The sequence below is a fragment of the Pogona vitticeps genome, chromosome 2 (genome assembly GCF_051106095.1).
Source record: "Pogona vitticeps strain Pit_001003342236 chromosome 2, PviZW2.1, whole genome shotgun sequence".
Classification (NCBI taxonomy): Eukaryota; Metazoa; Chordata; class Lepidosauria; order Squamata; family Agamidae; genus Pogona; species Pogona vitticeps.
In genome coordinates this window covers 163,671,041-163,800,455 of record NC_135784.1, presented here as the reverse complement: position 1 = coordinate 163,800,455, position 129,415 = coordinate 163,671,041, and the positions used below count along the sequence as shown (strand labels likewise).

Below are 129,415 nucleotides of genomic sequence, written 5' to 3'. Positions count from 1 at the left end.
AAGACCTTTTCTAGTTCTTTCACAGGTGCCTTTCCAAGTCTTCAATTTCTTATCTGCAATCTCTATGTGGATTGATGACTAAATGGCAGTACAGAAAATCTCTATTGATTTTTATTTCCTCATTATCAACAGGAGAGTTATGTAATTCTGTAGTCATGATTATTGTCTTGATAATGGTCAACTGTAATGCTGCTTTGACACCTTTTTCTTTTATCTGCATCAGTAATAATTTCATGTCCGTGCTATTTTCTTTCAGAAATATGGTGTCTTCTGCATGGCCAAAATTAACTGATGATTCTTCAGAAATGTTTCATTTTTCCTTGTTCATTATCCAAGCCAGGTTTCCATATGAGATAGTCTGTGCACACACTGAACACATGGGCAGGTTAAAATATATCCTTATGATACATTTGTCAATGGGAAATTTCTATTTCTCTACATTCTGTCATAACAATAGCCTTTTGTCTAAAAGTATACGTTCATGTCAGGACAATCAAAAGCTATCATGTACCCATTTCTTTCTGAATGATTCATCATTTTTCATGATCACATAATCAAAGGCTTTATTGTAATTTATCAAGTGCAAATTGACTTTCTTTGGGAATTCTTTGATAATGCTCCAGTAGCGGTATGTTGGCATGTCTTGCTCCATATATGGTAAGAATCTGTAATAAAATCTTCAGCATTACTTTGCTTGCATGGGAAATTAATGGGATGGTCTTATACTTACTCCAGGCTTTGGCATCTCCATTCTTTTGGATTGGAATGTGCTGATTTATATCTATTTTTATTACTTATATAAACAAATTGATGCATTTCTTAATTAATCACACAGGATTATTACTGCCTGAAACCTATACCCACTGACAAAGTCTGTTATTTGGCTGGCATTGCTCCTCCGAAATACGTCAAGAATAATGAGCAAATAATGAACAAAATAAGGTAATACAGCACCAAAATCATCCACTTCAGGGGCACCAGTCCCTCCAGCCATTCTCAATGAAGGACATATGCCCCCACGGGTGGGGGCTGGCATATTTGAAGGGGGTCACATATTAGTCTGTTCGTGTTGTATCCTTGTTGGCACAAAGCCCAAGGTTTTCCCTGTTTGACTGGGGGCTGGAATTTGAAAAGAACCAAAAAAAAAGAAAGGTTGAGAATGGCTTCCCTAGATGACAGCTAAAACTGAGGAAAGGTTTTCTGCGCACATCTCAAGCTCTAAATATTAAACCAGAAGAAGCCAGGTTGCTTCTGGTTTAATATTTTTTGCAGAACAAAAAATCACACTGTACTGAATGGATGAATGCTGAAGAATGTCTCCCACCAGGACAAGACTCTAGCTGGACCATCTGGAAGTCTTTTAATGGACTTTGAAGTGGAGTATGAAGATCAAAGAATAACCAAGTAAAATGGGGCTACTTGGATACAGGACAAATTTTCTGTGATTGTGGAGAAATTCAGTCAATACAGTATTTACATCCATGCAATTTATTCCCCACCACATGTAAAAAAAAAAGATCTAGCAAATGACTAAGATAATGCTATTGAAATAGCCTGATTTTGGTAAAAAAAACAGTCTAATTATCTTCACATTTTAATTTTTCCTATGTTTTTCCTAGATTCCATATGTGTTCATAATTTAAAATTGTGCAACATTCTGATACAAAGGGAGGGAGGGAGGGAGGGAGGAAAGAAGGTCAAATTATTTTGATTTCCATATTTGTTGACATAACCTAGTTGGAATTTTGATAGATTTGATCTCTGTAGCTTCAATTAGCTCTGTGGGTATCCTATCTGTTTCAGGCAATATAGTATTTATCGTAAGTGCTTAGAGAGCTACTTTCACTTCACATTCTAAAACCGCTGGTTCTTCAATCACAAGGAATCTGTCATCTTTGCATCTCTCTCGTATAGGTCTTCATCAGATCACTTCCATCTTCTCTTTATGGTCTCCTGGTCCGATTTCCCTGTTGCTCTTTCAGCATCTGTCTTCTTCATTTGCATTTCCCTTATGAAGGCATTTCTTCTTTTTCCTTCTTAGTTGACATCTTCTATTTCTTTGCAATGAAGATTAAAATACTTCTCTTTGTTCATGCCACTGAAAAGGTTGTCTTTAGGATTCTGACTGTTTCTCTCACCTTTTACTCTTGCTTTAGCCAGTCCTCATTCTTCTTCTTTTCATTAACTTGTTGCAAAATGATAACATATAGGTACCCAACAAAAGATAGTCAAGCTGTTATACAACTCTTTAAAGACTAGCTTTCCCTAATGTAAACAGAGCAGGTATACAGCAATCTGAGAGGTGTTTTTGATGCAGGCAAAGTGTCACAGCTATAATAATAGAAAGAATTTGAGTGAGGAATTTCATTGTTTGCTTAAATATTGAGGTTATGTCAGATTCAAGAACCCAGAACGTCATTTCTTCTTACAAGAGAAATCAAGCATTGGGGCTGTCACAAAATCCTTTGTGAAATCTGTATTTCACAAAGCAGACCTCTTTCCAGACATAACTGAAAAGCAGACTTGGTTAATATGCTTTTGACTTTCAGTTGAAGTACAACTGGCAGGTCTCATCAAATTGCAAAGATACAGATGACAATGTGAAAGCTAACTTGTAGCTCATGAAACCACAACACACAATACCAAACAAATAAGCAAAATGAAAACAAACAAAATAAATTCTTGCCAGCACCAACCCTGAAATATTTTTTTTCCTGTTTGACTGAATATATCTATGAATTACGATGCTCAATCACTGGAACACTCCAGCTAAGACTATACTAAACAGTATTAACTTAATTTTGCATGTCTCAAACAGAGGCCTGTCAGGACAGAAAGACTGGAGAAAAGAGAAATGTAAAAAAAAAAAATCCTACTGGCTTTTAAAGGCAGGATTAATGAATAAATCCTTTTATTTAAGCTGTTCTGAATACATGTTAAGGATACAACCCTAAGCCCCCTACCTCCAAGGATCACTAAAGGGGCTGACTCCTGAATAAAATAGTGCATAGGACTGTGCTGTGGCTGAAGGCTAAGTGTAGCCATTTTATTGATGTTAAGCAGATTTGGGTCTGGTTATTTGCTGACTGACTAATTTCCTATGTGGGCTACTCTGAGCTTCATGACTAAAGAAAGGTAGATGGAGCAGTCCCGTGTTCCCATTTTAAATTATGTTCACAGTCTTTCTCCAAGGTTAAATTTCCACACATCAGTGCTTAAGGCATTAAACTCCCTTCACAGCCCTTAGGAGCTGGAACGCTCCACACTTCTGGCAGTGCAATGTTTCTGCTCACCACTGGATGGAGTGGCAGGGAAAGAAAAATGGATGTACTGTGGGGAAAACTATTATCTTCTAGAGGCACTCCCTGAATAGCTGTAACATTGACGCTCTCTCTCAAGGACAAGAGGTTTAAGGCAAGATCTGCCAATGTCTGTACACACAAGGGTCTTTTCTGATTTCAGTGTAGGGGTCTGTGGAGTAAACAGCAGCCCCACTATCATACTCTAGATCAGTGGTTCCCAACTTTTTTTGATGCATGACCCCTTTTTATAAAAATCAAGCACACACACACAGAAAATGCATTTTTAATGGGGTAGAGTCATCACTTCTCAGAAAGCAGAGGCTTCTTTCTTCCCCAAATGGCCTGTTTCTCATACATGCACATACATGCTAACTTTAATATCCCTCTTTGAAAGGTGAAGGAAGAAACTCTTTAAGAAGGGCTGCAACAACATATAAAGCGACCCGCGACTCACCCCTGAAAACACTGGGTCGCAGCCCCAAGGTTGAGAAACGCTGCTCTAGATAAGATAAATTTCACCTAACAGGACGTGTCATCTAACAGAAATAACTTCATCAGCAAAAGGTCAATTTGTGTAGGATGCAAAGGAAAGTGCATATAAAGCCCAGTATTAAGGCATGGGCAGTTGTAGTCTCAAAGGCTTTCATTGCCAGGATCCGATGATTGTTGTGAGTTTTTTGGGATGTTTGGCCGTGTTCTGGAGGTTTTTCCTCCTAACGTTTTGCCAATCTCTGTGGCCGAGATCTTCAGAGGACAGGAGCTAGAACTCTATCTGTGTTCTGTTGTAGGGTGTGGGACAGTTGACTATTTGTATCTGTGGGATCAGCTTTTTTCGTTTTCAGGAGATTGGGTGATTATGGTGATCGGGGTGTTTTTTGTTATGTGTGTATTGTTGTGATAAGGGGGGAGATGATATGTCACTGTGATTGATGGGTGTTGTTAGCTAGTCTTTTGTGTGCAGTGATCACCGGTCCTTGTGACTGGGTAGAGTTCATTGACCTTTTTGTAGGCTGTATTTTTCAGTGCTGGGAGCCAGGCTTTGTTGAGTTTTAGTCTTTCTTCTTTTTTGTTAAAGCTATGCTGATGTTTGTGGTTTTGTTTGGGATAGATTTTTCCCCCCAAAAAGTATTTTATTTTGTTAAATCCAATTTAAATTTTAAAATTAACATTTTAAAAAAATCAGATTTGAATTTTAAAAATACAATTTCCCCCTTCCGTATCATGTCGTGAGCAGTTTTTTCCCCACAGTGCCTTTATTAAAATGTTCTAGGACCATGAGTCTGGAATCAGCCTGTGGGATTAAATTTTTAAAACGAGGTTAGCTGACAACCATTATCCTTTTATAGCTTTTGAATTTCAGAAGAGAGAAAACTAGCGTCAGTGGGCAATCACAGCAGGGCCAAGTATCATTTTCAGATTTACCAGCGACTCAAGGGCATGTCTTAAGGAAGAGGACTGTGACCAAAAATCAATTGGATTGTTTTTAAAAGCATTAACATAACTATGTCCTGAAAAGGTTGATCCAATCTTTTTTGTTAACTGGAAAGAAGACATAACTTTGACTAAATAGTAATAATCATGTCCCATCAAGTCCATTCTGACTCATGGCAACCGTTTTCAGGATTTCCTAGGTAGAGAATACGCAATAGGGGCTGAGCATTCCCTTCTTGTAGGGGAGCCCTGGGACTGTGCAGCTTGCCCAAGGCCAGACAGAGGCTGGTTCTTTTCCCTGGAGACACCGTGGAGAACAGAAATCCAAGGCAGATTTTAAACTGAAAAAGGACCTTTGTGCCCTCTAGTGGCGAATTTTTTTTTTTAAAAAAAAACTAAATATGTAGGGTTGCAGGAGCCCTCAAAGCATTGACTCCAACCTATTATCTGATTTTAAAATGTTGTGTTTAATCCTCCTTACTGGAGGACACCTGAGGATTTTTTTAACAAAAATATCAGTTTGCTCAGAGTCTCTATAAATTGTTTCCAGAATTTTTAGTGTACCTGTTTCATGTACAGTACAATGCTTCTGCCCAAGTGGAGTTCTGGAAAAATTAAATCCACTGTAAATGAAGCGGACCTAAATTGAATTTCACAAATGTATAGACAAGCGGTTAGGAAATCCTGAAATTAGCAAAATGCACCTTCATTTTACTGACATAAAGCAGATTCAAACAGGGCTCCTATGACAACTTCAGCTACAGATTATGTTAAGGTCATCCGCTTGATTTTAACAGGAAGAATCATCAACCGCATTTGAGAAACCACTTCTAAGACAGGCTGAGCACCCTGCGGTCTGAAATAACTCTCCAGTTCATATTTATACTATTCAACAACTGTCTTATACTGCTGTACGTATAGGTTCACTGAAGCCCACCTGTCTTTTGTGCACCAACTCTGCTGCCATGTTATGATGGCATGTCATGGGAATGGCTGACGGTCAGATTCCAAAAGATTTCCTGCATGGAGAATTAGTACAGGGAAATTGCCCCAGAGGGAGACCATAGCTGTGATACGTACAAGGACATCTGCAAGCGGGATCTGAAGGCCTTAGGAATGGACCTCAACAGATGGGAAACCTTGACATCTGAGCGTTCAGCCTAGAGGGAGGCGGTGCATCACGGCCTCTCCCAATTTGAAGAGACCCTTGTCCAGCAGGCCGAGGCAAAGAGGCAGTCCCAAAGGCAGCAAAACCAGGGAGCTGGACAAGGGACAGATTGTATTTGTCTTCAGTGTGGAAGGGATTGTCACTCTCAGCCACACTAGACGCTATTCCAAGACCTCTATTCAGAGCACGTTAACATAGTCTCTTGAGACTGAAGGATGCCTAATCTACTCTGATGCCAATGGCCTCTATGCAGTGCCCAGTAAATGTGTATTATGATGTGGGGAAATATCCAGTAGCTTAATAATTTAGTGTATTTCTCTCTTTGTTAATGTCAAAAGCACCATAGTAGCATTAACAGATGTGGCAGATAATTTTGGCCCAATAATGAGCAACACTTCAGCATGAGTAGGGGATTTCAGGTCTTCCACTCACACCATCATACTGTATGCATCTGCAGCAGCACCATCAGTGGCTGCATACAGTAGCTTTTTGGAAACATCACATTAATTGATCCCACTTCTTAATTCTTAGAGCTGATCCAGACAAGCCATTGTTTGAGACTGATACAAGTTGAAACTGTAGTCCCTTTGCCCCATCGCTCCAGATTTACTAATGCCAAACTCTCAGACCTGAAGTCAAGTTTTCCTTCAAGGTAATCCAGGTAGAGTTTCCACACAAAATGTCCCCTCGCTCCCTTCTTCCCCTTTTCCACTTCATGCCCTTCTCATTCTCCCCAGTCTCCACCTCTGCTCTGTTTCCTTCTTGAGGTTGATATTGCCTGATTTGGTAGTAGAAGTTTCCATTCTGTGAAGAAAGGGATGTTAGTTTCTTCCCAATATGGAGAAAAAAATGTGTAGTTTAAAGAACAACTTAAAAATTTTAATCCCTAACCCTTTTTTAAAAAAAACTGTATTATATTGATCCTGCCAGGCATAAAACAAAGAGTGAGAGGCAGCTGTGCTGGGGAAGGGAAGGAGAACTCCCCCCCCCCCCATTTAGAGAGGCAGCCACAGGTAGCCCTGCTCTGTGCGGAAGACAACGCTCCCACAGCTGACATCACAACTAATGCCAGGGGGATTTCTAATTGTACATGCCCCCATAAGACCTGCATTTGTTCAAAAGAACAGATGGTGATAACATCTGGAAAAAACAGGCCTGCAATTTAAAAAATTTCCCCAAGCAATTAAAAAAAACCCACCCTGAATGGAAAGGAAGGGGAAGGGATTAACTAGAGAATCCAATAACCCTTCTCTTAAACAGAAGCAAACATGTGGATAGGCTCTTTATCAACTTCAAATGGGATAAGGTGAAGGCAAAATTCTTACTTCTTCCATTCAAGCCTCCCCATTGTTCTACAGAGCTAGGGGGAACTGCCAAGTTCAGGCATTCCGTGCAACCCCTTCTTTTTAGGAACAAGCTTTGATGCTCAAATGTAGATTTTCATCACCTGCTCATGCAACATGTATCTTCTCTCTTAATTCGGAATGCTTCCCTGCAAAAATTGTTGGACATATTGCAACCTACATATAATGCTTTAAAGGAGTTTCTAGGTGGGAGGATTTTTTCTAGGCAGCAGTGAATGATAATTGGTTTAGTAGCAGCCAATTGGTCTCTTTTTACCTCAAATTCTTTTCCTGCCTTTTTACAGTTAGTCATGCGTCTGTCAGTGTCGGTATGGAGCCTGGAGACAGTTAAGAGTGATATGTTCGGTCAGCTATGTAACCAACCAGATAGTCGGTAATGAAGCTAGTTAATCAGTTATGCTCAGTGATGTGAATTGTTAACATTTGTATACAATATATTTGTTTTCATTATGAAGAATTCTAAGTAAACAGAAGCATTGTATTCTTTCTCATTAGCAGTCTCTGAGTGAATGCATTGAGACAGTAAGTACCAACTGAGGTAAGCTAGCAATAAGGAGTGGTTTACTGAGGGAGACTTGAAGTTGATTGTGTTCTGTAGGGTCCTGACTGAACCATTTAATCTGCTGTGTACTCAGAAGGAGTTTAGTTTTCATTAAAGCAACACTCAATTTCTTCACACATTCTGCCCCTAGTAAAACAGGATTCCCTTAATTAGTAAACTGCCAGCTTTAACATGTCTGAAAGAGCTGGTAAGGCAGCTATGAATGAATCAGGCACATTCTATGTTTACAGCATGTCATAGAAAATAAATTGCTATGCATAGTACGTAGAAGAAAGTTTGAACATGAAGCCACCTCCCAGGGGGGATAAGTGAGATTACTACTAAAAAAAAGCTAGAAGAATTTATGAATGCACAACTCCTACAAACTTGGAAGAACAATAAATAAACAATGCTTTAAATCTCCCTTCTCTTTGGGATGCCTTTCTTCACTGCAACCCCAGCATTCTACATGCCATTCCTGTTTCAACATGGTTTAACTTGCCATCAGATAGGCCAAAATAAGAATTCCAAGTCATTGCTGAACCCAAGCCATGAAATCAACTGAGCCTGTACTGAGGCTGTACTGCGGTGGATGCAGGAGAATGGGCTGAGGCTGAACCCAGGCAGGACGGAGGTCCTGAGGGTGGGTGGCCCCTCCATCTGCGGTTTGGGAAACTCCCTCTCTTTCGGGGGGGTGACTCTCACCGTGAAGAGTGAAGTTCGCAGCTTGGGAGTACATCTGGACCCGGCGCTCACCATGGAAACCCAGGTGGTCCGCTCCACCTATTTCCATCTGCGGCGGATTGCCCAACTGCATCCCTATCTTGATGTTGGGGCACTCACCATTCTGGTCCATGCACTCGTAATCTCAAGATTTGACCACTGTAATGCAGTCAACGTGGGGCTACCTTTGGGGTTGTTGCGGAAACTTCAAATGGCACAAAATGCGGCGGCCAGACTTCTCACTGGGAGGAGAAAATACCAGCACATCTCTCCCACCCTGGCCACCTTGCATTGGCTTCCTATTCATTTCTGCATCCATTTCAAAGTGTTATGACTTATAAAGCCCTAAACAGTTTAGGACCTCAATACATGGCAGAACGCCTTCTCCCACCTAGATGTATTTACCCGAGTCACTCGTTTTAGCCAGGGAAGACAGCTGAGGGGCCTAACGCCGAGAGGCCCGGAAAGAAAGAACAAGAAACGAGGCCTTCTCGGCAGTGGCCCCTCGACTATGGAACACCTTGCTGCCGGAAATCACCCTGGCACCCTTGTTTTAAGAATCATTTAAAGACCTGGCTTTTCAGGCAGGCCTTCCCTCGAGTCAACACTTGATTTTCTTTTCTCTTTAGTTTTTTTCCTCCATCTTGATCTTCTAATTTGCTGATTTAATTATGCAATTGTTTTACAGTGGACCCTCGACTTACAGACGGCTCGACTTACAAACTTTTCGAGTTACAGACTTCTCTGGCCGCAAAATTTAGGTTCGACTTGCAGCCGGAGAATCGACCTACAGACCAGAAAAACAAAAACAAAATGGAACAAAAATGGAACAAAAACAGCCGGTTACGAGATTAATCAGTATTCAATGCATTGTAGGTCAATGGAGACTCAACCGACAGACTTTTTGAGCTTGCAGCCACCGTTCCAATACAGATTAATTCCGTAAGTAGAGGGTCCACTGTATATATATTTTGATGATTCTATTTGATTGTATTTTTATGTTTTATACTTGTTTGTAAGCTGCCCCGAGTAGACTCTGTCTAGTGGGGAGGAGTAGAAATCAAATAATAAATAAATAAATAAAAATAAAATACGTCCTGAGCCAGAATCCTGTTAGTTACGCCCACTGGCATAAATCTCAGCTGGAGTTATACCAGCGATTATAATACATGCAAAAGCAATGGGTTCTAAGTACACACATTGGACACAGAATTTAGAAGTGTAAGAATTGTTAGGCTGGGATACTACGCCTCACATGGCTGAGTACTACACAATCCATTTTAATTGTTTCTTTTTCCTCAGCAGTGCTCCACAGCTGAGATTTAGCCTGCCTAAGAAGTACATCTACAGGTTTTCCTGCCACTGCTTTTCCTATTCCCCCATATCTGCAATAAGCAAGGTAAAGTCTCTTGTCATGTTTCAAACACGCCACGCCAATGCTGTTTCTTCTTCAAAAATATTAGTTGTTGAAGTGCTTGAGACTTATTTCTTGAAGTTGTTTCTCCAACCTGAGGAGGGCACATAAGACCTATCTAGAGCCAAAGACAAGCGTGGAAAGGCCTAAGTCAAAGGAACCAATCAGAGCATTTATAGTCTAATACATTTATACATAACCTATTAAATGGTTTATTAAAATGTAGGGGAGTAAAGCTCATTGCCATCCACTATACTTGTTTTGCACTCACTTTGCCTACACATTTTTGTCTCGTATCCTTGTAAGAGTCAATGGTACAACAAATGCATAATGAAAGTTGAACATTCAAAAAAGGAACCAGAAATATTCGCGAGAAGCCTTGGCTTGGCTTCAACCCTGAGTCACAGGGTTCACAGCATATAACAAAGTCTGTGTAAATTCATTGTTCGAGCAAGAGGTTTTTGCTAGTACGTCTGAGTCACATATACAGGCTCTCTAAATGACATCCATACAATGCAATAAAGGAGATGCTGGCCCACTTAGTGTTCAAAATAGACCAGAATTATGCAGCTTTCTCTCATTGGCCTGGATAATCCGTTTTAGAGTATATGAAAGCATAGCAAAACTATTTGCTGGAAGAATTTTTAATTTAGCAGTTACTTTGTACCTACTGTGAATGTTAAATGTTCCTTAAAACATTTAACCAAGGGAACATTTTGCTGTCTCAGCAAAGCTTTCATAAATGTTTGAAAAATATTTCTGCTGCAATTGCTAAGCAAATAAAGTATATCACCTAGAGTGGTCTATTGACTAGATAGGCGGGATATAAATAAAATAAATAAATAAAATAAATAAATATCATCTATTTACTACAGTTTTGCAGAGTAGTGGCTAACTAACAGGAAAAATAACGTCCCATATATTTGAGATACTTTTTAAAGAACAAAACATATTGGGGAGGATGATTCTTGGGAACTGTTTTTCTCAGTACTTCCTTATATATCAGCAGCTCCATTTGGAGCCAATCATACCATTTGTACTCATGTGATGTGGGTAAAACATCAGGAGATCTTTTACATGTGAAAACAAAATTAGGATGAAGCAAGTTTATGAAAGCATACTGTACTTGTTTGACTAGAGAAAAGGTTCAAAATGTAATTTTCGGTCCTAAACCACTGGCACTGTAAACATAATAGCCCACTGGTCCTAAACATAGCAGGTCAGCATGAGAATTACAAAATGTTGTGGCTATAAAATGAGACATTAAAAGATGAAACTTAATTCACATTTCCCAAGGAAGAAAGGCACCAAATGCCTCTGTATGGTTTCTGATGGCTAACAAATTGCCATGCTCTGTAGTCCAAGAATTCACAACAGAATAAGAGATCCACAGCCATGTTCGAGAGCTCATAGTTTCATTTTATGGTTTAGCAAAAACAAACAGAAATAATAAAAAGAAATACACAACAAACCATGACAGTGCAGGAAGAACAGCAGACCGTGCGCTGCCCTCACTGAGTTCCGCAAAAAAAACACCCACCCGCCCCCACCCACAGGATCAATAATCTCCAATGTAGTTTTCCAGGATGGGGCAGAATGGAAAATGAAAATTATGTGGCAATTTGTGCACTGAGAATAAGCTGCTGCTGACAGACTAGGCAGAGAGGACAACAATGTCCAGTTCAAGATGCACAATCCAGTACGTTCATATATCCCTTGTTCACAACGAGCCCTTACCCACACATTTGTCAGTTCAGAAGTCACCGAAACTCTGGTTTAAAAGAGGTTATCTTCTCTGAAACAGTGTGTGCAAGGGGAATAGGAAGGAGCAGACAGCAAATGAATAGGTACACAGATGTATCCTGTTAATTAATCATGTTTTCCCCAACTGAGATCATGACGTCAGAGCCAGATCACATCTGGACGTGGACCAAAAAAATAGCATTAGCTATGTAAGTCCCATGCATGATCTTTTATTGGAAACAGGAGGCGGCTAGTTCACAGCTTTATATTTCATGGGGGTAACCTCTTGTCAGTGACATGTTAGCACAAATCTCACTGACCGTCAGAGCACACACTAGCCATTCTCTGAAATGGAAAGGCATGAAGTTTGACTTCCAATAAATGAATTCCCTTAGGTCACCATTAATTTGGTTTCCGCATGACATTGTGAGCCAGTGATTCCTGCATAGATGCTCCTAAAAGAACACACAAAATACCAAGTTTAGCTGGCCATCATCTTGGGGGGTGAGTTATGTCCCAAAGGCGACTTGGAGATAGCTGGAAAATTTGGCTTTTGTTTTATGTAATTTACTGTATCTGTTATTTTAGCTTCTACTTAAAAGATGTAGAAATGCAAATGACTGGGTTCATTCTTAAATTTATTTCACCTGATCTTAAACTAACCTGACCAAATTTTCTGTCTCCTTGTGCAGCAACTCAGCAAGCCTAAGGTTATTTAAATAAGAGTTCTCCCTCTCTTCTGGTAAAAACCAGCACAAACGAATGATAAAAATGTTCAAAAAAATCTGGTGCTCCTGGAAATATATGTAACAAGGCTTCATGTCATAAAATGCAAGCTAGCAATTTCTCCAGCTCCTGTTAAATGCAACCTCAATCCATTCCCAGTTCTGTGGGCCCACCAAGGCCTATGAAAATCTGATAAGGTATTGCACAGTATCACTGTGACCCAGGTAAGCTTCAAGCTTGCAGAGATCTGTCATTTTGCTAAGGGGACTGACAAAACCAGGAGGAAGCTGGCTTCACCCCCCTAGACCTTGGGCCCACTTGTGATTCAAGGGCAAAACAACCAAAGTTGCTAAAGTTTGCCCACCTTTCTCCTCAAGTCTCTGGAAACGCATTATGGCATCTGTTTTGGGATAAGACTTTTACCCAAGAGATTGGTTGCTGCCCTGGAAACAAATATGCAGGCACTTTGTCACCATGGAGCTTTCACAAGCTTGTCAGTAAGCATGATAAACAACTGCAGTATGAGTCCTTTCTCAGATGACACTGCTGTGACTTCCTGGAGGATTTCTTTCTTTTTTTTAAACCTACATCTGTTTCACACATCCCAAGTAATTCATTCACATGAGTTTGTTTTTAGCATACTCTTTCCCCCTTTTATCTTAGGAGGATGACCTCTTTAATGGAGAAGAAAGCAGTTCAGGTCACCCACTTTAATGCTTCTTTTTTACTTTGCCTCTTGGAAGTTTTCTCAATTAAGAGTGCGGAAGGATGCCCCAAACTGGCCCAATGGACACTGGATTTCATAAGCTCATGAATACTGACAAGGAAGGCAGCCACAGATCACTCTAACACATTCAGATGTACTATGTGAATACTTCATTCGCATTACCCGAAAACAAGGTATGAAAGAGTTAGAATAGAAATTAATTTACCTAGCATTGTTTTGTTTTTAAAAACGAAAACTACCCCTGGAAATCCCATGGCTCTACCAGCTGGGAACACATATCCAAGAAGCCCGAATGGCTAAAAGAGGTTTCATCCTGGGGTTGGGGGGGGGGAGAGGGGGCTCCCCCAGAAGGGATGCTCCCGACCTTCCAGGAAGGTCCAGAGAACCATCCTCACAGTATACATTGTCACCTATCCACGCGTCGCAGTTGCTTTCTTCTCCTCCCACCACCCCTTTCCTCATTACACATAATTGCAAAGTTCCATCCCTTGTCAACCCGACAGTTTTCAACAGTCAACTGGGTGCAGCCATTATTACTGCAGTCTGAAGAATCAGTTTCCTCTGCATGCCCAGCAACGGTGCAGCACAGGCTGTTCACCTAACAGGAGGTGGCAACATGCTATGGGTAGCAAGATGCATTTCCTTTGCTTTTTGCGGTTCTCTGTTGGTGTCCAGGTGCCAAAACAGGCAATGAGGCTATGCAGGTGAGAAACGATGTGGCAGGTTCAAGACCATTGTCTATTTTAAGATGATGTGGTAACTATCATTGGTTTCAGCTGCAAAGAAAGCATGGTGTCATCAGAGTCTGGCTACATAAAACAGAGAGCAATCCCCCCTGTTTTCTGCCCACATTCCCTTGAAATTAATGAAAAGCAATGCTGATGTATTACTTTGCATATCAGTTTGGATACCCTAGGGTGGGAAGGAAACTCAGTGTGTTCTAGAGAAAAAGAAAAGCAGACATGGGATAACACAGGTCTGGGCTTAAAATGAGTACCTTTCATGGTGTCCAAGACAAAACATGATTCATCCTGAAAGTTCTGTATCATCTGAAAAGAGAAATTTAAAAAAACAGATAGAAGCAGTTGTTAACCATTCACAAAGGAGAACGACAATGTCTTTTGAGACAAAAAGCATTCAAACAAGGCGATTCCTCCACATTTTCTTAGTCATACACTTCTATTGAGAAAAACACAAAGACCTAACAGCCTGATACATTCTTTAAACAGGTATTATTTAAATAATTGTTCCCAATGGCAAAGGGCTGGGAAGAGACTTATTTAAAAACAACTTGTCTTCCTGCAGGACTTTTCTTTATGACTTCAAAGGATACAGAACCACAATGTTTCATTTCACTTCTCTGGGATTATTCACCGAATCTATCCAATTACCTTAGCTCCTGCTCTTGCATAATCTTAGAGTCCCCCACAAAGACAATCTGGATACTATTACATATTGCCAGTATGCTTGGTGCTTTGCTCTTGTTCACTTTCCCTCCCTCAAAGGCTTCTTTAACTGCCATGCAGTCATTCCCACTTTAGTTCAAGGCAGAGATGGGCCAATGTGCCATTACAGATCACTTTGGCCTACGACTCTCCATCACCTCTGGATAAATGAGGAAAATGTAGGAGTTGTCATCCAAAAACCTCTAGAAGAGGACAAGGCATTCACTCCTAGTTTAAGGGTATCTAGTCTATTGAGGGTGGTTCAGAGTTTGAAGATGGTTTTCAAGCCCCACTTGCAATGGACTTGCATGTTTAAGTCTGCTCTTGTTGTGATGTGCCTCAGTGAAGGATCCCAGCACTCTACACAGGACTCTGAAATGGCCATTTCAGCCTTTCTTGGCCTATTCTGAAACTACTGAGGAAGGCCCTCAAAAAGCAAAGAAAAGCAACACATTTGGAAGCAGTACAATCTTTGCCCGCTTTTGAGATCTCCCTGTGCATCCATGGGGCCTAGAAAACAGCCTTTTGTCGTATGGAACACGCTGTGTCTCACTCAGAAGCTGCAGTTCTCAAGACACTGATCTCCGCATGGTGCAGATATGCATATTTCATTTTTTTTAACACAGCTTTTTCTTGGCACGGAACAAGTAGTGGCTACTCAGTGCAAATCCTCTGTGTATCCACCCTTTTACAACTGATTTACTTCTTAACACCTCTCCTTCATCTGGACAAATTCTACCTGTGATATGGCTCTAGTCCAGTGGTTCCCAACCCAATCAAAACACTGGTAGACCGTGCAAATCGGAACTGTGAAGCTCAGTTTCTCAGCACTGAACTCAATCATCTGAATTGGGCCCTACAGGCAAATGGCTACTCCAAAAATGAAATCACAAGAGCCATCAAACCTAGAAAACACCAACAAACTGAAGAAGAAAAACAGCCACCCACAAAGAAAGTATTTCTGCCATACATCAAAGGGTCACGGACCGCATGGGGAAACTTTTGAAACAACACAACCTACAAACAGTATTCAAGCCCACCACAAAAATACAACAAATGTTACAGTCAGCAAAGGACAGAAGGGACCCCCTCACCACTGCAGGAGTATACTGGATACCTTGCAGTTGTGGCCAGTTATACACTGGAACCACAAAATGAAGTATCCACACCAGAATCAAAGAACATGAGAGACACTGCAGACTAAAACAACCAGAAAAATCTGCAGTAGCTGAACATGCCTTAAAACAAGCTGGACATGAAATTCTATTTCAAAATACTGAAATATGGACAACACCAGCAATCATTACGTCAGACTGCACAGGGAAGCCATTGAAATCCACAAGCACCAGCAGAACTTCAACACAAAAGAGGAAAGTTTGAAACTCAACAAAACTTGGCTTCTAGCTCTGAAAAATACAGTGTGCAAAAGGTCAATGACCTCTACCCAGCCACAAGGACCGGGGACCACTACACATAAAAAAAGCTAATAACACCCATCAATCATAGTGACAGATAATCTCTTCTACTTATCACAACAATACACCCACAACAAGACACACTAATCACCCATCTACTGAATAGGACAAAAGCCTATCTCGCAGCCATAAATACTCAACTCCCAAGAAAACTACACCAGAGCACAGAGTGCTGTCTTCTGAAGATGCAGGCCACAGAGACTGGCAAAATGTTAGGAAGAACAACCTTCAGAAGACGGCCAAAGAGCCCAAAAAAACCACAACAACCATCTTTATCTGAGTGAGGATCCCCTTGATGTCTGCCCTTGAATCTCCTGCTTTGAATGGATCCTGGAACACCTTTTAGGTTGGATAGAAGACTGATGGTTATCTATGAGTATCTACAGGTTGACAAGGGATGAATAGTTTAAAGATAGCAACTTAAAGTCTTTTCTTCCATCTACATTAGACTGTTAGAGACAGCTTTATACTACTATATGCAAATGTACCCAGAATGTGAGTTAAGGGATGCAGCATGTAACTGGTTCTTCCCCTTGAGCCAAAGCAGAGTTCCAAAACAACAAAGATCCTCACAAGCTTGAAGCCCCTGTATAAAACTGAGAACATGTGTTCTGCTTATGTAGATGCTCAGCCTCATCATTGCCCATACCTGAACTGGCAAGCTGACACTTCAAACAGAAAACATGAAAGACTCATATGGTTCCACATTCCTGAGCATGGTCCACAATGGAGGGCAAGCTGTTTTTTTAAGGAAGCTTGGCCACCATGAGTGATCTTGCTGAAGACCTTCAATAAGGACACAAAGACTGCAGAGCTTCTGTGATAGAGGCATGTGGTTCTACATGCTCCACATTTTGAACACATTTTTCAATATGTATGGCTATAGCAAACCCACCTGGACTGGCTTACACTGGTATGCAATTTTTTTAGACATCATCTGCTTCAGAAATAAAATGTGCTATTTATTATATATATTGATATGCAGAATTAAAATATGACAATTAAAACAACTGATTGGCTACTACTTCCAAGATATTTAAGTTTTGACATTTTACATCTATGTCAATCAATCAATCAATCAATCAAAAACCTTTAATGGCATATACAAAATACCTTGACGAAAACTACATTCAGTAAAACTTGATTGCAACTTTCTGGTACAATATCAAAGTTTGTTTAGCTTCAATGTAGTTTTGCTATTTATACCGCAAGGCACACTCTCCACCCTATCCTGTGTACTAAATAAAAATAATAATACAAACTTTTATTGTCATAATTAACCCAATGATTACATCAGAAGATCCTTAAACCTGGCTCAAGGAGGGAGTGCTGGTTCAAACTGTGCTATTTTGGCATGTTCACTATGTGTGCTGTGAAACATACTACTTTCTCCACCCTGTCATTTAACAGAAAACACATTCTGTCTATATCTGACCACCCTTTTACCTTAAGCAATATTGGGCCCAGATATCGAGGGCGGGGATCAGAATAGTGAGGGCAATATAAACACATGTGTATAAGCGACTCAATTCCTCCCAGTTTACAGAAGCAGTTCCTCTCATTGTAAGGAATACCCTGAAACCTGCCAGATAATACTGTATTGCTGAAGGCATTACATTAAATGGGGCCAGGGAATAGGCGCTGCGCTTTTGAGGCAATTGTAGTAGATGACAGTATATAGGGCCCTCTGGCCCTGCCTAACAGGAAGCAGGTGGCTTTTGGGGGAGAAGACGTCTTATTGGCTGCACTCTTAGGAGAACCTGGAATTCGATCTCTAACATCCTGCATTTAATCAGCCGAAATGCTTCCTTGTGGGGCAGGGAGCCCAGTGATTACACTGACAGGCCTATTAGCAAGATTTTCTTTTCAATATGGGCAAGCTCTCTAGCAATGGTTGGTTCTCGGAAAATTTGATGTAAAAAACTGCTCTCTTTGAAGTTATAATGGATCAACCAATATTTGATTGATCTCAGCCATGCCTGAGTTGCTACCATATTTTGGCCCGTCTCTAAACAGAGGGCCGCATATGGCACACAAGTTGATACTTCCATAATTTTCCGCAGGAACATAGATTGGATTTGCTCTAGGGAATGATCCCAGGGCTTTATCCATACAGTACAGTATTGGGAAATTGGCCCTCTAGCTCATCAAGAAAATTGGACAGGAGATCCCTCTGCTGATCTAAAACTGACCGAGTAGAATAGGGAGGCATGTAAATATTAACTACTACAAGAATTTTTCCATCCAGGGATCTCTTAATAGCTAGGAAATTACAGTTAGAACCCAATGTTGCTATTAGTTTGGAATTTAAGTCAGTGGCAACCAATGTGGCCATGCCAGCCTGTGGATGCCCTTTAGCCTTAAGTTTACATGCAGGTGGGCTAAATATTTTAAAATCTGGGAGCTGTAACTGTGATTGCTCCTGTAGCCATGTCTCTTGCGGGAGAATGATATCGAATCCTTTTAAGTAGACCAAAAAGTCCTCATCTGTTACTTTGGACTTCCAGCCTGCAGCGTTACATGAGATGGCTCTTATTAGTGAAGTGCACAGAGCACTTGAATGGTTTTCAATCAGTCAGTTCTCTTGATTCCTCTGTGCACAGACTGTGTAAGTTCTGCCTCCCTGTTCTGTCTGTATTCCTCTGTACCATGCCACTGTAGCAGGATTGTTATCTAGATGTAGCTGTAGCGGTCCCTGACTATACACTTGCCTCTATAGCCAGACTGATCATCCAGAGAGTCATCGTTGGTTCTTGAAATCAGCAGGTAAATAGTTGAAGTGTCTGCAATATCAGGTTCAGCTGTATCAGACCCTCCAATGTGGGTCTCTGCTCCTCCTTCATTATCAAGGGTGGGCTGATGATGGATTTGCACTGAACCGAGGACTGATTTGGACAGAAAGAAATGCGAGGTGCCGCATGTGAAAAGCGAGCTTCCGCTGATGGCATAGGATTGGGCCACTTGCTTTCATCTTCTGAGTATTCAGTGGTGGCCTGTGTGCTTCCATGTTGTTAATTAGCTCAGCCCTCACTTTATCCAGACTATTAATAATCTTCACCTGTTCCATTCTGGGTAGCGCTTTGAAAGCAGTGGTAGCCTCTTCCACGAGTTCGTCAAAATCAGTGTCCAACTGCATTAGTAAAACTTTGCTTGGGGCTTCAATTTCCTCCTTGTTACACACATCCTGAAGCTGGCCCTTGCACTGACTGGAGGGACTTCTAGAATCGTACTGCTGGTTAAATATTATTTCCTAGGTTATGATAGGCTCCTGAATTGAATTTTCTGGGTTTGTCCATCTGGATTTTGGGCTTTGGGCAGTTGAGTCGTTGGATTTTGTGCATTTGAAATTCCCTTTAGATTACCAAGGGAATTTTCAAGGAACTTTGTCAGAGTCTCCAGTTTTTCCAAGACATCAGGCTCACATAGTCCACAATTTGCCATAACATCCAGCTGGTCGGCGGCTTCAGGTTGCCTCCTAGCTGGCCTCTCAGATAGATTTTGTCTTGGAGGCAGGCCAGTTTTTGCTGGTCTTGTAATCAATGAGGAGAGTGAGCAGAGCTGAAACTTTCCCAAGGTCACGCTGGGGGGGAGACTTGCATCTGCATCCACAATATAGAAAACTCATTTAGTTGCTACTGAAAAGGTGTTTAAGAATCCACTCATTCTGAACAGCATAAGGGGAATTGTTGGTTTATAAAATTCCATCCGAAGCCAAAGCGTGAGACCGGTAAGCTTACAATACTTTTTAGGTCAATTTGGAACACTTCAATCCATGGCAATTTGCTTAGTGAAACGAGCACCTTCTGTTTGACCATTTGCCTTTGTTTGTATAATTATCTGCAATTTCTAGGATTATTTGAGTCACTATTAGGTATCGGGAGGTGGACGTGTTGGCTGAGTTTGCCTCTAAAGTCTTTCCAGCCCATCTGTATCTACCTAAATTAGGCCCCTTGCCTTTCCCTAGAATCAAGTGTGGGGTGAGTAAGTGATGGTCTAGAGGATCTTTTTCTTTTTGTATGTCTTTCCTGTTATTATAGTGTTCCCCCAAATGTTCTGACAGATGATGGTCAATCACCTCCAGATTCTTTGAGGGCATTGCATTCTGTTTGTCTCCTACCAGAATTTCTGAGGGTTCCTCCACTAAAGGAAATGAATTATGGTCTAAAGCCAGTATAGTTTCTTTTAGCTCAGAGGGAGGAGTAGTAGTGGAGGACTCCTGTGCCGCATTCTCACTGTTTCTTTGTAGGTCTGCAGCCAAGACCGAAAATTTATGTAACATTTTTAACTAAATCACTTACAGTTTCTGCAATGGTCAGATTCATTACATCATCCAGTCGGAGTTGTTTTGAAACCTTGACAGGTGAGTTTGAGTTTGAAGGAGTTCTCTGTCGCTTCTTCTTCCTTCCCATAGTAATTTTGTTCCAGCTCCAACACTACCCCCACCACAGTCAGAGATAAAAAGTATTCAGCCCAAAAAAGGGATCAATTAAAACTTAAAGAAATCCTCTGATTCACACCAGCTTAAGGCACAGTTAAAACAAAATAAAACCTAGAAGATGCGGAGTAAGATAATAATAATAGAAGGGGAAAGAGGGGAGCGTCAGAACGTGTCACCAGCTGACAGCTATCTTGTATCCATCCCTTTTTGTTGTTTAGTCGTTAAGTCGTATCCTACTCTTTGTGACCCCATGGACCAAAGCATGCCAGGCCCTCCTGTCTTCCACTGCCTCCCAGAGTTTGATCAAATTTATATTGATAAATTCATCCATCCCTACATCTATGTATGTTGTGTAGATAGTAGAGTTTTTATCATAAATTGTAAACCTAGGTCTTTTTGTGTCTTTATGGTTGCTTTACATGACATTTCACCTGTCCTGTTTATGTTTAAAAATCAGTCAAAGAATGATATAAATAAAATTTATTATGAAACGAAAAGCAAAAAAACTATTATATACATAGTTTATTCCCATTCAGTGTCTACTTAGCATTTTTTGGCTTGTCTCTTGTATTCACTGAATGGAGTATCACTTATCACTATTTAGCAATAGTCTGCAGGCATTCATAGGCGAGTTCCATTTGCCCTGATAGTGTTTCTTCATTGTTGCAATGTCCTGGTGAAATTGCTGGCCATGTTCATTACTCACTGCTCTGCAGTGGGGTGGATAAAAAATCTAAATGAGAGTGCAAAATGTATCTTTAGTGACATGTTGCAACCAAGGCTTTTGTATGCCTTGAAGAGATTTTCCACCAATCTGTAGTTGTCTGCCTTGTTGTTTCCAAGAAAATATATAACTGGAAGGCTTTTCATGCTGTCTTTTCTTAGTTATGCAATGCATGATCAAATTCATCATCTCAAAGAAGTCCACAAATCTGAGGACCAACAAAGCAATCTTTCTTTATCTTAGCTTCACTTAACCTTGGAAACGTTCAATGGAAATACTTGAAAGCGTCTTGTGTTTTGTCCATGGCCTTGACAAAGTTCTTCATCAGACCTAGCTAGATGTGTTAGGGTGGTAACAAAATCTTCCTTGATTCAACAAGTGGTGGATGCTCAACACTTTTCCTCTCAGGTTCCAATGACTATCAGAGTAGCCAATCTATCTTGATGCAGTCAGAATCTCTTGCGCAACTCTCTCATTTGCAGAGAAAACAGCAGTACTTTGTGTATCCACTCTGCAGACCAAGCAAGCAAGCAACAACCTTCATATTGCCCCAATGCTGCTGCTGATGTTGCTCATAGTTTATGCACTTCAAAAGTTGTTTCATGTTGTCATACGTTTCTTTCATATGGACTGCATGACCAACCGGAATGGATGGTAAAACACTGCCATCATGCAGCAAAACAGATTTGAGACTCTTCTTTGATGAATCAATGAAGTCTCCACTCATCTGGATTGTGAACAATGTTGAGGGCTGCCATCACACCATCCATGTCATTGCAGGATAAAACTGTTCTGCCTAAAAAGCAGGTACTGCCCAAACCCAATCATAAATTTATTCATGATCCAGTCAAAGATGTATCTTACTCATTTCTGGTTTAAATTAAGATGCCTTCCCTTTATAATTCACTTATCCTCTGCCATTCCCAAGTCAAGGGTTGTATATACTGACCCAATAACATATCTTGAAAGCTAGAGCCAATCAACCATTTTAACCTTTGTTTTCATTCTCAATGACACAGAATTAGTAAGGTTTGACTGCATTTATTTTGGAAGCATTTTGGCTGCAGACCAGTGTTATCAGTGTGAAAATAGGTTAGATCAATTAATTAACCATTATTAGACCACTTAAAACCAATAAGCCTTACATTAATTTAAAACAGCCTTTTTCAGCTTGGTACCTACCATGTTTCTTGAGCTACAAAGTATCTTGAGATGACAAGATACCTGACGGTTGGCCATGTTGCAACTCTTGAAGATGACATGAGTTGAAAACAGCTGGAGTGTATGGCTAGTAAAGACTGGCCTAACTTGCCTAATGTAAGTCCCATTGATTTCAGCGGGTCCACTGCAAGCATGACTAAACCTGAATCAACTCAATGAACAATGCTGCACTGTTATAAAAGCAGATTTCTATTCCAGTGTTTCTACAGATTTCCCATGGTGCTCCTACCTCATCACTGATGAGTACATGTATCCCTGTGGGCCCTTGTTTGTAGATCTGGCTGATCTGCTGAGAAGAAATGCTGAAGAGTTGGGCAATTTTCTCTGTCAGCTCTACAGCAGTCAGCTCCTCCAAGTAGATGGCATGGTACACTGTGGAGGCAGAAACAATTCACCGAAAGTACATAAAGGATAGAAGGAGCAAAGCACAAAGCTTAAAACATGAGCAGCTATGAACAGTTGAATAATGTACCTCCTGGAGGGGAGAAGACACAAGAAGCTGAGGAGAGAAATTTAATAGCTCCTCCACCCAAAATACCACATTTAAAACAGTGCTGCATTTCTTTTATTTACTTGTATTAACCTACCTCACTCAAGACTCTGAAATAATCAAGACCAACTTTAGCTACACAGTTCCATCAGCAATATTAAAAATAAATGAAAACAGTTCCTTGACTAAATGCTTGCTTAAACACATTTGATCACTACTTCTAGCAGATACTGCAGTTTCCCAGTTACACAGATCATGGGTATTTCCATGAGGTTTGCATACTGTGTGCTGAACACACTTAGCTTATATGGCTGTCTTTCACTTACAGCAGCCATTCCCAACCTTTTTTTGGCCATGGCCCTTTCAGGAGCTCTTCTCAGGTTCCAGAGCCCCTTGTCAAACAAGCATACAGCACGAATAGATAAACAGAAAAATAGAAAATTTTCAGTCTGTGGCCCCCTTCAAATGTGCCAGTCCCCCCCCCAGGGGGGCTATATGGCCTCCACTTAGAAGGACTGATTTAAAACATAACCAATTAATCTTATTTCTATCAGTTTTAAACAGTTTTTAAACCTACATTGGTTTAACAGAACTCTGAAGTAAAAAAAAAAAACAGAAGTTAAGGAAAGAACTGGACATCTTTCAGTTGTCAAAACAGGGGAAACAGCAAACATTACAGTGCATATTTATTATTTATTTATTTAAAATATATTTTTATCTCAACTTCCTCCTAAACAGGACCCAAGGTGGTTTAGATTTTTTATAGAAAGCATAAAAGCTAAAAACAATAATTAATTACAACATTAAAGAGAATTGAACAAATATAGTATTATTTGCTTTGCTTTGCAAAGATCATTCCATTCCAAGAGCCTGTGGCTCCAGGAAAAAATAAATAAAAGGAGATTGCCTATCCTTCCTTGAAGCCTTTACCAAAGAAAGTGCTGTTGGCTGCATCCCCATCTTCATGCTTCTGCTGGTCCCTCGGCTGCTGTGACTCTTGGCAGACGTAGATGGTCAGCCTTGGCCTCACCATCCTATGGAAAAAGAAAAGTGTGGGCATTCCAGAATTAATAGGGAACAGGAGGTTAAGGGTAAGGGTGGAGAGAGAAGGAAAAAGAGCAAACACTTAATTTCACAGGACATCAGTACTACTTGTAAGATGACAAAAGACTTCACAGTTCAGTTTAGCCAATGTGTACATGTAGAAGAAGGATCTGAGGTACAAAGGATTCTATGGCTTCTTAAGGCTGCTGAAGGACGGCACATTTGACTACTGTACTTCCTTCCAAAAGCATGGACTAAGGCAAAACAACCAGGCTTTTCTTGTTCTTTTCAGTGGAGGGTGTGACGATCGCCCACATCACTCATGCCATTCATAGTCATGAGCTGATTTGCATGAGCCTGTGAGAGGACTGCAGAGGCGGAGTCATAAACTACATGAGGTTTGGCAGCAGAAGGAGGAGTCAGATAGGGCAGGTTAGTCAGAGAGAGAGAGAGGGAACAGATACTGAGAGCTGGTTAAGAAAACAGACAGAGAAGGTGGTAATGAGATAGCAAGAGAAAAGAAGTATGTACTGAGAAAACTGTTGATGATTTGCTTGTGTATAATGTTCGTTTGTTTTATTCGATTTATATCCCGCCCATCTGGAAAATTCTACCACTCTGGGCGGCTTACAGCATAAAATAATACAAAGATATTAACATACAAAAATAACAGATGGTGTGCAGAAATATAGTAAATAATAGATAGAAAAGAAAAGAAATCTGAGAAATCTCTGTTATCCAATCTGCTTCACTTAAATAAATAAGTTCTGTTTCTGTTCACAAAGTCAAGTGTTCAGACAAACGTCATTTATATTGTGGATTGAGGTAATCCGCTGGTGGCAGCGAGAGGAAAATGTGACTTGAGCCTTTGTGAGGGAAAGACAAGCAGGGGCCACAAGGGCCAACACCACAGAGGGGAATAAGCTGGGGGTGAACATTACAAAGCACATGTGCACTCTAGAGTAAGGAGAAAAAAAATAACAGGAAGAAAAATTAATGTGGTGGTGGAGAGGCAGTACTACAGGAAAGAAAAACAAACAAATAAACAAACCCAAGCATCTTACAGAGAGAAAAGGGAGGTGGGTAGGGAATACATCAAAACCAGCCATCTTACAAAAAATGTTTTTAAGCACTAAATGTGCACATCTCTTGAGTTAATAAAGTGGCTCCCAAGAGAGACTCGGGTTGTGTTCCCATGTGCCATTAATGATGGTCCTTCTGAATGCACTTTAGTTAGCACTACCAAGATAATTATATGTAAAGAGTTTTAATGGTTTGTTATACATTATTTATGTTGCTCCACAGCAGAGATGAAAGAAAAAGTGTACTGATTCTTTTTTAAAGCTTGCAATTCCCAAACTGCATTCTAAAATACTACAATCTTGTTTATTTATTTATTTATTGCTTTGACTTATACACCACCCCATTAGAGCTGGAGCACTATTCTCGGTGGTTTACAATTAAAACAAACTACAGAGAACTAAACAGAGCACAAATAACAAAAACATAGCCTAAAAACGTAAACAATAGTGCAACCAATATTCAGATTGAGGCAAGACTGGAGGTGAGGCATTTAACTAGGGTCAACTTGAAAGGCCTCCAGGAATAGTACGGTTTTTAAAACTACCTCCAAAATGAGCACAGGGAGGGGGTTAAGCCTAGCTCTTCTAGGAGTTGATTTCATAATGTAGGTGCCATCATCGAGAAGGCCCTACCTCGAGTACAGGGGTCTCCAAACATTTCAGTATGAGGGCTACATACCGAAGACAGCGGGGGTGGGGGATCACTTGGGTCCCCTTTCCCTCCTCTTCCTATGCCTGGGCCAGCTAAAATGGCAAGACGGGCCAGATGTGGCCCGCAAGCCGTAGTTTGGAGACCCCTGATCAAGTAGATGACTTTTGGGCCCCTCTTGGGGTGGCTACAATGAGGAAAGACAATCTGCTCAGTAATGTGGTCCCAAACTGTGAAGGGCTTTATAAATCTGGGAGTGTCAGAACCTTGACTCTGATCTATCTGGGACACAATGAACCCACTGTAGTCTCTGGGTCAGTCTCAAGGGAAGCCCCACGTAGAGAGCACTGCATAGCTGATCCAGGAGATGACCAGTGCCTGTACCAACTTCCTGAGGGAAGCCTTGTCTAGGTAGGGGTGGAGTTGAGCGATAAGCTTAAGCTGATGAAAAGCTGATTTGGACACTGCTACGATCTGGGAATCCCAAGAAAGAGCTGGGTCCAGAAGAAAGCCCAAATCACGAACTTGATCCCTAAATGGGATGTCAGTGCCATCCAATCTAGGGATGATTTCCTACGCAACCTTTTGGATGGCTTCCCCCAGGAACAGAATCTCAGTCTTGTCCAGATTCAATTTGAGCTTGTTTGTCCTGGTCCATTTCAGTACCAAAGCCAGGCATCATTCAAATATCTGGACGGCCTCCACTGCAGAGGTGGTCAAGGAGAGACAGAGTTGCATGTCCGTTAGCATACTGATGACGCCTTACTCTAAATCTCCTGACGACCTCCCCTAGAGGCTTAACATAGATGTTAAACAGCATTGGAGATACTGACGACCCCTGAGGGACATCACAATTGAGGGTCCAAGGGGCCAACAACTCATCCCTAAGCTGAACTCTATGGACACAGTCCTTGAGGAAGGACCTGAGCCAGCTTAATGCTAGGCCCCAGATTCCAATCTTTGAGAGCCTATCCAGGACACTGTGGTTGATGGTGCCAAAAGCTGCTGAGAGATCAAGAAGAAGCAGCAGGGCAGAATGATCCCTATTAGCCTTCCTTAAAAGGTCACTGTGCAGTGTGACCAGGGTCATCTCAGTACCCTTTTGTAGCCTGAATCTAGTCTAGAATGGTTGAAAACAATCCTGCTCCTCCAGGTATGTCTGAAGATGGCTAGCCACCTCACCACCTGCTCAATCACCTTGTCTGTAAAAGGTATGTTGGTGATTGGATGAAAGTTATTAAGATCATCGGTCACCAACTGTGGGTGTTTGATGATAGGACGTCTCTACCAGGTGCTTTTGTCAGATGATCAACAGGGCAGCACTCATTATTCTAAATTTGTTTAGCAAACATCTACTTCTGCTTGTTTACAAATTGGATTGATAAGATTTTATTTGTAAAAAACGATCCATTTTATACCCAGACAGGAGAGGATGGACTAGAGGAATGTATCAAGCTGCTTGCACTCAGTACTGCTTATTATCCTGATGGGTAGAAGTTCTGAAAGGTCTGTAGCAAGATTCTTCTGTTGTGCTCCAATCTGAGAAACATTAATTGGAGATGCTCTAGATGGGGACTTCAACATTGCACATGCAAAACGTGTCCTCTTCCACTGAGCTATGCACCTCCCTAAGCACAGGGAAAGCAGGCAGTCTGTCCCAGTGATTGTAAAACCAATGTGTTGACCTCTGGCCCTCCACATCTTGCTGGATTACAACTTTTTGCATCCTTGACTACAGTCATGCCATTCGGGGCTGATGGGAGTTGACTTTCAACAGCATCTGACACATGACTTTTTTTTTTCACACCCTGCTATAAAAAGACCTGGTATTTTACAGCATCTGAAGATGTTTTGCTGTGCTGCCTTTAGATTTGTTTTGTTTTTCCACAACATGATATTGAACATTAGAATTCCAATCTTTCCCATGCTTTTTCTTTAAAACTGCTGCTCTCCAACTTATACAGTTGAAACAGATATTATCATCATGATCAGAGATAGGCATAAATCACTTTGTGCTGGGTTGTCCTAAGTCTTTGGTGCAGCACCCCAGATGCCACACATTCCCTTATCCCACCCACCTCCTGCCAGCTTCCCTACTCATAAGCCGCACTGCTCATTCCTGCCTTGTCGCGCAATCTGCTACTCCCAGCAGGAGCTCAGACTTCCCTTCGCCTCCTCCTCCAGCAGCTGGCCACTCAAAGGCAGCGCTGCAGGAATCCCTGTCCCTCCTCTTTATCTGAATGCTGGAGGAGGTAGAGGAGGGAACTCCATGCTCCTGCTGGGACTCAAAGATCATACAACAAGGAGAAAACCAAGTAGCATGTGCCAGCTTGTGAGTGGGGGAGCTTGCTATGGGGTGGGAGAAGGGAACACACAGCATGCTGCCAATTTAGGACAATTCAGCATGATGTTTCTAATCATGAAACATAAAGACAGAGGAGTGCTTGTAAGTCCCCTGAGAGGTCTTTTTTTAAAAAAAAAATATTTCTAAAGAAAAGACAATCCGTCAGGTTATAAGTAATAAATACAAAGCTTAACATAGTAAACTGTCACCTTACTTGTTATATAATTTAACAGTTGACCAATTGCTATTCCCCACAATTCTCAAAATCACATTTACACCATTCATCTTAAAGAAATATCGACCAACATTCTAAATGCTCCAAGATTTATTTTATTGACATATTTTAATAAGGGCTTCCAATATTCAGTAAACTGACTGTCCCTTATTTCTCCTCTATATAGTCTAACTTTATTAGTCATTTTTTCCATCAACACTGTATGTCATATCTTATTAGTAAAAGCTTGTAATGAGAGATCTTGACCATTTTTCCAATTTCTAGCAATCTCAGATCTTGCGGTGCCTATAAGCTTTGCAACTAATTCTTTATTTTCAAGTTTCTCATTTCCCCCTGTAAATAATGAAAACAACAATAATGTTTCATTCACATCTAGTTTTTGATTGATCAGTGTCTCTATCCATCAATTACTTCGTGCCAGAATGCTTCTATTTTGGGGCAAGAAATCCACATATGTTCCAAAGTTCCTTTTTGTCCACAGTTCCTCCAACAATTATCCGATATATATTTATTAATCCTATGTAACTTGTAGCGTATAAATGCCACCGATGTGCTCCCTTCAGGACCATTTCTTTCACATTTGCTGATATAGATTTACATGGGTATTTATTCCATATTCCTGTCCATATTTCCTCGGAAAAAGTTTTAGTGACAGTTTTAGGACCACAAAATTAAAGAACAATCCTAGTTGTCCTTGCTTTCAAGAGCTCCCAGTGAACCTCTGCCCCACCTAGGTCTATCCCTCTCTTGAGTGATTCTTAAATGCCCGCTCTCCCAAGAGTACTTCTTAATCTTTTCTCAAATTTTAAGCTCCAGTCCTAGTTATGTCTTTTACTCTCTTGTTCTTTCATCTTATTGCTCACTTGCCCCGTCATTTTCTGTCCTTTACTATGTGTGCATTCCCTTAATGTTAATCACACTATGTACAGAGTGATTAACATTTTAATGCATTAATCCATGGCAGGGGGAGGTGGGGATGCTGTGTCCCCCTCCCTCAACATCTTTTTCTTATTGGCTGTGCAGAATAAATGAAGCCCACCACATTCCCCTCCAGCTGGCACTATCTCAACCATCAGAACTGGTACATTAACTTAGTGGTATGGGCTGCAATTAGCACAGACTTCAGCCGACCTCTTTAGAAGTCGAGCTCTCATTCACCCTGAAGCCAATCCGTATTTGCTCTTTCTTCATTCAACAGAAAAGCCAGTGATCCAAGAAGCAAAACTGACCTAAATCCAATCATTAATCCCAAACAGAAACAGTGATGCAGCGGACATTTATGCAAGTGTTGATTTATCATTTGGAAACGGATCCAAAGAATCTGCTCTGCGTCTGTCTAGCAATTAGATTTAGGGTTGCTGAAGTAATCCCTGCCAAATCTCAAAGAGGAGGACAGATTCAACACCATATGGTTAAGAAACGTTTCACAAAGATTGGAAAGGAAGGCAGGAAGCATGCTTTCTCTAAAGAGGAAACCACAGAAGTGCTTCCGACTGTCCGTACTAAGCTATCAATGTTTCTAATGAGGTTCCAGCCCTGTCCAATGTTCTGAAATGTATCTTTCAAACCAAGCACTTTCGACATGTCAGTGGATGTTCAAATGCCCCCAAATAAATATAAAGAAACCCTAAAGTAGGGATGCAGGCATTCTCCTTTCGTTACTATCGAGTACATAAAATCCTAAGCAACATTTCAAACTGGTACCCACCGTCCCTTCAATGCATTGAACAATCTGATGCCATCTGCAGGACCACAGATCTGTATGACATCTTCCCTGGTTAATTTCAGTAAATCTGCCCCTGGGATTCAAAAAAGGGGGAGGAGAAACAGGGAGAGGTAAGAATAAAACATTTGTTCCCATTGTAACAGTCTTTGAATTGTACATATAGTATCTTCTACATAAATGCTCCCTCATGCAGAGGCTGGAAACCTCTGGCCTCCCAATTCCCATCCAAGCCTGCACCCCTTTATAGTCAAGAGATGATGGGAGCTGCAGCCCAGTAGCATCTGAAGGACCTACGGGTTCCCCTAATCCTTCCCTAAGGGAAGAGGTCTGCACACCTGTACGTCACGGTCTGTGACACATCCCCTAAATGAAAAAGACAAGCAGCTAACTTAAGAATACTCCCTATGGCTGCTATTAAGGAATTCCCAAATTATTGCATTTTGAAGGGGATGGGGTGCATGGCTTCCTTAAATATGGTGACAATTAGGAGATGGGGACTGTGAGTTTCATCCTCCCCTTCAGAGGGACAGATGCAGCACATCCATTGTCAACGTCATTCTCATGTCTTTGTGTCAAGCAGAATGTCAAGCCAATGATGGGATGATTGACAGATCTAGCAATTAGGGATGTACACAATGAAATTGTTTTGCATCTTTTCCAGTTCCTTTTTAAAAGGTGCTTCTTTCCTTTTCATGTTTTACATGGGCTGGCCCTTTTGTTTAACAGACAGACTGGCTCTTTTGAGTTATTTCATTCTGGGATTTCCCCATTTGTATTTCCTGGTGCTAGTCCAAATTAAGTTCTATAGAATCTTCAAAAGAGTAGAGAAACAAGGCAACAGTAACACAGTCTACTCCAAAAGCATGCCACTGTACACAAGAAAGAAAAATCATCATTAGATCTAGAGGGCAGTAGTTTTTATTATCACATTTACACAGTCCAGTGGCACAGTTACAAACATACCACCCAAAAAGCCCCAGCAAAATATATACCTTTCACTGAAAAAATACACAGTAAATTAGCCAAAAAGCAATTACTGTATAAGAAAATAATCAAACACTCCTACCACACACAGAATAGCAAATTAAAAACAAAAACCACACAACCTTCTCCCAAAATCCAAGAAAAACAAGTAAAGAGCCCAATCAAAAATCCTCCACAAACCAAAACTATTAGAATATCCCATCCACAAGAATGACTGAAGCAAAAGAGCCCTCTTCCTCACCAACCAACCAATTCAGGCAATTCCACAGATACAAAATTCCCACTCTATCCCTGTCGTTCTGATTGGTTGCTTATAGCAGCCTTTATGATGCTATTGGAAGAAAACGTTTCATGGCCAATTTGACAAAGGGTGAAAGAAAGGTTAGATGAAAGAGGGAAACACAAAATAACACAAAACTTCTGTGTACTCCTGTTTTAGTGGGAGTCATTCAAGCTTTAGAGGCCCTGTTTGGGGAATCAATGAAAGAAAACAAAAATGAAAAAAAAGAGCCTCTTCTGTTCTGTTTTTTTTTCCCATTTGTGTAAATATTAAAGGCCCATCCCAACTAGAAACACTTGGCAACCTACATCCAGTTTTTTAGGAAGTGGGAGAAAGAAGACAGACTGACAGATTACAAGGAGGTGGAAGGAATCCAAATGCTAGAGTTTCTGTCTGATGCAGGATAGGAGAAAGAGATTTCTGTTACTACCTGAGAAGTTTGTGAAAAGCCGTGAAAATGTGGAAAAGCGATTCCGGTGCAGCCACTGCTGAGCTTCCTGAGGTGTGGACGTTGGCAGGAGATTCTATGATTGAAAGAAACTGAGTTGCTACCTTATAAGAATACAATCTACATACAAAACTAAATAGATATTGGATTTTGTGCTTCCAAAAGGTAGGAAAGCAGCTGAAATGAGTTCCTCCAAAATGCACATATATAATGTAAATGTTCTATAGCACTTGGGAGAGCCCTAAACCCAAAAACTCTTTGACTACATCTTATGCTCCATCTTAAGCTGTGGTCAATGTAGGCTGGATGCTTTTTAACACCAAGTCAAGCCTTTTCCCTCATTCCACATAACAGTCAACTTAATGGAGGGTCCTGGAGGACTGAAAGGTTTGCTCACTATTTTGTGATATTCTAGTTGGTCCTAATGTCAAGACTCCACATTTTATATGAAAAATACTGTTAAAATGCTGTAGGAAAGATCCGTAGAACAAGAAGGAGAACGTACTTCACTAGTGAAACAATGGTTTCTTCTCATCCTCTTAAGAGACATGGAGCATTTAAGCAAAATAATTTGATAATCAGATGAACTTAGATATGATTGACATGGTTATCTTATCTCACACTATGATTAACCCTTCAAGGGATAAATGTCAGCTGCATTGAACCCCTACATATTCAAACTACCAAGGAGAATTATAATACTTTAGTGCACTGAGGACTCTGAGTGTCATACATTTGACCTTGACACTAATAAATGTGGATTTTGGAAGGTCACAAGTGCATATCAATTTTAAACTTCTGCAACTAGAGCAGGCCAGTCAGGGCAAAGTTCATTTTGGTGAGCAAGCTCAGAGAAAATCCAGCATCTGAAGCTAGGATGAAATGGGTGATGGAACACTAAATAAAAGACTTACATCTGCAATTGGAGCGGGAGGTTCTGGCTGGTGATTTGGAGACCCGTTTCTAGTTGTAAGACAAAGAAACAAGAAACAGCATCTGAGATGTCTTCCTTTCTACTCGCCATGCAGTTTGTTGTGGTCTAGACCAGGGGTCCCCAACCCCCGGTCCATGTCCCAGCAAAGGTCCACGGCCTAGGCAGGACCGGCCTACGGACACAGATCTCCTGCCCCTGTGAGAGTGCATGTGTGTGAGCATGCCACGCCCCCTGCTGGCGCACCATGCCCCTGCAAGCGTGCCATGCCCCCCTAAACCAGTCAGCATTTGGGAAAAGGTTAGGAACCACTGGTCTAGACGGCCATGGCTCACTGCTCTGGGACAGGCAAGAAGATCCTAAGGTCCCTCCTTCCTCCCTGCTGCTCTTGAACATCCATTTCTCACACTGGCCTTAATGGTGGCAAAGGCTTAGATGAGCATGAAATTAATAATGAACAACAAATAAGATAGAAGCCATGCTATAACCTTGCTGGCTTTTGTTTTTCACAATTGGAAGGTTCTTTGTAGGCTATATACTTTAAGCCCCTTGTTCAGTGGATAAGCAAAGGTGACGTGTATTCAGGAAGAAGAAAGGGACCAAATACCCCCAGGGGATGGCTAAGGTTATGTTATGTCTTTCCACCAAAGATGGAGAACTGAAGAAATAATGGCAAGTTCTCCTTGTTTCTGTTTATGACTGGGAGGCAGATTTCTTAAAACTGACAGCAATTGTGCTCCAAGACTTTGCCTTTTGGCAGAATAGCCATGCAAGTATAAAGCAGAGGTAGGTTTAGGGAGGAAAACTAACAAAAGCCAAAGAAACTCCTGCAGCCCAGACTTACCCTTCGCTGATAGAGAAACTGCTGTGAGAACTGCTAAAGCCTGGGGATGGTACATTATTAACGTATGTGATCTCGGGCCACGGAGAGCACTGAAAGTGAAATAGTCAGTTGTGAAATATTCAGAACACACCACAGGGTTTCCACGCCTCAAAGCTGCTTCTCCAATGCAAGGAAAAAAACACATTCCTGGGTATTTTTCATGCAAGCACAGATCTGGTGTTTCAGTGATCATCGGCTTCCATGTTCATGGAAAATATTTGAGAGCATGTAGAAGGAAATGTCACATGGAAATGGATCAGTGCCAGAATATGACTGAAGTACATTTTAAAGCAATGAGCAAACATGGATCTGTGTAGCTGAACTGCTCTTGTGCAACAAATTGAGTTAAGTCTCCACCCCTTTCACTTCTTTACTACTCTATCTCACAGGAAACAAAGTCAGTACACCTATTTTCTTTGGGGCAAATTATCCATGTTTCCTTAAAACATCACTGTCTGCTCTCTGTGTACTCACAGAATGCATGCAAGCCCTGACTAAAGCTGCTGTTTTGTAACTTTACAGGAAACAAGGTTTATTCAAAAAATTAGCTTAGCATCAAAGGCCAGTGCTTAATCTTCCATTTCAGTCAACAGGGAGGGATTTTTTTAAAGCTACCCCAAATGAATGGTGCTTTTGTTTTTAAAAAGATGGCACAAAGAGCCATGGCATTTAGGAGAATCTTTGGTGTTAAGAGTCACATGCCAGTTGAGATACTTAAAAGAAAGATAAAAGGATAGATTTTTCCCCCTTAACACTTTCAGTTCATCTTTATGAATGCAGTATGGATTCTAACTGGATAATGACTCAGAACAGATTTCCTTTCTCTATGTGGGGCTTCACCTACTTCTCAAGTTTTGCATCGTTGGCATTGATGAGAACATGTTTTTTGCACACAAAGGATTAATGGACGAGGAGTGTGTCACAGGCGTAGGTTAAGACTGCATGCACAGATGGCTAGCAACTTTGTTCCAAGTGAGACTCTCTTCATGCTTTTTCCTTGTGGATTGCTTAAAATATACCCTCTATGCTTGCCTATACAAGGACTAAGTTGTGCCTCTGTATTTTTTCTGCTTGAGGCCACCTCAGAAACTGGTGTTTTGCCTAAGGCAAGATATCTCTTGCACAATTCTAATTAATCTTACTTTTTAATTGCACAAGCAGAAACTCAGCTTGGTTCCTACTGGAAGGCTGTTGGCCCATTACCTCCAGCCAAGATCCCAGTCTCACTTTTTAAACATATTTTTTGTTCAAAAATGTGTTGTGGATACCTTGGGACACATATTGTCTCACCTCTGTAAGGATTGTAGTCTCATATGAAGGTTGATACTTTTCTTTCTCATGAGGCGTTCGCTTCTCCATTTTCTCCCTGTCTGTCTTTTGCTTCCGGTCAGCTCCTTTGGGCTGGAAACCAGACATTTTAGTTAAAGAGTAAAGAGTACAAAGTAAAGGAATGGAGTAAATGGAAGCACCAGGCAAAAGTAATTCTGAGTTGATTAAAGGCAGTGCCAGACTTATTGAGGCTATGCTATGAAAATTGGCAAGATTAAGCAGGGAGTCGAGAAGCCTCTGAGGTTATACCATAGATCTGCCACAGGCTAACTTTCAGATGCTTCATCTGAAGCACAGGAGAAAATAATGGGTAAAGCTCCCCTAGGCTGATTCAAAACATCTGTTTCCTTCCCATGTCTGCCAAAGCTAATAACATTAGGGAAGAAAGGGTGCCATCAACCAAAGCATCCAGAGGTGTAACTTTTTCCAGCAATGATTCTGGATCCCTGGATTCAGACAAACTGGCCTTTTCCATACAGGCAACCTTTGGGCAAGTCCTTGACTCAAGTAAACCATCAGACCCTACCAGCCTTTCACAGATGAAGAAAGTTGTTCTCTTTGTGAGGCCTCTGTGGTCTTTGGTGAGATTGTTGTGCATACCTTCATTACACTGCTGTTGTTACACTTTACTGAAAAATTAATTTTAGTCACTTTTTATGCCTCAGGGCAGCCATTCTCTCTCTCTCTCTCTCTCTCTCTCTTTTGTGGCCATGGTGATAAACACAATATGAAAGAAATACAGGCTGAATCAAGACTGTATAAATTTTGTAATGAACATTATAAAGTGATTCAGATAGGCGGGATATAAATTAAATAAACAAATAAACAAATAAAGTGGTCAGTGAAGAATTGTTTCCAGTCTGTGGCCCCCTTCAAATGTTCCAGGGTCCTCCTTGTGGCTGCCTTAGGGAAGCTGTAAGTTCTCTTTTTATAAATCCTTGATGGGTGAAAGAGAAATAAGTCTTGTGCTAATGAAAAGGTACCACAAGTATAACTAAGAGTAAGATGTTCTATGTATTCTGCAGTAATTATGTTATGTTTAAAGAGAGAGAAAAGAAGTATTTCTGAAAGGTTCTAGTTAGAGACTTCTAGCCAGTCTAGTGCCCTAAGGGGACCAGCAAACTGAGAGTGACATTCACTTTCCTTTATAGGGGTTTAAAAGGTTATACTGGAAATTAATGCAAACATGAAAAACCTGTTCTGCTGCCGTTTTACAATTTGCACCTTCATGCTGAAGCCCTGCAGATTTTTATCTAGGCAAGCGCTATGGAATCTATTCCAGTGCCTATAAGCAGGAGTGCTCTCCTTGGACAGCAATTACACACAAAAGCCTAGCTTTCCTACATCCTAGAAGTCATTTATATTGGTCTTGGGGATTCTAGGCCAAACTAGATGAAACAGCAGCTAACTGATTTCTTTAAAACCCCAAGTAACTGCCTGGCCACCACATGAACAGAATGCTGGACTAGATCGGCATTTGGGTTTAATCCAACAGAACTTTTTCTCATGTTCTCAATGCCTGGGGTGGTGAGCAGAATGGAGGCTATAAAGGCATAAGTGATAGGGGATGGGTTCATTTTCCTTCACATAGGCATACCATTTGTTCTTTTAAAAAAAAGAGAGAGCCTGTTTTCTGTCCAACTGGCTCAGACTAGATGAAAAGAAAATGAGTCTGTTGTGGTTTCATGTAACACAGAACACAAGTCATGTTCTGAACTGAATCAAGACCATCATCTCTCACACTTTCACAATTTCTCACAAAATGAAGATTGTCAAGGAAGTAATCCCATACTGTACAAATCATCGTGCACATCCATCAGCTGCATTTGCACAAAACAATAAATCAGAATTGCTGAAAATCCTGACTTATTATTCACAAATCACATGGAAATGCATAGCACCTGATCACTCTTGTTTTACTCCTTCTAAGTGCAGGAATGACTTGATAAGCCAAGGGACACACCAGCAAACAAAACAAGCCAGGTATCAGAAACCAATCACAAACCCTGGCTCAGATGTTGGCTTGGTAGGGAACGATGAATCAGACATCCTAGTTCAGATGCACAACTAAGATTTTGCCTCCAGCGATGTTCCTGTCTTGTTCAGCCACTCCCTCTTGGATCCTCTTACTGGTACATGTCAGTGGTAAGCCATGATTCTTAGCTATTCTAGCTTATTATATAAGAACGAGGTCACTGTCCGTTATCTCAGAGCTTGTGTAGCCCAGATCTACCTACTGAAAGAGGAGTTAAGAAATGATTGGGGAAAGAAATATCTTGTGTTGAAATGATTCAGTACGATTTTCTGCAGGTTGGCTTACCTCATCCGCAAGGCCAAAACTTTTTCATTTAATAAGCAATTAACGGAGGAGGGGTTGGCGATATGGGTGTGAAGGAACTTTCCACTGTCATGGACAAATCACTACCTGGTGGGGTTGAGACCCACTGTAACAGAGCCGCCACAGTGGTGGGCAACCTGTTAAGATGGATGCTCCAGAGGCTGATGGATCCAAATAATTTAGTGACAGAACCTGAGGAGTTTCCTGTCACCTCAGCAGGCGATCATGTTGAATACCTGGTTGTCTTCTGGAAGAGGCAAGCATGCAAGGCAACAGACACCACTGCTCCTAAGTGCCCCCTCCCACAGAGTGGAGCCAAACTAGCCTTCTGGTTTACAATGGAACTGTGCATGATAAAATGAGTGGGATGGAGATTAGAGATGATGGGCACCATCCAGGCTTTGGTGGTGGCCTGGTGTGCTTTGGCAGGGTTAAAATTAGTGTGCCAGCTGCAACTATTCCTGGAGATTTAAAATAATCGAAGGAGACCTTTCTGTTGGCCACCCTCATAAATGCTTTGGAAAGGATGAGAAAGGGCCTTCTCTGTTGCTGCTACCAGCGATGAAACTCCCTCCCACGAGAGGCCAGGCTGGCCTATTCTTTGCTGTCCTTCCATAAACAGTCAAAAACTCTTATCTTCAGGCTTTTCCTCAGTACCTAGTTACCAGAGATAGGTTACTTGTCTTAAAAACAGGACTATGTTGTCGTACTTGTTTATTTTTTGATTGGGTTTAAACTGTTTTTATCCCCTAGTTTTTTAACTGATATCTGTTTAATTATTTTTTAAACACTGTAATCATTTATTGTTCATCATTTTAAAAACCTTGAAAGGTAGGGTATGCATATTTTAAAGTAATAATGTCCCAGACAGATACCACAAACTCATTGACATTAGAACTCAGTCTTTGCTGAGACAGCAAAGTTTCACACGCCATATAGAACAGTGCAATGGATAGCTTTAAGGTGTGCAATTGTCCCTAACAATATGCATATGGAGATAACAGGTGAGGTATCTTGTTTTCTGTTTCTGGAAATATTTTGCTAACCTCTCTGTAAATCCTTTTTATGAATCAAGTTTTTCTGAATAAGTCACCTGCACTACCCAGTACTGTTTTACCATGGATGTGAACTGCTAACAGTTAAGTCTTAATACTAGGCACCTTGGGCACAGGCCCACATGGTAGGAAACGAAAGGGCAGCACAGCTATACCTTGAAGACTTTGATCTGACAGCTGGCAGAATGCAAGTGTTCTGTGTATTCCCCATTCTCATTCTCCTTAAAAGTGTCAATCTGGACTCGGAACGGCACGCCCTTCTCTCCACCATGCTTCCTCATAGTGAACTCTGTGCTGATGCAGTGCACCTGTAAAAGAGATGTCCAAGAAGATATGGCAGACAGCCTAAACGTTTTAAAACATTTAAAAAATTGTATTTAACATGACAAACCATGAACCATGAATTTAATGGCTGTGAGCCAACAAACCATGAATCGGTTTATTGGGGGGGGGTATTGTTGTTTTTGACAGCCTCAGGATGTCTTCAAAAAAGTTGAGCCCCCACCCCCGCAACCTGCCCCACTGCCCCTGTCGCCTCCCTACCTTGGCTGGTCACACCCACTGTTTCCCTTACAGCAGACTGCTCTTGGTTAAGATGGTGGCAGAGGCCATGGCGGCACAGCCCACAGCAGTGGCCAAGGTAGGGAAGGGGAAGGGGGACAGGCTGTGCGGGGGGGGGCTATCTGCCTATGGACCCACCAACCAGCTGTTTGCTGGGCCCATGGGCAGAGTGGGAAGGCCCATAGGCAGAGAGGGGAAGCTTACAGGCAGAGAGGGGAAGCTATAGGCAGAGAGGGGAAGCTAGCCAAAAAACCCGAAAGAGCAAGAAGACGACTCTATGGATTTGAGTCTCGGAACAACAGAAAATAGGCAGAAAACTGGAAACCGTGAAACCAAATGCTAACCATTATTAAACCTGAAGAGGGAAGACAGCAAGAACAGCAGCCAGGTTCGAGTGGCGGGTGCAGGTCAGACAGCAGATTTTTTATTTATTTATTTATTTATTTTTTTGCCTTTATCATGATTCAGAGACTAGGAAATGTTACACTAAGTCCCTGGAGTTGAAAGGGGCGTGTTTAGGGTCCAAGGAAAACAAGCTGGATTACTGGGCTCTTTTCTTTACTTAGCTAAACCTAATACTTTTAAAAGTAATCATTCTGGTAAGTACAACTTAAAGCGTCAGTAAGGAAAAGCTAAGACCTAGCCCAGCAAAACAGCTAAAATGAACACAAAATATTTAGACTAAATTTCTGTTCCCAGATCATTAACAGACTTTGCAGCTGACCTTCATCAATTAATAGTTTTGGCACCATATGTATAACAATGATCTATTTCAACAAGCTCCAGAGCTCAAGGAGATCATAAACAGGAGGCATAGTTCCCTGACTCCTCTAAACATATAAGTGATTGATCAGAAATCCCCAGAAGTAATCCTCACACCTTCATTCTAATTCTAGACATAACCTCTCCCCTTCTGAAGTGATCTGCCCCCATCCACTGCCAACATTTGTCTTGCCCCATCATATACAGACTGGACTGAGTTCAAGTCAGGATTATTGGAACTTTCCTCCTCATCCCCTCAAACGTTCTGCAATATTCTCTCAGTGCCAAAATAAATGGCATGCATTTCCTCAGAACTTCCGCATGGTCTTATCAGGGGCAATTCACATGGCTCTTTCAGTTCAAGGATTCTCAAAGTTCATTATAGAGAGCCTCCCGTGCAGAATGACAGCCTGTTGGGCCAACGTAAGTAAAAGAGAAAACCTGACTGCCTTTTACTGGTGCTGAGAGAACGAAACCTCAGATGCCCAAGCACTGAGGTCTTCCCCACCCCTGCTGCCTGGACTAACACTTAGCAAGAATTTAAAAACACAATGCAAACTTGAAACTCATCTGAAAGCTAAACATTCAAAATGAATTCATTGTGACTGTCCAGGAGACAAGCCGTTCAGACGCAAAGAAGGAGAGGAAGACTACAAAGACCTAATTCCTTTCCACCCTCCAACTTCCTTGACACATTTGGCTGCAAAAACCATTCACAACCAGGTTTACAATATGGGCAATTCTATAACATTGCCAGATGCACACTGTAAATAAAATGATCCAACATTTCAGACACTTTCTAGGCATAATTTTTTTCTTGTAAACACAAAAAATAAAAAAAACTGAAATGTTACTGTCCCAGTCTCTCTCCAAAAAAACCCCTTAAAATTTATTTATTTATTTTTAAAAATCTGCCATTAGCTTCTTCCACCAAAAGTATAACATACTGAGACAAAGAAATGTCATTTTCTGGCACATCATGAAGCAGAAGTGACATGTTTATTAAGATGCTTTCAATTGACAAAAACATAAAACTTCTTTCATAGGAGAAGAAATCTAGAGTTCATGCAGATTGAAAAAAAATCCCAAGAACCACAATGCAAGAAGCATACAGTACGTCTAATGTTATTTTATTTAATCTGATTGCAATTTAGTCTTATTTAATCTTACATTCTCTGACACTGGGAAATCGGGTGAAACACACTTTCCAGTGCATATTTCTGCACACACTACTTTGAACATAAGGCATTCTTATCCCTGCAACACAACAGGATTCTCACTGAGGTTAGAGAATAAACACCCCACCACTCACACAGTGCAAGTTTCTTAGGCTAGGGCATAAAAATTAAGGAAGCACCTAACTATAAAACATAAGATTGCTCCTTCATTGCTCTGACATATGGACGTGAAGTCTTGCAGTGTTACATGGCAATTGGATCTGAAACCAGAATGTTAATCAAGGTACAAGGGGAGGCATTGTGAAGAGATCACACCTGCCATACTAGCATCTTTCTGAGCTAGCGAACTCAGACTCTGAGCGCTAATGCTTTAGGCTGACAATCAGCTGCACTTCATTTTCTGCATGTGTTACCAGTGCTAACAGAATAGACATGTACTCTGTCTTAGACAGTTATGAGGTTAACAGGAGCAAAGCACATAAAATAAAGCTCAAAGTTGTCTTATTTGCTATACAGCATAGATAGGGAGCCTCCAGCTCATGGGATAAATGTGCCCCCCCAAGGGTCTTCCCTCAGCCAGTAAGAATTCCAGCCAGCCTTGCCACCTCCCCTGTCCTTGGCCATGCTCTGTGCCCTCATTCACTGCTGGAATTCATCCCCCATATTCAGATAGTTTCCACACTCTTGTTAAAAAGCTTAGCACAGAGAACAGAAGAATACTTCCATGTGTTCTTGGTTACCTGAATAAATACGGATGTTCTCTTTGAAGGATCCCAAAGAAATTCCACAGTGTTTAGTTGCGTTGGGTTTGCCCTGGGATCAATGATACCCACGGACATTGGAATATCTGCAGAAGACAAAAGTTGCACATACTTTAGAACAAGGCTAGGCAAGGGACAAGAAGCCTACTGGAATGCTAGGGGCCTACTATATCAACTAACATGAGAACTTGAAGAACTGGATAGTTCAGAGTATGTTTTATGATACATGCACCTTGTTGAAGCTGAGATCAGGGTCTGGTCAGACCAACTAGGAAGCCCATGTAAGCTATCTTGAGTTCCATGATGGAAAGTAGGATATAAATTATTGCTAAGAATCTAGGAAACTGAAGCAATTCAGAAGCATAGGAATATAAAGCCAGAAGCAACTAAAAATCCTTCTTGTCTCCTAAATCTGCCCAAAGTTAGGACATATAGCCAATATCTCCCACTATAGAGCAAGCCTTACTGTCTGGGTGGCAACAAATCCTAAACAAACTATAGATCTCTTCCAAAAGGAAGTTTACACAGCAAACAACTCAAGATGCTCTGTGCAAGCGAAAAAACATGCAGTCACAGGGAAAGACAGCCTGGGGTGAGGAATGAAAATGCTATTCTGGTTTGTGGAAGACAATTCCTCCTCTACCACTCCTATACAGCAAGAAATCAAATTTCAAGCAGGGACTAAAACCATTCCAAGAGTGATTTATTATCTTAAAAATTCCACGTCTCTAGTGGAAATAGCCCCCGAAGCCCTTCCAGGTGTATTTTACTAAGGTTGCAATGTTAAATTTCAGAAGCTACTCACCAATATCCAGGATTCTGTCTCCTGGCCTGTTCCACCTCCAGCCTTCCAGCTGTTGATGTTCAGTATACTGAAGCCGTCGATCATGAAACACCACTCGGAATATACTCTAGGCAACAGTAAGAGTTTCTCCTTGATTACACTGTATATTGTGGAACTCAGTTCTTTCAGATGAAATCAAATTAATCAGGAGAGGAAAGTAAGAAAAAGAGCTATTTTGGATTATTTTCTGGTTGTTCTAGAGCAGCATCTTCATATGACTGATCTGGCATTATACTGATGGGTTATAAAACTGGATGTGATTTTAGTATGGTGTAGGCAATTCACATTCAAAGTCTCATTCACATGCAACACGGATTATCAGAAGACTGGAAAACAAGCCCTATGAGAAAGACTGAAAGAACTGGGCATGTTTAGCCTTGAAAAAAGAAGACCGAAGGGAGATAAGATAGCACTTTTTAAATACTTGGAAGGGTAGTCAGAGGAGGGACATGATCTGTTCTCAATCATCCCAGAGGGCAGGACAGAGTAGACACGTTCTAGATGAACGGTATATAAATCTAATCAATCAATCAATCATGTATTAATGAGTTCAAATGACAGGAAGACAGATTTTGGCTGAGTATCAGGTAAAGCATTTTAGAACTGTTAGAGCAGTGCAACAATGGAACCAATGACCTCAGGAGGTGGTGAGCGTTCCAAGGCTGGAGGCATTCAAGAGAAAACGGGACAACCATCTGTCAGATCTGCTTTGACTTGGATCCCTGCCTTGAACAGGGGGTTGGACTCGATGGCCTTACAGGCCACTTCCAACGCAATTATTCTATGATTTCTGCTCATAGCTAGGAGGACATGGACCTATACTGTACTGAATGTAAAACCTAAAATCCAAAATAAACTGTAAAGGCTCAAAGTACTGTATGTTTAACCAGCTAGGTCATGCTTATGGGCACATCACTTGATCCATCTTCTGCATTACTGTCCATCAGCAGAAAATGTAAGCAGTTTTTTTTCTAAGGCAAGATGAGAGTTCTACCCGTGTCTGAACTACAATAACCACCCATACTTCCAACCTATCATTTGATCTTTGAAATGATGAAGAGATGACCGCGGAGGAGAGCCATCTCTTAAATGATTGGAAATCCCTGGAAGCATGTGCTTTTCTAGGGAAGGAACTTTAGTTTAAAAGCATAAGGAAAAAACATGGAAGAGACTATTCTCCCCCACCCTCCGGGTTCTTCTGCTGACTCTCAAAAAGAGAACCTCTTAAATACATAGGATCCATATTCATGAAAAAGGGGGTACATGAACATTCTATGTTTTGTTTCACATTTTGGTTTTGTCTGTCAAATCCACTGGGAAAGTTTTCAGCCCACAGCATTGGGAGGGCTGCTATAAGTAAGCCAGTGCTGCAGGTGCCTCCTTCACATTTCACCAGTCGCCCACAGGAAGTGGGGCCACTACTGCCCAGCTCAGTGCTTGGCAGTGACAACAACAGCAGAAGGAAAAGGGGGCTGCTGTAGGACGAGTCTTGGAAGCAGCTCTGGTGTTGACTGAGTGCTATGCTTTTGTGGAATCCACTATAAGGGGTTCCATGTGCCATTCTTTCCTTGCCACACGTTCTTCTTCCCATTCTGACCACCCGAGTGTTGGATTTCAGCCATCTTCACTGTTAAGTGGGCCCTCATTCTCTTTGCTGCAGTTCTCCCCATCCACCCCCAGCCAGAAGACATTTTCAGACAGGTCTAGGCTAGAGTTTCTGTAACGGACATAAATGGGGAAAGCAGAACAAAAGGACCTGGAAGAAATGACCCTTTCCATGTTGAACAGAAGGACCGGTGCACAAAAAACCCCGAAACTAAAGAAGCACCCTCCTAAAAGAAACTGAAATGAAACAAAACAAAACATTTTTGCCACACATATTCCCAGAGCCTTTTACAGCCCTGACCACTCATAATCAAAAGGGTGAGGTGTTCTTTTTGTTTCTTTTTTTAAATAAAAATTAACAATGCCAATATTAACCAGTACATGCATTCATATATTTCTGTGCTTTTCCTCCCTCCCTTCCTCTATCCTCCACAGCAGAGTCATATCCAAAATCTATATGATGCTTCTTTCCCAACAAAATAATACTCCTATTCCAAGGATGTCATAAAGATGAACAAATCCTTTGTGCTTTGGGGCAGCAGTCCCCAACCTTTTTAGCCCTGCGGACTGGCTGGTGAAGGCGAGGGACCCCCCTGTGTGTGCGTGTGTGTGCGAAGGAGCGCTCTTTCGGGAAGGCACATGCTCGTGCGCATGCGCAAAAGAGCAAGGGGCACTCATACGGGCACATGCACACTTGTGTGCATGCACAAAGGGCGGCACGGTATTCGCAGGCATAAACGGGCTGTGCAGGGGGGAGTGCATGTAGGGGTGAGGGGCGGAGGTCGGTCTCCGCGGCCCAGTCTGGCTCAGGCCACGGACTGGCACAGGGGTTGTGAACCTCTGCTTTGGGGAGTGCCTTGTTGTCCATTCCATTCACGTAAACAACAACAGGCTGCCAATTTGTTGCAAAAGAAGCCAAGTGTTTTATCCCTTTAGCTATGTGCCATTTGGCGATTCCTTTGTCTTGCAGTGTTATCTGCTATACCATGCTGTGATTGATACTGACTTTATATTCTTCCACTTCTTAGCTTCCAAAGTCAACTTTAGTAATTGGGAACAGTGCTTTCTCACAGCCCTTGAACTAAAGAGCTCAAACCTCAGAAACCTTATAATTATGGGAAGCCAACATATTGGAGTCACTTCAGAGTGCAGTGTGGGAGGAAGAAGCTAGGAAAGATAGCTGGTATCTCTAAACTCTGTGTATTCTTGCCACCTCTTCTTGATGTCTTCTGCTTCTGTTAGGTCCCTCCCTTTTTTGTCCTTTATCATGTCCATCTTTGCACAAAATATTCCTCTAATTGGAGATATTAGAGGAACATTTTGTGCAAAGATGGACATGATAAAGGACAAAAATGGGAGGGACCTAACAGAAGCAGAAGACATCAAGAAGAGGTGGCAAGAATACACAGAGGAATTATATCAGAAAGATTTGGATATCCTGGACAACCCAGACAATGTAGTTGCTGACCTGGAGCCAGACATCCTGGAGAGTGAAGTCAAGTGGGCCTTAGAAAGCCTGGCTAACAACAAGACCAGTGGAGGTGATGGCATTCCAGTTGAACTATTTAAAATCTTAAAAGATGATGCTGTTAAGGTGCTACATTCAATATGCCAGCAAGTTTGGAAAACTCAACAGTGGCCGGAGGACTGGAAAAAGATCAGTCTACATCTCAATCCTAAAGAAGGGCAGTGCCAAAGAATGCTCCAACTACCGTACAATTGCACTCATTTCACACGTTAGCAAGGTTATGCTCAAAATCTACAAGGTAGGCTTCAGCAGTATGTGGACTGAGAACTCCCAGAAGTACAAGCTGGATTCCGAAGGGGCCAAGGAACTAGAGACCAAATTGCTAATATGCGCTGGATTATGGAGAAAGCCAGAGAGTTCCAGAAAAATATCTACTTCTGCTTCATTGACTATGCAAAAGCCTTTGACTGTGTGGACCACAGCAAACTATGGCAAGTCCTTAAAGAAATGGGAGTGCCTGACCACCTTATCCATCTTCTGAGAAACCTATATGTGGGACAGGAAGCAACAGTTAGAACTGGATATCGAACAATTGATTGGTTCAAAATTGGGAAAGGAGTACGACAAAGCTGTACAGTGGTGCCCCGCATAGCGACGTTAATCCGTTCCAGGATTAACGTCGCTATATGGAAACATCATTAAACGGAACTAAAGAGCCCATAGAAACGCATTAAAACACGATTAATGCGTTCCTATGGGCTTAAAACTCACCGTTGATTGAAGATCCTCCATAGGGGCAGCCATTTTCGGTGCCTCTTAAGCGAGGAATCCGTCCAGAAAACAGCGACGGCCATTTTGAAACCGCTGATCAGCTGGCTTCCCCCTACCCAGTTCCCACCCACCCCAGTCCCCGATGCTGGGAGGCGCGCATAGCCGGGGCTTGCTATCTCTCCCGGCTTGCCCCCACCCCCCTCACCGATGCCGGGAAGAAAGTGCAGCCAGGGCTTGCTATCTCTCCTGGCTTGCCCCCACCCTCCTCGCCGATGCTGGGAGGCGCGCACAGCCGGGGCTTGCTCTCCCTCCCTCCTTCCCCCCACCTCAGTTCCCGATGCCTGGAGGAGAGCGCGTCCGGGGCTTGCTATCCCTCCCTCCTTCCTCCCACCTCAGTCCCCAATGCCTGGAGGAGAGCACGCCCGGGGCTTGCTCTCTCTCCCAGCTTGCCCCCACCCCCCTTGCCGATGCCGGGAAGAGAGCGCAACCAGGGCTTGCTTTCTCTCCCGGCTTGCCCCCACCCCACTCGCCGATGCTGGGAGGCGTGCACAGCCAGGGCTTGCTCTCCCTCCTGGCTTCCTCCCACCTCAGTCCCCGATCCCGGGAAGGGAGAGCAGCCGGGGCTTGCTCTCCCTCCCTCCTTCCCCCTACCCCAGATCCCGATGCCCAGAGGAGAGCGCGGCCGGGGCTTGCTCTCCCTCCCTCCTTCCCCCCACCTCAGTCCCCGATCCCAGGAAGGGAGAGCAGCCGGGGCTTGCTCTCCCTCCCTCCTCCCTCCCACCTCAGTCCCCAATGCCTGGAGGAGAGCACGCCCAGGGCTTGCTTTCTCTCCCAGCTTGCCCCCACCCCACTCGCCGATGCTGGGAGGCGTGCACAGCCGGGGCTTGCTCTCCCTCCCTCCTTCCCCCTACCCCAGATCCCGATGCCCAGAGGAGAGCGCGGCCGGGGCTTGCTCTCCCTCCCTTCTTCCCCTCCACCTCAGTCCCCGATCCCGGGAAGGGAGCTCAGCTGGGGCTTGCTCTCCCTCCCGGCTTCCCTCCACCCCAGTCGCCACCGCCGGTAAGCTGGGGGAAGGTATGGGGAAAAATCGCAAAGCGATTTTCCCCCATAGAGAACATCGCAATACGATCGCAAAAGCGATCGCAAAAACTTCTTCGGTATGCGGATTCGTCATTAAACGAGGCGCCCGTTAAGCGAGGCACCACTGTATATTGTCTCCCTGCTTGTTTAACTTATATGCAGAATACATCATGCGGAAGGCTGGACTGGAGGCATCCCAAGCCGGAATTAAGACTGCCGGAAGAAATATCAACAACCTCAGATATGCAGATGATACCACTCTGATGGCAGAAAGTGAGGAGGAATTAAAGATCCTTGTCATGAGGGTGAAAGAGGAGAGTGCAAAAAAATGGTCTGAAGCTCAACATCAAAAAAACTAAGATCATGGCCACTGGTCCCATCACCTCCTGGGAAATAGAAGGGGAAGAAATGGAGGCAGTGACAGATTTTACTTTCTTGGGCTCTATGATCACTGCAGACAGAGACAGCAGCCACGAAATTAAAAGACGCCTGCTTCTTGGGAGGAAAGCGATGACAAACTTTGACAGCATCTTAAAAAGCAGAGACATCACCTTGCCAACAAAAGTCCAAATAGTCAAAGCTATTGTTTTTCCTGTAGTGATGTATGGAAGTGAGAGCTGGACCATAAAGAAAGCTGACTGCCGAAGAATTGATACCTTTGAATTGTGGTGCTGGAGGAGGCTCTTGAGAATCCCCTGGACTGCAAGGAGAACAAACCTATCAATTCTAAAGGAAATCAACCCTGAGTGCTCACTGGAAGGACAGATCCTGAAGCTGAGGCTCCAATACTTTGGCCATCTCATGAGAAGAGAAGACTCCTTGGAAAAGACCTTGATGTTGGGAAAGTGTGGACAGTGTCATTGAAGCAACCAAGATGAATTTGACACAACTGTGGGAGGCACTGGAAGATAAGAGGACCTGGCATGCTCTGGTCCATGGGGTCACGAAGAGTCGTACACAACTAAATGACTAGACGACAATCTCTAGACTAAACACCCCAATGGAGGGGTCTGATGCCTCTGGATATAGAACACACAGGGATAAAAACACTTTCTTCCAATGGCTCAGGCAATGAGACAGCCACTGCATGAGCCCTGCATAATACTCTCCACCATGACCAGTCCCTGTTTTTTGTTCACAAAGGCGGTTGCTCAAACTCTCTCTGCCTGGAAACCACTGAGATCACAGTAAATACTGTTGTCCTATGCCCCAAGAGCTTTACACTAACACGGCAGGACCACTGCTGTAGGACAAAAGCTTGGATCGATAATCTTGTTCAAGCCCAAACAGCAGCTAGAAACCAAGAGCCACTGTGCAACTCCAAAGACAAGTCACCTTTTAATCAAGAATTTATGGAACTGCGTAGGATACACTGGGGCATTGCCAACATCTTCCACTCTTTTTGGCTCCTGTCCAGAATACTGCAAAATTTGTTTCATATAGAAAAGCTAAAATCAGAAATGACAGAATGCCTACACCAGCCTGGAATAAGTTGATCTACAATGCAGCACAGTTGCACCTGATGATAATCTCAGTCTAAAGCAGGCAACACTTGCAATGGCTCTCATTAAACGTTGGCCACTGGTGCCATCTCTCTCTTCACCTCCACACAACACAGAAGTCGTGCCCCACAGAAAGTCAGTAAGATGTCTGGCAATATTCCATCACCACTCTAACCACCCTTTGTGGAAAACTCTGCATAATAAAACAGCAGGTCATACAGCTGAACCACTGATTCAACACTACCTATCATGCTTTCTGTCAGGAGATCCTTTGGTCTAAAAAACCAAAGAGAAAGATGGGAATTTGCTCTAGTTTGAGCTAGTCTTTTGGCTCTTTGAAACTCAGATGACTTGATCTTTCAAAACTGCCATGTGAGATTTTATCCAATTTGAATGAGTAGCTGGTATATAAGCTTTAGCTGGAATCAGTAGTGAGACATTATTTTTTGTTTTGTTTCTGTTTCCCTCCGAGGGGCTCCATTCCACAGACTTCCTTCCATGGCATAGACCTCTTACATACTAAAATATCCTCTGCTTACTTTGTAGCATCCCACTGTTATTTGGTTTCTTTTAAAAGGCTGCTATGTCTAACAGCAACCAGACCGTAATGAACAAGAAGTTGCACCAAACACACTTGCAGATTTTAGAGACCACTGGAATTACATGTACGGTAACAGTGCACATGATTGTCAGTATCTACCGGACAAGCATCTCTCTGACCCATTAGGGGCCTTTGGGGGGAGGATAGATTATCACAGACACTCACTTTTACAAGCTTCCCATTTAGTTCAGGTAACTCTCCCATCTTTCGGTTGTCGAGCATTCTGATTTCATAAGACTGACCTGAGAAAAAGAGATTCATGTTACCACAAAAACACCAATTCACTCTTCTTCAGTTCACAGTGTGATGCATCAAAAGAAATGGAAGCAGCTGATAGCATCCTTTGTATGTTGGGTGTACTTCTACTAATATCTGGAGCACTTCTGGAGGTGATGAAACATGAGGACATGTCCATATATTCATTCATGTAGCTTTTTAAGAACACTTTCTTTATGAGTGACATTACTGTGGAATTGCTGAGGGATGCTAAGAATTTCTTGGGGGAAAAGGGTGATCAACCAAGAATTACTAAAACAAATTAAGACCAAGAGATCATTAAATTTCATAAGACACAGAAAACTAGAATGCTTCAGTCACATAACAAGAAACAAACGGTCAGATTGTTACGAATGATTGTTCAACATAAAAGAAAGGAGAAATTAGAACAACTTATTGGCTGATCAACTTTGTAAGCTGGCTTGGATGCTGCTCAACTAACCTTAGTACACCCATGACAGTGCACAACTTCCAGTAGGAGGGCAAGAACCAGAATCTCTTCCAGTTAATTTCATTATTTTGAAAGTTTTGCTGGATGACACCACAACAGTATTTCAGGGAAGTAAGCAAACAGACGAATACAGGCTTCTGTTCACCTCTTCGCCATTCACCCCTCCAGTTTCAGACCCCCAAGTGATCAATGAAGATTTGAGTATGCCACATTAATATGCAAAACTGTTCCTGCCCGCCCAATATTCTGACAACAGACAAACAGTTCACCTTGATTGAGATAGGTGAGAGTCTCATCATGGAGTTTCACAGCAGGGGAAGTGGCCGCACACAAGACATACTGGAACGGCAAGATTTTGTTCTCGTTCTCAGGAGGCAGACTGGATTCTTCTTGCTTAAAGATGGGCAGAGCAAGGACATCACTACAAGACAAGCAAGCAAGGCAATGGTTTTTGTTAGTCTTAGCTTTAAGTCTTCATTTTAACGTTACCGTCCACATCTGATTAAACTGAGCAAATTCATACACAGCACCAAAGTTGTTAGGACAATAATTTATTTTCTGTATCATTATGCATAAAGTATTAAATAGGGAGACGGCATGGTGAACAATATTCACCCTATGTCTCAGCTTCTATCCAGCACATGACTCCAAAGTTTTATGACCCCAAGACACTCCAGAGAGAAGGCACAGAGATCACCAAAACCAGCAAAATACAATACCAAAAGTAGCCAGAATTCTACTTCCACTTTCAAAAAATGGGGAAAAGGGTGTGTTGAACACTGCAGGGTGAGTGTGACCTACTTAAAAGAAGAACTGTGCCTCTTGAGGGCTTCCAGGAATAAAAAGTCATCCCCCCTCTTCGTCTTTTATTGCACCAGTAAGGGAGGGTCAAGGAAAATACAGAAGCTGCAGAAAGAGAGTGGCACTTTGCCTACCCCAGTCTAGCAAGAAAAACTTCATGCCTGCAATCTTTCTGGAGGCCATCTGACCAGGCTATGTGGGTCACATGCAACATGAACGGTTCTGCTCTCCACACCCAGCAACCCTTGCCATAACAGCAGTTTTGATTTGGAGAAAGACATAAAATGCATAATTAATTTGGCACTGAGAGGCTCCTAGAAAGATCTCATTAGCTCAAAGACCACAGTTAATCCACTGATTTTAACTGGGTGTAATTTAAATGTCGCAGTGATCATAACCATATCAAACTATCCAGCTGTTTTTCTGGCTAATTTATTCCTAAATGTGGGGGGAAAGAACTTGAATTAGTGCTTCAAAACTGTGATTCAGAAATGTTCAATGCCTTGTGACACTCCATGGCAGGGAATTGGCTGAAGAGGCTGTGCGGCATATGCTTCCCAACTCTGGCCTCTGCTAGAAGCTCCATGAAACAGATTCCTTTCAAATGAAGAGCTACGACTGGCATGTTTTAAATAAGAGAGTCAGCAGTGAGACTGACTGATTGATCAGCTTTATTCCAAAATAAATACTTAAACCATAGGGATGGGTCCTGGAATACGTTTGCACACAGCTTGGTGAAAGGAGTGCCTTACCTAAGGACTATGAAGTCTGATGGACAGATCATGAACATTTCAACTCAGACATCTGCATAGAAATCTCAGTTCTGTAAGGGAATTACAGGGCGACATACAGTCAGTATGTGCCCCCCTCAGATGTTGCGGGACTGCAACTTTCCAGACATCTTAACTAGTGGTGAGAACAATGAGAGTTGTAGTCCAACTGCATGGACTGGGGGTACTGGTGACAAAAATTGCTCAGACCAGCTCTAGGTATTTCTAACACAGTTTTGCTTTTTCTACATGAGAAGAGCTGTAAAGGTTCCTCCCCAAAAGATGCAGTGTTTTCCCTGAAGCCTCAGAAAACCAAGAACATCTGTTAACTAAAGATTTGTGCTGTGATGCTGTTCTGAGGAGGTTTAAAACTGTTTGCTCATCACAGAGATTAGTGAAGATTACTAGAAATTCATTAACTAGAATTCTAAATCATCGTAGATACAGCAGTTTACCTCTTTGCACCAAATGTGCTTGGAAACACTAGTTCATAGTCTATCACAGTACTGGAAAATGTCTGCCACCTTTTGGAAATGGCTCTGTGCCACCTGTTTTACTTGCACATTGGGCCACTAGCCTAGAGTTCTAATAAAACATGGGAGTTTGTTCAACTAAAGAAAACTGCAGCTTTAGCCTTTCAGAGGGCCAGCAGCACATTCCACAGAGGCTGAAGAAAGCAACAACCTCTGCCACTCAGATGAAAGCCAGAAACTATATTGTGTGAAAACACAGAGAGAACAATGAAGAATCTGCACTCCAGGGAGGTCATGTGGACAAGGATTTCCAAGATTCATTGAGATAGCAAACTGGCCAAAAATAACTACAGATGACCTTGATCTTAGTGCAAAGAGATCTGTGGCAACTGTAATGAGGCAATGCCCATACTTCTCTCATATAACCCATAGGAGTAAACACACAGGAGGAAAGAGGGAGCCAGTATCAACACAGGAGCTGAGCTACAGGCTACAGATTTCAGAAAGGGTTAAGGCAAAGAGAAAAGACAGATTAAAATTCAGGACTGGTCTCTTCCAATAGCAGTAGGTGAAAAAAATACGGGCGGGACAGAGCACTCATGGGTGTCCTTTTCTCTTCCCCTTCTTTATTTCTCTTTCTGAATGTAATGCTTAGTGGACTGAACCCTGGCTGCCACCTGCATCTTCCACCTCTTTTAACGCAGGGAGCTCCCTCAGTGCTTAGAGACATATAAGGAATGTTGTTTTGAAATGGAATATTGACTCTTTCAAAAAAATGAAGTGACAAATCCAACACACACACAACCTGATAGCTTCCCGGTGTAAAGGAGTTACAGCAAATAGTGTTATACTTATTACTGGATGAAAAGTTGAATTTATATTGGGGAATAACCAAAACTGAGAGCAGTAATGTTTCTTTTCTCTACAGTTTAGCAAGGGAACGATCTGAACTTCAGCATAAAAAAGAGGTTACTTACCTATAACTCTGGTTCTTTGAGTGGTTATCTGTGAATTCACACTAATGGGCTTAATCTGCGCTTGTACAGAGGTCTCTGGAATATTCTAGAGGCTTGAGCCTGGCCAGGGTGCTTCGGCCATGACGGAGGCAACGGTCGCCCAGTGCTGGGAGAGTTGAGCTGGCCAGGTTTTGGCCGCTTGCCTCCCAGCTCGCCTCCCGCTTGCGCCGCGCCACCCATGGGCCCATGGCAGCAAATTCAAATGGTGGAGGGGGGTGAGGAGCGAGCAGGAGGCGAGTCGGGAGGGAAGCGGCCAAAGAAACCCTAGCCAGCTCCAGCCTCCAGGCGCTGGGTGACCACTGCCTCCGACCGCGGCGGCTAGGGACCCCTGGGAGGTCTCCCAGGGCTTCCCCGCCGCCATCAGAGACCTCCTGGGGGTCCAATTGCGGCGGCGGGAAAGGGAGGGAAATTTTAAATTGCCACCTCCCCTCGCCACCAACGGTTTGCATGGAATGAAAAAAAGGCAGGGGAAATTTGAATATCCCACCCTTTTCCCCTGCCTTTTTTTCGTTTGTAGGTCGAGGCTCCGTTCGCAAGTCGATGCAAATTCTGCGAACAGAGCCATTCGTAAGTCAAAATGTTTGTAGGTAGGGACGTTCATAAGTTGAGGTTCCACTGTAATGCCAACCAGGAAGAGTATCTTGAGGGAAAGGAGGTGCTCAGAGACGGTAGCAAGTGGTTCAAAAGGAGCACAGGTAAGCCGGTGAAGAACAAGAGGTAGAGACCATTGCGGGGAAGGTGCAGGAGCAGATGGACGCATATTGGAGACATCTCGAAGGGAGAGTTTCAATGTGGGATGACGAAAAAGCAGAGCAGCATCGGAATCTTGAGGTTAATGAGCTATTATAGCAGATAGGTAAACTTTGAGAGTAGAATGGGAGAGTTGTTTATGAAATAGATGGGAGAGAAATTGAAGGACTGCTTGCAGAGTCGTAGGATTGGTAGGAAGATGATGTTCGAGAGCACATTTGGTGAAAACAGTCCATTTATAGGAATACAGCTTAACAGTGGCAGGCTTTCAGCTGTTAGCTAAGTTGGTGTCTATCAAGGGATGAGAGGTAGCCGGAGGTAATCCATGGCGATGGAGTGGAGCATGGTGAACTATGGTTGTCTTGGCCGCCAAGGGGCAATGAGGATTGCGTTGGAGCGATCGTGGTGGATTTTGGCTATTGTTCTGAGAAGGAGAAGGATGTGGGCAAGAGACAGATGAGGTGTGTGGTCCAGTCTGCCATCAGTGCATTTCCGAGGGATCAGTGTCCCATGCCCACCCTTGAACAGAAGAGGGCACATTTGGAGTTTTGGGACGTGGCAAATATGTCAATTTGTGGTCAACTCCAGATCTTGTAAAGGTGGAGAAATACGGACTGGTCTGGGTATGCAGTCAAAACAACGCGGTGGTATTGTTGGTTGTAACTTGAACGGCATGGCCGAGAATGATTGGTTTGAAGGCTCGGGAGGCTTTAAAAACGGCTAAGAGCTTGAGATAGTTTGAAGAGCCCGCTCTCCGTGGGACCAGGTAGCATGGATATGAAGGTTGTTGAATGTGCCCCCTCATCCATTAGGGCTTGCATCGGTGGTGATCTGAAGTGATGGTTGAAGAGGAGCAAAGGGCCGTCCGATGAACAGGTTGGATGGAGTGTCCCACCAGAGGAGCTGAGAAAAGAGCTCGGGGGTGACCTGGAGAAGTTTGGACAGTGGGTCTGTCATACGGTCAAATAGGGACAGATACCATGATTGTAGAGAGCACATCTTTAGCCTGGCGTGTTGAATGGTCGACATGGTAGAGGCCATAAAGCCTATGAGACATTGAGCTGAATGCGACGAAGGCATGAGGAAGGAATTGACTGATGAGTGTGTGAAATTTGATTGCTCTTTCTAGAGGAAAAAAGACTCTTGCCTTGGTAGAGTTGAGGACTGCACCTAGTAGACAATTCGTTATATGGGAGTAAGAATGGATTTTTCGTTTATTTTGAGGTCCAGATCCGCAAGAAATTGTCAACTGGATATCCTTTAAAGCTTGAGAGTGTGAAGGGGAAACTATCAGCAAGTCGTCTATGTATGGGAAGATGGAGATTCCCAGAGTACGCAGGTGGGCTGCTATAGGTGCCATACATTTTACAAATACTCTTGGTGCTGTAGAGAGGATGAAGGGAAGGGCTTTGAATTTGTAAGCATGGGGCCCTACGGCGAATCTGAGGAATTTGTGATGGTCTTGGCGAATTGTAATGTGGAAGTACACATTGCTTAAATCCAGGAGCCTCATGGTGCAGTGGTTAAACTGCTGTACTGCAGCCAAAACTATGCTCACGACCTGGGGTTCAATCCTAGGCAGTTGACTCAGCCTTCTATCCTTCCGGTAAAATGAGTACCCAGCTTGCAGCCTGCATAATTAACTTGTAAACCGCCCAGAGAGTGCTTGAAGCACTATGGGGCAGTATATAAGCAGCACACTTTACTTTGCTTTACTTTTATAACTGCAGACCAGTTGTCTTGTTGAAGAATGGATAGGATTCATTCTAATGTGACCATACAGAAACATCTCTGATTGATATAGTAGTTGAGGTCCCGAAGGTAGAGAATAGGTTGTAGACTGCCGTCTTGTTTTGGGATGGTAAAGTAGTGGGAGAAGAACCCTGGATCGTCTTCTCATAAGTGATATGGTGTACTTTAGGAGAAGAGATTGAATTTCTTGTTTGAGAGCAACGGACGGTGAGGTTAGAATGATTCTTGGTGGAGGTGGATAACTGAGTTCTATGGCATAACCTGCAGTGACGATAGTGAGAACCCAGGAGTCGGTGGTGATAGATGCCCAAGATGGACGACGGGCTGAAAGACAAGCGGTGGTGGAAGGAGAAAGTTACGTTGAGTGGATCTGGGGGATGAGGAAGTCAAAGACTCTGTTTTTGTTTCTTGTCAGGGCGACAGAAAGGCTGTTTGGGGCGGCGACGTTGCACTATGTGTTTAGGTTGGAAGGAAGGAGCATGCTGTGAATGATACCTATTTTTGTCCGCAAATGATCTGGATTGTTGGTAAGAGTAAGGGCGACGCCACTGATATCGTTGTGGTTTGTAGTATGGTTGGGTGTTACAGTGGTGCCTCGCTTAACAAGTGCCTCGTATAGTGACGAATCCGCATAGCGATCCCTTTTCCGGGATCGCTAATGCGGGGGCATCGCGTCGGCCTCTATGGCCAAAACTCGCATAGCGAAGATCGGTAAGCGTTTCGCTTACCGACCTTCACTTTGCAACCCATGGATCAGCTGTTTGGCAGGTCCAAAATGGCTGCCGGAACAGCCGAAATGGCCGCACGCAGCGTTTTCGCGCCCTCCCCTCGCTTACCGAGGGCACGAAAATGGCTGCCGGCTATGGGAAGACTTCGTTAAACGGTGAGTTTTCTGCCGATTTGGAACGCATTAAACATCATTTAATGCGTTCCAATGGCTTTTTTTGTTCCGTTTAACGAAGTATTCACATAGCGAAGGTTAATCCGGAACGGATTAACCTCGCTATGCGAGGCACCACTGTATATGATCATGCTGTCTTTTTCAACTTTTGCAGATTATCCGGTATGTCATCGGTCTTTTGGTCGAATAGACCGGTACCATTGAACGCTAAGTCTTCAATTCTCATGCGAGCATCATCTGAGATGTGTGCAGATCATAGCCAGGCATGTCTACAGAGGGCTATAGCAGTAGCCGTGTGCCTAGATGATACTTCAATAATATGTCTGGCTGTGATACGCTCCTGACGTGTGAGGGCCATGACTTCTTGGTGGAAAGCGAGGCCACAAGGTTTGTATTCTCCTGAAGCCGACTGCAGCGATGGGAGAGCCTTGTTCCAGAGATAACGATGATAAGCTCCCATAGCTGTGAGATAATTGGCAGCGTGGAAAGTAAATGAGGCAAGGGAGTAGATCCTACACCCTTCCTTCCTTGTTATTCGGTGTGGTGCTGGAACAGTTTCATGCCCTGTTTTGAGTGGCATCCACGATGACCGAATTGGGAGGTGAATGTTTGGAGAGGAAAGTAGTATTCTCTCCATGTGTCTTGCAAAGATTTTTGATTTTACGGGACATTTGTGGAACAGATGATGGTTTAGACCAAGTTTGTTTAATGAGGTCTAATAATGAAGGGATACACTCATAATCAGAGGTGGAGTTTGTTCTTCATTAATGTCTTCAAAAACTTTATCTGATTGGGTTTGAACAGGTTGCTGCGCATAAAATTCCATAGCCTTGGCAATTTGAAGGACCAGCTGAGAATAGGAAGAGAAGTCATCAGATGATGATGGAGGGTTAACCTGATTGACATCCAAATGTGGTGTAGGCAGATTAGGGGGGATTCCTGTCCTGGTACAGAGTAGAAGCCTCTGAATAGTATGACTGAGAAGATGAGGTTGGAGAGGTAGGACGGTACCATGGGATGGAGGTGGAAAGAGGTTCTCGAAGATCATGATGATGTCTAGCAGGAGCCTGTTGGGCTGGTATGGAAACAGATTGATGTTTAGAGTATTTCTCATAATGAGAATGCACGGTACTGGAAGGTAGGGGTGGAGGTCCAATGTAAGTGGTAGTTGCTTGTACCGAGGGAGGCTGTGGTTGAGTGGAAACAGAGGCTTGTGCGACTCGTGGCACTGTCTGGACGGAGGTCCGGTGTTGTTTCGGTACCATAGGTTGTTCTTGGAGAGGCTTGGGCTGAGGTCTCTTGTGAGGTCTGTGGGACTTCGGTACTGGAGGGGGTGGTACGGAGTCATCATCAGACAAGGAACGGTAGAAGCCATGATACCGTGATTGGTATCAAGGAAAAGGTAAGGACTCGGAGAAGTCAGATTGGTAATAGTATCGGCGTTGAGGGTGTCGACAGTGAGCATAGAAGCTGAGCTTGGGTTGATAATACCGATATGCTTGATGTCGAGAGCGTTTGAATGTAGGGTCATAATATTGTGGAGGTTCATAGAGAGTGATCCATTTGGAGTGGCGATACCGAGTAGAAGACTCTTGAGATGCCAGAGACCCAGTTATATTAATGGGTCATATGGGATCGGCATCGGAGTGGCACATCTGCAATGTGTGATGGGAAAACTGCGCAGAGGTGAAATGTCGGGCACTGGGTACACCAACTCAGAATCGCCCAAGGAAACAGAGCAACCCGAAGACAAGGGGCTTGATTGTGGCGATTCAGGCATGATGGTAATGTTAATGGGATTGAGCACAGAAGATGGAGAACATGCGATTAATGGAGATGGATGTTGACCAAACGGAGGAAGAAGGGTCTCTTCCGGAGAATCAAAGCGGATTGTAGGCTGGTTCTGTAATGGTGCTGGATCCAGTATCGGTCTGTGTCTGGAAGGATGAGGGCTGATGGAAGATTTCTTTTGTTTTTTTGATCTGGCGAGGTCCAATATCAAAGGAGATTTTGGTACCATGATGGACTTAGTTGAACTGGGAGGTTTGGGCTTTGATTTTGGTTTAGTTTTAGAAATCAATTTAGCTGTCGGAGAAACGGTAGATGGACCAGAGATTGTTTCGGGGGTTTAGACATTTGGGATGGTTCTATAGTTTGAGCTGGTTGTAAGGAACGTTACCAGAGGAATGACCGAAGACGTTGTAGTCGTAGCTTAAGTGCATGTTTGGTAAAGTTTTTGCAGAATTGACAAGTGGAGGGTTGGTGAGATTCTCTCAGACAGAAAAGACAGAGTTTGTGGCTATCTGAAAAGGGAACCTTGCTGTAGCACGAGATACAGTTTTTGAACAGGGAAGGGGGACAGTAGGGGAAATTGAAGGAAAGTCTCTTACAATTTCCTTGATTGAAGAAGATAGAGAATCAATAAAAAGTTTGTAACTCTTTTCAGATATCAATAAAGATGAACGGTAGTTCAATGAGAGGAGAGATCTCAGTGGCGGCAAAAAGGAACTGAGGTAATTAACAGGACGGGTGGACCACGTGGGCTAGGGGGCGGTCCTTGATGAACGTATCATAAAGCTCTAGAATATTCCAGAGAGCTCTGCGCAAGCACAGATTAAACCCATTAGTGTGCATTCACAGAGACCACGAAAAAGAATCGGGAATTCACTGCCAAGCACACAGTGCATCACAGGCAGCTTAGATCATTTAATTGCATGGAACACACACATTTTACCATGCTATATTCATAATTGTGAGTTCTATTCGCCTCTCAAAATTGAAGTTCCTTGTCACTACCCCTTTCAGTGTATTCCTAAATCAGACATGTAGCTAGTTTCAAATCCTTATCTGCTTATTATAACTGAACACTACTTCCTGGTTCAGGCCGTCTCTTTACCTCCATACCCTCATTAAAAAAATGGCACAAATGTGAGTCAAACTGAACTAAACACCAGCTTCACACTGCTTATAACACATCTCAAATATGATCTGAATGCTAGCCTTAAGAAGGGTTGCACAATTGTCAATGTCAGGGGCACCCAAGGTAATTCTAGCCATATTTGTCTGGGAATGTGAGGTGGGAGAAAACACCCAAAAGCAAATAGGACTAGTCTCTTCAAGTTGACTGAGGGGAATGTCCTCATGCAGTTCAAGGTTTTTCCTTCCTGTCCATTTGTGAGCCCCATCATCCACCCAAGAATGAATCCTTGGTGTGGGAATAAGATTCCCTGTGGTTTTAGATGTATTTTATCATCAAATGCTGCCCACACTGTGCTCCCCAATATTGAATTTCCATCCATGTGTTTTGTGCTCCCCAGAACGGGCAGCAGCTCTATCAGTACTGATTAACACCAGAGACCACAACCCTTGTTTCTCAGATTTCAGTAAGGGGGGAAAAGCTGTAGTCCATCACCAGCTGTGACAGTCTGAGGCAATCCTGCCAGGGTCTTGGGCTTTAAAAGGAACATAAGAAATACCTTGCTGGATCAGACCAAAGGCCTCTCTAGACAGCTTTCTGTTCCCACAGTGGCCAACCGGGCACCTCTGGGAAACACAAAAGCAGGATGTGGAGTGGAGCAACATCTTCCTGCCAGTGTTCCTCACCAAATGAAATTAAAAGGTATGCACCTACCTCTGGAACTACCACTGACAACCCTAATCTTCCACAAATTTTTCTAATCACTTCAAAGCAAATCCAGCTACCTTTTATTGCTCATCACTAAACTCCAGAGCACTTACAAAGATTTCAAACAACACCCATTCCTCTCATAAAAAGAAGAAGAAAAAAACAAACAAAAAGGTTAGTGAAGCAGGATCAACCCTGGAGGGAAAAAGGAAGTGGATCAGACTTTACAAACTCTCAAGCCAGCCAATCATTAGAAAACATTGGCTATGAAGTAACCCAGTGTTCAAGCCACAAAAAGTTATTCCAGATGACACAGTGATGTTGGCAACAGAACAATAAGCTCCAAGATTGCAGAAGAAGGACCAGCACCTTATAACAAGAGGCTGGCTCTGCCACGGTCTGGATTTCCCAGAATTTGCAAACAGGACATATTTTAGCTTTACACTGAGCAATGCAATACTCCTGAGAGGAAGTTCAACTATCTGGATCAGTTTTCTGCCTCTGGAGCTATATAAGAATATAGTGAATATCAAGCAGCTTAAACTGACTGCTTCTGCATCACAACATAGCCCAGTTCATTCAGAAAGTTGCATAACACCTCAGGAAGGGGGGCACAACGTTTGTGAAGGGTCAGCGTATCCTTCAACTAAACTAGGCCTCCCAATGAGAGTAAAGAGCAATGTTCCCCCCACCCACCCACTTTTCACAGTTTGTCTCCCTTGTGCCTCAAGAACAGTCTCTGGATGAAGGAAACTCCCAATATATGAATAAGACTCTCAACAGGAGACTTGCATAAGTATTAGAATTTAACATCTGGTCAAGAGGCTCTCTGCCCCAGACAGTTTAGAATATCTATTAGCCACAGGTAAGATCTGGAAGTGGAAAAGGCCCAGGAATCCAGATCACAAGCCTAGAAATCCAGCTGGCAGAAGACTAATTTTTGTTGAATTTCCTACATGAAAAATATATAAAACTGACATGCCACAAAGCCTGTATTCCCAGCATCAATGTTCCCACCAAGCTGGATACACATGTGCATGCCCACGCCGCCACTTCCCTCCAAGCAGCGGTCTTCCTCCTCCATGCAGCGATCGCATTAGGTTCTGCTTGCGATGGAACCCAGCATGGGAGGGCGGAATCACACATGCATGCAGTTGCAGAGTGACGCACGAGAGAGGCATAAACCCACCCAGCGAAGCTGAAAACTAGAGGATACGTTGCCCAGCATTGCAGCATGGGCGGTTCCAAAACAATGTACATTGTTGCTTTAGAACTCAATGGAAAAACTGTGAGTTCCTAATCTATATAATTAGAATTCGACTAAACTAACGCTGAATTTTTCTTCAAACTGGGTGCTATGTAATTTTTAGCTGCCGTTATAAAAGTGTGGCTGGCTGGATAACTCAGTGAGTTAGATATTTGGCTGTGGACTCAAAGGTTGAGAGTTCAGTTCCCTCCTGTGTATCCTAGGGGAAAAGTCAGCACATTTAGTGTTTAGACAATCTGCACAATCCCAGAATGCCCCCAGAAGAAGGTGAGGGCAAACCACTTCTGAGTACTATATGAACCCTGAAAAAGGCTGCCACAAGTCAGAACTCACTTAACAGCACACAGTTATTATTAATAAAAGTACAGTGATAATACCTTTTCCTGTATGCTCTGAAACAGATAGGAACTGCAGTTTAGTCCCATTTGGATTCTTCCCATAGAGAATATTTCTGCTATGCTCTGTCTTAATTTTATTTGTCAGACCAAAATATATTATTTGAAGATAATGTAAGACTACTGCTATTAAACCGAGCAACTTTTAGCAGCCCCAGAAATGCCCACAGACTCTAACCCCACCACAAAAAAATAAACCTAATTCACCTATTTCTTGTACCATCCTAAAATTCACAGTCTATTCAGTATTCCTTGTCTCTTGCCTACTTAATATATTCCCCGAAGTGGCATCCATCCATTTTCTCTTCACAAACTTTAACTCAGTCACCATGGGTTCCCAACCTTTATAATGTATCTCTATTTCGAGATCCTCATATTTTCCTCTCTCACTAAGGGTACAATTACATTGACAAATAATACAGGAAATGCTCTGGGAGTGAGATAGTCAGATTCAGTATATTTTGTTGACTGCATGATGTACAAGTTAACACAAATCAGCCTGAAATCTTCCCCTCCAATCCTAATTTTTTTCTGCTTTGCCATTGGGGCTTCTCCTTTTATATACCTGTATATATAAAGTGAATACAATCACATTGGCTCAGGCAATGTGATCACTTGAGCTGGTGTGGCCATTCTATTTGAAGCCATTCTACTTGACTACAACAGTAGTGAGACTAGCAAGAAAGAAACTGGCTGCCATTTCAATCCCCTCCTCCTGAAACCCAGTGGCTGGGTCTACTTGTTTTCCTCTTACTTCCCAGTTTCTTTCATTATGTTGTGTTTTTTAAAGGCTTCCCATTCTAGCGCTGGGGCACCTAGATCAATTGGAGAGGGAAGAGCAAGGCATCAATGGAGAAAGGAAGACATTATCTGTCAGCCTTGTTTGTAGCTTGTTCAGGCAGCCCTAACTGTTCCTCCTGCAAAGCTACCTTAACAAGCTGCAAACATCGCAGTTTGCCAATTTCCTTTCTTTCTCTGTTCTCCTGTATAGCTAGCTAAAGTGAATTCACCCCCAGAACCTCAAGTACCCAGGTGTGACTTTTTGGTGGATTCATTCACATTTTTCCTGCTGTGTAGTCTGACTCTGAATTTAAAAGCCTCTGCCTCACCTCATGTTTTTTAACATTAGGATAGCCAGGCAAGGCATTTGGATGCTTTTGAACCTACACGGCAAAAACCTTGCTGAAAAGAACTCACAGAAATGGGCACTAGAAACCTCAGTATGCTGTCTTCACAGTTGCCTATGTATTATTAGAGTCTTAAAGGGTGGATTTGTAACAATGCTCTCTCTTTTCCCAAACTGTTAAGACTATCTGCCTACAAATCCTATCCAGACAACAAAAAGGTGCTTCTGAAAACTGGGGAAGTGTTGGATTTCCTTTTCCAAAACTGTCGCCATGATGCAAATGCCGTGACCTGACACAAGTAGTGTCACACATCCATGAAGCAAAGCTGTCTCTAATATCAAGGATTACTGTGTTATTATATTAAGAAAAATAATAACCCCCACATAGCAAAGGCAACTCACCATTGCTGTGTGGGGTGGCAAGGCCTTCAAGAACCCTCACAATCTCTGCTTTTGTCATCATAACTGGAGGAAAAGGGAAATTTAACCTTCTCAGTACCACTGCGCTTCAGTGCCACAAAATTCCCAAAAGGTCGGGCACACACGTCATCCATGTATAATAAAAATGTTAACCATTTGTAGAGAAGATTAAAAAGCTAAACTCAGCTAAACATAACCATCGTTCTGAATTAGCAACAGCAGTGGAAATCCTTAATGATGCGAGATAACAAAAGAGACAGCCATTCCAAAGTTACCTGAAACCTAATCTAGGTCACAAACAGTACTAAATCCTCCATCTCCTCACAACAAAGCATGCCTTTAAGAGATACCATCAGGGGTCAAAAGGAGTTAAAGATGTTCAGTATTAACTACTGTGTGTTTTCATGAATTTTTTTTAAAGGATTCTGCATACAGAAGAATTTACTTAGGATTTGCTGTAAAATGCAGAAATCAGATTCTCCGCTTTTGGTTTCTGAAGAGACATCAGTGCCTCAACCCCACATCATGAACTGCACATTTTTCAAACATCATCATAAGGAGTAAAAGCAAGAAGCTCTAGATTTTTCCTGAGGAAAAGGACCAGCTTTTAAATCGAAAGATTTAAACAAGAGTAAGAAATTCAAACAAAAAAGTTCAGCGGGTTAACTGAATACAAAGTTCCGTACCTATTTTTTAAAAAATGGAAAATAAACTGGAGTGCTGCACAATCCCTTCTATTAATTGAATTCAAGGAGCAAGTACAGAGAACAGAGAAGAAAAGGAACATTTGCCTCAGTGGAGACCAGGATAACCACAAACGAAGCTCCTAAGCGACCCATAAAAGAAAGAAGAGGTCTTTCTCAAAGATGAAGATCTGCACACATTAATTTTTTTAAAAAATTCACTGAACAATTTCTTAGTGATTTGTTCTAAAAGCAACGAGCTAAAAGCAGCTTCTTACGTGACTGAGAAATAAGCACTAAGTCAAATATTAAAAGCAAGAATCACCTGAAAGCACCCTTCCAAATCTGACCCTTATCTAATCGTGAAAATGCGTATCTCCTGATTTTCATAACCTCTTCTGTCTCTGCTGGCACTGAAGCTCCATTCCTGAAATCTACAAGTCCTTCTGCTTGCTTCCCAAAGTCCAGCAGGGACGCCTCATATGCTGCCAAGCTTTGAATTGCAGCCAGGATGCCTAGAAATGTTTCTCTATCATTAAATAGAAGCAAGGATTGGGAGACGGCTGGATTTCAAGCTAGATGCCACTTTCTGCAGTTGTATGGCATAACTATCAGAATTTGTGCTCTGTATTTCACTGCATTTCGAAACAGCTTTCCAACGGCATGGGGTTTCTTCTTCACAAAGAAAGCGGGCCATTGATCACTGTAACTGAATATAACCAAATAAAATCTCCAAGATCAAAGGTTATGGCTACATTGCCACAGAACCTCAGCTGTCTGATAATGCAGCAGTCCCCAACCTTTTAGGGACAGACCAGCTGAGCCTCCGAGGAAGGCAGCCCCCTCCTGCAGGTGCTCTCTCTCTCTCTCTCTCTCTCTCTCTCTCTCTCTCAGGCGCATGAGTGAAGCAGTGGGGGAGCACCCGCCTGCCAGCACCGGCGTGAGTGCTCCCCCACCCCTTCGCGCATGCGCAGGGGCGCCTACATGCCTGCCCACCCCTTTGTGTGGGCATGCGGGCACTCATGCACATGCGTGAAGGGGTGGGAGAGCGTTCATGCCGGCACTGGCACGTGCACAAAGCAGCTGTAGGGAGGGGAGTGCGTGCGGGGGGGCATGAGGTCTGTCTTCGCAGACCAGTCTGGCTCAGACCGCGGACCGGGGGGGGGGGTTGACGACCTCTGCATATAGCCCATTCATTTCCATTTCCCTCCCTCCCTCTCTCTCACACACACCCTAGCTAACAAACCCATAAAGTTATGCTTAGCACATTGTCCAAATCTTTTACAAGAGAAGCAGGCAAATAAACATTCATTTTTGTTTTAAAACCCCTGGACTATAAAGGAAAAAACAAGGCATTATACATGGTTCAGATGACATGCTGACCAAACCACTTCGGGTTTGTTTTCAGTGGTTCCCAAGCTTGGGTTCCCTGATGTTCTTGGACTACAACTCCCAGAAATCCTGGTCAGCCCAGCTGGTAGTGAAGGCTTCTGGGAGTTTTAATCCAAGAATATCTAGGGAACCAAGCTTGGGAACCAGGTCAGCCTGTAGGAGGGGTTAAGAGGGAACCATCTAACACAGTGGTCCCCAACCTTGGGCCTCCAGATGTTCTTGGACTACAACTCCCAGAAATCCTTGCTAGCAGAGGTGGTGGTGAAGGCTTCTGGGAGTTGTAGTCAAAGAACATCTGGAAGCCCAAGGTTGGGGACCACTGATCTAACATACCATTTGTCTCAGGGGAGGGGCAAACAAAGAGAATCCTATCCTGCTTCTTAAGCTACTCATGGTCTTCTCTAAAATATCTGCAGGGAAGCCAGCATTCTGGATAACAGAAACTTTTTGTTTCTTTTGATAAATTTAGACCTCTCCTTTATATTTGAGGATGCCCAAAGCAACTAAGAATGTAAAGTCTAAAAACAAACAAAACAATAATAAATCTTCTAACACTAGCCAAGAGATAGATAAAAGCCACAACATAAGCCACATACATTTGAAGCATGTAAAAAAATTGTGAGCCTTCGAGATGTAAAAATCATGTAAGAAAATGTTAGACAAATTACTTAAACAGAGTGATCCATAATCTGTTGACTCAAGCCCTTCTTACCTCTCACTTCATGTAATATTCAGACCATCAAAGTCATGGGCTCCCAAATTTGGATCCTCGTATTTTTTCAACTTCCAGAAGCCCTAGTCAACCTGCACAATGATGGGTGGTGCCCTCTGGGGCTTACAGCCTAACATTTGGATATTTGAGTTTGGAAATCATTGACTAAGATCAAGGTGGTCAATTCTAGCTCTTCAGATACTTTTGTGCTGCAATTCCCATAACCCTAAACATTTTCTATGCTGGTTAAGGCAGACAGAAGATAAAGGATCAAACAATATGAACAGCCACAGGTATCACCCCCTAATCTAAATGGGCCGAGTAATCCAGTGTGTATATTACAGAAAATTAAAACCACTTATCTCTTAAAATGTGTTTCTTTCTTTGGGGGGATGTTTATTTACTAAAATGTAATGGCATTTTATGAAACAAAAGTGTATGGATGAAGTAAATACACCAGCAGAGATTAATAATTCAAGGAAGGAATTAGGTATGTCATACACCTGCACAACGCTATTAAAATCTTTTGACTTTAAGAAAACACAATGTTCATACCTACTACACCAACAACTAGAGACGGGCATGAACCACTAGTTCTGTGGTTCGAGTGGTTAGTTTCCCAGCCAAACAGCTGATCCGTGGTTCAGCTTTGCCCCTCCAGTGGGCACCTGTTGAGCAGCAGCACTTGGAGGAGTCAGGGCAGGGTACTACTATTAAATGGTCAAAGAACTGCAGATCAGCTGTTTGGCTAGGAAAAAGTACCAGGGCGAATCAGTGGCTTGTGCCCATCTCTACCAACAACCCTGCAGCCCAAGCTTGTGTCAAGCTTTCCTCATTGTCACACTGCAACCAAGAAAATGAATGGCTAGTAATTCTTTAAAAGTCATTAACACAAGGACTGTGTGGTACTAGGAACAGGCCTCAGAAGCAACAAGGAATACTTTTTTCCCTAACAAGCACATAAAATTGCACAAATACATACCATGATACAGAGAACGCCCAAACCTAGCCTACAAAATGTACAAGCATTTCAAGGCCAAGATAAAGCAAAGAACAAATAGAGGCAGATGTTTATTTAAAAATACATGTCTCCCATCCACTTTCTCCTAGTAAAGTCTTCAACCTATTTATCAACCAATCCCATTTTATCTGTTTTATCAGCTGCATAGGGGGACAGTCAATAGCACAAGGTCATTTTGCAAGTTAGGAGCAGACGTGCCTCCATGTTATCAATATCAAGGGAAAGAGTCTTCGATATACAGTAATGCAGATTTTTAGAAGGCACCAGCAATATTTACAGCCACTCCCTCATAGATGTATTTCTGTGTGTAGCTACAAACAATAGCCTTTGAGGCTGACGCAGAAACTTCAGGTGGTGCAGAATGCAGTGGCCAGACGCCTTACTGGAGTGAGAAAATACCAACATATCTCTCCTACTCTGGCCATGCTGCACTGGCTGCCCATCTGTTTCCGCATTGACTTCAAAGTTCTAATGCTCACTTTATAAGGCCCTAAACAGTTTAGGACATCGATATCTGGCGAAACGCCTGCTCCCACCAAGATCTACCCGGATCACATGAGCAAGCCAGGAGGTGAGGCTGAGGAGCCTGACACCGAGGGAGGCCTGGAGGGAAAAGACACGAAACTGGGCCTTCTCGCCGGTGGCTCCTCACCTCTGGAATAACCTCCCACCGGAGATTCGCGAGGCCCCTACGCTGGGTACTTTTAAAAGCCAAGTGAAAACATGGATGTTCATCCAGGCCTTCCCTCCTATCAGCTCTTGATTCTCTTTTCTTTCCCCTATTTATTATTTTATTTTATTTTTACATCTTAGGCACTGTATCTATTATGTATTATATTATAATGTTTGTACTGATTTAATGTACTGTACATATTTTATGTTGGAAGCTGCCCAGAATGGTAGAATCTACCAGATGGGCAGGATATAAATCAAATAAATAAATAAATAAATATGCTAACATTATTCACTTAAAAGGCATTTGTTGCAATAAATTGAAAGGTCCCCAACAAATTTCTGGAGTATATAGATGCAACATTGTTGAAAGCAGGCCTCTGGGATTCATACAGAGTCTTCTTTAATACCATTAACAAACTTGCAGGCAGAACTCAATAAAATTGGCTCTCAACCAGCATAATCAGTAGCACTCAATGGGACTGAGTTGAAAAGGAAGGGGATGGAATTGGTGAAATTAAGAACAGTAGATGCTGTAGTCTGAGTAGTAATTTATAATCTCAACCACAGATGGCCAGAAATAGATTGGGCTCTATTGATAGATCTCTGGGGAACTTTTCATGAGATCCGTAATAGGTCTGTACTTCCCAACTATTAAGCAATTGCTGCAATACTAAGTCTTTGACAACAGAAACAGAGAAAATTTGGAAAGGCAAGAACTGCCACCTCTAAATGAAAAAGCCAGGATCTCTGTTCTGGTAATGAAAATTGTTGTGAGCCGCCCAGAGACCTCTGGGTAGATTGGGCGGCATAGAAATTAAAATACATAAATAAATAAAATGAATTCCTAGACTAATTATGTGCACAGATATACTGTACGTGTTAATTCTAAGTGTATATCTACCTCACACAATGAATCACTGTATGCAAACATTTGATCCTCATTGGTACATTTTGGGAGATCTACTAGAAAAGGCAGATCCTGATATCTGCCCACATTTAATCTATACAGCCCCTCTTCTTCAACTGTTAGCTGTTATACATATAAGACAGTTCTTGACTAAGCTTTTCTTCAGAAATCCTGCAAGTCTTGCAACCCCATCCTGCTAATCCAAAGGTAGAGCAGAACTGGTCTCGATGTGAAGCAAACAAGTAAATCAGGAGAGAAAAATGACAGGGAGGACCAGGCAGCCTTCAACAGGGATCTGCAGTTGCTAGTGGTATCTATACAAAAATATAGGTCTGGACAAATGTTGTGTCCGCCAGTGGATGAACCCTGCCCTAAAGAGCATTTAAGTCATTGCTCTTAGCCTGGGAGAATACACAGTGAAGTTAAGGGAGAGAAGGCTCAAAGAACAGTGACTGCCCAGAGCTTGGAAAAGTTACTTTCTAGAATATAATTCACTGAACTACCCAGCTACCATGGCCATCATCATGCTGGCTGTGCTGTGCTTGGACTTGCCATCCAAAAGAAAAAAACAAAAACAAATAGACACAAAAACAAACACAAACAAACCCTAATGTTTCCAAGCTCTGGATTGTAGTAATAGGAAAGAAAATACAAAAGCTAACCAAGTCAAACCAGAAAATGTTCCTCTTTGTGACTATCTCTGAAACCCAAAGTACATGAAAGTGAGGAACTTTCCTTTTGCTCATGGTGCCACAAGGTGCATTTAAACACCCTGCCAGTGTCCAAGCACTAGGCTCTAAATGAAATCTCAGGGCTCTTTTTCTATTGTCCGTAACTATGTCAACAGAATTTAATGAGCTGTATTGCTGGATTACACAACTTTACCAGCATCACTAAGAGGAAATATCACCTGTGCTTGCCATCCATTAAGTCTGTCTCCGTCTGGAAAGTGCTGCTCACAGGGTTTTTTTTGTCATCATTGTTCCCCCCCCCCCCCTTTTCTGCAGTGCTTCAGTCTCTGCTAATGAAACTACAAATGCCTGTCTTATCATGGAATAATCAGAGGAAGAAAGTATCTAAAAGTTACTGTCTCCTCTCCACTCATGCAGGACAATCCCAAACATCTAATTCCAATTTAGTCACGAACCATAATTGACCAGTTTATCTAAGCTCCCAAACGATGGTTTGCACTTACCGAGAAGCCTCAGTTTGATACGAGCACAAATTACAGTGTGGTGGTTTAGCCAAAGAGGTAAACTTATGGTTTGTCATTAAGCAGAACTAGAAAACTGGCACACTGCACAAAGGGGTAGGGGGGGGGGCAGTGTGTCAGCGCAAGAAACTTCAGGTCTCATTTTTGTCCTTTCACACCATGGCTACATCTGAACAATCTCAACGGCAGATGTGCAACCTTAGGGACATAAACATTCTCAGACTGACATTTTCAAGGTCTGGAAAACAGCACCAGTTAGGGTGGAGCCTGCTACTGTACAGTACTTTTATGCTGAATTCACCTGAGTAGATTGTAAACAGTCTAAAAGAGAAAACAAGGTGGGTAGAAGAGGAAGACAGCTTCTTTAGACGTGTCCCTACCCATACTGAAGAACTCCATCAGCTCTGAAGCTAAGAACCCTTGTAAAAATCTTTTTCATCACCATGAAACCTAAAAAGACTGCATACACAAATATATATTAAAAACTGAGTTCTCACAGAGTTCTGTATTAACAGAAGTTCCTTTAAATGGTTTCACAGGCATTACATGGTGGATGGAACTCGGACAAGCCACTTGCACAAGTTCTTACGCACTTCTGCCCAACTTCTGAAAAAAACTGATTTGTAAAGTTAATCTGGTATGCGTATAATCTTGTGGTCCACAATGTGATATCCTTAGTTAGCATCATGCCTCCAAAGATATGTGGCTCAGCACCAGTAACACCAACTCCCCCAACCATTTTCCCCATTTATTAACAGGCAGCCTCTATACTTCCTCCATAGTCCAAATTGGCCATTCTCAAGTTTATGTTAGCACAAGAGATGGGAAATGCTTTTCTTTTCTTTTTTGGACACCTCCCATAATCACATTGCCAACCTGGCTATTGGGCTATAGTTTAAAAAGTAAGGTTTCCCATTTCTGGGTGGGCATGGGTTTTCAGATTCCCATTTTAAATCAGCATCATCCTGCTGTTTCTACAAAAATCATTGTTAAGGAGATGCACCCTTTGAGGGCAGTTTATTCTGCCTTTACAGTGACTGATTAATCCAAGCAACTACACTGTAAACACATAGGGTGACTTACTCATCCCAAGGTGCATATGACTCAAAGAGGATAAGAATCCAAAAGTTAACCCACAAGGAGATTCAACATGCAATTTTTTACTAAAGCTGAATAGTTTGAGTACACAGGGGCCTTTAATATTATAGTTTTTTGCTCATGGCATAGCAGTAAACTGCAGAAGACAGAATAGGAATGCCATCCAAAGATAAGAAAGCCATTTGGGAAAATAGTTAGTATACTCAGTTCAGAACAGGGAAACTGGCACAGATCTCTTTAACTGCCTGTTCTCACATTTGAGTAGAAAGCGAGTTGAACAGAGTAACACCACTACAAAACGGGACTTCTTTGTACTAAACTGATAGGAAGCTCTGCTATATTTCTCATTACTTGGAGAGACAGTTGTGTTGGTTTGAATTCAAGATTTCATATCAGCCCTTTAATTTTAGAGCTCCTTAATGAAAGATGTGAAATTGGCTCTTTTGTTATTTTCCTTCAGACCAGCTACAGAGACTCTTTTGTTCTATCAGACTTTTAATGCTATGTAACATTTAGTGATACTCTTTCATTTTAATGATATCCTCAAATTTCATTCTATGTATGTCTGGCTTTTTGCTCCTGGCTGAAATCCTGTTGTTTAGCATAATACATTGCAATTAGAGTAGGCCATTGAATCTCTGGGAATCTGGGGAGCCAGCTCCTTTGTAAGTTTCATTGATTCAACAGGCTTACTCTAGTTGTGACTTACTATACAAAGCAACAGGATTTCAGCCCATGTTTCTAATAACCCCTTTTTAAGATAGAACATTTCACATGCCTGGTAGGCAGAGAGTGCCAGCTGTAACAATTAAAGAAACAAACAGAAGATCCAGAGTATTAAGGCTAGATTTGGGCATTCCAAATTAACATGTGGTCCAGCTAAAGAACACAGGGTGCCTATCCTTTCTTAAATGAAACCTGTCTATTCAAGCTGGCAGCTGGCATGGCTGCAGCTTACAGGAAGCAGTTGAAAGTATTGTGAAAACAGGCAGATACTGAGAGTAAAACTGTTAGTTCCAATATACAGCCACTGAATGAATGAATCTTACTATGTCACACTCACGTAAAAGCTCCATTGGTTCAAAGGAGTTATTCTGTTGAGTCTAATAAATGGATCTAGCCCACAATGTTTACCACAAATAGAAAGATTATATGAATTATCACTCTGTTAACCAATGGGTGTTACTGAAAAGACACCAAATGATTAGATACTCTCAATATATGTAGAATCTCAACAATATATGCTCTTTAAAGCAAAGAAATCTATTGCTAAAAAGTGTACACAAGCCAGAGTACCATAAGTTAACAACTCTAAAAAAATTAAACTTTATTTCATTAACAAGCTTGGATTATTATTCTAACATAAACAACATGTTAGAAATTAAAATGTGCAAGATAGTGTTTGATCAACTAAAGTTCAAGCTCAAGGTTCCGGAATTTACAAGGCCATTCTGCTCAGAGTTTTATCAAGCAACAAGATAAAATTTTCATTTCATGTTGCATCAAGATCCACTGACTGAGACAGGATTGGGCCTGAGTGACAGACCAACATACTGCAACACCCCTTCACCCACTTTAGAGAAATACAGCACAAGCTTTCACGCCCTCACACAAACGGGCAGCAGATGTACAAATGGGAAACAGCAAAGGTCCGTTATTACAGAGAGGCTGAAGGATTAGACGCAGCACTTAATTCAGTAGAACCCTACCTATGTCAGGAAAACAACAATGGTCATTTGTGGCAACTACACCCAAGGCAGCCAACCTCCAGCTGAAAGTGGCACAAGACAATATGCCATTCGCTTTATTAAATTGCCCAGAGCTTGGTGATTTCGCCATGCATGCTGCTATTTCCACCAGCTATGGCTCTATAAACAACCAGGCAGAAACAGTTTCCCTTCCTTACCTCATGCTGTAAGCACCAGCGCCCAGCTCTTGTCCAATGCCAGAGAGGCTGGCATCGAAATCCTGAACGAGGCCCGACTCGATGACTTCATCAGCTAGAGGTAGCTTCAAAGCCCAAGCCATTTTCTCACGATTCCTCAACAACTAGCTGGCTGGCTTAGGGGACAAAGCAGAAACCTCCTCCAGAACATTCAGTGCACACCAAGGTCTGCCCAGCAGGTCCTCAGGCACCAAGACTCATCCCTGGGGCAAACCATTTAAGCCAACAAGGGCCACATATAGAGGACCCTCTCCTTTCCAAAGGCCAAGTGCCCCTCTCCCAGCTCCAAATGGTGCAGCCTTTTCCCGTGGGCGCCTTCTCTCCACTGCCAAGCACTGACTCTGATCCACAATGCCCCCCACCTCCTGCACGCCCACTTTCCCCCCCCCAGCGACCACAAACTAACTTTTCTCAAGGACCCACACCCTTCCAGTGAGTGCACACGTATATATGTGTGTGCGTGGAGGGAGCCCTTACCTCCAAGACCTCCCTCCTGAGCGGGGCTCCCCTAACTCGATGCCAAAGGGCACTCTGCCCACTTTCAAAAACCCTGAAGCAACCCAGGTTCCCTGGGTTTCCCCCCACTCCGACCCCCCGTACACACACCTCAAGTAACGCCCTACTGACTGCACCCTGACTTCTCAAAGCCCCCCTTCCCAAAGGAGGGCGGCGCCCCCCCCAAACCCCTTCCCGAATAACCCCCCCTTGATACGCGTAGCCCCCAACACGCCTTCCTCTCACACCCGAGGAGACCCGCCTCCTGAGGGGAAGGGAACCCCCCCCCCCCGGGGAAGCGGAGCCACCCAAGGCAGGCACCAATCCCTCCTCGCCCGGCCCCTGCGATGCCAAGAAGCCACCCACGCTCCCCGGGCGCCAGAGCCGCCAATGCCCACGAGTGCCCCTCTTCCCCCCCCTCTCCCGCCGCCGACCCCCCCCCCCCGCCCTCCGGGCCACTCTCGCCCACCGCCCGGGCAGGGCAGGCCACGCTCCGGTCTAGAGACGGACGCGGAACCTGCCCTCGGCTCGCGCCCCGCGCCTCGGCTGCCCCCCTCGGCTCGCGCCCTCCTCAATATGGAGGCGGGAGGGAGCGAGAGACAACTCCGCTACATGCAGCTGCCCAGCCGGGCAAGCGCGCCGAGCTCTTTCTCCGCCCCCTGGCTCCCGACGCCAATGGCAGCTCCCCTTCCCGCCTCCCGCTTCTCCCTCCGCCAATGGGGATGTGGACGTGGAGACTCCTCGCCGGCCCCATAGGCTAAAACTCAGCCTGGGCGGGCGAGGCAAAGAAAAGCGAGGGCGGGTGTTCGTCGGGTAAAAGGGGGAGAGGCGGGGGCGTGCGAGTTCTGCGGGGTGGTTTGAAAAGGCGGGCGCTTGCTCCCACTTCCCCGGGTCCGGGTCCCTTGGAGGGTTGACGTGTAGGCTCTCCGTCCCTTGGGTGTTGACTCGGGAGTCAGCCCGGTACGGTTCAGTGGGAGCTACACGCGGGTGGGGCCTGCGTCGGATTGCAGCCTTTAGATAGCCAGGCACGATGCATATACATCCATGTGCATCATTTAGAGCTGCGTCCTGGCACGGGTAATCGAAAGTCATCCTCTTTATTTCAGACGTGCGCCTAAGGCTTTCATTCCGTGCAGTATCTGTGAAGACTTTCATCCATCAACTACCAAATGCACCACTTAGATTGTGTGAATGGCAGGAGGCGGCTCAGGAGCAGGTTCAGAAATGCTCCTCTTGTCACTTGATTCCTATGCATTTTGATCGCGGCTCAGTTGATCCCAGTAAAAGAGGCTGTTGTACTGTATCACCCATCTAAGGTGATAACAAAAGTTCGGCCTGTACCTAACAGTCGTTAGTGGATGTTGTACAATCCAGATTAACAGAACAATCTTGCACATGTAGTCTTAGAAATAAATCCCACCGTGATCAGTTGGTCATGCTCTGGTCTACCCAGATATCTGATCTATGGTATGTCGCCCACCAAATGAGGAGTTTTAGTTTAACATAGAACTGTTGGGATCAAAAAGCATTATGGTAGTTGTCTTGGGGTTATCTGGAACATCCACCTGTGGCTCTTTTGGGGTGAATCTATGATTTGCATGCCAAAATCCAACATTCAGGGTGCTTCTCTGTTAGGTTTTTCTTGTATGCTTTCCCACTCAGGGTTCAGATGATGTCTTCCACTTTTAACTCTCTCATGTTTTCCCAACTCTTCAAAGCATTTTTTGGTAGAGGAAAAGACCACCCCCACCCCCCATGGCTTGGAGCCTTCCATCAAGAAGCATCCTCATTGCTTCTGTGTGCCTGGAAAATCGCTGCCAATCAGAGTTGATAATGGAATATATCTGACTAGTTCTGTAGTTCCCAAGTTTGGGTCCCCAGATGCTTGATGGGCTTTCATTTAGAAGTTGCACAACAAAAACCTTGTCTAGAATTGCCCATTTTCCTTCTATTATGATTTTTACCTTGCATAATATTTTGCACTTTATATATGTCTGGAAAACTTTAATTCAAAACATGCCTAAAATAAACTCAACAGTGTTCTGGACAACTTTCAAAGGCCACTGGAGTAAATACAGTATGCATCTCTCTGTATATGTGTTTTTCAATTTACTCCTGTTTCTTTACAATGCGACTAAATACATACATACTCAGAAGTGAATTTGGTTACTTCCAGGTAAGGGCCTATAGGATTACTGCTTAAACTGGTTACAATTATCACATTGATGATTCCTTTTTACAAAGGGCAAAAAGTGTTTTGTTTTTTTAAAAGCATACCTGTGTCTGCATTCAGTGGTGAACTCAGCTAAACTTTTTTGTTCTTATTGTTCCTCTCTTACAGAAGGCTCAGCATATCACAGTTATGCTGACGTCGGATACAGTACCTTTGAACACAACTGTGGTGCTGACCTGGAGACTCTTAACCCCTTTCCCCCCCCCTTGGTAGGAAGACCAGCAGGTTTTCTCCTGGAGCTGGCATGAATGCCACTGGCTGTTTTGTTTGGATGAGGGAGGCACAAGGGGGAAAATATCCCCCACCCCCAGGGCTAAGCAAAGGTCCACAATCAATACTAGCAGCACTTGAGGTTCATAGCCCAGGTGATGTGCGCTAAGGAAAGTTAAACTGGAAACACGCATGTGTGCTGAGTCACACTAGAAGACAATATTTAGCATTTGTGTAGCCTCGTTAAAGCAGTCCTAGTGCTACTGGACATAATGGTATTATGAGGGAAGCATTTTTAGATGACAGTGTGCATTACTTCACTGACTTCTATTACCTGCAAGATTTATGTTCTTTATATCCTGGGGAGAAGGGCCAGGAGAGAGACTCAGCCAGATTACTGACAAGGAGACCGTACACCAGTTTTTTAGTTCAAGCACTATTCATGTGACATTTATTGCTTTTCATTCATTTAAAATGTAAGACAAAGGTATCAAGAGGCCTCTTTCACACTTCACATACACACCAAACACACACACACACACACACAAAACCAGACTTACCCCGACAGTTGATCAGTCCTTCAGTAAGAGCGATGGGAGCAATGCTGCAGCGCTGTTCGAAGCCCACAGTCTCCTCCTGCGTCATCCTTGTGGGCATCTTTCTCGTGGGATGTGCTTATGGGCTGAACCTGGGTGGGCATAAGCAAGCAGGGGGCAGACCCCAATTTCCTGGGCAGGTACAGTCTGTGGGTTGCCATGCAGGAATGCTTCTTGCACGTGTACAGTTTTGTCACAGACTTTTGCCACAGACCCGTTTCCAGCCAGCCTGCTTCCCCTTTCTTGTCTGGACAAACAAGTAGAAATTTAGAACTTGTGCCCACTCATGCAATTCCTTGCTGATATAGAAACTTTAACTCTTGCAACTCTTCGCAGATTTGTATCAGGCTCACCAGACTGCTCAATGTTTATGATCTGGTTATCCTTACACCTCTGTACTTACAACCTCTAAGTTAATCAGACTTATTATCTCTATTTTGCAGATGCAAAGGCTGAGGCTGAAAGAGCAGCATGCCCATGGCTACCCATTGCTAATAATATGGTAATGGATAATTGTATGTTGTCAAGTCAATTCTGACTTACGGAGACCCTTTCCAGCATTTTCTACATATATAGTAGTCAGAAGTGGTTTACCAGCCCCTTCTTCTAATGGTACCTTCGGACTATACAGCATGCCCAAGGCTTGTTGTTGTTTAGTCGTTAAGCCGTGTCTGACTCTTTGTGACCCCATAGACCAGAGCACGCCAGGCCATCCTGTCTTCCGCTGCCTCCCGGAGCTGTGTCAAATTCATGTTGGTAGCTTCAGTGACACTGTCCAACCATCTCGTCCTCTATCGTCCCCTTGCTGTTACATTTTCCCAACACCAGGATCTTTTCCAGAGAGTCTTCTTTTCTCATGAGATGGCAAAAGTATTGGAGCCTCAGCTTTTGGATCTGTCCTTCCAGTGAGCACTCAGGGTTGATTTCCTTCAGAATGGATAGGTTTGTTCTCCTTGCAGTCCAGGGGACTCTCAAGAGTCTCCTCCAGCACCACAATTCAAAAGCATCAGTTCTTCGGCAGTTGGCCTTCTTTATGGTCCTGCTCTCACTTCCATACATCACTACTGGAAAAACCATAGCTTTGACTATGCGGACCTTTGTCAGCAAGGTGATGTCTCTGCTCTTTAAGATGCTTTCTAGGTTTGTCATTGCTTTCCTCCCAAGAAGCAGGCATCTTTTAATTTCGGGGCTGCTGTCACCATCTGCAGTGATCATGGAGCCCAAAAAAGTATAATCTGTCACTGCCTCTGTATCTTCCCCTTCTGTTTGCCAGGAGGTGATGGGACCAGTGGCCATGATCTTAGTTTTTTTTATGTTAAGCTTCAGACCATTATTGGTGCTGTCCTCTTTCACCCTCATTACAAGGTTCTTTAATTCCTCTTCACTTTCTACCATCAGAGTGGTATCATCTGCATATCGGAGGTTGTTGATATTTCTTCTGGCAATCTTAATTCAGGTTTGGGATTCATCCAGTCCTGCCTTTCGCATGATGTATTCTGCATATAAATTAAATAAGAAGGGAGACAATATACAGCCTTGTCATACTCCTTTCCCAATTTTGAACCAATCAGTTGTTCCATATTCAGTTCTAACTGTTGTTTCCCGTCCCACATATAGATTTCTTGGGAGATAGATAAGGTGGTCAGGCACTCCCATTTCTTTAATGATTTGCCATAGTTTGCTGTAGTCTACACAGTCAAAGGCTTTCGCATAATCAATGAAGCAGAAGTAGATGTTTTTCTGGAACTCTCTGGCTTTTTCCATAATCCAGCGCAAGTTAGCAATTTGGCCTCGAGTGCCTCTGCCTCTTTGGAATCCAGCTTGTACTTCTGGGAGTTCTCGGTCCACATACTGCTGAAGCCTACCTTGCAGGATTTTGAGCATAACCTTACTAGCGTGTGAAATGAGTGCAATTGTACGGTAGTTGGAGCATTCTTTCGCACTGCCTTTCTTTGGGATTGGGATGTAGACTGATCTTTTCCAATCCTCTGGCCACTGTTGAGTTTTCCAAACTTGCTGGCATATTGAATGTAGCACCTTAACAGCATCATCTTTCAAGATTTTAAATAGTTCAACTGGAATGCCATCACCTCCACTGGCCTTGTTGTTAGCCATGCTTTCTAAGGCCCGCTTGACTTCAATCTCCAAGATTTCTGGCTAAAGGTCACACTATCTGGGTTGTCCGGGATATCAAAATCTTTCTGGTATAATTTCTTTATGTATTCTTACCACCTCTTCTTGATGTCTTCTGCTTCTGTTAGGTTCCTACCATTTTTGTCCTTTATCAGGTCCATCTTTGCACAAAATGTTCATTTAATATCTCCAATTTTCTTGAATAGATGGCTGGTTTTTCCCTTTCTATTCTTTTCCTCTATATTTTTGCACTGTTAACTTAAGAAGGCCCTCTTGTCTCTCCTTGCTATTCTTTGGAAATCTGCATTCGGTTTTCTGTAACTTTCCCTGTCTCTCTTGTTTCCCTTCTCTGCTATTTGTAAGGCCTTGTTGGACAGCCACTTTGCTTTCTTGCATTTCCTTTTCTTTGAGATGGTTTTTGTTGCTGCCTCCTGTACAATGTTACGAGCCTCCATCCATAGTTCTTCAGGCACTGACCACCAAATTGGGTTCCTTAAATCTGTTCTTCCCTTCCACTGTGTATTCATAAGGGATTTGATTTAGGTTATTCCTGACTAGCCCAGTGTTTTTTCCTACTTTCTTCAGTTTAAGCTTGAATTTTGCTATAAGAAGCTGATGATCAGAGCCACAATCAGCTCCAGGTCTTGTTTTTGCTGACTGTATAGAACTTCTCCATCTTTGGCTGCAGAGAACATAATCAATCTGATTTTGGTATTACCCATCTGGTGATGTCCATGTGTAGAGTCGCCTCTTGTGTTGTTGGAAAAGAGTATTTGTGATGACCAGCTTGTTCTCCTGACAAAACTCTATTAGCCTTTGCCCTGCTTCATTTTGAACTCCAAGGCCAAACTTCCCTGTTGTTCCTTTTATCTCTTGGCTCCCTACTTTAGCATTCCAATCCCCTACAATGAGAAGAACATGTTTCTTTGGTGTCAGTTCTAGGAGGTGTTGTAAGTCTTCATAGAATTGGTCAATTTCAGCCTCTTCAGCATTGGTGGTTGGTGCACAAACGTGGATTACTGTGATGTTGAAAGTTCTGCCTTGGATTCTTATTGAAATCATTCTATCCTTTTTGAGATTGTATCCCAGTACAGCTTTTCTTACTCTTTTGTTGACTATGAGGGCTACTCAATTTCTTCTATGGAATTCTTGCCCACAATAGTAGATATGATAATCCTCTGTATTGAATTCGCCCATTCCCTTCCATTTTAGTTCACTGATGTCCAGGATGTCAGTGTTTATTCTTGCCATCTCCTGTTTGACCACCTCCAGCTTATCAAGGTTCATTGATCTTACATTCCAGGGTCCTATACAGTATTTTTCTTTGCAGCATCAGACTTTCCTTTCACTTTCAGGCGCGTCCACAGCTGAGCGTCCTTTCGGATTTGGCCCAACCACTTAATTAGCTCTTGTACTTGTCCCCTGCTCTTCCTCAGTACCATGTTGGACAACTTCCGACCTGAGGAGCTCATCTTCTAGCACCATATCTTTTAGCCTGTTGTTTCTGTCCATGGAGTTTTCTTGGCAAAGATACTGGAGTGGCCAGTTCCTGCTCTAGATGGATTGCGTTTAGTCAGAACTCTCCACTATGTCCTGTCCGTCTTGGGTGTCCCTGCACGGCATAGCCCATAGCTTCTCTGAATTACTCAAGCCCCTTCACCATGACAAGACAGCAATCCGTGAAGGGGCACCCAAGGCTACATAGGCTGATTGTTCCGAAATACAGTCTGGTGAACCAAGCTCCCTAGTAGCTGAGTTATCCAGTCATCTCAGTGTGGTAATAACAGAGATGAGGTTCCTTATTCACAACTTAATCTCATAATCAATATACTTCAACAGCTCTACTGATACTGTAACCCAGTTAGGAAGATATGTTACAGTTCTCCATGCCAAACATTCTTAACATTAGCAACTTGGGGCCTTCCAGATGTTTCAAAGGATGACTCCTATAACCCCCAGTCAGCATGGCCCATGGTCAGGGATTATGGGAGTTGTAGTCCAAAACAGTTGCTAATTGCCCTGTATCATTTACACAATGCTGCCACCTACTGGAGGCAGCATGCCTTGCATCTATGCCTCTCTGATTTGTGAAGGGAGAAAACTAATGATGCCTAAATTAAACACTTTAAATCCAGTAAAAACTTCCAAAACACTTTTGGAAGACTTGTGAGAAAGTTATTTTGTCCTTTCCCAATTCTTCTTCTCATTCTTCTAGAGCAGTGGTTCCCAGCGTTGGGTCCCGGGATGTTCTTGCTTGAACTACAATTCCCAGAAGCCTTCACCACCAGCTGTGCTGGCCAGAATTTCTGGGAGTTGCAGTCCAAGAACACCTGGACTACCCAAGGTTGGGAACTGGTGGTCTAGAGTTTGGACTGCAGTTGTAGCCATTAGGAATTTTTACTGTGGCACCTCCAAACAATTAATCCGTGCGACATCCAAACCAGCTTTTAAGGATTTTGAGCCAAAACATTATTTTTCTTGCCTATACTCCCCATATATTTTCATCTTGAATGATCAGCTGTAACAATCTTTACTTTTCATATCTCCTCGCGTAGCCAAAGTAGTCTAGTTTTCTGCATTTTACACGTTTTTATCATTTCTGTCTCAGTTACCTGTTTCATAAAGCTTTTCTGCAGAAGCAGATAGGATCATATCACCCTTCCCCTATTCAGAACTTGTAAAAATGACAGGTTTGCACTATGGCCCGTATGAACCCCAACCAGCACAAGGGTACACCCCATCCAAAGGGATGGGGACCACAGACTGCACCCAGTGTCATTATGGCCTTGAGAGTGTCCCTGAAAAAAACATTCAGCTCAGCCAGGGAACATTTATTTAGAACTATTTCCAGTTACCGTTTGCCACACAGTTTCCTTTCACCATGTCCTTGTAGGGGGATTAATTCTAGTCCACTAAGTTCACAAGAGCAAGGAGATGTGGGATGGACTTTATCCTGCTTCTCACACAAATCGTCTAATAATACACAGTTAAGGCCTGTGAACCTTTACTCTTCCCTTGCGGACATCCTTGGACGTGTCATAGGTGTTTCATGGTGCGAGTGACGCAGGTGGGCTAATGGTGTCACCTCAGGCTCAGGGCAGGCCTTCTCCTCTTGCTTTCTGATATGACTCTTGGTTTGGACCCAATCTTCCTCAACTTCTCTCAAGGGTTCTTTTCTCAAGTGACACCCTTCGGCGGAGAGTCAGGGAGAAGGGGGCCCTAAAGAATATGACCCTTAGGTGGGGCATGCCAGGCATGTATTGTGGGGTCAGGGCACAACCCTGTGGAGCATCAACCTACTCTTTCCTTTCACTCTCCTCCTCCCATTTTCCCCAATTGCTCCTCCTCAGTATCCTTTATATCCTGCTTTCAAGGAGAGAGGCTGAGAGGCTTCTGGAATTTTCTGCCTCAGGCATTGAAATAACTTGGTTGGCCTTGGGTTCATGACTTTATGAGGATGGCTGCTGTTCACTAATTCATCTCAAATAATGAAATATCTTGGACTGGCTTTGCTATGAGCTTTATAACTGGAGAGAAGAGCTTTTGATGAGCTGGCATCTCATTGCTGCACTGTCCTTCCCACAGGGGGTTGGCTGTACTAATTTAGTATCTTTTTTTGTATGAGGGGGCCAGACCTCCCTCCCACCCCTATGGGCCATTTTCTAAATATCAGGTGAATTCTGTAATATTCCTGTCCTGTCCAGACCAAGTTCTGTCTCTGTAATTGTAATTATGTTTATGTTAGGTTGCTTTAACGATTTTTGTTGGTTGGCTGCTGACCTGGAAAGGAGAATATAGTGGCTGAAAAGCAAAATCCAGCTGGTATTTCCATATAGAACAGAACAATTAAATCAATAGGGTTTATGTAAGGGGTTTCCCGTCATCCATTATCCAATGGGCCAACTCTACTTAAGACTCAGAACTGGATTTAAACCACAGTGTCTATCAACCTTTGTTGTGGCAGTAAACTCATGTAATTATTTATTTATTTATTTATTGAATGTGTTCCCCGCCCATTTAGTCAACTGACTACTCTGGGCGGCTAACAACATATAAAATAGAAATTTAACTTGTGTGTTGTAGGAAGCAGATAGGGATGCCAGGTCACAGGGTTTTGGCTGTAGTCTCACAAAATTGTTACACTTCCCCGGGTCTCTATACAAGCATATCAGTCTCAGAATAACAGGTGCTAGAGGTAGAAGGTGCTTATTGTGTGTAAAGTAGCTTTAAAACCTGGACACACCAACACTCAGTAGCTCAGTGCAAAGAAATCTGTATGTGTGTTGCATTTGTGCAAAGCCAGAAGTGAAGGAAGTGGGGATGGAGTTGGGGATGGGGAGGGGGGTAAGGGTGCATGCACTTGGGCCCACATGACACTGGGAGCAAGGCAGGGAGCAGAGTGCCAGCATCGTCACTCCTGAGGCTTTTCATTGCATAAGCAGCAATGGCAAAGGGCCATGGATCCAACTGTTGCTTGCCCTACATCCATGACCTCACAAGGACCCAGCCCATGGCATCACGAGGAACTGCCCCAGGTCTCAGATTTTGGCCCTGAAATTTGAAAGAACAGGATGCTGCTGACTTTGCGTCTCTGCACACAATACTTCCTTTTCTCTGCCCCCATGATCTTTTTCCACAAATAAAAGGGCTCAGAATGCTTTGACACCACAGTCCCGATATACCTACTTAAAAGTAAGCTCCGCTGAATTCGATGGCACTCATTCTCAGGGATGTGGCCAGAGCACTGACTGCAAGTCTCTTCCTAGAGAAAGTCTGGAACCAGCGGCGCTGTTAATTTGGTTTCCAGACATTATGGTCTTACTCAGATTTCCTCCTTAAAGGAAATACAGTATATATTAAGTTACTTCAAACACAGTAAGCAAACCATGTTGCATTGGAGCCACGGATCATTTTACTTCCCGGGGCCCTGGATGTCTGCCCCAAAGTTCTGCCCTGTATGACACCATTGTATCCAGCCTCTTCATGGTCCTTAATTATATCCTTGACAACTTTGTTATCATTTTTTGAGAACACAATAACCTTACCTTTTTTGTTCCAACTGTCTGGTATACAGTGTTTGGCTGCCTTTGAGCACAGAAGCGGAGTTATGATTAGGCCCATGTGCCAGTAAGGTGCCTAACTCATGATCTGTTTTTTTTTTTTCCAAATCTGTGCTAGAAATCATCACCAGATTTAGTAGCAATACTTTCTGTAGTTTATTACAGAGGTGGTGAAAGTAGCTTTTTAAAATACCCCACTCAAGACAGCCAGTAGTAAACCCAAAAAGTAATTTTCCTATCTCTGGTTCATTATGCATTGATCCAGGTGCAAAAGTACTGATTTTAATCTACTGACATTGAAGAGAAGGTTCCCAGCTCTTGATGCAAAAAAGCACACAAGCTATTTCAGCTGACCTCCAAGTTCATCTCTCTTTCCATAGGGCCACCCTAGGCAGACTCATGCCTGCTCAGTTCAATAATACACTATGGTAGGGTTCCCAACCTTGAGTCCCCAGATGTTCTTGGACTAAAACTCCCAGAAACCATCAACACCAGCTGTGCTGGTCAGGATTTCTGGGAGCTGTAGTCTAAGGACATCAGAGTTATCCAAGGTTGGGGAGCACTGCTTAAACTTAAGTCCCCTCCCCCTATCTTCTGGGAATTACCCTGGTTTTAAAATGTCAGAACGCAGAGACATTAGTGTTTGGAAAATAAAGCATGTTTTTGCTGAACAACTTCAAGCAAGTAAATGTATAAAGAAAGCTGACATTCAAAGAGAATAAACCACATTGGAATCAAAAACATCTCTCTTCCAAGCATGTGGGTCTCTGAAGAAGCCACACGCACTCAAAAAGAATGACAGGGACAAGTTGCCATTTAAGCCACTCTCTTAAAGAGATAGATCAGGATTCATACTGCTGTACAGTATTTTGACCAGGGATGTGCTATTCAAAGTTCACCCTCCCCTGGAAAAATACTCAAAGCCATATTCTACTGAGAAACAGTCTGAACCAAAGAAGAGAGGTAGAGTTTTCACCCTATTACTGCTACCCAATATTGCCCACTTGAGTGAAAGACACCTTTCAAGCTTTGAATGGTGGCGGGACTGAGAGATGCAACTGCATTATCAGTTAATAACACCCATTTTTTAACAAAATGTAGTAAAAAACAACAACAACCTAAAAACCCAGAACCTGGTATGGCAAGTCCCTTAGTAGTTTGCCATTGGCCGTGCTAGCTAAGACTTTTGGGATTTGAAATCCCAACTATCTAGAAGGTGAAAGTTTCCACCCTCCTATTTTCTTGGAGCACGGCTGAATGAAGGATGTGTTAATGAAGGATTTGTTAAACCTGGGATTATTTTAAAAGGAGGGTATATTTTAAAAGATACTCTGTAACTTTCTGTAGCTTTCATTCATGTGAAAACTGATTTCTGAGTAGTCACTTGATCTGCCTGCATATGTTAGCCTCATGCTAGCCATGTACAGCTACCATGTCCAGATCAAGTACTGTCTGTGGGCTGGCAAATAACTACAGCATAACGAGTTGACCACAGGAGGGGTAACATCTCCTAGGCTGATCCTCAGTGCTCTCTTTTGAATGTACATCATCTCAAGGAGGGGGACCAGGCAACAATCTCTTCCTAAAAAACAATCTACCTTTTACATTATTCAATTCAGAGTGAAGAGAGTTGGATTCTTCTAGAAATCTGGAGCAGCAGCAGGTAAGAAGAAACAAGGTGTAGAAATCCAGCGTTCATCCAGGTGTCCAATTTTTAAAAAGTTTGCCTGTCTATGACTTTGCTTTTGGTATGACATTCAGTTCAAGAATTCAGCATGGCTCACCCCTTCCCCCTTCAATGACTGAGATTTCTGCATGGAAGACACCACGCCCTGCAAAAGAAATCCTCTTCTGAAGACAATCCAGAGTCTGATGCCTGCTCTCTGTTGGGATCGTGCTCATCTTTACTTTGTATTGCCTTTTGTTTGGACCTACAGGCCTAAACTGTGGACTGGCTTTTGCCCTACCTTTTGAATTAGTTCAGAAAAAAGGCAGAAGAGAGCACCCTTCACCACATTTTGCAACGCCCCCCACTCATCTACCAAACATTTATTCATATCCTTTATTTTTTGCACTGCCACCACATCTACGCTTCTTAGCCTGGAGGAAAGCAAGGCAGCTGCAGAGGCACTCTCACCAGATCATTCTGACTGCAACTCTCCTGATAAAGATCACAAGCCGGGATCATCTGTCCGGAAAGCTGAACAGCTCCACAATCAGCTGGACCTACAGCAGGTGCAGCAAATGTCAGGCTTGCAGGATTTATTTCAGGCTTAACAGAACCCTGATATCCACCAGCTAGAGGCCACTGCAAATGGCACCGAGGATAAAAGAATTCTGATCCAAAAGGATTTGTTTTCAACGCTAGTCAAAATGGTGTCCTTCCGCACACAAAGGAGCTCCTGGATACTGCATACTTTCTTAATTTCAGCAATATAAATTTGAGGGCGAGATTAGTTTGTGGGTAATACTGTATTGTCAAACAGTAAGGAAGCAGAACTCCTGATTGATCTATTGCAAATCAATCAGAGATCTAACAGGAAATCCAGAGTGAACTACCAGCTGTGAATCACTGACTCATCCAGATGTTCCCCAGTTTGGGAATTCCTATGAAGTTCTGACTTAATTTTGTACATAGCTAGATTCTCACTGCTGAGTGAACAGTCTTCTATACAAATGTTGTTTCCACCCCTACTGTGCTGATGTGAGGTTCCCCTTGAACGAAAGACCAGTAGAACTTCCCTATTCTTCCCAGTGCATCCATGTATATGTGTATGTGTGTGTGTGTGTGTGTGTGTGTGTGTGTGTAAAAAATAGTAATTTTTCTTCAGTGATTTAAAAAGTCATTTAGTTTAATAGTGCTCTGTATAATTATAATCATCATCATCATCATATTCACAAGAAAGAGATATAAATTATGCCACTAATCTGCTTAGATACTGTTTACTGGGCCTGTTACTGTGTATGCGGAGACAAGTGTCTCGAACAAAAAAGGTTGAAATGAACGAGGGTTTTCGAAATGAAATAAGAATTTCTGCGCAGATGCTGTTCTGGTGATGGTTCTAATGCTATCTTTTCAAAACGAAACAAAAACCCCACAGGAAGACCTTTAAAAGGGGGATGGTAGGGGTGGTGGCGATGGTGGTGCTTCATCTGACACAGAAGCTAAACGTACATGTATCCCTAACTCCTTCACAGCTCCAGTACGACACTCAGGGAGGACACAGCCGACGTGTACACGATTGCATCATGTGAGGCAAAAAGGCTGGGGTACATCAAAACATGAGAAAGTCCTTCCCGTTTCCGGCCTTCCACTCCAGTCATCACTGTAAAAGGACCGGGCAGGTGCAGAGGGAAAATTAGCCACAAAGTGCTCACAGCAGCAACGCAGGGTGTCTACAAGGCTCTCGGTGCAATGCTTGGCCTTCAAGGGATCTGAAACACATTGAGTTTGCTGGTGTTTTTAAGTGTCTGTCGCCGATTGCAGAACCAGACCCGAACCACTTCCCGGTCGTAATTGAGCTCCTTGGCGATCTCTGTGATCTCCTGGCCCGTGGGCAGGGCGTTCTTCTCAAAATAGGCGTTGAGGGCTTCGATGGCCTGTGGCGTAAAAGAGGTGCGCCGCTTGCGCTTCTTGGAGGGCTCACCCCCCACAAATTCCATCAGGTTCTGCTGACCTTCCTGGTTCCGCAGCTCCGCCTCGCTCAGCCATTTCTCCAGCACGGGCTTCAACTTCTGGGCACTCTTGGGAGTGATGTCCAGCTTCTCAAACCTGTAAAGTCATCATCACCATCATGATCATTTTAGAACTGCAGGGCTGGAAGGGAGCCTATCAGGGAAGTACAGTGGGGGAATTGAACTCCCAACCTCTGGCTCCACAGCCAGATACCTAAACCACTGAGCTATCCAGCAGTCAGCAGGAACCTCCTGATCAAACAAAGTGGGAACCAAAGCCTAGTTCATACTGAAGACACAGACATTTCAGTCCAGGGGAGTCCATTCTTTAGCCCAGACCAGAGCTGCCAATCAATAGGCTCTGGCATTATTTTGTAAAAACTGGCTTTGATTGGGTCAAAATGACTGATTTCTTCTGAAAGCCTCTATAGCTAAACAGCCATGATCTGCTCAAGCACCTGGCTCAAAAAAAAAAAGAGAGATTAGGAACCAGGCAGTAGCCACCGAGGACTTCAGGATCTACGCTGTTTTCTTCTTCTTCTGGAAATACTATACCTAAGCCTCTTTCCAGAGTAAGAGACTGTCAAGCATGCATTGACCATTCCCCTAGATTTAGAGAGGCTGCGAAAGTTTCAGCTTCGCTTTCAATCCACTCTTCTTGACACCCACCCACCCGCCCTTGCTTTGACAGAACTGGTAAACACACAGGTACCACATTCTTTCGTATGGCCTACTACCATGTTCATGCCTGAGGGGTTCTACATAAATCTTAAAATAAAAAAGTGAAGGAGTCGAGGAGAACCTTCAAATTTGGCCTACCTGCATATAGCGGATTGGCTGTACGCAGGGCCCTCCGTAGCAGTCAATGCCTGCCCCACCTGTGTCTGTGTGAGACCCAGAGACAGGCGTCGGATCTTAAAGTTCTTGGCAAACTCTCTAATCTCCTCCAGGTTTATTCCATCTTCATCGCTTCCACTGTTTGGGGGCTGAGGTTCTAATGTGGGAAAGGAAGCAAGGGGCCCCAGTTAGACAATGCAATTGTCTCTGTTAACCATCTCTAGGAAATTTACATGCAAAGTCCTAGCTTTCTTTATATTGGTGAAGGTGTCCCTTCCTACGCTGATGGACTAGGACGGCAAATCTTTCAGACTCACTGGATATGCTGGCTGAGAACTGGGGTTCCTATCTAGAGCAGGGGGGGTAGCTAACATGACCCCTGCAACATCCCTGGGGATACTAGTATCCCTGCACGACCTCCCCGAGCTTAAAAGAAAAAAGAAAAAAGTTGGGAGCTTTAAATATTTGCTTATATTCTCTGGAGGGCATGGGGCGCCATTTTGCCAAGATTTGGGAGGCTCCAGAAGTGCTGGGATGACTCAGAACCCACCCGTCACCACCTTAAAAAGTTTTTTTAAAATACTTTAAAGATATTTTAAGTCATTAGATGGTGCAAGAAGGCTAAGTCATATAGCTAAGCAGTCATCATCACTAAGGACGAACAGAGAAGACCCTGGCTACTGGGATATCTGGCATATCTATATGATGGGCATCATTCATGAGAGAGGCCAATACAAGCTTTCGTGTAGGTATAAATGCTGACCTCCATAAACAGATCAGAGGCTCCCTTGGATCATCTTCTAAGGCAGTGGTTCTGAGCCTTGGGTCCCCAGAAATCCTGGCCAGCATAGCTAGTGGTGAAGGATTCTGAGAAACTCCAGTTTGTGACACCGCCACAAACAGACAAAAGACAATTATCATGAACCTTTTCCCACCCCCCAGCCTGGTGATATTCACATTCTACAAGCTAGAATAATAATTGCAGAGGGGCTTACTGGAAACCAGCTGGCTGACGGTTGGGGTCTCTGAGCAGGTGATGGGCACAGGTGCAGAAGCTATTTTGGCTGTGGGGGTGGGGCTCGCAATGACCACAGCTGGCTGGGGTAAAGCTGGGGCAGGCTGAATTGGCTGGACCTGGCAACACGGCAAAAGAAAGTGGCATTCAGAAGGAAACCTTCTCAAACAGTGCAGTTTGGAGCACAGCCTGATTTAACAAGGTTGTTCACAGTCACAGCTAAGCATGGCAAATTAAGTAAGTGTGTCTACTTGTGGGAGAAGGCTATATCCCTTTATCCAGAAGCCCTGTTCCCCAACACAAATTAGATGAATTATAAGATTGCAACCTAGCAGGCCCTGAGCGGCAGGATACGTTCCAACTCTTCCCACTTCACCAGTGAAACAACAGTCAATCAAAACACTAATTCAGCACTAGCTCAGTGCCAGCCATATATCTTGATCCTTCCCTAGACTTCGGGAGACTGGCCATCTTTTTTCATTTGGAAAATAACTTGTGTTTTTAAAAAAATTAGCGCTCTTTCAAAAATGAGAATTTGTTCCAGTGACGGAGCTGGAGTGGGTCTGGGGGAGTGAAGCATCTTGCTGACAACAGCAAAGTGTGGATTTTAAAAAAAATTCATGGATTTGGACTCCACACCAATTTGCAAGAATTCCCTCAGTCTAGCCAGAGGCATTTCTGCATACTTCTAGGAGCTGCAATCCATTAATTATGAAAATCCCATGCCAGTCAATTAGTGCCACCCAGAGCTGGCCTCATCTGCAGAACCAGCAGAATCTTCCAGTGATTGATCTGAAGGGTGGGGGAAATGTACACTGCCATTGAATGCTGTGAAGGTGTTTCCCAAGCAAGCTGATACCTCAAAAAACGATACACCTCTCTTTGCCTTTACTCGGGATGGGGTTATTTTGACCTGTTCTGCGTTGTATCAGTTGATAACGGCAGCACCTAGCGATGGACAGCATGAGCTGTCTCAGGTGAAGGGACACTGACAAAACATTTGCTTTGTCTCAGGTGGCGCTGAGTTAAAATTGAACACTGAGTTAAAATGTATAGGTTTAAATGCAAAGTCATCTTGGGTCCGGGTTTGCCCAAGATGTTCCACTAGAACAGAAAAGATGGGCTGGATCTGCCAAAATTTCTCTGGCAACTTCTTGGTGTGAGCTGTTTGACTTCTACATCTTTCTTCTCCCCGAGAAGCCTCTCTCCTGAGGATCAGGAACTGAACCCTCCTGAATGAACCGAGCTGTGTGTGAGAGTGTCCCTGGGGTTGCTGTGGCACTGGGACCCTCCCCAAGCATAATGGGACCGAGGCATTTTCTCCCAAGTCCTTCCATCATCCTCCAGGAGCCCATCATATGACACTCCCGTCCTTCAAGAGCCCTGTCCCCCGTTCAGTTCTCAGGAGGTTCTGCTTTTCAGAAGGACAAGGAAGGGGGCAGGAAAGGGCCCTTTCCTCCAACCTTCTTCCATGAGAAATTCCTAAGTTCTAATCAAATGGATCCATTCCACCACCACCTTCTCCATGGGTGCCAACTCAAGTAAGCTGGCTCTTTTGCTGCATGACGATGATTCCCCTCAAGATTGATCCACCCAGACTCATCAGGCTTTGATAGCGGAAGGAGCAGCTCACCTCCGTCTTGGCTGGAGACTCCGGGGTGCTCGGTTTCCGCACAGCTGTTGCTGCCTGGATGGTGCTGTTGGCCAAGGTGGCGATGACTTGGCCTTGTGCGTTCAAGAGCAGCTGCGGGGTCACTGCCTGCACCTGCAGATTCTGTGCCTGCAATGGGGCAGGGGCAGCTGTGGCAATTCCAGTTGGGTTCACCACCCAGGGGAACGTCCCAATAACCTTAAAGGGAAGACAGAGGAAGATGCGTCAGCACAGAGCACAACAAGCCCTCTGATCTCTCCCCTTCGTACTCCCAGCTCTCAACAGGGAGCATGGTTTAGATTGATGAAACTTAAGTGAGAGTGCTAAGAGAAGGAGCGGTGCTTGAGAAGGGATTCGGGGGGTGGGGTGGGGGAGGAGAATAACTCACAGCTTCATAAACATATACAGTAATACCTTGTTTATGTTCCAAGAAAATGGAATGCTAAGCAAATCAGCACCAAATAGGGTCATTTTAACAAATTGGTACAGACTGATGAGACAGTGGTGCTGTGAGTGTACTGCTATAAGCAATGCATCTGGGAAATGATTGTTCAGCCTGTTCTAGATGGGTCTATGCTCCCACCAAGAAAGCAGGTCTTTAGCATGGAGGAACATGCAAACGGTTCCTCATTAGCTACCCGTTACTCAGCACAGTGAGCCGTTCAGCCGGGAAAACCCACATCAACCATCGTTCCGTTTAACTTAGGCACACATAAATCACCGCAGGTTAGCAACAGATAGGTCTGAAGAAAGCCATTTTGTGCTATTTTTTATTTGGTATTTCTTTTCCCAAGTTTATAGTCCTAATTCAGCCAATGTTTTGTTATTTTTTGCCTGCTATGGCCAGGCAACTCTTGGTAACTTGAGGCCTTGCTGTAGTGAGCCCGTGCCACTCCTTCCAGCTAGGGCACTTCCAGCCATAGACCCACAATAACGCCAGAAGGCCTCCATCTGTAGAGTATATTTCAGGGGATTTGGTACAGGCCTGCTATTTTATCCCTTCAGAACGAAAAACAAAAATAAAGAAAACACACACACACACACACACACACACACACACACACACACACACACACACACACACACACACACACACACACACACACACACACACACACACACACACACACACACACACACACACACAATGTACGTATAGACCATGTAAAACTTATATAGATTCACCACAACCATTCACATTAAGGGCCGTGTACACATGAGCAGAGTAAGAGAAATTGTCTGCATTTTGCAATTCCACAAGTGGAATTGCAAAATTTCCATAAGCAAGGAAAATGGTACTCTATGGGAAGCCACCCTCCCACCCATCCGTACTCATTCTAAAGTAAGATCCTAACCCTTACAGCTCCCAAAGAGTGTTCTGAAAATGGATTTTTAGTGGCCAATCCAGTTATGTAAAATAAGAAAATATACATGGTCCAGTTGTTCCTTACACACAAGCTGGGCAACTTGAATGGGGAGTTTTGCTTTGAAAATGAACAAACAGAAATATGCAGTCACTCCACAAAAGGAAGAGGTGCTTTTGTTTTTTTCCCGCAGAGCACAGTTCGTCAGCCTGTGTACTGGATATTGTGGCTGGGGTATTCCAACAGTTTTACGTTTTTCAAAAGAGTTTTCTTCCTCTCCTGATGCACTTGGGAAAATAAATTATGCAAAGGATTCCTCTTTAAGGTTTCCAAGGCATTCCAGGCTTTCTCTTTCTTCCAAGCAAAAACTGGCTCAATGTTTCATGTTTCTTGGGATCACACACTTTGGAAGAAAACTGTGTCCCCTTCAGTTATTCTGAAGGGCTTCAATGCACTTTGAGATGCTGCCTCTTTTATAGAACTGCAGTACACATCTAATGCTATTCTGTTATAGTTTCATTCAAGAGCATAAACAGAATATGGGTTCCACATCTCATCACACTGACTTTCTACATTTTTGTCATTATTTTATATTTATCAACAGTATATTATCCATCCACGTGGCAGGTTCAACAGCAAGCCTTCCGTAGAGAGACTGTTATTACTATCTTAATGGCTTCTACTGAGCACAACCCACATTCAATATATTTTGGTCTCATTTGTTCAACAGTCAAATTAAACATTGACCTGAATTCAGGAACCCTAACCTTGGATTCATGGTATCCTTCTACCTGTAAACTACAGTATGCTTTTTTAAAACTTCCATGCCCTTTCCCCCTGATTCCTTGACTACCTTGATTTACAATTACGTATATAAATACATAACATACTTGATGAGACTATCCATTCTACATCCTTCATGGGTGGACAAGGATAGTCCTTTTGTCAGCTAACGTTTCTGCAGTCTTTAGTACTTACTTGCCCCTGAGCATTGGTCAGGATCTGTCCTGTTATCCCCTGCACACTGGAGATGGTGTTTGCAATCACTGGTGTGGCAGCCAAGGAGCTGAGAAGCTGGGTTTGTGCTCCAAGAGAAGCTGCACTGATCTGTAGGAGAAAACAAAAGCCAGGGAGGCAACATTATACGTAGGCTTGCACTGCATTTGTCTTCATGGTTTCTCTGCTTTAGCTTCTTCCCCTGTTTCCTTCAAAGTGAGGGTTCAACTACACTCGGCAGCAAGAAAATTATGAACTGATCTGCTGATAATCACACCCATGGAAATCATGGGTTTCCCTGGGCGAAATCACTATAGCTGTCCAAATCAAACTGCAGGAGTCCGCACAGCATGGGCAGAAAGCTCCAACTGCAGAAGTGGCCTTAAGGGGGTAACAAATGCTAACTGGCAATTTCCTCCTGCTTTTTAAAATTGTTCTCCTAAGGGCCCTAGTGAAAATATTTTCCAGCACTGAATTGAAACTGGTTTTGTTTTTGTTTTTAAAGAAATGGTTTGGAGACTAGTGGTGATCAGTTGAGGGGAAATTATATCCCCTCATGTGCCCCTTCGCATCGAATCAGGCAATCACACTGGGCAGAACAAATTTAAGCCACCCCTGATGGCTGAACAAAAAAGACTATTCCCCTCTCAAAAGAGACAATTCCAGAACAGGCTTCCCTGCACTCAGCTTTACATCGCATAGTCACTGGGCCTTAATTCAAATTCATCATTGACCACTCTGACATAAATTGCAGGGTGTATAGCTAATTAAGTCACCCCCTGAGGATGACAATACTAGCCTGCCTTGCAGAGCAGTAACAGTCACAACTAGGGTCATGAATGCAGAGTGTCCAGAGCACTGTAAAATAGGGATGGCATAACGAGGACCTGGCTCTATATGTGGCACCTGACGGGCGGTCCTAACCAATTTCAATTTCAATCAAGTTCTGTGAGAACCTTCGCAGTTTTGTATTTATATATGTAACCATCCACACCAGAAAGCTGCTGTTCTCATTTGTAACAGAAACATTTGAAGGAGGAACTACCTCCTCAGAGAGAGACCAGAGAATGCAGAGCCTGTTGGCCACGCTGCACAAGGTGCAGGAGATCATAGACCAGATCAGGATTATACCCACTGAAAAAGTTGCCCATTCCTACAATGAACCCCAAGCCTCCAACACTTGAGCTAGCTAACAATTATAAGATAATGAGATAATGATATTGTCTCTTTAATTATGTAAACAGCCTTGGGTCCTTTCTAAGGAGAATGGCAGAGTAAGAATATTTAAAATAAACAAATAACCACCACCCCCCAAGTGGTTTTATGGCCTTACTATTCCAGAGTTAAAGGCAAATCCTGCTGGTTGAACTGTTATCTGAGTCTGAGTTTCCAGTGGCTTGGCGACAGGTGGGGTGGAGGTGGTGGTGGGCTGGGGCAAAATAGCTGGCTGTACTTGAGGCTGGAAGACAGTCTGTGCTTGGACTGGTGGCCGTGGCTGGACGGCTGGCTGGGCCTGGACAGGCTGGGCCGTCGGCAAAGGGGCTTGTATTGCCGTGTTCAGCACTGCAGCAGCTGCGGGAACAAGATGAAAACAGAGGAATTCAACACTGACACGACGACGTGGTGCGTTTTTTTTTTTTTGTCTCCTGCCCTGAAAATTAAAATGGTCCCACTGTCCCTTGTTTTTAATCTATGTGTACTGTGGGCCCCATCGACCCATAGCAGCTATTCTTGAACTTCCTGCTGCACCATCATGGCTATAAAAACTGCTGTGTTTTTTGCTTCAAAGCAAGCTGTGTTTCCAGGCACAGTCCAGCTTCTAAACAAGGTGGGCACTCACCATGCACCTTGTTTTAAACTGAAAGTGAGAGGAGAGATGATACCGAAATTCAACACTGGAGTGACAGGTGGTGCATGTTTACAGCCCCTGGTATGTCAGAAGGGTGCTTACGTAGGCAAAGTATGGCGCTATGCCTTAAGGCTAAAGCACAAAAGAGATACTTCATTTACAGATCATTGATGCCAAACTGGCTTGAGATAAAGGCTATCCAATACGGTGGCATTTGTTTGTTTATACCTCATTATATCAGTGTAAGCAGATGAAAGCTTTTGTATCACAAAGAAATCTCTCTCTCTCTCTCTCTCTCTCTCTCTCTCTCTTTTCAGTTTCCAAGTTTCTCTCTGCTGCTGAAAGGTGTTGCTTGATGTACCCCTATGGTTGCTATGGCGTCGCTCACAACTGACAGCAGTCACTGTGTTTTCCTGACTAAGCAATGCTGTCTTAGAAGAATTTGTAGAGGTTCTGGGTTGAGGCCAACACACCTGCTGAGGTTCAGCAAATATAACATTTGGCTCATGGAGTTTTACATGACCTCTGGCATGCTGCTGTGCCCTCTTGGAAGGAACAAGGTCTCTCCTTGTGCAAAGAGGTTCTGGATACTTTCTTGCAGAAACCAATAACACATAAACAAGTCACTGTATGTGTTGTTTGACTCAACAGGATTCTGAACTGAAACATTACTTCTTTAAAATATATCAATGGAGTAAAACTGATTTGCTTGGAATTTCTAGCTCTGAAAGTGACCAGGCATAACTGCAACAGATAATCTATTGGGCATGTTAAGAGCCTCAAACAGAATTTGCTACCCCTATGGAAACTGATTCATGAAGGGAGTTCTGCTACCCATGTGAACTCATCCATTCACTGCAGGGGAGGCGGTGGAAGTGCCTCCCACTGGATTTGATCCCTCTACTAAAGTAAGTGGGAAAGCTCAGTCACAGTATGAACATGTCTGTGAACAAGTACAATAACAACATAAGTTGCCTATGTCAGCTTCTTGCAATATTCTGACAGCCTATAGCATCTAGTCCAGCCTTCCATTTCCCAACCCAGAGGCATCTGTCAAGCAGGATATGTGCAACGGCAGGTTTCCTTTCATGATCTTGAACCACTGGTATTCAGAGGCACGCTGCTCTGCTTATTGGAGGCAATAGATATTAATTGTGTCTAATAGTCTTTATTTTTCAAGAATCTGTCTATTCTTACTTTTAAATCAATGACCACGTAGAGACAGTGTGATCTCTCTGCTTAGCTAATAAAGCTAAAAACATCACCAGATGCTCCTTCCAATGAGAATCCCTTTTAGATGAATGCTCTTGAACTGACACCATCTTTCATAAGGCACACAAAATCTTTCAGGATCTTCCTAGAGCGATTCTGTGCATGAAATGGGGTCACTGCCCCAGTAAGTGCTTTTTGCCCCCAAGGCAATGTGAAAGGCACTCCTCTCAAGAGTTGCAATTAATTCCTCTCCCACTAGTTTCAAGAAGGGTGTGAAGACGTAACTCTTCAAATTGGCGCTCTGAACTGTTTCCCTGATTTCTGTAACAATTGCAATTGTTTTTATTATTGTGATTTTAATTATTTTTATCAGGAGTTCAATGGCTTAATTTTATTTTGTAAGCCGCCCCGAGTAGACATGGTCTAGAGGGGTGGGGTAAAAATCAAATAAATAAATAAATAAATAAATAAATAAATAAATAAATAAATAAATAAATAAATAAATAAATAAATATTAATTGCATACTCTGCTACTCCTCTGTTTTTAGCTGGTTTGTAATGTTATTTTAACCTGTTTTTGTGAGACCTGTTAGCTGCCTCGATGGTTACATTTTTTTAGGAGAAAGACAAAGTATAACCTTAAAGAAGGAATCAATGGATGAATGGACGAACAAACAAATGAATGACCTTCTAGGAAACAGTGGGTTACCTTGCAAATTGGCTATAGGTGATTTGAATATTCCCCCAGTAGGAGAGGCAGCCGTCAATCCTGGGAGGGCAGCCACCGTTGCTGCAGGAAATGTCCACACAGCCAGCCCCTGCTGACTTGCCACTTGACCTGCAATACTGATGGGGATAAGAAGAGGTTGAGTAACTGCCCCTGCTGGAACCATTACGCCTGTCACAACTGTTGCTAAGTTTTCCTGAGTCAAGACCTGCAAAAGTAAACAAGATTTAAAAAAGAAAAGGGAAAGAACAAGATCAACGCCACTGCAGACAGCCATCAGTGCAGCAGTCACGTTCACGAGCCCACTGGAGGCCCGGCCCAGCCAGGAGGCGCCTGACTGAGCTGTGCCATGTGTGGCTTTGGCCGCCCCGTGCCAGCAACTGGGCAGAGCCCACTCTGTAACACCCAAATGGGGGGGCTTGGTGGCAAAGTCCGCGTTCTTGTCAGACGGGGACGTTGTGGACAGCCCTGACAAGTCACTCTAGGCTGCCTTTCAAGCAAACCCATCACCGCCACCCCAGCAAAATGCCAAGCAGCAAATCAGAGGAAACCACCGTTGCCCACTGCTGTGCTTCCACTAGAGCAGTGGTTCTTAACCTTTGTTACTCAGGTGTTTTTGAACTGCAACTCCCAGAAACCTCAGCCAGCAGAGCTGATGGTGAAGGCTTCTGGGAGTTGCAGTCCAAAAACATCTGAGTAACAAAGGTTAAGAACCAGTGCACTAGATTTCACCACCACCACCACCACCTCAACAGCTTGAGAAGATCCTGAATGACCCTCTGGCACAGGAACAGAAGGCCCGTTTGTTCCTGTTTGTGTGAGTCACACAGAGTAGTGCAGCTGTACCACATGCTTGATAGAGCTCCTGACCACTGGTTCGCCTGCAGATGTACTTGACAGCCAGGGTCCCTAAGATTTTCAAGACATAAACTGCAACCCAATATTGGGCTTGCTCCTCATTAAACTATGTAGCCAATTTGCCTGCTAAGAACAGCTCCCATTCCAAGAAGGAGGCTGAACCATCCTCACCAGAGGATCCTTCATCAGTTCTATACCAGCAGGCTGGAATGCTTATTTTGGAAAATGAAAATACTCTGCTTCTCTTTGGAGCTACAAATGGCACCACAGAGAGATCTGAGGAGGAGAAGCAGAAGGAAGGAAAAATTGTTTTCCTCTAGATGACCGTGGTTCCCAACGTTGGGTAACCCAGGTGTTACTAGACTACAACTTTCAGAAATCCTGGCCAGCACAGCTAATGGTGAAGGCTTATGGTAGTTTTAGTTCAAGAACTTCTGGGGATCCAAAGCTGGAAACCACTGGTCTAGAATGATATGGAGTGCACACACTAAATAGCACATCATACGCCCCACCTATTTCTTAGTGCCTCAGCTTCAGTTCTTAGCCCTAGGGGTTGACATCCTAGCATTTATATGCTGTGACTTGGGACCATTGCTCTCTAGATAAATGCCAGAGCAAGGAAAGAGAAAGATTTAGTGCTGAATGTCTTCCAAGCTGAAAAAAACAGAACCAAAGGCCTTTCCGCACAACCACTGGATCCTGATCCAACTGCAATTTATTGGCCTGTGTGTGGCACCTCCCTGTGTCCCAAAGCAGTGCAAAAAGTAATATATCTCATCCCAGCATAAAACAGTGGAAGTTGTGGGGAGGGGGCTGTCTTGATGTGTGTCAGATAAAAGTACAACCACAGAAAAAGATCAAAATTTACTGCAAAAAAATCATTTTTATGCTTAGAACTAGAAAAAAGCAAAGCCAGATGAACACTACATTTTTCAAGCTTTTCATTTTTTCCCCAGTTGCATTGCCCTTCTCCAGGAAAGATACACAGTAAGTAAATAAAAAACTACCTGTCAATGTAAAAAGGTGGAGGGAAAGAGGGAATATCTTTAAAGTAGGAAGATGTGGCCCTCCAGTCATTATTGGAGAGCAATTCTTATTAAAACCCACAGAAGATGTAGGCTGGGACTGATTTTATTTATTTTGTTTCATTTCTAGGCCGCCTTTCTCCCAGTGATGGGGCTCCAAGGCAGCTCATAATGTTAAAATAAGTAATCCTAAAAACACAATAAATGGCAGATAAAAAAGCCACTAAATTACAAAAATTGATGTAAATCACAGTCTAATAAAACATGGTTTCTGAGCAATAGGCAAAATATTAAACCACCTAAGAACATTTTTACACTTTAAGAACAATAACAAATGCGAATATATTCATTGTGCGGAAAGGCCTTGAGATGTCCCTCAGTTTTCCTGAGCTTGATGACATGTGAACACCTTGATTATTAAGGAACTGCAAGAAACATCTGTTCTGAGAGAAAAAACATCTGTCTCAACTCTGAAACTCAGTTTTTACAGGTCAAGGACAAGTTTATTTTCAAGGCAAAAGTTTTCTTGTGTATGACCTGGAGCAGAACAGTATATCCATTGTACCCTGACAAGAGGTGGTATAGTTGTATTGTATGCAACCTACAGCACTCTGACCATGCTAAACAGACAACGAAACAAAGAAAACAGCCACTAAGAAACAATGGAAGAAGGCATTTGATTTCTACAGAGTCTTCTTGGACAGACACTTTTGAAATAGACATGCTTGCTAGAGCTCCACATGACATAATTCTTTCAAAAGAACTGAACTCCTAAATGCTAGAGCGCTGATGATTTTGGATGTCTGTTCAGTAACTGCAACAACTCCATGACGGGGTGTGTGTGTGTCTTTCGACAACTGTTTTTCTAGTTAAGGATCGTGCCCACGTGTGGCTTTTTGACCCACTGCTGGTCACTCCCACCCCACTGGAGAAATCAAATGCACCGTTTCCTCTGTTCTCTGGCCAAGAGGCTTCTTTCCACAATATGGACACAGAACTGTAGAGTAGTTACCTGTGGTGTTGTTTGGACCGTGACGGGAGTTATTGTTTGTGTTTGCTGGCTTGTTACTTGATTGAAGGGAAGAACTCCGGGGATGGGTGCAGGAGTTACTTCAGGCAATGATTTAACTTCACCTTGGGGAGGAAGAAAGAAGTTACACTCTTTACCCATGCAGATGTATCCAAAGCATGTCAAATCACCTATTACTAAGGCTTGAAGACTACATGCATAACAAGTGGCCTTATCACCATTGGCACCTCCTCCACATCAAAAAAAGGTGAGGCACAATTTAGGCTTAAAGGTTATGTCAGTCTTTATCAATCTTTTTAAAACCATGTCCCCTTGGGAATAACCATAAACATCTCACGCTCCCTTCAAATACGCCTCCCCTGATAATGTTATTAGAAACCTCAGATACTGTACTATGATTAAAATCAAAACAAAGTATCTGTAAATTTAGAAAGAGCCTGTGCAGACGGGTATATATCTCACTATTTGGGCTGCTTTTGGTGCAGTTACTGCAGCCCGCCGAATGATGGCCACAGGAAAAGGTGGAGAAGGGGACTATTTCATGTCCCCAGACCCCTAAATTGAGTGGCAAATGACGGCATCTCTCCCCTCCCCCACATTATTTTTGTCTTAGTGGTTGCTTGGGAGGAGGGAGGAGACGTGTGGAAAGTAAATAAATGCAAGCACTGGATTGGAGACTGTCTCTCTGGAAGCAGCATTTCCTGATTAAAATGGACCCCTGACTCTTCCCAAAATGTGAGCTTCTGCAGCTTGCCATCCTGAAGCTGAAAAAGCATATTTACAGTGGTCCTAGATTTCTCAGGTTGCTAACTCTGGACACTACATCAAGTGGATATCTTTATGTAAATCTGGGCTAAAGCTCTCTGTTCCTAGATTTAGAGCTGTTAGAAGTCTTTGAGAATCTGGGGGTGTGCTTTGCCCCAGAGGACATGCAATCCCAGACTTTGCGAGAAGGCTCCTCCAAATGCTTTTAAGAGTCAAACCTGAACAACAGGTGTGGTACTCCTCAGAACAACAGATCACTGGGGTGTGTAACTCTGTACTCAGGATAGCTGATTAATTTTTAAAGCCACCGTAGGGAACAGCATAGGAGTAAGTTACTTTAGCCTGATCAGCTTCACATTTAAATTGAGCCTCAGAAAGGGGACTCAGGGGCATTCCGGTCCCATTAGCTGAATCCATTAGATTGCTGGATGAGGTTGGATGGCAATGGCCATCGACTCAAGCCCAGAGCCAAAGGGCAAGAGATTTATTTATTTATTTATTGGACTTACATACCGCCCCATAGCGCTACAAGCACTCTCCGGGCGGGGATGCAGGGGGCTGCAGCCCAATTACATTTGGAAGGCCCCAGGGTCTCTACCCCGACTCTAGGTAGAATCTACCCAACCAGGCAGTCATGTGATTTGGAGAAAACGAGTAATCTCTTGCTTCCTTCTGTATAACCATAATGGGGCAACTGCTGCTCTCTAGGCTGAGCCACTTGACATGGACTTGGCACCAGCCAATGGAATTCCCTCTTAACCAGCTGCCTTCTGCTCCCGCTCACCTGTCCACAACCAGCCTGGTCTACTCTGCTAAGGCAGCCTTTGTCCCTTTGCTTATGAAGCCCTACTCTGAGGTTGGCACTCTGTCTGCACATGAACTGGGCAGCCCACTTGCCGCCATCCATCACCGCCACCCAAATCCTCCACTCACAGCCTGGTCCAGGAACAGAGCATCAGGAAACAGGCCGTGGACATGCACACGAGCAAGTGGCTTTGGCTGGTGAATGGTTCATCCCTTGTCTGAAATCCTTCTGACATCCCAAGACCAACCACTTGGCTTTTCAGTCACTCCTTCCTTCCTTCCTTCCTTTGTTGTTTGTTTGTTTTTTCTAATCACAGAAGATACATTAAGATTGAAAAGGCAGAAGAACTGCCAAACGTCTGATGACGGGGGCTGTGCTCTGAAAGCAGTACCTCCTCCTACAGAAAGGAGCACCAGAGATATTAGCAAGCATATCAAGACCAGCTTCAAGGTGATGGTTCTAACATATAAAGCCCTAAATGGTTTGTGACCTTGATACCTGGCAGGACACCTCCTTCCAACGAGAACTGGCCATCCTACTCGCTCCTCCCAGGCTGGAAGTTTTCATTTATTTTTTATTTATTTTATTTCTAGACCGCCCAGAGTGGCCTTGGCTGCCAGACTCTGGAACTAACATCTTCCCCCTCTCTACCTGGCCTCTTTGTCCCTGGTGACTTTTAAGAAGCTCTTAAGAACTTGGCTATTCCAATAGGCCTTTTACCCCATTTCATCAACACCACCCAGCGGAATTATTAGCCATTAAGGCTACAATGCCACCATTTTAAATGTTTTGAGAAGTACCCAGCTTCTGGGGGGGGGGGGCAATGTGTAGCCTGTATAATTAACTTGTCAACCACCCAAAAAGTGCTTTAAGTGCTATGGGGCAGTACAGAAGCAGCATACTTTGCTTTGCTTTTTTATGTGTTTTAATTATGTTTTATTATGCTAATATTTTATATTAATGCTTTATTATAAGGTTTTTTGTGTAGGTTTTGACTGACAGACAGATAGATAGGTAGATAGATAAAGCAGGCAGGAAGACAAATATGAGAAAGCCAAACCCTGGAGTGTCACCTGGGGAAGACGTGGTCTGGGAGAAGACCTTCCGAGGCACCAAGGTCCAGATCTGAGCTACAACCCTGATTGTAAAAAACTCAACACCCACTTCCCATAACACAGGAAACAGCAAGCATTTTCCAAACACAGAATCTTCTTTTTTTCTGCAAAGGGACCTTTATGAGGCTAAGGGGTCACTCACTTAGCTGACCTCGTTCTGACCATTCTCCTCTGAAGCAGTCCTTTGGCACATTATAATTTCACCCGTATCTTATAATTTTAAAAGGTCCAAACATAATCCTTTGGAGGAAGGGGATCCACAGAAAAATGGAAGTACCCAAAAGGACTACTTACCACCTGACTCTCCACAGGCCTTCTCTGAGTTTGGCTCTACTGTTTCCCTTCCTGTTTCATTAGATTCTGGAGGGCAGCTTGTAGGAGCCTCCCCACCTCCAGCTGCTGTTGTCTTCTTAGTTTTCTCTTCGTTCTCTGCTGGGAGGGGCGCATCCACCCCCACCTCTAGTACCCTAATTGTTTCGTGACCTGACATCACAATCACCTGAGGAGAGACAGCAAAGAATGAGAAGGACTGGCCCCAAGTTCAAATGAGCTAGGTGGACCAGTGATCTGATTTACTGTGAGAGGTATGTATGTTTATGGCCACTGAGCATGCACGGTGGCCACAGGTATGGCTGCAACACAACCCTACCACTTAAAACCCAGGGCTCAACTCTACATTACACTGGAGCTCTGGAGCTTAACTCCTACAGGTGAGGGCCACAGGCCATGAGCAACTGATGTCTGCTTGATTCTGAACAGGAAAATGAAACTGGGGTGGGATGAATTACATCCAACATCCTCAAATCTGAACAAGTGGGGAGACTTTCTGAAGTTGCATTCTATTATATCAATCATCCTCACCTAATGTTCTCCACAGGGATTAGACTACAACACACATCATTCCCAACCATAATGATGATGATGATGATGATGATAATAATAATAATGATAATAATAATAATAATAATGTGACACTAATTCAGTTCTAACTTATGGCAACCTTTTCCAGGGATTTCTAGGTACAGAATACTCAAAAGTGTCATCTGTGAAGATGTTCAGTCATCCAGGTGAGGTTATCTGGAAGTTGAGTCATGGCAACTGGACTTGTTTCTCGTTAGGTTGAAACGTTTTGCTACTCAGACTGGAGAAGCTCCTTGGATGAGCAGCAAAACATTTCAACCTAACAAGAAAGAAGTCCAGTTGCCATGACGCAATCTCCAGATAATATTCAAAAGTGGTTCATGACTTCTCTCTTCTCCCCACTCGTGACTGTGCAGCTTGCCCAAGACCACATAGGCTGGTGCTTCTGCTACAAGACAAAGTAAAGAATCAAACTCCTGACCTCTGGCTCCATAGCTAAGTACCAATCCCACTGAGCTGTCTAGGTAGCATGGGAATCTCTATTTTCATTGTCTCTTTAATCTTTGTTTGCTTGTTTGCAAAACTCAAAATATCCTTGTTCCCTTTCTGATCTGAATGCACATGTATTCCCACCTCAGGGCCAGTGACCACGTTAGTTGAGGGCAATGTGAGGTATATTCCAGCTCACCAGAGGGCAGCCAAACAGGCAACAGGTAGATGTCAACGATGTGTACAAGAGATACATATATGCAAACATACAAACAAGGCAAAGGGTGGTGGTGGGATTTAATGAGTTTTCTGCAGAACAGGTAGCTTAATGCAAATAAATGGCACCTCAATTGTTATGGAGAAGTCTCTGGTGTTGATCACTTTCACAAAACTCTGCCCATGGTCCCTGTGCCCCTGCAGCATCTCTTGACGCCATCCCGCCTGTGAGACACAGAGAGTCACCCACCTGCTCATTTACTGTCATGGAAGCTTCTTGTGGGGGAACAGTTTCAGTGTCCATGACTGATGGCTGGAAAATGTAGAGGGCACTTCTGGTGGGTCACATACTGCAACAAGAAGACACACCCAAACACACACGTCACTGGGACAGTGCCTACTACAAGCCGGTAACAATTATTGCTTCACACAGGAAGGATTTAAGGCGCTGCTGACGGAGTTTGATGGCCTGTTTAGTAAAGTTTTTACAAGAGGAACAGGAGGCTGGTTGGTGCGATTCGCCCAGACAAAAAAGGCATGAATCGTGGCCATCAGAAACAGGCAACTTATTTGTGCACGAAGTGCAACTCTTAAACGGCTCTGCGGGGGCCATAAAAGGCCAGAAGGAAAGAAAAAAAGGGGGGTAGGAAAGTAGTGGTAAAGGGTCTGAAAATCTCTAAAAGTCTTACAAAAACAGTATTATGAAACAGTCTACAACAGCAATACGATCTATTAAATTTCCTCAGGAAAAAGAACCAAGATGCACGAATGGAGAGCTCAGTAGAAGATGAGACCTCAGCAGCGGCAAAAAGGAAGTGAGGTAATCGCCAGGACGGGCAGACCCCGTGCACTAGGGGGGCAGGTCCTGGTGAACGCATGTTTGAGCTCTAGAATATTCCAGAGACCCCTGCTCAGGCGCAGATTAAACCCATTAGTGTGCATTCACAGAGACCACGAAGAAGAACACAAGTATTGAGCGCTATACATTGCATGGTCTCTGGCTCCTGCTAGTGTCGCCAGTTCTGGTAAATATACCCTGGAAATACATATAAATACAAATTTATGGGGCTTTTTATTTAGTATAATCAGGCAGCAGATAAGTGAAACCGGGGAAACTGATCCTATGGATTGGGGGAGCTGTTTCCTACTGTAGTCTATAGATCCCAAGTGCCTCTTTTCCTACCCTGCAATGTAATTCTGAGTCTGAAGAGCTGAACTGATTTAACAAAGCTAGGTATTTTCTGATCAACTCCTTGTAAATGTGCAATTCCTGACCCCCGACAACAGTCACAACCACTCAACTAAAGCTGCAGGTGCAGTTATTTTTCAAGATGCCAAAGTAAGAGAAATCTAGGCAACAGAATAAATACTCTATCCCTAGTCTATCATGTTCCAATCAAGGAGAAAGCTTGCTGTTTCTTAAGTTGCAAGAATTATGGATTCCTCAGAAAAGAGGAAGAACTGGATATAATACAACAAATGAAAAGGGGTATGTGATCATGGTGAAAGCTGGCAAACAAGTTCTGATCCAGAGACTTTCCATATGAAGTCAAATCCTTCATGAAACCCATAAATCATTTTTTCTCTTATATTATCATCTTACATGCTTCATCTTGAGCTTTCTTGCGTTAGACTGCTACCAGAGAGAGAGAGAGATCTTATTAGAAGCACCAAAGTTCCTCTCGAACTTTTCCATTAAATTGTTTGGACATGTACTGTCCCTTTACTGCTTGGAAAAGTAATTGCCTTTATAAAGCATCTTATGCATTTTTTATAAGGAATATCTACAATGCTCTTAGCAAGCTTGCCTGGATGACATTCAAATCTAGTTGATGTGTGCAGGAAGACATTCTTATTTTTGCATCCTATACAGGGAGACCACAGGTTCCAACAACTGAGATCATCAAAATGGCAGCACTTGAGAAAATATTGTACGCTGGAAGACTGAATGCTGAAGACACTATCTCCTACTTCCTTTATTCACTTTTCCTGCAGTCTATATTTTAGAAGAGTGGTTCCCAACCTTTAGTTCCCAGATGTTCTCGGTCTGCAAGTCCCAGAAATCCTGGACAATGCAGCTAGAGGTGAAGCCTTCTGAGAGTTTTAGTCTACGAACATCTGGGGACCCAAAGCAGGGAACCACTGTTTACAGGGAACCACTGTTTTAGAACAATGTCTCAGCATCATAGTGTTCTGTCATTCTTCAAACGTTCCCTTCTCCCTCCCGTTCTCACAGTCCTCCTTCTACTGCACCAGCTGAAGATCAGACAATCTGTGTTTATTATGATACTTTCAGTACAGTATTTTCCCCAAATCTATTTCCCAATGTTTCGTTTCAGACTGACCTTTTTCTAGTCTTCTATGATTTTTACACAAGCATGCACTATGTGTTTACAGTGGCAGACAGTAGAAACAGATTTACAACTCCACCTCCTATAAATGAAAACTTGTCAGGTTTGCAGCTATATACAGTGTTGAGTTTGTAACAATGCAATGCCCCTTCATTCAACTTCTTAATTCAACTCTGCAGCGAGCTATGAATTATGTGTGCGCACAATCTATTTGTACCTTGTTTCTCTTTCCAAAAGACATTCTAAAGCAACTAACATCATATGAAAACAATGATAAGAACATTAAACACTGTGTCTTATGTTCTAGCATAATTTTGTGTGATACAACTGTTGTGGGCATTACACCAGCCCAGAAATTTATAGAGCTCTCCACTGGCACAAAGCTGCATGAATTATAAAGCTGTCTGCTCAAGCATCTTCACTCCTCTCTCATGCTGCACAAGCATATACTTCCTTGTTCTAATGGTCCCCAGTATATCAGCTTCCATCTTGGCCCTTACCTGCTGTAATGGCAGCAGGGAGTACAGTGTTTTGTGCCAGCACGAGTTCTCCAAGGACCCACCTCCTTCGTTGCTAAAGACCTCATGCTAAAGACTCCTTGCTTGGAACGCTCAAAGGCCCACCGGGAGAATACAGAGACAAAGAGGTGCTAGACTCCAGGTTAGCCAGAACAGGATCTCAAAATGAAGCCAATCTTCACCGAGATGTTGTTGTCTGAGCAAGGTCTGCACCACAACATAAGGCTCTTGTCTGCTCTAAAAGCTATGGGAGCAGGTTTTCTGCCTGGGAGCTGTCCAAATACTGCAGATCTGGACTCCGGATGACAGCAACTTCTTACTGCCAGCTCTTGCCTCACTTTAATTAATGTGTTTAATTTTAATTAATGGTGTTTTAATCAATTGTGTTTTTATTATCCTTTTATTATTCTGTTTTAATGATAAACCCTTAATGTACTTTTTTTATACATGTATATTTATTTTTTGCCTTGTGTTCCTCTATTGGAAGAAACACAAGATATACATAAGTAAGTAAAGTAAAGTAAGTAAGTAAATTGCTGCTTCCTGGCAACTCTACCTTCATATTCACTGAGCACATCTTCCTGCCTCACAGTTTCGAAGGGTCAGGCCAGGTCACCAGGAATTGCAGTTGGGTGAGGGTGCTGAGAACTCTGTTAGCAATCCACAGCCCCACATAGACCCCTAGAACAACCAGAGTTCCCTTGGAAGAGAGAATGGCTATTTAAGACCAATTTAAGTTTGCGCTGTGAATATGTCTGGGGTGGGCTGTGGGGAAGACCGAAACACTTGTACCCTCAAAAGGAAGCTCCTATATATATGGAACCATAGTAAGGAAGCCCATCGAAAGAACTACTGTTAGATCTACTCATTTCTGAATATGAATGTGACCACAAAGCCCGAAGATAGCCACAGTACGATAACTGGCACGCTAAGAGATTTATCATTTGCAAAGAGACTCAGATCTTTCAGTCCCTCCCCCTGGGACAGAGTCAAGCAGAGAGCTATTTTTTGATGCTGCGCAGAGACCAATTAGCAAGAAGAGGCTATTAAAACAGATACTTCAGAATGTCAAGCTCTGTGCATGTTCTGTGGCTCACAAGTGGGCTGGATCTCATTTAGCAGACATTCTGCTGGCTTGTAGTAGCATTTTTGTCTTGCTTCTTCACACATTTTTGCCATTAATGGGACAAATATATATTTTTGCCCAGATGGCAATGCTAAGTGTGCAATGCAAGAAAAACAGCCTTTTCGCAGCAGATGGTGCCAAAGAGATGAAAAATTAAAAGGAGAAGGGAAGGGGGTGGTTTCAACACTTCTAGCCTCGCAGTGAATATAATTTCCAAGTTTAATTATAATTTCCAATGAGTCAGAAATATAAATGTCCCAGATAGAATTCCAGGGGGAATCTTATCTCAAACACACCACAGGTAAGAAGAGCATTGTCTGCTGAGAAGCACTCACTTTTTATCAGAAAGAACAGTCATGATTGAAACAGTGTCCCAGATCTTATTTAAATCCAAGGGAGCTGACCTTTAACCAGAGAGTAAGACAGAGTCAGACCTAGGCAGAAATGCTCTTCCAGTTAGAGAAAGAGGATTTCCAAGAAAGCTAAAAGCATGCTGATAGAGGTGTTGCTTCTTCTGTCTGTACTTCTGCTATAATGTGTGAAAAGTTCACCTTATATGGAGGGAAAACGTGCCTTGATTCTCCAAGAGGAGATTCACAAGTTACATGTAACAATGGGATGCCAAAAGAGGAAGTCAATCGTATTTCATTTCCTGTCCTTGCTTTAGGACTAGCAATCCAACTCTTGAAGAGCCCTGCCAAACGGCCATTGTCCAAGAATCCAAGTATGCCATTTCTGCTACCCTGTTTCCCTTAAGACCTAACCTGAAAATAAGCCCCAGTATGATTTTTCAAGGGACGTGGTGCCTCTGTGGGTTAAACCACAGAAGCCTCTGTGCTGCAAGGTCAGAAGACCAGCAGTCGTAAGATCGAATCCATGTGATGGAGTGAGCTCCCATCGCTTGTCCCAGCTCCTGCCAACCTAGCAGTTCAAAAGCATGCAAATACAAGTAGATAAATAGGTATTACCTTGGTGGAAAGGTACAGTAACGGTGTTCCGTGTCTAGTCGTGCTGGCCACGTGACCACAGAAACTGTCTATGGACAAACACTGGCTCTGCGGCTTGGAAATGGGGATGAGCACTGCCATCTAGAGTCAGACACGACTGAACTAAATGTCAAGGGGAACCTTTATCTTTACCTTTATGATTTTTCAGGATGCTCATAACATAAGCCCTACCCCAAAAATCAGCCCCAGTTAAATGAAACCCCGCCCTCCACCATTGTGCAGCAACCGGAAGAAGATGACAGGACTGCATTTGAATAAATGTAGATCATTGTACATAAAAAAAAAAACATCCCCTGAAAATAAGCCCTAATGCGTTTTTTTGAAGCAAAAATTAATATAAGACCCTGTCTTATTTTCAGGGAAACACGGTGTGTGCCATTTTGGCATTTGACTTATAGGGACCCTTTCTAACCGGAGTTTTCAAGGGATGGGAGAAATTTAAGGAGTAGTCTAACTCACCCACAATGAGTTCTTATGGCCAAACTGGGATTCAAACTGAGGTCTTATGATTCCAGTCTGTAATTGTGCCCAGTCCAACATACTGCCACTCCTACAACATAGCAGGTTTTAAACAACTCATTCATATCAGTTAAGATTCATCCGAATCTCTGTAACAATACTAACCTCTGGCCAAAGGAGGGAACAGAAGAACCAGTTACACAAGCTATGAAGTTTCTTGACCAATAATAAGCCAGAGCAGGTTACTTGACAGCCTTACACGAGTTTCCTAAGATGCTTAAAATTCTTTTTTTATTTCTGTCTCTCTCTGTCTCAGCAACACAGAGACTACTCACTCTTTTAAAAAATTATATCAATACAGTATTAAGACTTTTTAAAAAGTGCTTCTTCACGCAGCACATAGATAAATCTGGGATTCACTATCACAAGTTGTAGTAATGGTCACTGATTCGTACAGCTTTCACAGGTTATGGAGCACAAGATTACAAATAGCTGTGAAACATGATGGCTATGGACCACTTCCAGAATCATGGATACTATTTCTGCTACTACCATCCATTGCTAGGGAACACAAACTAATATCTGGGCTAACATCTGGTTTGTGGGCTTCCCTGATCCATTCCGTTCTTAGCCTAGATAAGCCTTCAATCTAATCCAGCAGGGCTTTTCCTATATCCTTATGAACCGCATGGAGAAGGAGGCCCATTGTGGGCATCTTGCCTAGAGGCTCCCCAAAACATGAACCTGGTGCTGCGTATTGCAGATAAAGCAAGAATTTCTACGTGAATATCTACAGCAAAGCATCTGCAGCAGGGATGTAAGTTCCCACCTATCCTATTGGTTCAAGATGATTCATAAACAGGAGAGTAGCTGAGATCAAGAAAGACACCTGACAATTTCTGAAACTCTCACCATGCCCTGAAACTAGTGCTTACATTTTTAAATACTGTCAGGCACTTTTGAGCAGGCATGGGAGCGAGGATTATTTTTAAAACTGCATTTATTGTATATACAAGATCTGCACTATACGGAGATGGCTGCATTTCATCCCTGAGATACAAAATTTCGCTGCATGAAACAAAAAGCAGAGCCATGTTATGGCTAGCTGTAAAAATAATCAAAGCAGATGGGAAACTGCTGTGCTCTGCCATTGCAGTCTTTGGATCATATCTGGCTACTCCCCAATATCCTTTGCTTCTAATCTTATCCAGGATTACTCATTCTCTTTCCTGGAAAGTCTGTGCTGGGATGGGCCAGCTAACAAAAGCCTTTGTTGGCAAATTCCCTGAAAACACATTTACAAAACACAAAGTGTGGGGGGGGGAGGGAGGGAGAGGAGTCCAAAGCTATGAAGCATGCTGTCATCGGATCTAGCTGCTTGACTCAACTGTTAAGCTGAAGTAAAACAAACCAAAGTGGTTGACAATAAACAGGCACTGAATGCGACATAGATGTGTGGTAGAAAACGCTGTCTTCATTTGACTTCAGTTCACCGTAAAACACAGGAGCAACATTCCATGTTTACTATTAACATGCTAATTACAGTCCCCTGCCAGCACAGTATTTCTACTTACAGTTGTATCATGATAAAAGAAAACTCACTAAATGTCTGCAGCCACTCACTTGGGAGGGAGTGCCATTGAACTCAGGAACACTGAGCAGACGCTTATAGGGCTGCACAACAAACAAGTCATTCACATTCCCTTACAGTATTTGTTTGTTTATAGAATTGCACATCCATGTAATAGCATTCCTTCTCATTCTAAGAATGAGGAAGAAAAGGCAAGAAACTGTTGAGATTTTCTTCTACACAAACAATTTGTAGGCCTGAGATGAACTTTAAGCAGCACATCTTCAAAGAGACAACAGGCTCTCTAGACCACTGGTTCTTAACCTTGGGTTACTCAGGAGTTTTGGACTGCAACTCCCAGAAGCCTTCACCACCAACTGTGCTGACTGGGGTTTCTGGGAGTTGCAGTTCAAAAGCATCTGAGTAACAAAGGTTAAGAACCACTGCTCTAGACAACAGTGCTGAGGTTAAAGACCTGGAACCTCCCTGTTTAGAAGTCTAGTTCTGTGCTAAATATCCCATATCTTATAGGAATATATGCATACCCTGTACTTTTTTTACTTACATACTTTTACACAAACACATGTGGAAGGGATTACAATATACTTTGTAGAAGATAGATGGGGAGATTCTTATAATTATCATTTGCAGCTCATGTGAAGCTTCTACTGACTACGACAAAACCCACCAGGAAGCCTCCAGGGCAACCTGAGGTAACATACATGAACTTTCAATATTCTAGATCCAGTTTCAGCATTCTCTTCTGACTTTGAACCTTTCCACCAGAAGCAGGCCACGATCACTGAAGTTCTATAAACACAAGGACTAGAAACATATGAATACTGATCTCCATTTCATGTTAGTGCCAATGTGTTAAAGAAAAGCTTGATCACATCATCTCCTAATTTTTACCTTCATCTTCTCTGTTTAGACTCTGCGTATCAATGCTCTCTAATGAAACAAATGTGAACACATTACGTGGAATGATATCTCACTGAATTTGTAATCAGGGTGTGAGTGGTCTTACACTGATATCCCAAAATGCAGTTACATACCTTGAAACAGAGAGAGATAAGGAGGATATACATGCAAACTAAATATTCATGTGCAAAGAAAAAAATAACATATAAGGTTAATGTGGCAAACAGAGATGAATGGTTTTTTTCTATACAATATACACAATAAATTTTTCCTGTCGGTTTTACATATTTGATTACTACGCTTGGATGTGCACAGTGCAATTTTATCCATGCTTATTAAGAAGCAAGCCCCATTTATGTCAATGGTATTTACTCTCGGGTAGCTCCGTTGCAACGTTATCTGTTTGACCAGATTTTGCCCACATTTGAGAGCCCATCAGTTGGTCAAGATTCTGAAATTTAATTGAATAAAAAGTGTATAGAACTAGAAATGACATCCCAAACATGCAATCACGATTTTGGTCAACTATGCTGCAAGAAATAAGCCTCTCCAAGTGATAAGGCAATGAATGATGTCATTTAAAATTAACAGGAACTCTCAAAAGTCTAAATCAAATCGTCTGGATAAACATTGTAATTGTTGAAATGGTTTGTCTTTGCAGAGCTGCCTGCAAACAATGCAACAAAACAAAACAGCTAATTCATAGCAATGAAAGCTGACAGGTAAATTATGGGAGCTATTGTCCATAACATAGCAAACTATGGCAAGTGCTTAAAGAAACGGGAGTGCCTGACCACCTTATCTATCTCCTGAGAAATCTATATGTGGGACAGGAAGCAACAGTTAGAACTGGACATGGAACAACTGATTGCTTCAAATTGGGAAAGGAGTACGACAAGGATGTATATTGTCTCCCTGCTTATTTAACTTATATGCAGAATACATCATACAAAAGGCCGGATTGGATGAATCCCAAGCCTGAATTAAAACTGCCGGAAGAAATATCAACAACCTCAGATATGCAGATGATACCACTCTGATGGCAGAAAATGAGAAGGAATTAAAGAACCTCTTAATGAGGGTGAAAGAAGAGAGCACCAATAATGGTCTGAAGCTCAACATAAAAAAAACTAAGATCATGGCCACTGGTCCCATCACCTACTGGCAAATAGAAAGGGAAGATATGGAGGCAGTGACAGATTTTACTTTCTTGGGCTCCATGATCACTGCAGATGGTGACAGCAGCCACGAAATTAAAAGACACCTGCTTCTTGGGAGGAAAGTGGTGACAAACCTAGACAGCACCCTAAAAGCAGAAACATCAACTTGCCAACAAAAGTCCAAATAGTCAAAGCTATGGTTTTTCCAGTAGCAATGTATGGAAGTGAGAGCTGGACCATAAAGAAAGCTGACCACCAAAGAATTGATGCTTTCGAATTGTGGTGCTGGAGGAGGCTCTTGAGAGTCCCCTGGACTGCAAGGAGAACAAACCTATCCGTTCTGAAGGAAATCAACCCTGAGTGCTCACTGAAAGGACAGATCCTGAAGCTGAGGCTCCAATACTTTGGCCATCTCATGAGAAGACTCCTTGGAAAAGACCCTGATGTTAGGAAAGTGTGAAGGCAAGAGGAGAAGGGGACGACAGAGGACGAGATGGTTGGACAATGTCATCGAAGCAACCAATATGAATTTGACCCAACTCTGGGAGGCAGTGGAAGACAGGTTCATGGGGTCACGAAGAATCAGACATGACTTGACTAAACAACAATTTTTCATACGAATGAGCTTTTTAAAGCTCTAATATTATGCATCTTACTGTCTCTTTCTTGCTCTGACAGTTGTACTTTCCAAATAACTAGTTCTATCTTTGTCTTCAAGGGGACGTGCTGGCGCTGTGGGCTAAACTGCAGAAGCCTGTGTTGCAGGGTCAGAAGACCAAGCAGTCGTAAGATCGAATCCACGCGACGGAGTGAGCACCCGTTGCTTGTCCCAGCTCCTGCCAACCTAGCAGTTCGAAAGCATGCAAATGCGAGTAGATAAATAGGTACCATCTCGGTGGGAAGGTAAACAGCGTTCCGTGTCTAAATCACACTGGCCATGTGACCACGGAAAGATTGTCTTTGGACAAACGCTGGCTCTATGGCTTGAAGAGCGGGATAAGCGCTGCCCCCTAGAGTCAGACACGACTGGACAAAAAAATTGTCAAGGGGAACCTTTACCTTTACCTTTTTATCTTTGTCTTCAGAGTATGGTACAGTTCTTTGAACTGCTAACTCAGAGATGCAGACTGCTAAATTAAATGTGCTTTACACTTCAGGAAGTGTGCACAGGAAATTTACATATTTGTATTTATATTAGAAATCAGAATTTGGCAGAGCTACTTTCTTGGACTACAACCAACACGGGCAGTGATCATTCTAGTTGAGGGATTTTAGATGGTATAAACCAAAAAGTTACTTTTAAAGCTCTGCTATGAATATACTTCCCAACTGCAGTAAGACCCACAGTAGTAAAACGAAACAATAGCCAACAGAAGGGTTTAAGAAGGAGGCACCACATTGGATTAACACTTGTTTGTGTGCATCTGAGTATGTAAACTCAAATACTGTACAGCAAATAAAGTTAACCTACAGAATAAAGTTATACAGAAATGTTTGATCTGCATGTTTGAGGGAAATGACACCTTGTGTTTTCTCCTGATTCCTGCAATTTGCTGGATTTGTGGTTGATCTTGCATGGGAGGGTGCTGTACCCATGGCTGAGCATCAATAGAAGACTTCTTAGGTTTCTTTGGTTTGGCACCAACCGGTTTCAGAGTAGATTTCAGTGTCGGGGTTGATTGAGATGCCAATCCCTGAGGATTTAGACTTAGGCATTTTTGGCTTAGATTTAGGTGCTGGCAACAAACACAAAGAGTTGGCAGCAGAAGAGACTGGTGGTGGTTGTGAACCCTGTGTCTCATCCATTTTGGATGGGAGATGAAGAGATTGGTCCCATAAGAAAGATTTAAGGCTCTGTTGGTGCAGCTTGATGGCTTATTTAGTAAAATTTTTACAATGGGAGCAGGAGGCTGGTTGATGCGATTCTCCCAGACAAAAAAAAGGCAAGAATTGTGGCCATCAGACGCAGGCAACTTGTTTGTGCACGAAGTGCAGTTCTTAAATAGAGGGAAGGGGGGGAATTAGTGGAAGGAAAACAAAACAAAAAAATCCAAATCTAAATCTCATAGAATAACATTCTATTCTCAATAACAGCAATGCGATTATTATATTTCCTAAGGAAAAAACCCAGAATGCGCGAACTGAGAGCTCAACGGAAGATGAGACCTCAGCGGCAGCAAAAAGAAACGGAGGTAATCGCCAGGAGGGGCGGCCCACTAGGGGGCTAGGTCCTGGCGAACGCATGTTTGAGCTCTAGAATATTCCAGAGACCCCTGCGCAAGTGCAGAATACTGTAAACTCATTAGTGTGCATTCACAGAGACCACAAAGAATAATCCTGCAATTTTCTGGGTTTGACCTCCATTTCCCCCCGCCCCCAAAACACACATACACAAATTAGATAACAGTGTATCACTCCTGGGACATTCTGATGCATCTATTCAAGTTTTTTTTATCATAAATAATCTTGAATGAAAAAAACAAGTCACCACCGAAGAACATCACCAAAGCCTCTGGGTATGACAAAATGTCACTGTTTATTTAAACATACCAGTTTACCACTTTACATGGTTCTCTTCTCTCTTTTTATGGCAAAAACAGCGCTGTAAAGAAAGCTTGGCTAAGAGATGGGCCCAGAAATACCAGGGAAGCTTTGTGATTAATGGCCTGATCAAACAGGGTTTTGTGGTGGTGGTTCCTGTTGCTCTTTTTTTACATCATCATCACCATCATCATCATCATCATCATCATTATGATGATGTGATCAAGTACATGGTTCCTTCCTGACCATTGCTGGGCCAGTTTTCTGAACTCAGATCATGACATCTTCATAAAGCCACACTGTAGGAGTATATAATCCCTTTTGTGCGTGCGCGCACACACAGCTTGCATGTTAAGTACAGTGACAATAATTTTTCGTGTTCTTTTTTAGATTCTGCAGTGAGTTTAGGGCTGTATCAGCTAGGCAATGGCTCCCAACCTTGGGTCCCCAGAGTTCGTGGACTAAAACTCCCAGAAGCCTTCACCACCAGCTGTGCTGGCCAAGATCTCTGGGAGCTGTAGTCCAGGGACATCAGGGGACCCAAGGTTGTGAACTATTTTAGAGAATAATGTGACAGTACTAAAACGTATCCTCTCGTGAGTTTTCTGATATTTGAAGCATATTACCTAATATCCCTCTTCTATTCTGACATTTTCAATGCCGCTCCACTTTTGGTGGCATGGTTTCACTGTCCTTTCATTGGCACTATTCAAACTACGATTTGCCCTCCATTATTAGATTATCAATATTCCTACTTCAGGGCTTGAACTGACTGTGAATTGTTTATAATGGTGCAACAGCTATGCTAAATACACACCATAACAGCTTTATAATGGTACGGTATGTTTTAGAGATACCATTGTACAGTGGGGTCTTGACTTGAGAACTTAATCCGTATTGGAAGGCGGTTCTCAAGTCAAAAAGTTCTCAGGTCAAATCTGCATTTCCCATAGGAATGCATTGAAAACCATTTGATCCGTATCTGCTCTTTTCCGTCCACAGAAACTAATGGGAAGCTGCTATTCTGCCTTCAACCACTAGAGGGGGATATTTTGTTTCTTTTTTGCTTAGGTCAAGAAAGGTTCAGGGAAGGCAGGGAAAATACAGTCCAGGCAGTCCAGTACCAGGCAGTCTGAAGACTGTCTCCCAATCCACTCTCTAAACGCTGGGAGGAGTGAGGAAGCAGACAGGCACCCTTTTCACTGGCCAACAGTTAACTGAAAGTTCAAATTTTGCACTTTCCCTGCCTCCCACGTGGTTTTTTTTTCGGTTCTTAACTCAAATCTAAGTATGTAAGTCAAGTCAATATTTTCCTATGAGAGTGGTTCTTAAGTCAAAATGTTCTTAACTCGAGCTGTTCTTAAGTCAAGACCCCACTGTATCAGGGAAAGAAATGCTGGAGAAGGTACCAGAGTGAAGGAGGCAGAGGGCAGGGCAGAGAAATAAGCAGAGGGGGACATGGGTGTATGTGTCCTGACAGGAAAGTATCACTGTTTCCATCTTCTGTGTGAACAGAGGAACCTCAGTAACCAGGAATGAAAGACCACATCGGTGTAGATCAGGGGTGTCCAACCTTTCACCTTCCCTGGGCCACATTAAAAGATGAAAATTTGGTTTGGGCTGCATGGGGGGCAGCCCTAGCCTTCCTCCGCAGCCCCACTCCAAGCGCACTTACCAGCAGCTGCAATCTTAGACAGCAGAGGCTGCCAGCTTCGACTCCGGCGACTTTATGGGGCCGGGAGGGCGTCCACCTATTGACGGGGACAGTGCACTGCAGTCACACATCCCCCCTTTTTCCACTCCCACTCCTTCCTTCCTTCCCTCTCTCCCCCTCTACTGTTGTGACATGTCCCGGCCACATTCTGGCCGCAAGCACCGACACTGTAACTTGAAACTTTGGAATTTCTTTAAAAATAAAAAATTGCACTGGGCCACATTACGAGCTGACCTGGGCCGCATGCAGCCCTCGGGCCGCAGGTTGGACAAGCCTGGTGTAGATCCAAAGAGCAAACAGTACTGTTACTGAAACCTGAAACAATCAAGATGCCTAGTTGGTCTCTATGCTGGAACTTAAACACAGTTGCCATATGTACTGGCTATCTCAGATCAGTTATTATGTGACTCATGGTGATACTGAAACATAACTGTAGAAAAACAAGGTAATATCAATAAACTTTATTTGCATAATATGGAAAACCCATGATAATCTGCATAATATGCAAATATGCACTTTCTGCAAATAAAACTAATATGTAGATTAGGCCACCTGGATTTGGAAGACTGGAATAGGGCAAACCTGCGCGGGCAGGCCATGGCTTCAGTAATATGCCTCAATATAGACTTTAAAAAACAACATTTTCCAATGGAATTAAAAGAAAACTGGACAGAATAATGATGCAATTTTTGCTGGCGTGTGTGAGGCAGGGGAACAGAACATCTCAAGACTTCATTGTAATTATCACATTTGTTTTTTGTTTTTATTTTCACTTTTTTCAGTTAAAAAAGCAAGATTCTATTACTCTTGTTATAGAGCAAAACTGTAGGCATCTTGCTTTCAGCAAAAAAAGAAAGCACCAGAATAAATTCTGAGCCATATTATACTGGCTTTTCTCTTTCTGAATCAACTCTACAAAGGTGCTTAAAAGAGGGGATTGGGGTCCACTTGTGATAGTAGTTTTATGAAAATAAAGCTACTATCATAACATTTGTTCATTTCTGCAGCAAAACCTGAAAAAGGAATGAAGAGATGAAAGTGATTTCTTGATCTCTAGAGAGAAAGCATGGAGAGGAGAGAAGAGAGAGCCTGGCTTCTTACAGATCAGTATGGGAGATAACATGCAAATACAACATAACATTAAATGTGAGTAATATATTCATGTTTTAGACTGTGGAAGGGAGAAGCTAGAGTCTGTAACACTCTAGTCAACCAATGATGATTAACAGGTTTTGAATATCAGTATGCAAATCTTTTATATTTTTCATTTCCTCCTATATAAATTATTCAAAAATTACCGAAGTCCAGTTGCATTTCATGTTCTTTAGACTATGCATTTCTTATAATGGAAAATCACCAACCAGACCTCTCTCCTTTGCAAATATACAGACTGGAGAATTACCAAACCCAGCCTTAGGACATGTCCTGACGAGTATATAGATCACTATTGTATTTGGATGGCTGTTCGTATGGTTTGGTTCGAACCAAATGATGGCGTCCACACATTTCCATTGAGATACAATCCATCATGCCCCTTTAAGAGCTGTCCCACTCCTTTCTGGCACAGCACTAGGGCATGCATTATTTTTTTGCATGATTTAGCACAATCCTAACTTGTTGTATAGCTTGTGCAGATGGTTAGTTCACATCCAAATGCAGCTATGGGTGCCATTATCTGAGGTGACAGCCCTGTGACATGATAGGTGGGCTGTGGCATTAAAAGGGAAAAGCACAGAAACCCTCTCCTCCATTTTCATCTTATTTTCAATGTTTTCCTGACACAGCAAAATTCTAATCCCATGCTAGGTTGATGCATTGCTCCCTCAATATACCATTTAATTTATTAAACAATTTTTTAAAAAAAAGAGGAAAGTCACTGCAGCCAGCTAATGACAACCCTGAGAAAAGGTGGGAAAGAAAGCTATGTCAACTTCATGGACTCTGCCCCCACAAAACTGTGTAGCCCCAGCAGAGCCCTGGCTGAGGAGAAAGGCAGGAAAAAGGGAGGTTACCTCCCTTAAATCTTCCAACCTTTCACCCTAATGTCTTCCCCTTGTACTAGTATCTCTGCTGTGAGCTTGACCTGCCACTGTTGTCCTCCACTGTTGCCTCCTTACTGGCAAGTAAACTGGATAAACCTTCCTCACAGATAAATCAGGTAAACCTGCTCACAAGTAAACTAGAGATCCAAAGACACATGTACACTCTTCTCATGGAAGAATAATCATCTCCAGTGTGAATGGAAAGATCGCTCTAGTGAGAGATAAAACAGGCTGTACTGAAAATAAGAACCTTTTAAGCCCAAGTAAGGTAAAGGTTCTCCTTGACATTTAATCCAGTTGTGTCCGACTCTAGGGCACAGTGCTCATCCCCGTCTCCAAGCCGTAGAGTCAGCGTTAGTCCGAAGACAGTTTCCGTGGTCATGTGGCCAGCGCAACTAGACACAGAACACCATTACCTTCCCACCAAGTGGTACCTATTTATCTACTCGCATTTCTACATGCTTTCGAGCTGCTAGGTTGGCAGGAGCTGGGACAAGTGACGGGAGCTCGCTTCATTGCATGGATTCAATTTTACGACTGCTGGTCTTCTGATCTTGCAGCATAGAGGCTTCTGTGGTTTAACCTGCAGAGCCACCACATCTTAAGCCCAAGTAGACTGCTCCAAATTCTCATGTCTGGACAGGACCTTAGACTTGCATAATCCATTTTAAAGGCATTGCTCCAGCAGGCATTTTAGCTATTAAAATTTTGCCTATTAATGCAGGAGTTGGCTTTAGGTAACAACCTAAACACCCTAAGGCAGTGAGCACAATATAAGCTGAAAGTTTTTTAAATGCTTTATTCCTACTCCATCCCTGAAAAACAGACTGCAAATGGCAGTCTCACAGAACAATTCTGTGCATGCTTTCTCAACCCAAACCACCTCACAGAACTAGTGAGGATAAAGTCTGAGAGGAGGAATCAATGACAGCGTACATAGCTCATTATGAAAAGGCAGGATATAAAGGAAACAGCTGAATAAATATCCATCTCCAGTTTTTGGAGGTGTGATGGGATATCACAAAGAAATTGCTTGCGTCATGGATTTTGTTTTTGTTATGCTGAGTCAGATGAGTTATCCATTTAGCTCTTCTAGGTGTAGATGGATCAGCAGACAGAGGCTGAAATCCTGTTCACCTTCACGTAATGTAAAGTTACACCAGTGTAAGTATGCTGGGTGTTACGACCAGACAAATCACGTGACTTTCATTTAACCTACGGTGTGGTATGCACGCATAAGTACTGTGCAAGCAGCACTTTTGTCCTGTCACATAGTATTGTGCTCCATACATGCACACTGCACTGCACAATAGAACTCCAGCTAGAATGCCAGAGTGAGGAGCCCTGTGTTGAAGTCCCTACTCGACCATGAAATCCACTCGGAGACCCTCCCTAGTTCCCTCTTAGCCTCATCAACTCCACTGCATTATTGCAGGAAATATGTGTGCGTATCTCTGAGAACAGGATATATCATTATCATTCTGAATGGCAATGGCTCTCCCCATGTCTGCCCACCAGAATGCCCCCATCGTACCACATTCCATCACTTTACATCTAAGTACAATCGTCATCGTTTAGTCGTTTAGTCGTGTCCGACTCTTCGTGACCCCATGGACCAGAGCACGCCAGGCCGTCCTCTCTTCTACTGCCTCCCGGAGTTGTGTCAAATTCATGTTGGTTGCTTCACAGACACTGTCCAGCCATCTCATCCTCGGTCGTCCCCTTCTCCTCTTGCCATCACACTTTCCCAACATCAGGGTCTTTTCCAGGGAGTCTTTTCTTCTCATTAGATGGCCAAAGTACTGGAGCCTCAGCTTCAGGATCTGTCCTTCCAGTGAGCACTCAGGGTTGATTTCCTTTAGAACTGATAGGTTTGTTCTCCTTGCAGTCCAGGGGATTCTCAAGAGCCTCCTCCAGCACCACAATTCAAAGGCATCAATTCTTCGGTGGTCTGCTTTCTTTATGGTCCAGCTCTCACTTCCAGACATCACGACAGGAAAAACCATAGCTTTGATGTGAGGGTTCGTTGGGGTGGACTGTTTTCTCCCCAATAAACGGACGAGGCACTGGCGGCAAGTCAAAAGGTTCTACATTTATTCCAACATTAACATCAACTGGGTTTCCCCCCACAAAGGGGTTCGAGGATTCTTGTAACACATGGCTCGGTTTTAACGGAGTCCACAAACTATGTACAAAAGGGTTCATTGTCTCTGGATTCCATGGGCCGGTTGTAGGTGGCACAGGCTCCAGTCCAGGGTCCAAAACTTCTTCCAAGGAGATCAAGGGTAGTGTCTCCTCGTCCCCACTCCAGCCGTCCCAGGAGGATCCCTCTCCTCCATCGGCACCCCAAGGGCCGGGTAACCCCCCAGCTTCCTCAGTTCAGCGATATGCCATTGCTTCTTTCTTTCAAGTTCCCTGGCAACCGCTTCTCTCTCCTCACGGAGTTTTCTCCTCCACTCCCTAGCTTCCGTTTCCCCCCAATATGAGGGTTGGGGTTTCAAACCGAGCTGCCGGCGCTTTTCCGCCTCCTCATGAGGAACCCTGACCTGTTCCCACTTGTGGGTCCAGGGGTCCTCCATCCACACCCATTCCCAACCGCCTGGAATATCCCTTGGTCTTCCTCTTATATCCCCTACCCCTGCTTCAATCTCCTCCCCTCTGTTTCCTGCCCGAACTCGCCCCGGTTCCCGGGTGATTTTTAACTCTTTCATGACCTCCTCCAGGTCATGGGTATCTACCCCCTTGTTTAGGGTGAGGGATCCGACGCTTTCCTTCCCCCAATCAGGGGTTTCCACGCTTTTCTCTTCCCGTCGCGGAGGGGATGGCGGGGGGGAGGTCTGTGTGTGGTGGGTGCTCTTCGGGAGCGACGACACTCCTATCATGGCCTCCATCTTGGGAGCCTCACATTTGACTATTCGGACTTTTGTTGGCAAGGTGATGTCTTTGCTTTTTAAGATGCTGTCAAGATTTGTCATCGCTTTCCTCCCAAGAAGCAGGCATCTTTTAATTTCGTGGCTGCTGTCTCCATCTGCAGTGATCATGGAGCCCAGGAAAATAAAATCTGTCACTGCCTCCATATCTTCCCCTTCTATTTCCCAGGAGGTGATGGGACCAGTGGCCATGATCAATATCTAAAGTACAATATCTTAAGTTAAATCCCAGGTTTGACACAGACTCATGTTTTATTTCAGTCATGGACTAATAACATACTGTATATTAGTCCTAAAATGCATTACATAAAGTATGCTGTCAACCCATAAGTCCAAAATCCCTGGTATGTCAAGAAACCCCAAACCATCGTGCTGCACTTTGTTGGTAGCAATGCACACACTGTTGCTTACACAGATGCTTTATTGGTACCCAGACAATGCATTCCTAACACAGGTACAGACAGATCAAAAGTAGTTGCTGCCGACTACTTCTACAGGAGATTCAACCCCTTTACCCACCCAGGTTACGGCTACATTCAGCCTCACCTTGAGGCCCTACTTCTTACCAGTCTGATACTCCATTTTAAAATAGCAAAGCAGTGTCTGGTCTGTGCCGCGTCAGATTTCGGCTGAGCACTCTTTTGTTTGAAGGCATGGCAACAAGCATTGGGTGGGGGATATGAGGCGACACTAAATTAGAACTCTCCTCTCTGACATCTAGTTTACTCTGTGGAGGAAATCTTTCTTATGCACAATTTTTCTTATGCATTAATTTGTGTGTTACTTCACGCATTACTTCACACATTAATTCACTTGCAATCTGAAGTGGTACAGTCCTGACACAGCTTCACTGTCACAATGAAAACCAGTTCCACTCTGCTACTGAATTTGTTGAGTGAGAAAGGAAGGGAAAAAGAGAGGATGGAAGGAAACACCAATGTTCAGCTTTATCCTTAAATTTATGTCCCCTGACCTTAAATCCCCTCATAATCTCAGATATGAGGTTTAAGTCAGTGAGAGGAGAGATCCATGATGCAACAGTGTCTTGTTTTAAAGTCTCAACAGCAGTTTAGGGAGAGAGAGCAAAATGGATGGCAGCCACTGGGAAAAGGGTGATGTTAACCCTCTTTTTTCATGCAATTTTTTCAAGTAAAAATCATTTTACTGAGCTATGATTAATCCTACTGCAGACTGGGGGTAGCTACCGTACAGGAGTGTACCAGTCTTCCCTCTCCTCCTCATTTAGCAAAAACCACAGGAAGGGCAATGTTAATTGGTACACACAACCAGCCACCCCAACTCTACAGTTTCTGTTGCTTTCTTTAGATGCTTCTACCTGTAAGTCAGCAAGCCCCATCTATATATATATGATTGTGCTGAGAGACTATGAAACAATCCAGATATTGGATCACCTATCTTACCTATCTTCTGCACCATGTCCATGAGTACTACTGAGGAAGGCTTTATTTTAGTCCCCAACATGTGACACCAGGACTGTTCCTCTTTGCATTTCAAAAATGTCTGGCCTCGACGACTGACAAACTCCCAGACAATCCTTCTGTCTGGTAGTAATAGTAACAGCATAGGTAACATTTCATTCCCTGCCACATTGTTCGGGTGGGACGGGAACGGTTTGCGGCACAATAAATTTCTCAGCCTTTAGGATGTCACAGGGTTCTTGGCCAGCCTTAAGAGAAGTAGACTTCTGGAACACTCTGGTTATTTATGTACGGAGGGGCCCAGCTGTGGCATTGCAAAAAGGTGCCGGGGCTCCCCACTCAGGCTCAAATTCAGCCTTGCCCAGGATCGCCTTTCCAGTGCTGAGGCAAACAGGCCATTCTGGGGCTTTTGCTGCAGCCCCAAGTTCCTCCTTTAGCTCTCCTCCTCAGCTGCTCTCTTCTGTGCCCTCCTTCCCCTCAGCTCACCACCACCACCACCCCCGTCTATCCCCATCCCTCCAACTCCACAGGAGCCTGCCCTCCCCCATTCCTCAGCATTTGCCTCAGGGGCGCTTATCCCCTCAGGGGGGCCTCCTAATAGACACATTCCTTTATACTGTATGATGTTCAACTTCTCCGGCTCCCCATTTAAACGACCCTCCTAAGTCAGAACTGAGTTGAGGGCACACACCCCGACCACTTCGAAGGAGCCGCCGCCTCTGTCCCGGGTCCCCTCGCTCCCCCCACCCCGAGCACAAGTCCCGTCCTCTGTCATTTGTTCCCCGCCTCCCCGAGTCCAAAGTCGCCAGCTGCCCCACACCCACCCCGCTCCTCAGGCTCCCTTTTCCCAGGCCAAGCCCAAATCTCCGCTTGCAAAGACTGCCCCGCAGGCGTTAACCTTTTGGCACCCCGCGAAAGGCGCGCCCCGTCAGGCAGGCCGGCGGAGAGCAGCCCCTTCTTGTGATTGCCCCACCACCACCAACAACAACCCGGGTTGCTTCCTTGTCTAGGATCTGGTTTTGCCCTCCTCTCCTCCTCCTCTCCACTCGCAAGGTGCCCCCGCGTCGGTATAATTGGGGGGTTCTCTCTTCCCCCCCCCCCGTGTTGATGCTTCTCATCCCCTTAACTTCCCATTATTCTGCACCCTTATCCGTCTCCGTCCCCTGAATAATCAATCGCCCAGGAACCCACACACCGACACTAATTTTCCCACGGGGCTCTCCCGCCTTATTCCGCCCCCCATTCCCCGCGCCTCTGACTCCTTGGCTCCGCCGTCCGCCTTCGCATTGGGGGGGGGGGCTTTCGATTCCCTTCGCCTGCCTCCCCATCCCCCAATTCACTTCTCTACTATCCCCCTTCCACCGACACCCCCGTAGGCAGCCCCCGCCGGTCCCTCCAGATCCCCACTGCTCGACCTCTTCCAGGCACCCAAGCGAGCCCCTTTCTTTTAGGGGTCGGGATGCAGAGCCGGCCCCACCTCTGCCCTCCAAATGCCCCAGATCCTCGATTCCCTTCTCTTTGCCCCCCCCTTCTTTCTTCTTCCTCCGGTCTGTTTCCCCCCCATACCGCCACCCCCCCAAAAAAAACCACCACGCCGACTCCTTTGGGGCTTGATTCATGGCTCCCTTTAAATCAGGCGATCCCCGGCAGTAGATTAAAAAAAAACCAGAGGGGTGGGGGGAACGATGCAATCCCCCCCCCAAAACATTCTCCTAGGAGATCGCCCGGGAACGGGGACTGCTGCTGCTGCTGCTTGCTGCCCTCGCCCGGGCTCCCCAGCGCCCCGGCCCGTGTTTTTCCCTCTCTCTTTATCATAAATATATAAATTATGCTAATTAAGACCATTGCATATTCACCGCCCCGGGTCCCCCCCGCCCCCCGGTCCACGCCGCCCGGGCCCCCGCCGCGCCCCCACTCACCGCCGAGCCGCCGGGAGGGACCCGCTCGCCCCCTGCCCGGGCCGGGGCGCCTCCGAGCCGAGCTTCCCCTTGCCTATTTTTTTTTCCCCGGGAATAATTAAAAATTCATCTCACAGCGGCGGGAGGGGCGCTAGTGCGGCACACATACAAAAAAGAGGGGGGGGGGGTCGGAGAGGCGGCGCTGCTCTCTTCCTTCCTCTCCCCCCCCCCCCGGGCCCAGTCGGGCTCAGGCTTTTCGGCAACCGCACTCCCCCCAAATGAGCATCAGGCCTGCCCCCCCCCGGAGGGAGCCACCCAGGCCCCTGCCCCCGCCGGGGATGTAGGGGGGCCCAACGAGGGGCCCGAAGGGGGCCCTCGGAATTTTTTAGCTGCTGCGTCATGAACATAATTTATGCAAAGGCCTTTTGCCGCATCCTGTAGCGCCCAACAGGGACCACTAGGGGGCGCAGAAACAGAATATTAACCATTCCCGCCGCCCGCCCCCCCCCGCCCCGCGCACGAGCCGTTTTAGTCGGCTTGCAACCTCCCCCCGCGCTCTTGCGCGCGCACAAAAGCCAGCCCCCCCCCAAAAAAGGGTCGAAGGGACTAATACAGTAATCCATGCGAACGGAGGCGGGTTGTTGTGGAGAAGGGGGTGGTGAGCTCTTTCCCTGTGGGGGGTCAAAGGCAAAAAAAAAAAAACCCCAAAACACCTAAAGGTCATTTTAATTGTCCTAAGTAAAGGTTCCCCTTGACATTTAGTCCAGTTGTGTCTGACTCTAGGGCGCGGTGCTCATTCCCGTCTCCAAGCTGTAGAGCCAGCGTTTGTCCGAAGACAGTTTCCGTGGTCACCTTTAATTGTCTTAGCCCCCTCCAAAAAAATAAAGAAAGGAATACAAGGAATAAAGGAATAAAGCAAACAAGGCAAGGTTAAAGGTGACAGCAACACTTCGTCTAGGATTGGAAGTGCAACAAGCCTGTTATTAACAACGGACGAAGTGAGGGCTACTATCCTGTATACACTTAGCACATCAGGAGTCGGCTCAGCTTCATATGGAGTAGCTGGGTTCCCTGCTGAGTAAACAGGCGTAGGATCGGACTGCGCAGATTCCTTCTAGGGAACAGCTGGGCATAACTTTCCACCTGAGCTACATTCCTGAAATTTGTACAAATCAAATTAAGAAGTAGTTTTCATAAAGTTTGGATGGATATCACAAGCCATTTTCTTATACAGTACCAGCCTTATCTGCACTGAATACTCCCAAACTTGATGTGGTGTCTTTCTCAGCCCTAACTGGAGATACAGTACCATAGAATGAACCTCAGTTCATGCAAACTATGGACTATGGGTCATGTCTTGGCAGCAGATGTATTGACTAGGAATTTTAGCAATAGCCTTCACGAATTAAAATACTATATACAGTACCTTTGGATGTAATAAGATATTGATCATGATTGACTTCACCTTCCTGGTAAGCTTCACATTTGAATCACTACAGTTGACGCCAACTTAGTGGTTAAAAAAAATTGAACTCCTAGTCTTCAGAAATACAGCATGTTTCCCCCATGTGTAGCTGCTCCCTCCCTAACATTGACAATTAATCTACCTTTCCTTTTAAAGTATATGCTTGCATTTTTGTCTGAATCAAGCTCCACAAGCAAATATAAATTGCATACATACACACACCAACATCTAACCAAAGAACACTGTCAACATTTCCACTAACAACTGATTCCCTTATGGTAAAATGCCTTTGCTCTGGTACAGCTGGCTTAGAGACATCATACTGCAATTTGGCTGTGAACATAGTTTGCATATGCTGCATGATGATTATGAATATTTAAATACCTCAATCTTGCTGGATTTCAGGCTCATTTACATACATTGGCATACTATTAATATAATACATTCAGGGAAATGGAACACATTAATTTTTAACTCATCGCAGAAATCAGAAGAATACACTACTGGGTTTTTATCCCCTTTGCAAATAAGCTTACAGGCAGGGAGAGGGGGGACAATTATACGCAAATTAATAGCTCAAAGAAAGAACCTTCCCTCCCCCTCTGACTACTATCAAATACTTTTCATAGAAGATCTTCATGGATCTGCCTATTCCTTTGTTGAGAATATTCCAAGTTATACATTGCCATTTTTTGTTTTCTGCAGGTGAAATTACATTCCTTGTGATCAAAGTCTTCCTTTGTATGTATTTCTTCTATGCATTTTTGACAGGGGTCATTCTTTGAAGCCTTGATTTTTTTTCACACAGAGGACCTATGCCTATTTTAAATGCCTAATACTGTTATCGATCCATACTGTCATATGCATATTAGCCCCTGAAATTGCAGTTAATTTTCAGCTACAATGACTTCAAATTCAACCACTATTGTGCATATACATATTTATGCCTTAGAATGGATATTCTAACAAACAAGAAATAGTCAAGTAGTATTGCAAGATGTTTTGACTTATCTCTTCTTCAGTTCTCCAGATAAAGGTGTGCTGCATCCAAGGTGACAGCTGTAGACAGGTGGGAAGAGTCTAAAATGGATGGATGGTGGCACGCGTTGGCTTCTAGACTAAGGCCAACAGTTGCCAAGTCTATAAATCCAAAAGTAGTCTCACTGCATTGAATACAGCATATTTTATTCAGAGCAGCTGAAGAAAAGAAAGGCTAAAAGATCTTGCAAAAATATTTGAATGTGTCTCTTTTGTGAAGCAACTAAGTGTTGACTAATAAATATATTTACTGGTTGAAGCATCTGGCCATGAAGTTAAAAGTTGGGAGTTCATAGAATCATAGAAAAGTGAAATTGGAAGGAGCCTGCAAAGCCATCAAGTCCAACCCCCTGCTCAATGCAGGAATACAATCAAAGCATATCTGCCAGATGGTTATCTAACTTATTCTTGAATGCCTCCAGTGTTGGAGCACTCACCAACTCCCAAGGTAACTGGTTTCACTGTTGTACTGCTCTAACAGTTAGGAAGTTTTTCCTGATATTCAACTGAAATCTGGCTTTCTTTAACTTGAGCCCACTGTTGCATACCTTGCACTCTGGGATTATTGAGAACAGATCTTGCCCCTCCTCTGTTTGATAGCCTTTCAAATATTTGAAAAGTATTATCATATCACTTCTCGGCCTTCTTTTCTCAAGGCTAAACATGCCCAGTTCTTTCAGCCTTTCCTCATAAGCCTTGGTTTCTAGCTCCCTGATCATCCTTGTCGCCTTCCTCTGCAAGTTCAATTCCCCACTTATGCCTCTTTGACAGGGGCTGGATTGGATGATCCAGAGGGTCCCTTCTAGCTCTGCAGTTCTAAGATGATGATTATTATTATTAAATATAAAATTATACATGTATGGATAGGCATGGCCTGAACCTAGAAAGCAGCCCCTAACACCATCCATCCACTTTCAAATTGTCTTGTCCTGTGTATCTACCATCTTGGAAACAACA

At 43.4% G+C, this 129,415-nt stretch overlaps 2 protein-coding genes across 3 annotated transcripts; both read right to left on the bottom strand.

Annotated features, from left to right (window-relative positions):
• Positions 1 to 11,341: 11,341 nt before the first annotated feature.
• On the bottom strand, positions 11,342 to 73,599 carry TFCP2 (transcription factor CP2). Its single transcript, XM_020784537.3, has 15 exons — positions 73,024 to 73,599; positions 50,390 to 50,541; positions 49,559 to 49,635; positions 42,328 to 42,433; positions 41,502 to 41,608; positions 38,416 to 38,568; positions 34,829 to 34,939; positions 33,500 to 33,588; positions 32,639 to 32,687; positions 31,707 to 31,800; positions 29,995 to 30,085; positions 23,863 to 23,966; positions 22,672 to 22,814; positions 14,137 to 14,188; positions 11,342 to 13,915 (listed from the first exon to the last, which is right to left on the bottom strand). The coding sequence occupies exons 1-15, from the start codon at positions 73,143 to 73,145 to the stop codon at positions 13,878 to 13,880; spliced, it is 1,488 nt and encodes a 495-aa protein (XP_020640196.1). The 5' UTR covers positions 73,146 to 73,599; the 3' UTR covers positions 11,342 to 13,877.
• A 13,024-nt stretch (positions 73,600 to 86,623) lies between these two features.
• On the bottom strand, positions 86,624 to 126,116 carry POU6F1 (POU class 6 homeobox 1). 2 transcript variants are annotated; one of them, XM_072991071.2, is made up of 11 exons: positions 125,977 to 126,116; positions 104,530 to 104,629; positions 103,008 to 103,212; positions 100,011 to 100,132; positions 97,098 to 97,323; positions 94,661 to 94,899; positions 93,310 to 93,438; positions 90,950 to 91,165; positions 89,297 to 89,435; positions 88,284 to 88,458; positions 86,624 to 87,561 (listed from the first exon to the last, which is right to left on the bottom strand). In XM_072991071.2, the coding sequence occupies exons 2-11, from the start codon at positions 104,581 to 104,583 to the stop codon at positions 87,216 to 87,218; spliced, it is 1,851 nt and encodes a 616-aa protein (XP_072847172.2). In that variant the 5' UTR covers positions 104,584 to 104,629; positions 125,977 to 126,116; the 3' UTR covers positions 86,624 to 87,215. The 2 variants fall into 2 exon arrangements, with proteins under 2 accessions (XP_072847172.2, XP_072847173.2); XM_072991072.2 differs by lacking the exon at positions 104,530 to 104,629 and having other exon boundaries at positions 125,977 to 126,091.
• Positions 126,117 to 129,415: the final 3,299 nt, after the last annotated feature.

Excerpts from the sequence above, each read along its gene's own strand:
- POU6F1 (XM_072991071.2), bottom strand. The coding sequence starts at position 104,583 with ATGGACACTGAAACTGTTCCCCCACAAGAAGCTTCCATGACAGTAAAT. Across the intron at positions 103,213-104,529 it reads CCATGACAGTAAATGAGCAG|GTGATTGTGATGTCAGGTCA; the intron begins GTGGGTGACTCT and ends GTCTCTCCTCAG. Across the intron at positions 94,900-97,097 it reads ACCTATAGCCAATTTGCAAG|CTGCTGCAGTGCTGAACACG; the intron begins GTAACCCACTGT and ends TTGTTCCCGCAG.
- TFCP2 (XM_020784537.3), bottom strand. The coding sequence starts at position 73,145 with ATGGCTTGGGCTTTGAAGCTACCTCTAGCTGATGAAGTCATCGAGTCG. Across the intron at positions 34,940-38,415 it reads GTCAGATCAAAGTCTTCAAG|CCCAAAGGAGCTGACCGGAA; the intron begins GTATAGCTGTGC and ends TCTGGTTTCCAG. Across the intron at positions 22,815-23,862 it reads AGCCAACAGCACTTTCTTTG|TGTACCATGCCATCTACTTG; the intron begins GTAAAGGCTTCA and ends CTGCCTCCACAG.